This window comes from Lissotriton helveticus, chromosome 8 (assembly GCF_964261635.1).
Source record: "Lissotriton helveticus chromosome 8, aLisHel1.1, whole genome shotgun sequence".
NCBI lineage: Eukaryota > Metazoa > Chordata > Amphibia > Caudata > Salamandridae > Lissotriton > Lissotriton helveticus.
Window position 1 is genome coordinate 340,781,313 of NC_136069.1, and position 144,179 is coordinate 340,925,491.

A 144,179-nucleotide genomic window follows, 5' to 3' on the forward strand; every position below is an offset into this window, starting at 1 on the left:
GGAGTGGCAAGGAGTGGCCATGAGTGGAGTGACACGGAGTGGCCCGGCACAGAGTAGAGCGGCATGGAGGGGCATGGCACAGAGTAGAGCACACAGACCAGCACATCACAGAGTTGAGAGACACGGCACAGAGTAGAGAAGCACAGCACAGGGTAGAGCGGCACAGAGTGGAGCGGCACGGCACAGAGTGGAGCATCACAGTGCGGCATGGCACAGAGTGGAGCCGAACTTAGTGGCCGTGAGTGGAGCAGCATGGAGTGGCACAGCACAGAGTACAGTGGCACAGAGCCGCACAGAGTGGCCATGGGTGGAGAGGCACAGAGTGGCTCCGAGAGGAGAAGCAGGGATTGGCCATGAGTGGAGCAGCACGGAGTGGCCATGAGGGGAGCAACCCGGCACGGAGTAGAGCAGCACAGCAAAGAGCAGAGCATCATGGAAGCACACATACACCAATCGCAGATACACCACCTCTGTGCTGAAAGGAAATTTGTGGAAGAATACAGTGCGCCATGTTTAGGCAACAGGAGGGACAAACTGAAGATGGACAGCCTAATGTAAACATAGCCAGCAAATAGAAAGCCAGAAAATGTGAGTTGCAAACCACAAAGCCAATGGCAAGCAACAGGTGGAATGCATTCCTAGGTCAACTTTCTAAATGTCCCCAAGATGTCATTAGCAGCTGCAACCTAAAAAACACAGTTATGGAGGTTGAGATAACAATGTACCACATCAAAATGAGTAAACAGGGAAGAAGTTGTATACATATTAGATTACAAATGTACAAAACACTCCATTAAAAATAAAAAGAAACACCACCACATTGCGGTGAATTGAAGAGGAATTCAATATTTATCTTGCCACTTTTTTCAAAGAACCAGTCGGAACTTTTGACCAGCAGTTAAGCAACCCACAATTCACACAGAGTAGAAACAGGAGTAAGGGAGATTCACAAAGAGTTAGGTTGTTCATTAAAGTGTGGTCAGCTGGTCCCAGCACGGGGACGGGAGGGACGCGAAGAGAAGGAAAAGACTGCGCACAGAATACACTGACAGTGTCTGCTCTGACGCTTCAACTGCCCTCACCCCCTTTCTTTCTTCCTCCCTTTTATTCCCTCTCTTTGTCTAGCATCTTCTCCTCTCTTACTTAAAACCCTGACTACAGAAACGGTTCTCCCCCTCTTTTCTTCTTTTGTTGATTTGTTCCCCTGTGAAATGGGTCCAAAAAGGAAAAACACTGTAACTCGTCTTTTTCTGACATTTTTCTTTTCCAAAGCAGTGGTTAAAATGGATAAATAGAAGTGCAGGTATTCTGTAACAGAGTACCTGCTTGTTTCTGAGAAGTGCTGGTACTCACTCACTCTCTCTCTCTCTCTCTCTCTCTCTCTCTCTCTCTCTCTCTCTCTCTCTCTATATATATATATATATATATATATATATATATATATATATATATATATATATATAGTGGTAGCAAAGTAGGCAGATTGATTTTATTCATACCCAAAACATTTGCGCCACTCTACAGAGTTTGCCGGTGAAGCGCTACTTTTGTTTACTTGTCTTTCTTTGAATAGCGTTGTTTTCCCCCGGTCGGGGAACTAGTGCAGCAATCCTGGAGGCACTGCAACATGTGGATTGGAAAATAAAATGTGTACTGCGGCTCGGTGTTCAGGGAATTGGTCTTTTTACTATACTGCTTACGTTCTGTAATGATATAAGCAATGGACATTGAAATGGGTCCATTCCGTGCTCTGCAGTCATGTCCTTAACTTTTCATGCAAAAGCACTCACTGATTTCTGAATAGTGAGTGTAAAAGCGTTAAAATAACCATGTTGTTCCTGCTTACATTTCACATGCTTTACATAATTTTGCATTCCCTATGAGTGTTTGCTTTTTCCAGGATGTTACTTTTTTTTGTAGGCAGCATATTGCTCTTGTCTAGAGAGTAATTTAAATTGAGCTGCATCCAGGTGTTTATAGCGGGGCACAATTGGGTTATAGTTGAGGGCAGTGAGAGTGTCTCTCAGTGGGGCGGTATGGTGTTTAGTAGGGGAGAGGATGTGACACCATGGTCAGAGCTGCCGAATTTGGAACTGGGGAACCTGGTTCTGAAGGATGATTTTTGCAAGATGTCTGTTCTGTCAGCACTACCCATAAAAGGGAGTCAGTGCACGCGACACAAGAGGAGGCTGTGTGACTGCACCCAGGGAGCGAAGGGGGGCTGTGTGACTGCACCCAGGGAGCGAATGGGGGATGTGTGACTGCACCCATGGCGCAAAGGGAGGCTGTATGACGGCACCCAAGGAGTGAAGGGGGGCTGTGTGACTGCATCCAGAGAGCAGTGAAAGTGGTGCCCAGGCAGGGGTGCACTCATGGGTGCTAGAACATGCCAGGGAGAAATACGGCCCCCTCCCACAAGGTTAGTAGGTTAGGAGATTGGAGCTGTGCTTCCGTAGAACTACAGAAACTTTAACATGCCTATTTCAAAGAGGCTCTATTGATTTAGGGCTGAAAAGGTATGATTACGAGTAAAATAAAGTGCCGCAATAATGCTGCTAAATTTTCATTTTTGTGCTGCTAAATTTCAATTTTTGTGCCGCAAAATGTGCAAATTTATGCCGCAATATCCTGGGGGGTCTGCCTAGGGTCCCAAACCTTGTTATTGGCTTCTCTTTTATTGAAAGGCGCCACTAATCTGGGGGCATGGGCAAATGAAGCCGGATCCCAAGAACGGTCTGCAGGCCCATATCCCATCCATTGCAACAAATACCTCGACTGTCCTCTCGTTTGTCAAGTTAACTTGGCTTCCTCTTCAAATTCTGTAGACTCATCTATTACAAGTGGAGGAGAGGGAACGGTTGGCTTTGAGAATGCAGGTTTAACCCTAGATAAATGAAAAACTGGATGCACTTGCCACCCCATAGGAAGCGTTAGAGCCACTGCTCCCTGCTCAACCTGACTAGTTATTGGGAATGGACCTATAAATGATAGTGTGAACTTGAGAATGAAAGCTAGGCAGCGCTTAATTTGTGAAAACATAAGTGCCCAAGGCATCGTAAGGAGGCCACTTCTGATTGAACCGGCCCACTACTCCTGCCAGCGCTGTCTATGACAGAACAAACACAACTACAAACCATGAAACCCTACAACTGTGACAATTCAGACTATTCCAGGCCCCAAAGCTATAAGAATTGCTTTGAAGGCAGGTAACAGCCATTTTAAAGGTACATTGAAATAATAACTAACTGTTGTTGTACTCGTCTCTATCTTAGACAAACAGCACCACCATGTAGTAGACTGTCATACGTGTCAGTGTTGAGAATTAAGTGCTGGTGCCAAGCACTGGAAACCACAGGCTCAAATTAAGCACTGAAGCTAGGTATTGACTCGAAATGTAGGGAAAGCCAGACTAAATCCCACTTTTTGTATTTAGATTCACTTCAACGATGTTAATATATTCAAATCTTTTTTAGTATGGTTTGGCCATTGTAAATGTAGGAATGTACTAGCCTGTAATGGAGAGATTGCTGAAAGTAATGCTGTAACTGAATTAACACAGGTTTGTGGGAAAAAATGTGTGGAAACAACTGTGGCTCTAACCCAAAAAACAGCAAAATGGTAAATGGCTGAAAGGTAAATGCAGTGCGTTATGATATGCCAGTTCAGCTAATGGCAACCAGGGGTCCCATTGCTCTTTTTGATTTAAAGTTCAAAATTGCAAATGCTGTTCTCACTCTCTGACCATCTGTCTCGTGTGGTGGCTGACAGACTTGAAACTTACTGTCCCCAAATGGTGTATTAACGTGCTTCAGAATATTTGAAATGAACTGAAAGCCCCTATAGTTATCAACTATTGTGACAATGTTTTTTCATACGAATCATGGGCAATTGATGAGCAGTGGGTATTTTGCGTAAGGGAATGAAATGTGAGTATTTTGTGAAAAAAAATCTATTATAACCATAATTGCAGTATATTTCTTGGATGGAGGTAAGTCTGTAATAAACTTGAAATCTGTTTTCCAGGGTTTGTCTGGAGTGGACAGTGGGATCAAAAATGCTGAATGATTTGTATGAGGTTTCTTTTGAGCACAGATTGAGCGTTGCCTCGTGTGATTTCACATCTTTCCTTAACCACTCCCACAAAATGTGCCTTTACAAGCAAAGAGATTTACTTTCACCAAAATGTCAAATGATACCAATACATGGATCTTTTTTAAGGGTTAGTGTAGAAAGCAACAGTTCGCCTTCATGCAAAAACATTCCATCTAAAACATTTCTTTCTTTTGGGTCTTCTTGTATCCACACACATGTGCATGCACTGGCAACCATCTTAGAATGGGAAAAAGCATTCTAAGTTGGCCGCTGATGCATGTGCATTAGTGACCATCTCACAAACATAAATCATCCCAAGATGGTCGCTTATGTGGCACACCGTGGGCAATTTAGACTTTAAAACAAATATTTTTCACTACACTTTAGACATTACCAATGGCAAAGCCAATAGCTTAGCTATCGCATTTTTAAATGTGGAATGCATTTTCTTTGCCATTGCATATTTATTATCCTGCTGGTAAATGTGCAGAGCTAAAAATTAGCCTGTAATCTGTTCACAGGAATGTATTCCTGCTTTATACTTTTACATCTCTGGTAATTGAAATGGTAGCACCTCATGGCGTACAATATTAACATTTCACCATGTGGTAATATTTGATTTATATCTAGCAACTTTTTACCGCTGGCAAACAAATGCAATAATAATGGGCAGAAACAGTACTTTAACTGGCCAGTCTTTAAATTGCATAGCACGCTTCTAAATACGGCTATAATGGCTGTCAAAAATGGTACTACTGGCCCAGTCATTACCGCCAAATTTACTGAACTGGGGGCATAATATCAAGGATCGGTGTTAAAATTATCGCCGTTTTATCGAAACTGCCGATAAAACGGCGATAATTTTAACACCGGTCCTTGATAATATGGCCCAAGGTTCCTTATGAGAGCCTGAGCATATATTACATCTGTGGCCATTCTCATGGGTCTGACAGAGGAATAGTCACTGAAATTGTGTAATACTTCACTAGAACACCAATCAGGCATAACTTGGTAATGGTATTCTTGAACATTTGTAAATGCATTTCCCACACTTTTCAGCATAGAAGTAATATCTGAAAGGTAAAAGAGTAAGCACCCCTGGCGCTAATGTTTAGCACTGAAAAACGTCCTTGACAATTGCCATTAAGTTTCATGGTAGTACCTGGAGTTTCGCAGTGAACACAAATGCTAAATCGATCTGGTAACCCACTTACCAGAAATTCTTTCCTCTCCATTAAGTTCTAAGAGACCCCTCAAACGTTATGTACGACTGCAATCAGTGAATACTTGTATTCATAATTTGGGCTCATAATGACAAGTCCATATGAGCTTCCAAGTCTGAATTCTCGTTTAAAAAAATGCAGCCAGTTGTTGGACTCTGATATCTCCCGTCGGTGTCTAAGCAATGAAACCTATCACTAATTCCTGCTAATAAAATCCATTTTCCCTATCCAGGAGATAATTGTTTTACAGCCCTCCGTGTTTATTTACCCACAAGAGCTGATGCTGAATGGCTCGGGGAGGCAATTGCCTAATGGCTGGATATTGAGCCGAAAGCTCGCTACTCCTCTGCTGAACGGAAGGAATGGCTCCAAGGCGGAAGCACCTTCTAAACCTTTAATGCAGCTTGGAGACTTTATGAGGCCATGAAACCGTGCATTTGAGCAATGTATCCTTTAACACCACTCGGCATGCACCGTAAAGTTTATGGATGCTGCTGTTGTCCAACACGGATTGTTTGACCAAGCCTAAAGGCTTTCAAACTACTCACGGTACGTTATTTCTTTTTTTTACTTCTTGATAAATGTGCGTGCGTGCGTGTGTTTGTGTTCCATTGTGTGTGTGTGTGTGTGTGTGTGTGTTTGTGTATTTATATATGTATGTGTGTGTGTTCATGAAAAGTCCCAGGAAAGCTGCTTGCCGCCTGGCCCTGCCGGTGCCAGCAACGTCTTGAGCTCTGCCAAAAGTATCCACAAAGTTTTTAAATCCTCCAGAGGGAAAGGATGCGGCACCCAGATTCTTCATACTCCAGTATATTTCCTTAGTAAACCGCGATGTGTTTCGGCTATCTCGTAGGCTTTATCAATTTCCCTTGATGCCCCCCAGGGACCACCACCTCACCAAGGCAAATCTGCATAAACCAATGCGGGGTCCAGCGCGGACCCCACCGTGCCCTGGGGACCACCACCTCCCCAGGCTAAACTGTTACTAGTGAGGGGGCCTCACAGACACCCCCCCCCCCTCCTCCAAGAGCCACCATCTTCGAACCTGTTACTAATGGAGAGGGCCTTGCAGATCCCCAGGCCCTGGGGACCACCACCTCCCTTGGGCCAAATTTGCATTTTTAAAGTGGGAGGGGAGCCGTGCAGCCCCTTCCTGGGCGAATGATGGCACTGGGGACCACCACAGTAGGACATAGCTGTTTGCTGTGGTTTGGCGAGAGCTGTGATCAAGGCTCGTTAGGAGAGGCGAAACACGTCAGGACAAGGACAAGCATGCTGCCACTTTCATTTTTGAAGAAAACATTAGAAATCCTGATATCTGGCTTCGGATTAATTATGGGTGCTCCAGTCCCGTGTGTTCAAGCCGCGCTGCATGGTCCATGGCTTCCTTGTAATGGAGGACTTGCATGTTGTTTGATGGGCAGAACTTTGGGAGCACAATCCACTCACCTTTCTTCACCAGAAGATTTTTCCAGAATTTTGTGAGTTGAGAAAGGGTGATAGGAGGAGTTTGGTAATACCTCTATTCTGGTTTGGGAATGCACGTAGTCACTTTATTCACTAGCAAGGCCTTATTTGATTAACAGGGCCACAGCAGTGTCATGACAGTATTTAACGTGGATATATATAAGCTGCTTGTGTGCTGAGGACATGAGTTGCATTAGCAGTGCATGCTGGTTGTAGTGGAACGAAAGGACTATGGAGGCACATTACAGCCGGCATTTAAATCAGGTGGTCATGTCATTCAGTTACCACTTGGAACTGTAATGAAGGCTTGTGAGGAGAGCCGAAACGAGTCAAGATTATGACAAGGACAAGCACGCTGCCACTTTAATTTCTTAATAAAACATTGGGAATCCTGATATTTGGTTTCAACTATTTCTTTCAGTATTGTGCGATATATATATATATATATATATATATATATATATATATATATATATATATATATATATATATATATATATATATATATATATATATATATATATAATATATTAGAAAATGGATTTCTGGTTGGCTAGGGCATGCGCTTATGCCAGACAGAAACCACCACTCTAGTCAGGGCAAGGGAGTTACACGCTGAAAATAACCCCTGCTCACCCCCTTGGTAGCTTGGCACGAGCAGTCAAGCTTATCCCAGAGGCAATGTGTAAAGAATTTGCGCAGCACACTCATACAGCAGCGACACACTAGGCACACCACAAAAGAGACTCCACACAAGGTTATATAAAAAATAGCCTTTGTATTACTCATAAATACACTAGATCATAATCACAAATATACACTGTGCCAACTGGCACTAGTTAGCACTTTACAAGGGATTACATACAGGAAAGGGCCAATCGGGCCACTGTCAGAACCATAAGAACAGGTACGTAATGAAACAACCAGTGACTACTGGTAAAACACTGTACTTAGCGGAAACCTATTATGCATAAACACATTAGGCATAAATCACATTTAGAAGTGTACCATAGTAACACTCCCTAGGTGTTTACCTCACCTCAGGCATAAACCACATTATGCATCCTCCTAGGGCCTTGCGCCCTAACAGCACCTCAGGTGCCCACATGCCCACTGGCCTTCCTCGGGGGCCCATGTGGGACTTCCCTGCCATGTCCTATGTCCAAACAGTCAGGGCTCTAAGCAGCCACTGCAGCAGGGTGAAAGCCCAACAGGCCGGCATCAGAAATGGGGGGAAAAAATGTACCCCACCCATGTCTCTCCTGAGACACCTATAATGCCCCCTCAGCATTGCAGCTGCCCGCGATCTGGTGGTGCAGCTGTACTCCCCCAAATCAGCACCAACAGTGCCTTGGGAGACCCCCTTAATGGGTCTCCTCTCGTTGAAAAGAAGACAGGTATAACAGCGGGTGCCAACAGGGACTTGCGATCCCCCTTAACCAGGGCTCTACCAGTGCCACTCACAGGCACCAACAAGGTCTGGTCTCAGCCCCACTCACGGGACTTTTCCTGTGCATGGGGGAGAGAGAGTCTCCAGAAGGATGCAGTCACAGGGAGCCCATGAGGCTCTGATCCTCCCCTCAGCCCCCACGGCTTCTCTTTTCACCAGGACTTCTCTACTTTCCCCGGTGCCATTGCTGATGTGAGCCCATGAGGCTCCGGTCCCTCATTAGGCGCTCACCCAAGTGGGGTAGGCTCCCGCCTGAATCTCCTGCTCGGCGGCGTCCCACCGTTGGGTGCAGGCCACACCCACAACCCGGCGTTCTCCTGCCTGGCTTCCGGCCACGTTGGACTCAAATGGCTTCTCCCACCAGACCCGCCTACGATCATGGCACTTGCCTGATTTTCACCTGCGTCGTTGCTCGGGCAATCCCCAACAGGGATTCCCTGACGCTGGGCTCTTCCTCGGACACCATGGAGCGAGCCTCCTCCTGGGCACTGCACAAGGGGCTCTTTCCCCCCACACAGGAGCCCCGCCCTTGCTTGCCACACTTAAGGAATGTTGAGCCCATTTCTAGGGCTCAAAGATAACAAAGTGAAAGCGCTTCAGCACGCGCTCTTTGCCAATTACTCCCCTCAAGTCTGGGCAGGCCCTCCTCATGGCGAGTGCCCTCTTCAGGGCACTTAGTCCAAATTCATCAGGGGCAGAGCTGGGCACAGACAGGCCAGCACGTAGGGACCCCCAGGAAGCAGCAGCTGGGTTTCACGGTGGTTCCTCCTGTCGCCCAGCAGTCCTTCACCCCAGAGCAGGTACAAGTAAGCACACCATCATGGGGTCACAGCCCCAGTACTTATACCTCACAGGTCTTTGTTTTCTCCCCCTGGCACAGGCCTATACCTGGTCTGAACATGTTCTGTGGGCACTCCAACCTTTGTTTACAGGGCACAAACGCCCTCATTGTCAGAGTAGGTCCTGGCCCCAGACACACCATGGGGGGGCGGATCCAGCATTGATCAAGGCATGCACAGACCTATTCAGGGTCAGGGGCTACTCCTCCCACAACTCCAAATGCAGATCTGCGTATTCAGCCTAGCGCTGACTCACCCAGCCCCTCTGGAGCCACACACCTCACCAGCCCCTGTCACGCCAGAGCCAGACATGCAATACACATCAGGCAGGCACAAAGGCACACAGCACATAGAAATACCCACTTTTAAAAGTGTAATTTCTAAAAATAGTGATAATAAATCTGCGCACGCCATTATGCAGCATTTATTATTACTATTCCAAACATACCAAACTTGACCACGCTGTTCCTCTCATATCAGTAATTCCCACTGAAGCACTTATCAGGGAATCCCCAATGCATTCCTGCGAGAGGTCAGCCTCACAGCAGTGAGAAACCAAAATAGCTGCTTGTTACTACCAAGACATGTCACACAATTAAGGTACATGTCCATGCACCCTGCCCATAGTGCTAGCCAGGACCTACCTTAGGGGTGTCTGATGTAGAAAAAGGGGGGGGTCACAGATGTGGCACCCACTTTATGTGCCACACCACAGCGACAGTAAACTGTGCACACAGTAAACTGTGCGCAATGGCAGAGACGGGTTTGAAAGGCTACTTTGGTGGGTGGCGCAAGCAGTGCAGCAGGCCCACCAGTTGCATTTATTTACTGGCCCTGGGTATCTGAGATATCACTTTACAAGGGACTGACAAGTAAATTAAATACCCCACACAGGTGTAGACCAATCTTACCATGTTTACTACAGAGAGCACACGTACTATACACCGGACAACAGTGCTAAAGTGCACAGAGTCCTAAAACTACCAACACCAGGTCAGAAAAAAGACTAAGAGGATGGCAAAAAGTTCAGGGATGACCCTGCAAAAAGGGCCAAGTCCAACAATACTTATGACTCAAATGTATCCTTACGCACCACCTTAAACTTCATATACCTCGTGCACCTCCGTACTAGTATTCTAACCTCACTTTCCACATTACATTAACTATAACTCACCACTGTACCCTGCACTATGTTCTGCCACATTATGTAATTTCAGATGTCATAAGTGTTGTTATTAACACAATCACAATAGAGTGAATTAGGATACAGAACAGTGGCATATTTTGGAGTCAGTATAGAGTGTAGTGGTGTAGTGGCATACACTAGAGTTGTATACAGTGGGATAGCATAGAGCGGAATGTGGTAAAATAGAGTTATGCTTTGTAAATACTATAGAGTGTATTTGTGTCCACTGTACTAGCATACAGTGTAGTGCTGTAGACTGGAGTGTTGTACAATGTAGGAGTATTTATTAAAACATTGTATACTGAAATAGCGTACAGTTCCGTGGCATACAGTTGTCTCTGGTGCAGTGGACTGGAGTAAAGTGGAATAGAGTACACTGGAGTGGAGTACAGTGGAGTACCATGCATAGGAGTGCCTTACAGTTCAGTGGTGTGCCGTGGGTTTACGTAAATTTTGGTGTGGTACAGTGTAGTGTTGTAAATTAAAATTATCTAAAGTGCAGTGGCATATATTGGATTGCTGTACAATGCAGTGCTGCAGAGCATAATAGTATACATTACAGTGGGGTACAGTGCAATAAGGTACAGTGCTGTGTTGAATACTGGGGAAGCATAAAGTTTAGCGCCATACAGTGGAGTAGCATAGCACTGTGTAGTCTTCAGTGTGCTAACGCTAGTTTAGTGGCGTGAAATCTACAAACATATATTGGAATGGCATATATTGGAGTACCATACAGTATGAATGAATGAATGAATGAAATGATCTTTATTCGGATTCTGAAAAATCCATAAAAGTACATACAGGATGAATCTTTTTAAAATACATAAAAACATATACAAAAGTTAAAAAATAGAAATTGTTAAAATACATCCCAAACAGACATGAGCAGCATAAATGACATAAAGTGCATATTACATGAAATGGTATCATAAACAGTTTAGAAAAACATTCGTAAATTTCTGTTTGGATAATACTGGTAACAATGTTTCCATACAGGTAATAAAATCTCTATACAATTTATATTTAGAGTTTAAAGTGCGTTATACATCCGAAGATCGTTATGCATGTTCCATACTTGCCCTCGATTTTACACAGGCTTTTATGAAGCAGCTTATAGTGAATATAACATCATCGGTTGGTAGCATTTGCAAGAATTTCAATGCCAATTTAAAGTCTCTTAAATTGTATTTTCTGAAAATTGGCAATAGGTAGTGACGGATGTACAATTTATAGTGGCCACAGAAGATAAAATAATGCAGTAAACTTTGCTTCCCACCGACAGAACACGGGCATTCAAGCTCTTCTAGATTCTTATTATAGCCGAGTGGAAAGCTCAGTAAGTTTACAATACTGCCATCACGGAACCTAAATAAGAGGCTCCGGTTCCATCTTCCTATCGGTAGAGACAGATATCTACAGGGTTTGTAAAGTTCATTTAAAACAGCATTACTAGTCACAGTTAGTGGAAGATATTTGATAATAGCTGATTTCATTAATTCAATTCTCATGCGTTCCTCTTTGTATGACTCATACAATGCCCGTTTTACAATATTCTTATGGGCGGGCACAATGGTGTTCGGCGAGCTAAACAGGGAACCATGTCCAACACTAATTAGGCTATTCTTGACCGCATTTAGCCAAGGTATGAGGTTGGATCGTTCATGGGATAAACAATCTAAAATTATATTACGGGTCAAGGAAGCCGCTGGATTTGCCCATATTTTTAACCAAAAAAGCGTTGGCCTTGACCTTATAAAATCAGCTATATATGGCAACTTAAGTTCTTGGTGACAAATGAAGATAGACGTGCAAGGAATGCCACCCAATACCTTCCTGCAAAATCTATTCTCCTCTAGCTGCAGGGGCAGACTATTACAATAACCCCACACTTCGGATCCATACGTCCCAGTTGGCAGACATTGGGTACGATAAATATTTAACAAGGGGGTGATCACATCAGCCGTTCTCGGTTGGCGAAGAGATAAGATTGAGTTGATTGATTTGCCAATCATATTTCTTGCGTGAGCGGTGTGATGTTGCCACGAGCCAGTATTGGAGAATAATAACCCTAAATAGGGGAAAGTGCTTGTGCATTTTAATTCATTTTCACCACTTTTAATTGAAAGAATGTTGTATCTTTTTAAACCACAATTCATGATAAATGATTTTTTAAAATTGGTATTTAAACCTAAGTCAGACATAAAAACAACAAACCCTCTGATTAATGAGCGCAACGCATTTGGGGTACGCCCCATCAATACAGCGTCATCCGCATAAAGTAAGGTAGTGATAGGAGAACCATTAATAATTGGAACATCCTTGGTGTTCTTGCTCAGGGCAGGGCTCAGTCCATTAATATATAAAATAAAAAGTAGAGGGGCGAGTACACAGCCCTGCCGAACTCCTCTTTGGATGGAAATGTCACCAGATAATTCGCCTTCATTGTTGATGCGTACTTTTGCCTTAAGATCCCTGTGTAAATATGAAAGAAAATATACTAATGAATCATCTAAACCATATTCCAGCAATTTTGACCATAACCTAGAACGGTTAACGAAATCAAAAGCGGAACTCAAATCCATGAAGCCTAAATAAAGTGGGGACTTTTTGACAATAATATATTTGGCCATGATTAGGTTCAGGTTGAGACACTGCTCAACCGTACCCACATTACTTCTAAACCCCAGTTGGCTGCAGTGTAACACATTATTGTCCTCGGCCCAATCCCTTATTCTCTTAAACAGTACCCTTCCAAGGACTTTTAATGTATTGTCGATCAGCGAGATCGGACGGTAACAGGCCGGATCGGCCCTGTCACCTTTCTTAAATATTGGTACGATAACGCTGTTCGACCAGGTTTCGGGGATGGAGCTGTCGGTCAAGTGATTAAATAAGTTACATAATAGGGGGGCCCAGAAATTAATTTCCGATTTGATCTGGTCAATAGATAGACCATCCGGGCCAGGGGCTTTATTGCTAGCGCTGTCAGAAATTGCATCCTCCACCTCAGATATTGAGAAGTTCAATTGATCAGCATTATTTAAGGACAATATAGGATCTATGCTAGGGGCAGCTGTGTTATAAATTTTGGAGAAGTGCTCCACCCAGTCCTCTCCATTTATGTTACAGTTAATTGGTCGGATGTTAGAACCAAGGGACCTGAGTGATTTGACTTCTCTCCAGAACCCCGCGGTGTCTTTTAATGAGACAGTCCGCGTTAGTGACTCCCAATGATTAACCACTAGAGCCTCAGTTCTTGTCCGTAGGGCGCGTTTATATTTAACTCTCAAGTCTCTCACTAGGTTGGAATCCCTAGGCTTTAGTTCTAAGGCCGCCCTCAGTTCCCTATTAGCTTTAGAACACGCGGAATCAAACCAGCGTGGGCTGTGGTCTGTATTGGGCCTAGATGGTTTGGAGGATTCCCTTCTCACTGCCCCACAGAGATTGCCAAATGCCACAATCAATACTTCATCAGTACTCTCAAGAGACAGACAGATGTCTATTAACATTGGATGCTTTCTGATTACCTTGGCTAGAATAGCTTTGTTATTCGCCCCTTTCCATATTAGTCTTAGTCTATCAGTAGACAATACCAAATTTTGTGGCCCACTCTCCACCTTTGATGCAGCCTTTCTTGTCTGAGGATGGTCTAGATGTATTCTAAGTGGATAGTGGTCACTGTATGTACTACAAATAACCTCAGCTTTACGAATTATATTACACAAAGATGGGCAAAGAAATATATAATCAATCGTGGAGGCGCAGCCTTGGCCTATATAGGTGGGAGCAAATTTAGTTTCAGCACTAGTTCCAGCGATTTCCATAGCGTTCACTAGGTTACGTGAGGCTAGTATATTCTTCAATTCCTCGCCATTTTGACATGGAGCACTGGTGCGATACATATGAGCATTAAAATCTCCCCCTATGCAGATACCATCGTAATGACCATACTTCAAACCTTCAACGATATCATCAATAAAGCTAAACAAAGACAAAAAGTTTCCGTTGGGATGGTTAACAAAATCATTATTATAAAAATTAATTATACATAAAATCATCCTATTGATGTATTTTACAGCCATAAAACATTTGCCTGGTGTAGGGATCAATTTGGTTTGTACCCCCGGTTTTATCTTGGACCAAATAGATAGCCCCCCGCTTGGCCGTCCCATGGATGAGGCTAAGGCCTTTGAGTTATAACAGCAGAAGCCCTCCATTGTGGGGTCAGTTAAACACCAAGTTTCCTGGAGCAACAATAAGTCACAATTAGTATTCACCCAGTCAAGCCATTCTTTGATTTTCAATTTGGAATTAAGACCCGCTATATTCCAACTCACAACAGAAAATACAAAATCCGAGGACTTATGATTCGTAGATTGGCCTCTTCCAGGAGTCCCTGTCAGGGAATTTATATCTACCTGGTTTCCGTTGGTAACAGATGATAAGGAGACAGCTGAGTTGGCTGGCTTAATTAGAGGGGGTCAATCCAACATGTCCAAACCTGACAAGGGTGCAAATCTATTGAATGTATTAAAAGGGAAAGCAACTGGCTGGAAATGCATAGCTGGTGGCTGAGGGTACCTAGGTGGAGGGTAGAAATGCATGAATGGCGGTTGGAATTGCATAGGTGGCTGTCTGTAAAAATAGCTTAAAGGTAGCATGGTTGCGACCGTGGGAATGGTTGAGCAGTTACCACTTATATTAAGCAAATGCCTTACAGTTCCAGGATTTTTGAAATTAAGAACTATGCAATCTCCGTCCTTGTCTTTAGGTAGTGGTCCAATCCAAGGCACCCTACGGGCTGATATTATTTCTCTTGATATGTCATATCCAACCCCTTTGTGTTTAGTTAGCCAGTCTATACATTTGTTTCGTAGTTGAACCCAGGTTTCCCCCTGATCCTCCCTCAGCACTGGTACTCCTGCCAAAATCAGAACAAACGGGCAGGCGTCCGGTGGTAAGTGTAGAGGACGCGCCGGCCCTTCATTTTTGCGGGGCTTATTTGGCCTTACTTGGGTAGAACCTATGTTATCGTTTGCAGCTGATGTTGTTGCATTAATAGGTTGGGTAGGGCGGTCGTCCTTGGTGGTTACGCTTTTATTAGTAGTGGCGGCCAAAGGAGTAAATTTCCTTGGTGCAGGGGTAGGAATGGTTTTGGCAGCTATACTAGATTTTGCACACTTAACCCCTGAATTAACAGTTCGCGGTTGGATTAGAGGTTGTGTAATGGGCGATGATGATAACGATTCCAGATTTTTCATTCCCTTATTCAATGTAATGCAAGCAGCCTGTGTTTTAGGTGGAAGGGTGTTGCTTAGGGATTCAAAGTCCTTTAAAAAACGGTCGGCTCTAATTTGGTCCAGACTAATAGACCCCTTCCTTTTAGCTTCAACGTTTTTAACCAGGTTGTCTAATCTGTCCAATCTTTTAAAAACATTATTAAATTGATTGATCATAAGTTTCTCCACTCGATTAAAAATAGTGTCTACTATAGTTTCGATAAGGTTTCCGTTCTGTTTGGAAAAATTATAATTGTCTCCCATTAGTGTTGTTTGGGTCCAAACAGTATTACAGTTCCCACCAGGGTGAGTTATGGGCGAAAAAGAAGTGCTATCTATATCAGCTGAGTCGTTTACCTCCATGGGTACAGTTGCCACCCCCAAAGATTTTTGTTTGTTCCATAGGCTTTGGGGAGTAGGTTGACTCTTGTTTAGTAAGGGTTGTTTTCTTTTATTATCATTTTGCTTAATGATACATCTTTTCCTTTTTCCCCTTCCTGGTTTGTTACTGCAGGGCTCCGTAACATCCAGGGTGATGACATCCCCATGGGAAACAGGTGTGCAAATGGGGATGGTTTCTTTAGACAGAGGTGCCAGTTGGCTAACAGCCGCAGTTCTTAAGGGGGCAGAATCTGTAGCTATGTATGTGACAGTGTTTTCATCTTCCGACACAGTAGGCACAGCTACAGGTGGAAGTGGTGGCTTGACCACTGTGATCTCGGGGGTAATATGGATGTTTCCAGGGGCACTCGATATGTTGTTGGTAATATAAGAGCCCATTGAGAACCTCCTCTCCGTCTCTACAATTTCATTGAAAGCAGTTTCAATTAGTGTTTCAAAAGATGTGATAAGGGAGACTGAGGCAGAGGTATCAGCATCCTGGGAGGAAATATCGATGTGGGTGTTTACAGTAATGGGATCACCCATGTTTGTGCTTGAGTATGACACTTACGATTGAGGTGTTCTTAGGGGGGTGGCCCGCCCGACCACAGTCGTCCACGGACGGCCACAGACGGCCCGCCCTCTGCCCGGGCTCCGCCCGGCGCCGTCCGCGCGCGTCCGCGACGCGGAGGGAGCTCCTCGCTTTTGAGCACCTCCTGGTGCGCGGGACAGGAAGTGGCGGTGGTATCCGGCCGCTAGGGATGCTGGGAACCGTAGTTCCTCCCCTCGGCAGCCAAGGTGGTGTGAGGCGCCGTCAACGGGGATCACAAACGGCGTCAGGAGCCCAGCACCCAGCAGCAGCAAACACAAAGAATCAGCAGTGCCCAAGGGTAGGTGTAGACACGCTTCAAGCAAAAAGTCCCCCATACAGTAGAGTGTTGCACAATTGAATAGGGTTAATTATCAAAGCATAGAGTCTAGAAATATACAGTGAAGTGTCCTTTAGTGCAGTGGCACAGAATGTAGTCTTATAAAGTGCAATAGCATACAGTGGATTGCAATTCAATGGAGTGTTGTAGAGTGGAGTAGCGTACACTGGAATAGCATACACTCCTGTACTGTACTATCAAGTGGGCATAGTTGAATAGCAAATAGTGGAATAGCGCAAATTAGAGTTGAATACAGTGAATAGCGTACAGCTGTGAGTAGTACAATATCGGGGGGCTCAGAAACTGCAATAGAATAGTGTGTTGAACAGTATAATAGTTTATACTATTCTGGACTGCAGTGACGTCAGGTGGAGTAGAGTGGACTAAAGTACAGTATATTAGCATACAATATAGTGGAAAATACTGGAGTTTTGTAAAGTGGAGTGGCATACTTTAATTAGCATACAGTGAAGTGCTGTACAGTGAATTGTTAGACAGTAGAGTGGCGTAAAGTGGATTGTATAAATTAAAGGAAACAGGGTTAAAGTGTGTGAAACAATTTCAATGTTATATCTGCAAAATATATATTATAATATGAATTTAAATTTCCTGGTTGCATATGTAAATAGTGTAAGTAATATTAAACATATAAGGTATCTAAAACATCCGTATATATTATGCTATGGTGTACAGTGCTAAGGTCACAGTATACCATGGTATTTCACAGTACATGGGGCTCACAACTGTGTATGTGATTGGTTCATGGCTGTGTTTACCAAAGGTAAAAGTCAGCCATATAATTTTTATCACAAATTTCTATTGTTGTGCGGTCAGCGTTTTGATTATGTCTTAGGGTGTTACATATAATTAAGTGCTATGTTTTTTTTTATTAACAACCTGGTACCACTTTACAGTGGTAAAGAGCTACTTTTTTGTTTATAAATGCATAGATATTATAGACCTACAGATTAAAAAAATATTTTCTCCCTTAACAATTTTGGACTCGTTTTCAGAGTCTCTGCAAAATGTAACATACTTGTTCCTCCCCATTCATTGTGGAAGGAGTATACGGTTTGTTGGGTTTAGTCAAGGGGCTCCAATGAAAAAAGAGGGGTCCCAAAATGTGCTTAATTGCAAAGTATTTGACATATACTTTTGTATTTTCCATTCCACGAAAAAAACGTCAGTTGCATTTTATTACATTGTGGCAGGATTACATATTATAGTGCCCATATGATTTTTTTGTGTAGTTTAGGTATTTGACATATACTTTTGTATTCCATTCCACGAAAAAAACGTCAGTTGCATTTTATTACATTGTGGCAGCATTACATATTATAGTGCCCATATGATTTTTTTGTGTAGTATAGGTAAGTAGTGTAACTCATTTTTAGATTTTAAAGTATTTAAAGTTAGGGATATCTGTTGTTACTTTATTTTAGAGAAATATGTTCTTTTTCTCAATAGTGCCACTGTACATCGTGATTATAAGTCATTAGCTGAGTGTCTAATCATTGGCTTTAGAAAAAGTTAGAAAAAGATAAACCCAGCTATGTTATTTTTAGGTACGGTTTGCACACGTTCTGAGTCACCACCCAGCCCCCCTCCCCACTGTAGAAAGACTTGGCCCAGGGGGATGGGGTCCGCTAGACCGAAATTGGCTCGGCAAAGGGTGGCCATGCAATTCCCTTTCCCTAATAATAGACAAAATAGAAAAAAAGGCAGGCCCCGGGGAAGTCGACAGAGGCCCCGCCCCCTTTGTCAACCACTCCGCAAAGGTTCCTCCTGGTGCACAACTGGTTGGGGGAGGAAGTCCTCTTAGCTTCTGAGGGTCATTGGGGGCCACCAACCCCTCCTGCTACCGCCAGTAAGCCCCACACAGTACATTGCTGAGAAGTCGTTGAAGGCCCTTCTCCCTTTATCCACCACTCTGCAAACGCACCTCCTGGCATACTACTGGTTGGGGGATGAAGTCCCTTTGGATGCTGAGGGTCCTTGGGGAACAAGAACTCCTCCTGTTATCTCCAGTAAGTCCCACACTGCGGATTTACTGAGATCTGGTTGGATGCCCCACCTTCTTTCTCCCTCACTCTCCTGGTGCACTACTGGTTGGAGGATGAAGTCCCCTTGGATCCTGAGGGCCCTTGGGAGCCAAGAACCCCCACTGCTACCTCCAATAATTCCCACACAGTGGGATTGTTCAGAGCTGGTGAGAACCCCTGTTCCCTTTCTCCACCACTCTGCAAACAAAGTCTTCTGGCGCACTACTAGTTGGGGAAGAACCCCTCCTGTTACCGCCAGTAAGTCCCAAACAGCAGGATTGCTGAGTGCTGGGCGGGGGCCTCGCTCCCTTTCTCCACCATTCTGAAAACATGACTACTAGTTAAAGAACCATCAACATTTACTTCAAAAACCAAAGGTTGTACGGACGTTATAGCTAGGAAAAAGAATGTTAAAAAGCGTAGAAATTCACTTTAAAAACCAGAGGTTACAGGGACGTTACAGTTAGGAAATAGAATTTTTTTAAAACCTTAGAAATTCACTGAAAGAACCAAAGGTTACAGGGACATTATAGTTAGGCTCAGATTTATCTTGTACAAAACCAATCAAATTTAGCAGTTATAGTTACCTGAGCTAATCATAACTTACGCCCCGCAATGCACTGCTTATGATCTCACATATTACTCATGACAGTAACATCACTGATGACATCAACAAGTGATCGTGAGTGTTTTCTAAGAGTTTATGAGTTTTGCACATATAAGCTAACCTACTACAAAAAGTAGATTAGTATAGTAGGTCTGGCCCCCCTCTCACTTTTAAATATATTATAGGCCCCGGGAGGTGGTGGTCCCTGAAGCTTCAACTAGCGCTATGAGAGGTTGGGGTCCCTGCGGCCTCCCTCCCTTAAACAAAATAAAACCCTGGGGAGGTGGTGGTCACCAGGGCTCAAATGAGTCCATGGAGATGGGTCCGCAAACACATAATAATAACATGGTGGGCTCTTAAATACAAGACCATAACATCCACAAACAACTTAAGTTTGGACATCCCTTGAAATGGGGCAGCAATATTAGCAGCACTACGTACTATTTCCGCTAGTCTTTCAATAACTTGAAATTGGGCACCTCTGCCGGGTGTCACCTTTAATTTGCAAAATACCTGCTAATTTTGCATTAATTATTACCTGTGCTTCAGCCTTTTGATATAGTTTCTTAAGTATTTCCACCATTCTAGCTGGATATCCAAACCTCTATGCTGCAGAAAACAAGGCATACCAGTTGACAAGGTTGAATGTCTTTTCGGCATTGATCATTATCTTGCAGCTTTATGTTAGCCACTAGAAATACATCTATAGCCTGAACCAAGTGCTGGATGTTTGCTGCCATTGTTAATTTCGGTGAAAACCCATTCTTCTCCTTGTAGACCAGACCCTGCCCTACCAAAACTATACGTGATGCCCAAACATTTGCAAATAGCTTTTAATCGGCATTGAGAGGGCTTATTGGGGGACAAGAGTTACCACCACTGACTCTTTGATGGTCGAAAGGAATTTACAGTCTGCCTCCTATTTCAATAAGTTATTATGCTCTAATCATTATTTCTGGAATATTTTATATATCATGGTTGGGATTCCATCAGGCCAGTTGCCTTGGCATTAGGCATCTTTTGCAATGCCGAACAGCCTCCCCAAGTGAGATAGCCTGCAGCAATGTCTCTCCCTGCTCCTCGATCTAACACAGAAGCCAAATCTGCCCATTGAATTTCTCAAGACTAAATCTGAAGACAGCATTGGCATTCCCATAAATATTTGCTGCAGAAATATCTGTGCTATTTTATAGTCATCTTTTTTCCCTACATTTGAGTTGGGATCATTCATTTTCCCAAAACGCAATGCTTTCATCATACTGCTTCTGCTAAAAAGTTTTTGCATCATTGATCTTTTCAAGAACAAATACATCTCCCAGTATTTGCTTGGCCTGATTGAGCTTGCCTTTTAGGTCTGTTCTTACTCCTGACTAGTGCATCTTGTGTATTATCCCTCTACTGTGAGGTGACTGCCAAGCAATCACCCGACCTCTAAATGCGGCTTTGAATGATTTCCATATTGCAAAGGGCAAGGCAGTGCCTCGATTGACCTAAAAAAACTCTTGTATGGTATCTAACCAGATACGATCTACCAAGGGTATCCTGTCAAACTGCCATCACGACCTCAGGATTTTCGAATTTTTTATCTCTATTGTGACACCTATCACTGAATGATCTGAGAATGCATTAGACCAAATTACCGTTCTGCCCCACTTCAAGAAATCTGAGATTAAAAAAGTCTAGTTGTGAAGCTGTGTCAGAAAACATTTAAATTGTGCCTGTTTGAGAAGGTCAAAGCACCACGGATCGACTGGATTCAAATTATAAATCATTGAGTCAAGAAAATGAGCAGTTTTAGGCTTCAACAGTTTTTTTGTTCTGTTATAAATGTTCCGTTTGAGGATCTGTATAAAGTTGAAATCACCTTCCCATATTTAGGGCTCTTTTTCCCCCTTTGCAACAATCAATCAATCAATCAATCAATCAATCATTTCATTTGTAAAGCGCACTACTCACCCGTGAGGGTCTCGATGCGCTGGAGTGGGGAATGCTGCTACTGCTCGAAAAGCCAGGTCTTGAGGAGTTTTCTGAAGGTCAGCAGGTCTTGGGTCTGCCGTAGGTGGATGGGGAGGGTGTTCCAGGTCTTGGCGGCGAGATGGGAGAACAATCTGCCGCCTGAGGTCGCTCTTCGGAAGCGGGGGACTGTAGCGAGGGCGAGGTCAGCGGAGCGGAGCTGGCGGGTGGGGTGTAGAAGCTGAGTCATCTGTTGAGGTACGTTGGTCCGGTGTTGTGGAGCGCCTTGTGTGCGTGGTTGAGAAGCTTGAAGGTTATCCTCTTGTTGACCGGGAGCCAGTGCAGGTCTCTCAGGTGGGATGTGATGTGGCTGCGGCGAGGGATGTCGAGGATCAGGCGTGCAGAGGCGTTCTGGATGCGTTGGAGCCGTCTCAGGAGTTTGGCCGAGGCTCCTGTGTAGAGGGCGTTTCCATAGTCCAACCTGCTGCTGCCTGGGTGACTGTTCTTCTCGTTTCAGTGGGGATCCGCTTGTAGATCCTACGGAGCATACGGACGGTGTTGAAGCAGGAGGAGGAGACGGCGTTGACCTGTTTAGTCATGTAGAGGGTGGAGTCGAGGATGACACCTAGGTTGCGTGCGTGGTCGGTGGGTGTTGGAGCGGTTCCCAGTGCGGTCGGCCACCAGGAGTCGTCCCAGGCCAAAGGGTTGGATCCGAGGATGAGGACCTCCGTCTTGTCCGAGTTCAGCTTCAGTCGGCTGTTCCTCATCCATTCAGCAACGGCCTTCATTCCTACGTGAAGGTTGGTTTTGGCGGTGTAGGGGTCCTTGGTGAGGGAGAGTATCAGCTGGGTGTCATTGGCGTAGGAGAGGGTGTTGAGGTCGTGCCGACGGGCGACGTGGGCGAGCGGTGCCATGTAGATGTTAAACAGAGTTGGGCTGAGGGATGAGCCATGGGGTATGCCGCAGATGATCTCGGTGGCTTTGGAGCGGGGAGGGGGGAAGGCGGACGCTCTGTGTTCTGCCGGAGAGGAAAGAGGTGGTCCAGTCCAGGGCCTTCTCTTGGATCCCAGCGTTGTGGAGGTGTGTTCGTAGTGTGTGGTGACAGACCGTGTCGAAGGCGACTGAAAGGTCCAGGAGGATGAGGGCCGCTGTTTCTCCGTTGTCCAGCAGGGACTTGAGGTCATCGGTGGCGGCGATGAGGGCAGTCTCGGTGCTGTGGTTGCTGTGGAACCCGGACTGGGAAGGGTCCAGGATGTTGTTCTCCTCGAGGTAGCGGGTCAGTTGTTCTCTTCTCGATGACCTTTGCCGGGAACGGGAGCAGGGAGATGGGACGGAAGTTCTTGAGGTCCTTGGGGTCAGCCTTGGGTTTCTTGAGTAAGGCGTTGATCCCGGCGTGCTTCCAGCTCTCCGGGAAGGTTGCTGTCTCGAAGGAGGTGTTGATGACTTTCCGGAGATGGGGTGCGATGGATGTGCTGGCTCTGTTGAAGATGTGGTGTGGGCATGGATCTGACGGAGATCCGGAGTGGATGGTGTTCATGATCTTGATGGTGTCATCGTCATTGATGGTGGTCCAGTAGAGTAGGCGGTTGGTGCGGATGGTGGTCGTGGGGGCAGAGGTCTCAGTGGTTGTCGGGGCGGTCGTGGCATTGAAACTGTCGTGGATGTCTGTGATCTTGCGGTGGAAGAAGGTGGCCAGCGAGTCGCACAGGTCTTGCGAGGGTGGGACATCGTTGGTGTTGGAGCTGGGGTTGGAGAGTTCCTTCACGATGTTGAAGAGCTCTTTGCTGTTGTGCGCGTTGTTGTCTAGGCGGTCTTTGAAGGAGGCCCTTTTGGCGGATCTGATAAGGTGATGGTGTCTGCAGGTGGCATTCTTGTGGGCGGCGTGGCTGTCCAATGTTCGTTCATGGAGCTAGATCTTCTCCAGCTTTCGGCAGGTTTGCTTGGAGGCCCAGAGGTCTTCAGTGAAACAGCTGGATTTCTTGTTGGTATGATTGTTTGAGGGGTTCTTGATCGGGGTGGGGGTGTTGGCGCAGTTGTTGATCCACTGTCTGAGGTTGCGGGCGGCGGTGTTGGGGTAGGTATGGTCGGCGGGTGGGCTCTGGGCGAGGGTGGTGGTTAGCTGGCCTTCCGTGACTTTGCTCCAGTAGCGGTGAGGCATCTGTTGGGTGCGGTGGTGCGTGGTGGGTTTCTTGAAGGTGAAGTGGATGCAGCGGTGGTCGGTCCAGTGGAGTTCGGTGGTATGGTTGAAGGAGACTTGGGGGCTTGCGGAGAAGATGGGGTCAAGCATGTGACCGACGGAGTGGGTGGGTGTTGTGACGAGTTGTCTGAGTCCGAGGTTGGCTAGGTTGTCGATCAGGGAGGTGTAGTTGGTGTTGTCATTGTTCTCGAGGTGGAAGTTCAGGTCCCCGAGGAGGATGTAGTCCGTGGAGGCGAAGGCGTGTGTGCTGACGAAGTCGGCGATGGAGTCGCTGAACTGTGGTCGGGGTCCGGGCGGTCTGTAGATGAGGGTTCCTTTGAGGGTGGTGTTGGGGTCGGTGTGGATCTGGAAGTGCAGCTGTTCGGCGGTGCTGAGGGTGTCGTCGGTGTTGGTCGAGACTCTGAGAGTGTTCCTGTGGACGATGACGATTCCTCCTCCCGCTCTGTTGGTGCGGTCCTTGCGGGTGATCTTGTAGCCTTCTGGGACGGCTATGGCTATGTCGGGTGCTGAGGCGGGGTTCAGCCAGGTCTCCGTCAGGAAGGCGACGTCTGGGGAGGTTGAGTCGAGTAGGTCCCAGAGTTCAACGGCATGTTTTCGGGCGGAGCGGGTGTTGAGAAGGATGCATCTGAGGTGGTTGGGTTCTTTCCTGGTCGGCAGCATGGTGGGGCGGATGCTTGTGAAGCTGCAGTTCCGGCAGGTGAAAGCTCCGTGGGTGCGCTTCGGGGCGGCCAGGAAGCAGGTGTGTGATTGTCCGGTGTTGAGTGCGTGGAGGGTTCTGGCATCGTAGCGGTGTCGGGCGTCGTGGCGTTCATGGTGTCCAGTGGTCTTGGCGCTGGGCACGGTCCAGCCACGGATGGGCACAGATGTGCTTGCCGTAGGTGCGCCAGCGGCGCACTATATGAGGGGATGTGGGAGGGAGGAGCAGCTGGGAGGCGGGGCGGCGAATGGGATTGCAGGTGCGCGGGGCCGCAGGGACGCAGCGGTAGGAAAAATGGGCGGGGGCCGCGGGAGAACTGGGCACAGGAAGGAAAAACAAGTTTAGGCAAGAAAACAAGTACAGGCACAGAGGAATAAATACACGTCTGGGCAAGAAAGCAAGTTAGACACAAGGGAATAAAAACAAGTCTGGGCAAGAAAGCAAGTACAGGCACAGGGGAATAAAAACAAGTCTGGGCAAGAAAGCAAGTTAGGCACAGGGGAAAAATACAAGATTAGGCAAAAACAATACAGGCAGAGCCGTGCAGCAGGGTAGCGAGCGACCTGCCTGCAAGCAGGGTCATAGGTCGTAACAGCAAACATTTCCCTCATGGGGGCATCTTCATCTTGAACCGGGCCAAAATAATTAAGAGACTAAAAGTCCCTGCTTGCATCCATCTATCCTGTTTATCTCTTATCACCTCCCCTACCTCCCAATCCACTGATCTAGAAAGGTATAGGTATATAGCCACTCCCCAAACAGCCAATCCAGCTGACGCAAAAAAAGCGTGCGAAAAATTCCTAGGGATACACATTTTTGGGTTATTCTCTTTGAGGTGGGTCTCCTGCAAATATGTAACTTCAGGTTTAAACTCAGATAACCAGTTCATTAAAGACTTATATTAATACCTGTTTAATATGCTATCAACTTTACATGACAGGACCCCAATCTTACACTTCTTCCTTGTCTTACCTTAGTCTGACTGCCTCCCTATATAATGATGGCTGAAGTTGGACCATTTTCCTTAACTTCTCAACTTCTAAAAAAGCTCTCATGGTCTTTTTATGACTATACCCAAATTCCTCCTGGCATATTAGTACTTTTCTATTTTTCAGCCACCCCAAGTGCACCCCCACAAACATCCCAGCCACCCCCATGCCTAACCCTCCTTGGAGGGGGGAATAGCCTACACTACCCCCAACCATCCCCACCTAGCTTTAGTGCCCTTGAATAGTACCCTGACACGCTCCCCTCACTCCAGATCTGGTCGGAATTGTCATCGTCCATATACCTCACAGAGAGTTGAGCCATATAACCCCAAACACATTTACTTCATTCTCCCCAACCCTCAACCAGACTGCACCTTTCTCAGCAGGTTCTGGGCCTCTTCAAGCAATGAAAATAGAAAGAATTGACCTTTAGATGATACTTTTAGTTTTGACTGGTGCTCTATGGTGGCCTGGGCCCCCGATTCAGTCCAACCAAATCTCTCCTTCTATGTAACGATGCCACTGACACTCGAACCTGGTATTTCTCTGCTAGACAAAAATATTTCTTTTGAATTGCTTTTGTGAGAGTCTGTTCCTTTATTCTGTAGACAGCAACGTATGCTATGCAGATAGGAGGATACTTTACATTTGTCAACCTTGGTGTGGGAATACGATGGGTTCTCATGATTGTTAAGTCCTCTGGAGGGTTCTCCAAAATGTATGTTTTGATCAATGATTACATAAAGTGTAAAAGATTCTGAAGGTTACCTCTATTCTCTGCCCCTTCCGTTACCCCCACAAAGCAGATGTTCGACCTTCTGGCATAGTTTTCCCGGTCTTTAATTTGGTTCTGAGAGTCTCACAGCTTCTTCTGCATATTATTCAACTCTTTATCCCAACCAGGGAAGGATCTATCAGATCTGTCATTCTTTATTCTAACTCTTGCCATCATTCAGGAATCTGTCCCACTGATGCCTGTATTTTGTCCTGCCTCTTATTAATTGCAGTGGTTTAATTGCCTTGCGTGTCCTTCAGCTCTCGCAATTCATGCAAGACAGTTTCGAGCAAGAACTGTGACTGTGCCCCTCCACTAGGCAAGGGGCTGGGTCCAATCCAAGAATGGGCCTGATCGCAACCATGTTCCCCTCGCTGCTAACTTTGCTCAGACTGTGACTCTGATAGTTGATCCTCTGTCGATTGCTCCATATCTTGTTGACTCCTCTAGTACTTGTTCTGGTACCAGCCCTGTTATGAGCTTCTGGATCTCACTATGTCTTGTCTCCTTAGCTGCATTAGACACAAGGGATGATGGACGGAGCACTGAAACGTTTCAGACACTCAACCCCATTACAGATCTGGGTTGAATCTATCATCGTTCTTTAGCTCACTTTGCCACCCCAGTTCAGACACAGCCATATGCAAATCAGGCTTGACCCTATTCCTCATGGGAATAGCCCAGCCTGAACTGCCAAACCAGGTCTTCCCTGAACCGCAAACAGGCATTCTGGGACCAGTTTCGGGGTAATAATCCCTCACCAGCCAGGCTAGCTTGAATTCAGTGGCAAAGTGAGCAAGGGGCCCACGTCTGGGCGTACCCTGCCAAATTAGGGCAAACAAAGCAAACACAAGGGGAATATAGACAGAGGGCTGAAACGTTTCAGACACTCCCCCCAATCACAGCTCTAGGTTGAATCCATCATCATTCTTTAGTTCACATCACCACCCCAGTTCAGACCCAGACATATGCAAATCAGTCTTGACCCTATTCGTCATGGAAATGGTCCAGCCCAAACTGCACAGCCAGGTCTTCCCTTGACTGGAAACAAGCATCCTGGGACATGTTTTGTGGTAATACCCCTGATCAGCCAGGTTAGCTTGAATCTAGTGGCAAAGTGAGCAAGGACCCACGTCTGGGCATACCCTGCCAACTTAGGGCGAACAAAGCGAACACAAGGGGAAGATGGACGGAGCGCTGAAACTTTTCAGACACTCACCCCCAGCCACAGATCTGGGTTGACTCTATCATTGTTCTCTAGCTCACTTCGCCATCCCAGTTCAGACCCAGCCATATGCATTGCAAATCCGTCTTGACCCTGTTTCTCATGGGAATAGGCCAGCCCGAACTGCCAAGCCAGGTCTTCCCTGGACCGGAAACAAGCATCCTGGAACCGGGTTTGGGGTAACACCCCTCATCAGCCCGGCTAGCTCGAATCCAGTGGCAAAGTGAGCAAGAGACCCACTTCCATGGGCGACCCTGCCAACTTAGGGTGAACAAAGCAAACACATAGGGATGATGGCCGGAGAGCTGAAACTTTTCAGTCACTCACCACAGTCACAGGTCTGGGTTGAATCTATCATCGTTTTTTAGCTCACTGCGCCACCCCAGTTCTGGCCCAGCCATATGCAAATCAGTCTTGACCCTATTCCTCATGGGAATAGTCCAGCCCAAACTGTCAATCTGCTCTGGACCAGAAACAAGCATCCTGGGACCGGTTTCGGGTTGATGCCCCTCATCGGCCAGTCTAGCCACGTCTGGGCATACCCTGCCAACTTAGGGCAATCAAAACAAACACATAGGGATGATAGAAGGAGTGCTGAAACTTTTCAGACACTCACCCCCCAGTTACAGATCCAGGTTGAATCTGTCATCTGATCCAGTGCTGCTCTCAAACAACCCTCCAAACCATCACTGAAAACCCCAGGAGCTATCACACTTCATTCGTCGGTGGGGCCCATAGCACCGCGAGTCACTCATTCACACAAATAACCCTGCTCCCGAGATCAGCAAAAACCAGAGGACGAGCTGCTGGATAGCAGAGTACCCTAATTCATCTAAAATTAAGTTCTATACATTATATACATATGCATTTTTATTGATATCACCATGGTATTTAATTTTTAATAAGCAACATTTAAGGCACCCAACTGTTTTGGTCAATGGATCAGCTAGTAAGAATTAGTTATGGACAACAAGGCCGGCTTAATTCTCCATTTAATTTTTATTTCTCTTTCAAGTTTTCTAGCATGATGTTACGCTTAGAATTTTAATCTTTATTCAGAAAATTTAGTTGAGCATCTCTTTAATTACCTCAAATAAAAGATAAGATAAATTCAATTAGATTACATTTATTAGCAGAATAGTTCAGAAACGAGAAAAGTCAAAGACATATTACCCATCTCCTTAGTCAAAAAGGAAATCAGGATTAAACGACAAAGTTCCCATAAACAACCTCTCTCTCTTCACCCCCCATCAAGACTCCGTCCCCATCAAAAGTTAAAGTCAGGAAAAATGTCAAAGTCTCTGCACCTAGAAAAATCAATCAGTCCGACAGAGTGTTGTGGTGCGAAAATAATTCAAAGTAAGGATCTTTTCTCTCTTCCAAACAGCCTCTTTTATACCCTTTTTCCCTAACTACCTAACTAAAATATGAAACTTTAGGGTCCACCCTCATTTCTCATTGGTCCAGTTGAGGCTTGGATGAAGATCACCTAATCTCCTCATTGTCCAAAGTTTGCACAGTCATTTCCATGCTTCTCATACGGTCCTAATTGATCATGTTTGTAACATTTCATCTTTTGTCCTTAAATCGACACTTCAGTCAACTTTCCCAGGCTCACAACTTGAGCATTCCATTTGGCACCATTCTGCTTTTCAGTCCACGCTGTCCTTGACATCAGTAGCCTAGGCACAAGCTTCTCAATCATCTCTCGAGTGCAGTCGCACATGCGTAGAATTACACTGTCTTGGAGTCTCGCAAAACCTCCATTTTTATTTAGGCCGCATGGGCCATAACGCGAACTATTATAGAATAAACACAATTAAACGTTAGATTTCTAAGTAAAGCCCTTGTGTTTACCTCCCCTATTCTAAGTGTACCCAGTTAGTAGTTATTTGCTTTTAAGCTACAAATAGGCATTGTTTCTTACCATTTCTTCTTTGTTTTTGCCACAATGAATACTTATAACAAGCATACATGCATAGCTTGGTTAATTTAGAGCATTATTGCACTATATTAGTATGACAAATTCACATGATTAATGTATTACGATTTGCAAGACAAGCAAATTAGTATCCCAGGTGTACTTTTCTGTGTGTGTTTTCTTTTTCTGTTGATTAGTTAAATTCACTCGATTAATACATATTATAGTTATGAGAAACTGACTTTACGAGGGTTGTACAAAAATTGTTGTTACAGCCTCGCTCCATCACATCGTTCTTTACCTTACTTCGCAACCCCAGTTCGGACCCAGCCATATGCAAATCAGTTTTGACCCTTTTCCAGGTATTCTTTGGACTAGAAACAATCATCCTGGGACCGGTTTCGGGGTAACTGCCAACTTAGGGTGAAGATCTGTGACGGGGGGTGAGTGTCGTAAAAGTTTCAGCGCTCCGTCCAGCATGCGCAAGGAGCACAAGCTGCCCCTCCTCCGCCCACCTGCTCTTCCTGCCTCTGTGTACATTTTTTAATCTAGTAGTTCCCCATTAGCAATGGAGAATACTGCTGCCAATAAAGTGGGAAAAGACACAGTGCGTTTAGACAAAAGGTTCAGCCCCTTAGCAGTAGAGAATACCTTGGAGCATGACCAGGGAAATCTTACATTTACGACTACCCCAAATCAACCCTAAGACCATAGAGGGCTGTTCACTGCAGGGGTTAAACAGGCCGAGCAAACCGGCACGTTGAGGCTTCTATCCAACCTGCTAACAGAAGTTAGGGAAAAGTTTGCCGTCTCTGAACTAAATCAACAAAAGATTCAGGGTGCATGTGAAGTTTTAGAAGATAAGATTAACAACTTCATGGAAAGAGTTGGGGTAATGGAGGCCTCTCTGGATGATATTTCTCAAAAAGTCAATACTAACAAAGAAGAGATTCAGCAGATGAAGAACGGAGATAAAGAGCTTCCGACAAGATAGAAGCCCTTGTAAATAATGCAAGGAGAAATAACATCAGGATTCTGAATGTCCCCGAAGGTCTTGAAGGTGAGAACATCAGGGGTTTTACAATCAGCCTCCTAAAAGAATTCAATATGGACATGGAGGAACACATCTTAGACGATGACATCTAAAGAATACATTGTGATGTGTTTTCAAGAAGACCAGGAAAAAACTCTGAGAACGATTCTGGTAAACTTCAAGTCCTTCTCTCATAAAGAGAAAATTCGTGCAGGGGCTCTTAAAGCAGAAACATACGAGAAAAGAGACTGGTCCTTTCTTATCGGAACGGACATTTCGGGCTCCACACAAGATAGACAGTGGGAGTTAGGGAAGTTTATTCAAGAATTGAGGAGATTAGGTGCTACCGCTAACCTTCCCTTCCCTGCCTCCCTAAAAGGGATGAGGAACAACAAAATGCACAACATCAGAGATCCTAAGGAAGTTAGTACCGTAGTTGAACAGATTAAAGCCCAACAGAAATAATCTTGTTGCCATGATGTAGCGAGAGAGCTCAAAGAGGTAATCCTTCAGAATAACTTTAGTCAGCTGGGAGGGATCCCTTGGGTAGGGTGGGTCACTAACAAAAAATATTAAAAATAAACACAGTGTTTCTCCTTTTCACTGGGCGGGGGAGCAAGTGGGAGAAAAAAAAGTCCTCATTAGTTAAAATGGTCCAGGCGGATCAGTTAGATTCAAGAGGTTCACAGTTATATTCAGTAAGTCCTGGCCACATTGAACCCGCCTATTTTAGTTATGGCGAGTTCAGAAAGATTTAGACATTTGAAAATGGCATCCTGGAATGTCAAATGGCTTAGAGTTGCTCCTAGAAGAAAGAGAATCTTGGAGTATCTTAGGCTCTCAGATAGTGATGTCTTTTTTTTGCAGGAGTCTCACTTGCGTTAAGAGGAATTGGGCAAGATACTCAAAGGGCAGAAGTGGATATAAAATTGTGTCGTGTTTGGTGAAGGGGATTGCGCTCCTTTTTAAGAAATCCATTCAAGCTACTCTGGGGGATTGTGTTGTTGACTCCCTTTGCAGATGAGCAATAACCAAGGTTAAAATTGATGGCTCCTGGTTGACATTTGAAGGGTATTAGATGACCCTGTCCCTCTCCTGGTTTTTTTATTCAACTTGTTGACATTAACGATCTATTACATTAGGAGGGGACTTTAATGTAGGTATTGACCCGCCCCAAGATACATTGTCTAGAAGGGCAATTGCTGAGACCCCTAATATGAGAACTGCCCTGAAACTGCTAATGGTGGTCATTGGTCTTATGAATATCTGGAGACTAACGGGCTGTAGAGAAGAGACTTCAGAAGGGAAGTTCACTTTTCACAACAAAAAATACGGCCATTGAGCCAGGCTTTCTTGTAGAATCTAATACTAGCAAGAAGGCTATCACAGTTACCTGTGTTCCGGAGCACCTATTTGACCACTCTGCAGTTAGTTTAGAGATCACTTTAAGGAAGAAATCTCCCCCTCGGAGATGGACTCCAAATTGTACATTACTTCTAGACTTACAGGTTGTGGAGAAATTGAAAGTTGTTACAAACAAATTTTTCCTTTCCAATATTAATTCATCTTCCTTTCATATTGTATGGGACACCTATAAGGCTTTCTTAAGAGGCATGCCAACCAGTTTAACTGTTGCTCAAAATAGGAAGGTTAGGGAAGAAATTGGTAAACTTGAAGCCTTAGTACATACCCCCCAGTTAGACCTCAAACAGGCTTTTAATGGCCCAAACGCGAAGGAATTTGAGCAAAATTTTAAATTAGTAAGGTCTGAGTTTACCGACTACTTGGAGGGGATAGTTAGGAGGAAATGGGAAGCCAGTAAGCTGTCTCATCACGATTATGGAGAGGGCTGCCGCAAACTGCTAGCCTGGAAGACTAAAGCCTACCAGACAAGGAATATTATTAGGGAAGTCAGATGTCAAAGTACAGGTAAAATAATTTCCGACGATGTCAGGATTGAAAACTCTTTTGGACAGTTTTTTCAAGATCTTTATACAGAAGACTTGATAGTGGGGGGAGACCAAATGGAGAGCTTCCTTCAAGATCTGGAACTGGCATCTTTACATGGGGCCTGCGAAGCGAAGATTTGAATAGCCCCATTAGTCTTGAGGAAATTCTCAAAATTATTAGTAACTTAAAAAAGAGGAAAGCTACAGACCCTGACTCCCTCCCTAACGAAATCTATATGATATTAAAAGATGAGCTGGCACCTATTCTGTTACAGCTTTTTATTTCTGCTTTCTTACATAGTTAGGACCTTCCATCCTCTTGGGATGTCGCACTATAAACATAATTCTTAAACAAAATAAGAATCCCAGGGCTTGTGAGTCTCATAGACCCAATATAAACTTAGATTCTAACTAAGGAACTGGATAAGGAGGTAGGAACTTTGAGTTAAACTGACCTGAAAGGTTTTATGAAAGGAAGACAACTTTATGATTTAACTCATGATTTGATAGGAGCAATTGACCTCGCTGGAGAATACAGGAGCCCTTTAACAGTATTAACCTTTAACGCTGCAAAGGCTTTCAACAGGGTCAGTTGGCCTTTTCCATACAGGATGATCCAGCAGTTGAACCTAGGAGAGGTCTTTTTAGTAGCAGTTAGTTCTGTGTGTAAAAACCTAATGGTCAGGATTTTGGTTAATGCGAACCTTACTAAACTGATAAATATCGGTAGTGGGACCAAACAGAGATTCCCCCTTTTCCCTCTTCTTTTTAACCTCTACATCAAGCCTTTGACGTGCAAACTAAGGTCATATTTTTTTTCTTTGCCTGTAATAGTTGGGAGAAAAAAGTTGGTTTGTATGCCGTTGACTTGATGGTTTATACAGTAGATTTGCCTATGTCCCTCCCTGCAATTTGGGAGATTGTAGATGGATTTGGAAGGGTGTCCGGATACTCTATTAATCAGCAAAAGACAGAGTTAATGCAATGGAACACTCACAACACGAGCGACTTAAGAAGACAATAAATAGGTATCTGGGAATTTAAGTATTGCATAACCAGGAGTAATTAGCTCAACTAAATTTTGACAAGGTATCTTACGGCGGCAGAAAATTATTACAGGCTTGGGGCGCCCTCCTATTTTCATTTTTGGGTAGATCCAACCTACTGAAAATTTCTATACTAGTGGGTGCATGTAAGCTATAGTACCAAGTAAGACTCTCCCTACAAATACCCTAATACAGCAACTCAGCTCCAATCCAGGAATCTCCTGGCACCCCAGCTTGTCTCCTTGATTCACTCGCAAAACCTCTGCGCAAGTGTTGGATCCATAGATGGGGACAATTAATAGAAGACAACCAATTAATCTTTTGGCAGGGTTGGCTGGAGATTTCTGAGGGCTCTGTTTCAAAATTTAAATATGATCAATTAGCAAGCTTGGCAAAAACCCTGGGAAAGGACGGCAAGGTGAACCAGTACTGGCGGGACAGGATACGGCTACGGCCGCTTTTGCGGAAAGTAGTTACAGAATGGTACTGGATGCTAATCCAGGCTGTGGAAGAAGTGCAAGCTTTACTGACGGAGATCTGGAGGAGGGAACTGCCAGACCAAGACCTCGAAGTGCTTTGGCACGTATCAATGTCTTACATGTGGTCATCTGTGAAATCTCCACCACTCGGAAAGAATCATCTTTTACTGTCCATAAAGCCTACTGGACGCCACAGAAACTGTTGAAAGTCGGGAGGTGAAGAAGTGTCCTAAGTGTGAAGAAGAAAATGCTAACGATGTCCACATGTTCTGGCAGTGCCCATCAATCCAGATCTTTTGGCATAAAATGAGTACGATTCTTTTGAGAATTATGGGCCAAGAGATTGAGGTAAGCCTGCCTATGGTCATTTTCGGGGTAGCTGTTGGAGGAGAGGGTAAAACTCGTCTCCTTACGACACAAAAAGCTCTAATTTTTGTCTTAATTTTACTGGCACGTAGAGAGCTGTGTATTAAGTGGAATCTCCCTTGCCCCCCTGTAGAGGCAGAATGGATACGATCAGTACAAAGAATAGCCAAACTTGATCGGTGTACCTCTCATACTAGAAGAACAAAGCTCTGGGAACTCTAGGATGATTGGTTTAAGCTGCACCTTACTGGAATGAACTCCTAAATATTCTTAACTCTTTTCTTTTGTTTCTCTTCTTTTCTTGGTGCAAAACCCACTAGTCCAATGATTAATGAAATGTTATACAGGCTGCGTGGACTGTGGATTTTTGGTCCCGGCCACAATCTTCCTTGACATCTCTCGCACCTGTACAGAGGAGTCAGATCTTGTGGGACTCCCTCGCCACCTTCTTCCACCCCAAGATAGCAGACATCCACGACAGCTTCAACACCCAGACAGCCCCAACAGATAGCAACACAACAGGCCCTCCGCACACCATCGATCACAACCCCCTGCTAGCCTGGGCCAGCTTGAGCATTGATGACACCATCAAGACCATGCGCACAATCCACTCCGGCTCTCCGTCAGACCCATTCCCGCACCACATCTTCAACAGAGCAAGCAGCTCCATCTAACCCCACCTGTGCAACGTCATCAATCTCTCCCTCAAGACCGCAACCTTCTCAGAGATCTGGAAACACGCCGAGATCAACGCCCTACTCATAAAACCTAATGCAGACCCGAGAGACCTCAAGAACTTCTGGCCCATCTCTCTGCTCCCCTTCCTCGCCAAGGTCATCGAGAAAACAGTCAACAGACAGCTAACCCGATACCTCGAACAAAACAGAATCCTGGTGCCATGGTGGCTGAGAGGGCTGTCTATACGCACAGGGGATGTCCAAAGAAATGGACCAGAATATGGGATAAATGGAATGAATTCCGTGGAAACATATACGAACCTCCCCTACAGGTCCCCTCCCCGGAGGCCAGCCTGTAGATATAAACGTAAGCGACAGGGTCAGGCGCAAGGTCAATTACAGGACGGAGGTGTGTCTGCACATGTATAGAGATGGTGTATCCTACTAAACTGTTATAGAAATAAGTTATCGCTACATAAACATGCTGTGTATCTACATACTGTGATCTGTATACCATGATTATACGACTCATGCCAGCATTGCTTATACTACTGATCTCAATGCCTATCTGTACAATGTTTTGACACAATAAAGGTTTTGGAAAATTATTTAAAAAAACCAAAAACAGAATCCTGGACCCTCCCTAGTCAGGGTTCCGCAACAATCACAGCACCGAGACTGCCCTCATCGCCGCCACCGATGACATCAGGACCCTGATGGACAACGGCAAGACCGCAGCACTCATCCTCCTAGACCTCTCTGCCGCCTTCAACACATCTGCCACCGCACACTACGCGCACGCCTCCACCCCACAGGGATCTGAGACAAGGCTCTGGATTGGACCACCTCCTTCCTCTCTGGCAGAACTCAGAGCGTCTGCCTCCCCCATTCCGTTCCAAAGCCTCCGAGATCATCTGCGGCGTACCCCAGGGATCCTCCCTCAGCCCGACGCTGTTCAACATTTACATGGCCCCGCTGGCACACGTAGCCCGACAGCAGGACCTCAACATAATCTCCTACACCGACGACACTCAGCTGATCCTCTCCCTCACCATGGACCTCATCACCACCAAAGCCAGCCTCCACGAAGGAATGAAGGCGGTCGCAGACTGGATAAAGACCAGCCGTCTGAAGCTGAACTCGGACAAGATGGAGGTCCTCATCCTCGGCTCCACTCCTTCATTCTGGGATGACTCCTGGTGTCCGACAGCACTGGGGGCAGCCCCGACACCCACCGACCATGCACGCAACCTGGGAATCATCCTTGACTCAACACTCTCAATGACCAAGCAAGTCAACGCCGTCTCCTCCTCCTGCTTCAACACCCTCCACATGCTCCGCAAGATCTACAGATGGATCCCGACAGATACAAGAAAAACAGTCACCCAGGACCTCGTCAGCAGCAGACTCGACTACGGAAAGGCCCTCTACATGGGAGCCCCGACCAAGCTCATCAAAAGACTACAACGCATCCAAAACGCCTCAGCACGACTGATCCTCGACATACCACGCCACGGCCACCTCACCCCCCACCTGAGAAACCTGCACTGGCTCCCCGTCAACAAGAGGATATCCTTCAAGCTCCTCACCCACGCACACAAGGCACTACACAAGACCGGCCCAGCCTACCTCAACAGATGGCTCTCCTTCTACATCCCCAACCGCCAGCTACGCTCCGCTGACCTCTCACTCCCCACTGTCCAGCGCATCCGAAGAACAACCAACGGTGGGAGATTCTTCTCCCACCTCGCCGCCAAGACAAGGAACACCCTCCCACTGAGCCTACGACAGATCCAAGACCTGCTGACCTTCAGGAGGATACTCAAGACCTGGTTGTTCGATCAGTAGGGCACCCCCCCGCCCAGCGCCTTGAGACCCTCGCGGGTATGTAGTGCACTTTACAAATGATTGATTGATTGATTGATTGATCTTTGATTGTGCAGGAGATTCTTCTTGGCCCGGGCTGTTTTTTACATTTTTCCCTGGTGAAGAGACCGGGCACTCCGAGCCACAGTCTTCTAGATACTCTTGATACCCTAGCATATGTTGATAAATGAGGACAAAAACTAATAATAATAATAAGATAGGTATTTTAGCAATTGTACTCCTCCCGAAGAACCTCTAGTGATTTATGGCCAAATGCCAAATCCAACTTCTTAAATGTTTCTGCAACTGCTGTAACTCTCTGTTCTTGCTGACCAATGTGTGAATTAAAATGTATATTATACTTAAAGACCATACCTAAATACCTATAATCATACACAATTTCCACTTTTTCACCGCTAAGGTACCAGTTCATTTTTGATATCCAATTCATTTGTTTTGAAAATATCCCTATTTTAATATCTGAAACATTGTTAATTAGATCTTTCCATTGGCAATATTCTGAAAAGGCATTTAGTTGCTGTTGAAGGCCAATTGTGGTCAAATGCAATAGAACTGTATAATCAGCATTAAAAAAATGATCGGATAGGTTTGCTTCCCAGTTTTGGGGTGGAAGAGATTGTTTGATTTAAAACTTCGGATGCATCTGCAATGTATATGTTACAATCAAAGTGTGAAATCCCGGTAATGTATAGAATGCCTAGGTAATGTATAGAATGCCTGATGGTTTTCGGCAAACTTTGAAATATACGTTTTTTGTGAAAATGTTACATACTTTTCCTAGGCATTCTATGCAATTCCTAGGCATTATACAGAATGACCAGTACCATTTATGCAAAGTGTTAAAAGGCCACAAGATGAGATTCCTCGGCATTCGTCAAAGTGTGAAATCCCGGTATTGTATAGAATGCCTAGGTAATGTATAGAATGCCTGATGGTTTAGAGGCAAACTAGGAAATATAAGTTTTTGTAAAAATGTTACATACTTTTCCTAGGCATTCTATACAATTCCTAGGCATTACACAGAATGACCAGTACCATTTACGCAAAGTGTTAAAAGGGCACAAGATGAGAAGCCTTTATTAATTAATACGCATTTGAAACTGAAAGAACAAAACTCCGAAATAAAGCACAGGATATTCTTACCGGAAAACAATGAAAGCAGAACTGAGATTGAAGTACTTGTTACACTAAGAAAGGCCGGAATAACATGTGGAATTGTACTCACTTTTATTCTTCACACAAAAACACCTTCTATTTTGGCACTTTGATCTTGTACATACATTTCACGACTTAAAGAAGAATGCGAACAGAATATTGTTACCGGTGAAACACAAAGCAGAACTGGCATGACCTACTTGTTGCAGCAGGGAAGGCTAGAGTGACATTTTGAATTGCACTTAATTTTCTTTTTCACACAAAGGCACCTCATATTTTGGCATTTCGTCTTGCACATACACCTGACGAATCATTGGCCGCTTCCTGTGGACTGAGAAGTAGCTGCAGATCGGAGAGGTATTTCGTGGACAGGAACGTCTTCAATTCTCACCTGTGCTGTCTCTGCCCCCCGCTTGCTGATAACTTGTGCTGTCTCTGGGATTAGGTGTATTATATACTTTGGCGGCAGACAATCCGGCAACGTATACAATGCCTAGGCAATGGATAAAATATCAATCATTTCATACTTTTACCCTCCATTTTCAGGCATTCTATACATTACCTAGCCATTCTATAGAATGCCAGATTTCACACGTTGCCGGGCGGGAATAAAATGGCGGGATTAGGCGTATTATATACTTTGCCGGCAGACAATCCGGCAAAGTATACAATGCCTAGGCAATGTATAAAATATCAATAATTTCATACTTTGACGTTCGATTTTCAGGCATTTTCTGGCATTCTATACATTACCTAGGCATTCTATAGAATGCAGGATTTCACACTTTGACTGTAACATAGATATAGAGAAGAGTAGAGGGGCCAACATACAGCTTTGACCTAACACATTAAGCATATCATTTTTTTGGGCCAATGAGCCGTTGTTTCCAACTATCATTCTTATCCAGGCACTATTTTGTAGTTCCTTTATCAATCTCAATAGGGCTGATGAGATGTTTTGATTTAGCTTTTTCTCCCACAAGTGGTCATGATTTACGGTACTGAATGCTGTAGATAGATCAATATACTCAGCATAAATCGATACCCTCCTCTGGACAGTATAGTCCTCACAATTAATTTTAGGGCAAAACACCTATCCACCGTGGAGAAGTCTTTCCTAAAGCCCAGCTGGGTCAATAGTACGACTGCTTCTTCTATCACCCATTGCTCTAAGGAGTGTAGCAAATGCTTAGCAAGATTTTTAATGAGTACATCCAATAATCTAATCATACGATAATTTATAAGTGAAGAGCATGTACTTTTTTTTATATTGGCACCCCAGTGCTGCCCTTTCAAGACTCAGGGATAGTGTGACCCTTTAAAATGGCTTCAGAGACTGGAGTTAAAATGTTAGCTCATTCCCTGGGTCCTTCCTTTAATATATCAGCACATTGCCCAGCAGGGCTTTGGGTCAATGAACTTCACAAGCTTTTAATGATGAGTTAAACTTCCTTTATGGATGGTATTAAATCTTCTAAATCAGCTTGAGTAATAGGGCACTGTAGGTTTTGTGTTAATAACAGTGTGTGTTGGTTATCATTAATCTTGTTTATTCTCCATAGAGCTCTGTTATGTAATCGTACCATTCTTCTTCAGTGAATGGGGGGATTGTGATGGGGGGGGGGGGGTGCGCTTCAATACCCTTCCGTCTACCCATTGTTTTACATAAGCTTTTCCAAAACAATTCAATATTATTAAGTTTGAGAGATGCTATTGCTTAAGCCCATACTTTCTCTTTTTTCATCCAGACAATCTTTTCAAGTTTGTTCTTATAATCCTATCTATGTTGTTTAATAAGATGCTCTCTCATTGTTGCCTCGTTTTCAAAAGCCTCCCTTATATTCTTGTTTAGATACGTTTTGCTTTCACTTTTAAAGACCTCTTTTCTAAACCTCTTGGCAATCTTCTTTATGTGATGGAGACACCATTTGTCTAATGGCACATTTTAACTTTCCATATTCCTCCAAGAGAATGTTTTCGTTCCTCTCTTTAAAAGACAGTAAGCGGTTGTCTATCATTGTAGCCGTTGCCATTTTCACTGCTGAAGACCATACAATCCTTTGATTATTCTTACAGTATATTTGATCACTATTGCTCCATTTTTCCTTCAATTCCATGGTATGGAATAAAGATAAACTCAAATATGTATGATCCTTTCTTAACAAGTTTCCATTCTCTATATTGTATATAACATGGAAATGTTCTGTGGAAATTGCTGCATAGTCTATTAAAGATGCAGTTGTATAATTATCGAATGTGTGTTGACCACCCATAATCATTTCATTAATTATTGTGAGATTGAGGGCATCGACCACAGTATTAAATCTTTTCCCTCCACAATCACCCAGTGAGTGGACTACAATCGGTCCTGGAAAGAGTTAACCCCTCTCTTTTTCGTGGTGGAGGTCATCGAGAAAGAGTGAACTCTGTACTTTTGTATCAAAATCTCCAAGCAGTAATATGGCTGTCTTTGAGCAGCTTGCCCCCAATTTTCTCTATTAGCTATACTAAGGGCCATATGCATCAAGAATTTTTTGACTTCGCAAATGGCCAATTCGCAGAATATGCCGTTTGTGAATGCAAAAAATGCTCTTCTGATGCAGCGAACCCTATTTTGTAATTCTGGAACCTGTTACCAAATCGCAAAATGGTTTGTTGATGCATCTGGCACTTAATCTTTTAATAACACACATCTATACACTGATTCTGTCGTATAAGTTTACTATGGATCTGTACATTGGAATGCCTTTGCATGGTTGTGAGTTTTATTAATCGATATAACGATATATAACTTTTGATAAACAAGAAAAGGGCCCAGCAAAATCAAAGCGTGTAGGCAACTTACTGGAAGGCATAAAAAACAGTTTGCTAGTCTGTTGACTAATAATTTAGACCTTTAAAAACCTATAGAAATTTACTGACATTATAAATGCACAGTTCCCAAACCTCTGCCAGTTTACCCAAATTAGATGTGAGGGTCTCCCAGAACACAGCAGCTGTTTGTATCTCTGAATGAAATGCACGTGTCTGCCTCCTTCGTCCCAGTCTCTCAATAAGTATGGATGCTCTTCTCATCTCTTAAAGGCTTTTATAGTTCTGTTTTTCCTCCTCTGGGGCGGTAGCCAAACACACATGAACTGTCTGTTATTCTCTGCAGCACGTGGGGATTCTTCTAATCTAGCCCCGCAAATAGAGGGCTATTTGTCACCTCCCCTGCTCACAGAGGACCAGTGCTCCCTATCCAATCAGTGGCAAGTTCATTAAGAAATTCTGAAAGGTGACCCCGGTACTAAATGCCTCAGAGTCACGTGGGCTGTAATAGCCAATCCAGCCGGGGTCAATAGCCGTGTCTATGGAAACAGGAGCTTCTTGGAATAAAAATGCAAATTATGCTATCAAATACGATCCAAATATTTGTACATCTCAGCAAAATTCGAATAATTTATTGTATTATAAATAATGCTAAATGTCATTCTCTTTTAACTGTATATGACAGTTGTTTTCTCGTCCCAATGTAATGCTACTCATTTTTTTGGCCTCAGAAGGAGATGTAGTGATACTCAATTTGATGGCCGCAGCAGGATGAAAGGCTGAGTTGGTCATATCAGCCTTCGACTTTGCAGATTTCAGAAGTAGGTGCTGCCTTGCTGACAAGTATACAGTTTTCACGGCCTACGAAACATCTGAAAGCTCGTACAAGAATAGCTTCCATACTAGAAACGTAAATGACTCATGGATCGAACAGTTAGAATCTCCCTGAACATTAAGGTAGGAATAACTGTTCCTGCCGCAGCCCTTCCAGTTTGTACTTGGTATCGAAGGTTCCCTATTAAAGGTTAGACCTGAGAAAAGGAGGGTGAAATACTGCTCTAAATGTAGGTAAATATTCTCCCTTCATGTGGCAACTGCATACAGTGCTGCTGAACAATTACTCCATGTTTTATTGTATCGTAGTAAATCTTCTATCATAATTTCAACCCTTTATAAGGCTCTTAAACACGGAAGGCAGCACCTTGCTTCCTAGGATGCTCCCAACATTAGAGACTCTGCAAAGCATATAGAGTTACAATTTGTCTTGCTGTTTATTGGGCAGTTGTCATGTAGTTTGCAAGGATTCTGCCATTGAGCGTGTCATACAATCTGTTATCTACAGCTGTCAAAGCTGTCATACACTCTGTCCTGAAGTGGTGGTCTAGTCGGTCATGCAGACAGTCATGGAGGCGATCACGTATACAGTCATGTAGTGATCATGTAGACAGTCGTGATAATGCTAGCATTCAAGACTAAGATCATGCAAGCATCCATGCGAATGTCATACCTGTGTGCATGTGCATATTTAATACAGCTACTATAATATATATGTATATATATATATATATATATATATATATATATATATATATATATATATATATATATATATATATATATATATATATATATATATATATACACTGAAAAAACCATAGGTTTCAGGCCTGATATAGTTAGGAATTAGCATTTAAAAAACCTTATAAATTCACTGAAAAAACTGTAGATTTTAGGGGTGTTATAGTTAGCTGGACATTTCACTCATACAAAACTATTGAAATTCCTCATATCTCGCGCGCCCGCAATCCACTGCTGATGAGGTCACATATTACATCATTCATGACATGGTCAGTGACATCACTGATGACATCTCAAAATCCATCACTGATGACATCATCCAGTGAATGTGGTTTGCTTTGTTATTTAAATATGTATTATATATATAGCAATTTGCCATGAAGAATGAGTGGATATATAAATATAAATATCTGGATGGAGGATTTAGTAGCAGTGTGATTGACTGTTTACTTGACTAATTTAAAGTGTCTCTCTAAATATATTGGATAGTGACTAAACTGTGTGAACATCTGTATCACTTTGTCAGTTGTTGTAAAAACTACTTCTCCAGTTGGTTTCTAGATATTTGAAAGTCTATATTAGTTATTGATTAGTTAACTGAGTATTTGTATGGGAGAGTGAATGTGTGTGTGGTTCGGTGGGAGGTGTGTGACTGCCCAAAGATGTGTGAATAGTTGATTTAGTAGGTATATGACGTTAGGACTACATGTTATAACAGTTGTTTGGGTGAGTGAATATCTTTATGGGTGTGGTGATGAGCAAATATCTCTCTTAATGGTACATGTCCAACAAAGTAGAAAAATAAAAGGCAATGTATGTGTCAGTTGTTGTTTATAAATAAGTATACGTAAGACTCAGTGATTGTTTGCGTGACTGTATAGATAACTGTATACTTGTAATAGTGATTTTATAACACACTAAGTATAATTTACTATCTATATGAATAGATAAAGTGGTGTTTGTATAAGTGTATAGCTAAGTAAATGTAAGTATGATCCATTGTTTGCATAAGTGAATAGGATGACTTTATAAGTGAATACGATGTGCGCTGGTGTGTAATGTCGATATAGGTGTGTAAGTATATTTGATAGTGTTCTATTGATCATTGACTGCATGTATGAGTGAATCTGTAGGTAAGTGATTAGATGTGTGTATAGATCTAGGAATCACTGAGTGGATTTTTAGAAACTTGTATCGGTGTGTCAATGGATTTAAATATGGTACTCTGTATTTTACAGTGAGTGACGAAAAGTTATACAAGTGTATGATGAGGTGTATCGTCACGAGGTTGATGTCATCAGTGATGTCATTTGAGATGTCATCAGTGATGTCACAGACCATGTCATGAATGATGTAATATGTGACATCATCAGCAGTGGATTGTGGGTGCGCGAGATATAGTTAGTACAACTAACTATATCCAAGGAATTTCAATGGTTTTGTATGAGTGAAATGTCCAGCTAACTATAACACCCCTAAAATCTACAGTTTTTTCTGTGAACTTCTAAGGTTTTTTAAATGCTAATTCCTAACTATATCAGGCCTGAAACCTAAGGTTTTTTCAGTGAATTTCAAAGGTTTTTTAAATGCTAATTCCTAACTATATCAGGCCTGAAACCTATTGTTTTTTCAGTGAATTGGCTAGGTTTTTTAAATGATAATTCCTAATTATGATGTGTGTGAAAACTACGGTTTTTTAAGTGAATTTCAAAGGTTTTTAAAATGCTAATTTCTGTATCAATCTTTATATTTTTTATATATTTATTTTTCAACAAACTGCCTTTGTATATTGTAATACATTGACTGTATCCTATAATATGCAACAACACAGCTAGTTTTTACGATTTGTATAAAGTTGAATAGTATAGTCTACATGTTCAATCAAAATATAAACAGTCAAATTTGTCAATTACATTTTTTTTCCCAACGTGCGCGCACCTTCTGACTTTTTTTTAAATGGGTTTTTTTGCCCTTCGGGGTCCTTCAGGGACCCCCTGAGAAGACCTAGGGGGTCAGGGAGTCTCTACCCTGCCCCCTTTTCACGTTCTCCACTTTTGTTTTGAGCTCTCCTCTGCCTTGGACACAAAATGGCGGCCAACACTTCCTGATTTCGACCGATTGGAATGTTGACAGACGTCTAACAGCAAATCAGAATTCCGCTATAATGCAATTCAGACATTACATGATATATCACGTGTTCCCGCACCTGTGGGCAATAAATGGTACTTGTGGAATATACCAGAAGTCTTTTGCCAGTGATTGTGCTGCCGTTTATGCCTGTGATCAAGGACGTACTATCGTCTGAAACGCGTAAGGCAAGGATATTTTTACCCGTGTATTTGCTGACTGCGCTGTTGCCTTTATTAACGGAGGTTGACTGATGGAAGTGTGCATCCTAAGCTTGGGCAAAGGTGAAAAAGGATAATTGCACGGCATGCCAGCCGTGGGGATTGCACTACCGCGGATGACAGCGGGTGATGTGTGCTCCTTACTCGGAAGCCAATTCCGATCCATCAGTTTGGCAAAGAACATTGTTACAACGCAGTACGCTGTTCATGGGGAGCCCACTAATGGCTATATTTTGTGACATTACAATTTGATTTGGCAGCATCGAGTTTTATCATGAACTGTGGTGTTTACTCAGAGACTTCTGTACCCATAATGCAATTCAGACATTACGTGATATATCACGTGTTCCCGCACCTGTGGGCAATAAATGGTACTTGTGGAATATACCAGAAGTCTTTTGCCAGTGATTGTGCTGGCATATATGTCTGTGATCAAGGACGTACTATCGTCTGAAACGCGTAAGGTAAGGATATTTTTACCCGTGTATTTGCTGACTGCGCTGTTGCCTTTATTAACGGAGGTTGACTGATGGAAGTGTGCATCCTAAGCTTGGGCAAAGGTGAAAAAGGATAATTGCACGGCATGCCAGCCGTGGGGATTGCACTACCGCGGATGACAGCGGGCGATGTGTGCTCCTTACTCGGAAGCCAATTCCGATCCATCAGTTTGGCAAAGAACATTGTTACAACGCAGTACGCTGTTCATGGGGTGCCCACTAATGGCTATATTTTGTGACATTACAATTTGATTTGGCAGCATCGAGTTTTATCATGAACTGTGGTGTTTACTCAGAGACTTCTGTACCCATAATGCAATTCAGACATTACGTGATATATCACGTGTTCCCGCACCTGTGGGCAATAAATGGTACTTGTGGAATATACCAGAAGTCTTTTGCCAGTGATTGTGCTGCCATTTATGCCTGTGATCAAGGACGTACTATCGTCTGAAACGCGTAAGGCAAGGATATTTTTACCCGTGTATTTGCTGACTGCGCTGTTGCCTTTATTAACGGAGGTTGACTGATGGAAGTGTGCATCCTAAGCTTGGGCAAAGGTGAAAAAGGATAATTGCACGGCATGCCAGCTGTGGGGATTGCACTACCGCGGATGACAGCGGGCGATGTGTGCTCCTTACTCGGAAGTCAATTCCGATCCATCAGTTTGGCAAAGAACATTGTTACAACGCAGTACGCTGTTCATGGGGAGCCCACTAATGGCTATATTTTGTGACATTACAATTTGATTTGGCAGCATCTAGTTTTATCATGAACTGTGGTGTTCACTCAGAGACTTCTGTACCCATAATGCAATTCAGACATTACGTGATATATCACGTGTTCCCGCACCTGTGGGCAATAAATGGTACTTTTGGAATATACCAGAAGTCTTTTGCCAGTGATTGTGCTGCCATTTATGCCAGTGATCAAGGACGTACTATCGTCTGAAATGCGTAAGGCAAGGATATTTTTACCCGTGTATTTGCTGACTGCGCTGTTGCCTTTATTAACGGAGGTTGACTGATGGAAGTGTGCATCCTAAGCTTGGGCAAAGGTGAAAAAGGATAATTGCACGGCATGCCAGCCGTGGGGATTGCACTACCGCGGATGACAGCGGGTGATGTGTGCTCCCTACTCGGAAGCCAATTCCGATCAATCAGTTTGGCAAAGAACATTGTTACAACGCAGTACGCTGTTCATGGGGAGCCCACTAATGGCTATATTTTGTGACATTACAATTTGATTTGGCAGCATCGAGTTTTATCATGAACTGTGGTGTTTACTCAGAGACTTCTGTACCCATAATGCAATTCAGACATTACGTGATATATCACGTGTTCCCGCACCTGTGGGCAATAAATGGTACTTGTGGAATATACCAGAAGTCTTTTGCCAGTGATTGTGCTGCCATTTATGCCTGTGATCAAGGACGTACTATCGTCTGAAACGCGTAAGGCAAGGATATTTTTACCCGTGTATTTGCTGACTGCGCTGTTGCCTTTATTAACGGAGGTTGACTGATGGAAGTGTGCATCCTAAGCTTGGGCAAAGGTGAAAAAGGATAATTGCACGGCATGCCAGCTGTGGGGATTGCACTACCGCGGATGACAGCAGGCGATGTGTGCTCCTTACTCGGAAGTCAATTCCGATCCATCAGTTTGGCAAAGAACATTGTTACAACGCAGTACGCTGTTCATGGGGAGCCCACTAATGGCTATATTTTGTGACATTACAATTTGATTTGGCAGCATCGAGTTTTATCATGAACTGTGGTGTTCACTCAGAGACTTCTGTACCCATAATGCAATTCAGACATTACGTGATATATCACGTGTTCCCGCACCTGTGGGCAATAAATGGTACTTTTGGAATATACCAGAAGTCTTTTGCCAGTGATTGTGCTGCCATTTATGCCTGTGATCAAGGACGTACTATCGTCTGAAATGCGTAAGGCAAGGATATTTTTACCCGTGTATTTGCTGACTGCGCTGTTGCCTTTATTAACGGAGGTTGACTGATGGAAGTGTGCATCCTAAGCTTGGGCAAAGGTGAAAAAGGATAATTGCACGGCATGCCAGCCGTGGGGATTGCACTACCGCGGATGACAGCGGGTGATGTGTGCTCCCTACTCGGAAGCCAATTCCGATCCATCAGTTTGGCAAAGAACATTGTTACAACGCAGTACGCTGTTCATGGGGAGCCCACTAATGGCTATATTTTGTGACATTACAATTTGATTTGGCAGCATCGAGTTTTATCATGAACTGTGGTGTTTACTCAGAGACTTCTGTACCCATAATGCAATTCAGACATTACGTGATATATCACGTGTTCCCGCACCTGTGGGCAATAAATGGTACTTGTGGAATATACCAGAAGTCTTTTGCCAGTGATTGTGCTGGCATATATGTCTGTGATCAAGGACGTACTATCGTCTGAAACGCGTAAGGTAAGGATATTTTTACCCGTGTATTTGCTGACTGCGCTGTTGCCTTTATTAACGGAGGTTGACTGATGGAAGTGTGCATCCTAAGCTTGGGCAAAGGTGAAAAAGGATAATTGCACGGCATGCCAGCCATGGGGATTGCACTACCGCGGATGACAGCGGGTGATGTGTGCTCCTTACTCGGAAGCCAATTCCGATCCATCAGTTTGGCAAAGAACATTGTTACAACGCAGTACGCTGTTCATGGGGAGCCCACTAATGGCTATATTTTGTGACATTACAATTTGATTTGGCAGCATCGAGTTTTATCATGAACTGTGGTGTTTACTCAGAGACTTCTGTACCCATAATGCAATTCAGACATTACGTGATATATCACGTGTTCCCGCACCTGTGGGCAATAAATGGTACTTGTGGAATATACCAGAAGTCTTTTGCCAGTGATTGTGCTGCCATTTATGCCTGTGATCAAGGACGTACTATCGTCTGAAATGCGTAAGGCAAGGATATTTTTACCCGTGTATTTGCTGACTGCGCTGTTGCCTTTATTAACGGAGGTTGACTGATGGAAGTGTGCATCCTAAGCTTGGGCAAAGGTGAAAAAGGATAATTGCACGGCATGCCAGCTGTGGGGATTGCACTACCGCGGATGACAGCGGGCGATGTGTGCTCCTTACTCGGAAGTCAATTCCGATCCATCAGTTTGGCAAAGAACATTGTTACAACGCAGTACGCTGTTCATGGGGAGCCCACTAATGGCTATATTTTGTGACATTACAATTTGATTTGGCAGCATCTAGTTTTATCATGAACTGTGGTGTTCACTCAGAGACTTCTGTACCCATAATGCAATTCAGACATTACGTGATATATCACGTGTTCCCGCACCTGTGGGCAATAAATGGTACTTTTGGAATATACCAGAAGTCTTTTGCCAGTGATTGTGCTGCCATTTATGCCTGTGATCAAGGACGTACTATCGTCTGAAATGCGTAAGGCAAGGATATTTTTACCCGTGTATTTGCTGACTGCGCTGTTGCCTTTATTAACGGAGGTTGACTGATGGAAGTGTGCATCCTAAGCTTGGGCAAAGGTGAAAAAGGATAATTGCACGGCATGCCAGCCGTGGGGATTGCACTACCGCGGATGACAGCGGGTGATGTGTGCTCCCTACTCGGAAGCCAATTCCGATCCATCAGTTTGGCAAAGAACATTGTTACAACGCAGTACGCTGTTCATGGGGAGCCCACTAATGGCTATATTTTGTGACATTACAATTTGATTTGGCAGCATCGAGTTTTATCATGAACTGTGGTGTTTACTCAGAGACTTCTGTACCCATAATGCAATTCAGACATTACGTGATATATCACGTGTTCCCGCACCTGTGGGCAATAAATGGTACTTGTGGAATATACCAGAAGTCTTTTGCCAGTGATTGTGCTGCCATTTATGCCTGTGATCAAGGACGTACTATCGTCTGAAACGCGTAAGGCAAGGATATTTTTACCCGTGTATTTGCTGACTGCGCTGTTGCCTTTATTAACGGAGGTTGACTGATGGAAGTGTGCATCCTAAGCTTGGGCAAAGGTGAAAAAGCATAATTGCACGGCATGCCAGCTGTGGGGATTGCACTACCGCGGATGACAGCAGGCGATGTGTGCTCCTTACTCGGAAGTCAATTCCGATCCATCAGTTTGGCAAAGAACATTGTTACAACGCAGTACGCTGTTCATGGGGAGCCCACTAATGGCTATATTTTGTGACATTACAATTTGATTTGGCAGCATCGAGTTTTATCATGAACTGTGGTGTTCACTCAGAGACTTCTGTACCCATAATGCAATTCAGACATTACGTGATATATCACGTGTTCCCGCACCTGTGGGCAATAAATGGTACTTTTGGAATATACCAGAAGTCTTTTGCCAGTGATTGTGCTGCCATTTATGCCTGTGATCAAGGACGTACTATCGTCTGAAATGCGTAAGGCAAGGATATTTTTACCCGTGTATTTGCTGACTGCGCTGTTGCCTTTATTAACGGAGGTTGACTGATGGAAGTGTGCATCCTAAGCTTGGGCAAAGGTGAAAAAGGATAATTGCACGGCATGCCAGCCGTGGGGATTGCACTACCGCGGATGACAGCGGGTGATGTGTGCTCCCTACTCGGAAGCCAATTCCGATCCATCAGTTTGGCAAAGAACATTGTTACAACGCAGTACGCTGTTCATGGGGAGCCCACTAATGGCTATATTTTGTGACATTACAATTTGATTTGGCAGCATCGAGTTTTATCATGAACTGTGGTGTTTACTCAGAGACTTCTGTACCCATAATGCAATTCAGACATTACGTGATATATCACGTGTTCCCGCACCTGTGGGCAATAAATGGTACTTGTGGAATATACCAGAAGTCTTTTGCCAGTGATTGTGCTGGCATATATGTCTGTGATCAAGGACGTACTATCGTCTGAAACGCGTAAGGTAAGGATATTTTTACCCGTGTATTTGCTGACTGCGCTGTTGCCTTTATTAACGGAGGTTGACTGATGGAAGTGTGCATCCTAAGCTTGGGCAAAGGTGAAAAAGGATAATTGCACGGCATGCCAGCCGTGGGGATTGCACTACCGCGGATGACAGCGGGCGATGTGTGCTCCTTACTCGGAAGCCAATTCCGATCCATCAGTTTGGCAAAGAACATTGTTACAACGCAGTACGCTGTTCATGGGGAGCCCACTAATGGCTATATTTTGTGACATTACAATTTGATTTGGCAGCATCGAGTTTTATCATGAACTGTGGTGTTTACTCAGAGACTTCTGTACCCATAATGCAATTCAGACATTACGTGATATATCACGTGTTCCCGCACCTGTGGGCAATAAATGGTACTTGTGGAATATACCAGAAGTCTTTTGCCAGTGATTGTGCTGCCATTTATGCCTGTGATCAAGGACGTACTATCGTCTGAAATGCGTAAGGCAAGGATATTTTTACCCGTGTATTTGCTGACTGCGCTGTTGCCTTTATTAACGGAGGTTGACTGATGGAAGTGTGCATCCTAAGCTTGGGCAAAGGTGAAAAAGGATATATATATATATATATATATATATATATATATATATTGTCACAACAAGTTATCTCCAAGTTATCTCCAACAAGGAAAACGCCGCACACCACTTCAATGTTGGTAAGTTCAATTTATTTTCCTGTAGGCTCTCTCCCACCTACGCGTTTCGGACTATACAAGTCCCTGGTCACGGTGTACAAAAAAAAAAATATATATATATATATATATATATGTATATATATTACCTACTGGCGGTCGCCAGTGGATAGTTATAGTTAGGACCTACTTTCCATAGGAAATCCACAACATTCTATTTGGAATAACTTTGGCGTCTGTAAACGAATCTTCGCGAATTTCTCCAAGAAAATGACCTGCTCGATTCCGCTCCTTCCCTGAAAGTTTGGGGGTGATTCGTCAAGTGGGGGCTGAGAAAAAAGGGGGGCCCAAAACGTTTTTTCCCCATGCATTTTTCCATAGGGACCTTTAGCCAGGGCTACAACCCGAACGGCCAAACGGAATTACACCAAATTTTGCAGAGAGGTAGAGTTTGGTTCGCAGATTGTGCTTTTGTTAAATGGGGTAATTCCGTTCAGTGGTTTTTGAGAAAATTAGAAGTAAAATCATAGCGATATCTAGAGACGGAGTTCTGCACGCGTACGGAAATTCACACAATTACGAGCACGAGCTGCATGCTGATTGGCTGTCACCTGTCTGTCAACAATCCAAACCAGGTAGTGTTGGCAGCCATCTTGTTCGTCGCTAGAACCAAGTCACAAGAAGACAGTAAAACAAAGTTGAGAAATAAGATAATGGGGCAGGGTAGAAGAATCCTGACCCTCTAGGCTTGCTCAGGGGTTCAGTTATGAATTTTTAGGCTATTTTTTTTGTTTTATTTTTATAGAAAAATTGTGCAGTACTCGTACGGAAATTCGTATAATTTCGAGCACGAGCTTCATGCTGATTGGCTGTCAACTGTTTGTCAACACTCCAAACCAGGAAGTGTTGGCAGCCGTGTTGTTGGTCGCTAGAACCGAGACACAAGAAAACAGTAAAAGAAAGTTGGGAAATAAGGAAAGGGGCAGTGTAGAAACATCCTGATCCTCTAGGCTTGGTGAGGGGATCGTTCATGAATTTTTAGGCTATATATATTTTTTTCATTTTAAAGAATGGAAAAATCGCGTCGTATGCGTTCCGAAATCTGTACAATCAGGAGGTGCATGCTGGTTGGCTGTCAACGCTTCAAACTAGGAAGTGTTGGCAGCCATCTTTTATTTTGAAGTATGCGGGGGGCTCATGGCTGTCGTACATGTGCCGGGGACCGCCACCTTACTGGGGCAGTAAGATTTAAAATAGGGGGGTCCGTGACGGCACGGAGCTTCCGGCACCGGAGATTACCACTTTTCAGGGCTTTTTAATGTTGGGAGCGGGTTGCGCGACCTCTGTCCTGGAGCTCTTGATTGTTCTGGGGTGCACTATGTCTCAGGGCCGACTCCTGCAGTTTCCCGGGGTGTCTACCCCCGGGACACTTCTGTTTGGTATGGTAGGGTGGGAGCGTCGCGGCTCCCTCTTTAGCACAGCGAACCCGTTTCTATTTGAAAGAGAGAGCAAGTTAAGCTGCTGTGTCTTTCAAGTAGGAAAGCATATTGCTTTTCATTAGAGAGCAGCATATAAACTGCTCTCTCTGACAAAGCAATGCCGGCTTTCGAAGGACCTTTTCTTTTTGGATGGGTGTTTCTTCCTATAACATGTTTCAGCCTGCGGAGCATTCCGGATGGCCCTACTGCAGAAGCAACATGGACTAAGTCTGGCACCTTCGCTCTTCGAGCGAAAACTTGGCTCGGGGTACCGAGAAGTCCAGTGTTCGCCTCCGACTTCAAAATGGCACCGGCGGAGCGAGGTATTGCACCTCCACCAGGACGCTGTGGATAATGGCTGTCCCTGCCGAATTGCCCACTTGGATTTTGAGGCAGCAGTAGTCCGAGGGGACTCAAGGAGGGGCTGGTGGTTTCGGACAGACTTTTGTGTGCGGCTCAACCACCTACCTGCATCACCATGGATTTGTCTCCTGTTATTTCAACTGCATTCCCCACACCACCGACCCAGATGCACTCACTCTGTGCATTCTGGGAGTTGGAGTTTGTTCAAAGTCACACGAGAGCCAACAGGTGAGCTTCATCAGCTTGGGGGTGGAGCTTCCGACCAACCGATGTATAGGATGCAGGAATTGGACATTGCGTTTGATATTCACCTGGAATGTAGGGCGCTGAAGAAGGCAGAAAACGCCGAAATGCATCCGCCCGTCAGCATTGCTTTGCCTGCCTGAATAAAGCTGGTTCCTCCATGATCTCCCCTTTGGCCTCCGACCTTTTCTTTTTGGATGGGTGTTTCTTCATATAACATGCTCCAGCCTGCGGGGCATTCCGGATGGCCCTACTGCAGAAGCAACATGGACTAAGTCTGGCACCTTCGCTCTTCGAGCGAAAACTTGGCTCGGGGTACCGAGAAGTCCAGTGTTCGCCTCCGACTTCAAAACGGCACCGGCGGAGCGAGGTATTGCACCTCCACCAGGACGCTGTGGATAATGGCTGTCCCTGCCGAATTGCCCACTTGGATTTTGAGGCAGCAGTAGTCCGAGGGGACTCGAGGAGGGGCTGGTGGTTTCGGACAGACTTTTGTGTGCGGCTCAACCACCTACCTACATCACCATGGATTTGTCTCCTGTTATTTCAACAGCATTCCCCACACCACCGACCCAGATGCACTCACTCTGTGCATTCTGGAAGTTGGAGTTTGTTCAAAGTCACACGAGAGCCAACAGGTGAGTTTCATCAGCTTGGGGGTGGAGCTTCCGACCAACCGATGTATAGGATGCAGGAATTGGACATTGCGTTTGATACTCACCTGCAATGTAGGGCGCTGAAGAAGGCAGAAAACACCGAAATGCATCCGCCCGTCAGCATTGCTTTGCCTGCCTGAATAAAGCTGGTTCCTCCCTGATCTCCCCTTTGGCCTCCGACCTTTTCTTTTTGGATGGGTGTTTCTTCATATAACATGCTCCAGCCTGCGGGGCATTCCGGATGGCCCTACTGCAGAAGCAACATGGACTAAGTCTGGCACCTTCGCTCTTCGAGCAAAAACTTGGCTCGGGGTACCGAGAAGTCCAGTGTTCGCCTCCGACTTCAAAACGGCACCGGCGGAGCGAGGTATTGCACCTCCACCAGGACGCTGTGGATAATGGCTGTCCCTGCCGAATTGCCCACTTGGATTTTGAGGCAGCAGTAGTCCGAGGGGACTCGAGGAGGGGCTGGTGGTTTCGGACAGACTTTTGTGTGCGGCTCAACCACCTACCTGCATCCCCATGGATTTGTCTCCTGTTATTTCAACTGCATTCCCCACACCACCGACCCAGACGCACTCACTCTGTGCATTCTGGAAGTTGGAGTTCGTTCAAAGTCACACGAGAGCCAACAGGTGAGCTTCATCAGCTTGGGGGTGGAGCTTCCGACAAACCGATGTATAGGATGCAGGAATTGGACATTGCGTTTGATACTCACCTGCAATGTAGGGCGCTGAAGAAGGCAGAAAACACCGAAATGCATCCGCCCGTCAGCATTGCTTTGCCTGCCTGAATAAAGCTGGTTCCTCCCTGATCTCCCCTTTGACCTCCGACCTTTTCTTTTTGGATGGGTGTTTCTTCATATTCATATATATATATATATATATATATATATATATATATATATATTACCTACTGGCGGTCGCCAGTGGAAAGTTATAGTTAGGACCTACTTTCCATAGGAAATCCACAACATTCTATTTGGGATAACTTTGGCGTCTGTAAACGAATCTTCGCGAATTTCTCCAAGTAAATGGCCTGCTCGATTCCGCTCCTTCCCTGAAAGTTTGGGGGTGATTCGTCAAGTGGGGGCTGAGAAAAAAGGGGGGCCCAAAACGTTTTTTCCCCATGCGTTTTTCCATAGGGACCTTTAGCCAGGGCTACAACCCGAACGGCCGAACGGAATTACACCAAATTTTGCAGAGAGGTAGAGTTCGGTTCGCAGATTGTGCTTTTGTTAAATGGGGTAATTCCGTTCAGTGGTTTTTGAGAAAATTAGAAGTAAAATCATAGCGATATCTAGAGAGGGAGTTCTGCTCGCGTACGGAAATTCGCACAATTACGAGCATGAGCTGCATGCTGATTGGCTGTCACCTGTCTGTCAACAATCCAAACCAGGTAGTGTTGGCAGCCATCTTGTTCGTCGCTAGAACCAAGTCACAAGAAAACAGTAAAACAAAGTTGAGAAATAAGGAAAGGGGGCAGGGTAGAAGAATCCTGACCCTCTAGGCTTGCTCAGGGGTTCGTTTATGAATTTTTAGGCTATTTTTTTGTTTTATTTTTTATATAAAAATTGTGCGATACGCGTACGGAAATTCGTATAATTTCGAGCACGAGCTTCATGCTGATTGGCTGTCAACTGTTTGTCAACACTCCAAACCAGGAAGTGTTGGCAGCCGTGTTGTTGGTCGCTAGAACCGAGACACAAGAAAACAATAAAAGAAAGTTGGGTAATAAGGAAAGGGAGCAGTGTAGAAACATCCTGATCCTCTAGGCTTGGTGAGGGGGTCGTTCATGAATTTTTAGGCTATATATATTTTTTTATTTTAAAGAATGGAAAAATCGCGTCGTACGCGTTCCGAAATCTGTACAACCAGGAGGTGCATGCTGGTTGGCTGTCAACGCTTCAAACTAGGAAGTGTTGGCAGCCATCTTTTATTTTGAAGTATGCGGGGGGGGGGCTCATGGCTGTCGTACATGTGCCAGGGACCGCCACCTTACTGGGGCAGTAATATTTAAAATAGGGGGGTCCGTGACTGCACGGAGCTTCCGGCACCGGAGATTACCACTATTCAGGGCTGTTTAATGTTGGGAGAGGGTTGCGCGACCTCTGTCCTGGAGCTCTTGATTGTTCTGGGGTGCACTATGTCTCAGGGCCGACTCCTGCAGTGTCCAGGGGTGTCTACCCCCGGGACACTGCTGTTTGGTATGGTAGGGTGGGAGCGTCGCGACTCCCTCTTTAGCACAGCAAACCTGTTTCTATTTGAAAGAGAGAGCAAGTTAAGCTGCTGTGTCTTTCAAGTAGGAAAGCATATTGCTTTTCATTAGAGAGCAGCATATAAACTGCTCTCTCTGACAAAGCAATGCCGGCTTTCGAAGGACGCGGGGAGCCGGCTTGGACCGTGGGGGTATTGGTGTTCCATAAAGATATTTTTTGAATCCCGGGGAATGGGTTCTTTTGCAGCTCCTTAAACATTTGTACATATAATTTTTCCAAAATCTTTTTTTGTGTTGGGGGAAAAGAGTATTACTCCAGTGACTTTGTTATCCATGTATGTGTTTTTCTTTTTTTTACTTGAATTCCGTTTTATTTAAAGTATGTTTCCAACTCTCTTCAGAATGAGTTCCACAGCGTAACGTCCATTGCAGTGTTGTTAGCTTTTTTGTTCTCTTGTCTACTTATCAGTTTGTTTTAAAGATTCGGTGTCCTATTTCTGTTGCTTTCGTTTGTGTAACTTTTGTGCAGCCTTATTTTGTGTATTTTTTTTGCATCTGAGTTTGTTTATTCAGTGCTTCATCCAGTGTTGTGAATATAGCAGTACATCAGTAGACATGTTTTTTACTACTCTTCTTTGCTTCCCTGCACCCTAATTGACAACGTAATGGGGTGTGTCAAAGTAGGGTGGTGCCCACGTCACTGTTTTAAGTTTGCAACACAGTAGGTAGGATAAATAAATAAAGCACTTGACACAATGAAGAGTGACACTATTTATTGTATTTAATGTTTGCAATGTTTTTAAAATAGAATACACTCATGTTCAAAATATTGTTTTATTTGAAAATAAATATTTAATATAATTCATATGAATCAACACATATGCTGATATTACAGTAAAGATAAAATGAAGTGTTTATGTACAAGGAGCTACAACATAAGAAATTCAGTATGGAAAATCAACAAAACAATTTAGAATACACTTTTGAAATTAGTAACTTTCTCAAAGAAGAGCTGAAAATACTTTTTACAAGTAGCGATAATGAAGAGGAAGATATAAATGCTGCAGATATTAGGTGTAATTTCTCAGAGTTAAGCTTGGGTATTGATTTTCTGTAACCATTAGATGGAATCGAGTATGATCATATGACTTTTGAAATTGATAATGAGGCATATGAAATACATGATGAAACTATTTTAGAAGCTCTATTAAGTTATGAGGTGTTATTGAAATGGCTTGAGACAGTCTTCTTTCAGAATTGTAATCATTTAGGTAGTACAGAAGTAGTCATGTTGCAAAGTGGGACTTGGTGCATGGACTACTTCAAATCCTTATAGACTGCGTATGCACTCTTCTATTCACCGGCAAATGTGTCTTTTATATCTGTAATTGCCCAGTCTGTATCCTTAAAGTTCCAAGAAACAGTAACACAGTTCTAGAAAGGCAGCAATTCTGCAAATTTCTTACTGCCTTAGGCTGGGGTAGTTGTTACATCAAAAAGGCTCGATAAAGGGCCTGCACTTTGAGTACGAATATGATATAGAATAGTTGATAACCATACACAAGAAATGCAGCAAGTAGGTGTGTGTACTTGTAGATGGTGTGTTGATTGAGTGGAAGATGAATAAGGAGAATAATAACAAAGGCAGCAGACCCACACAATACCCACTGCCTTGTGAGGGAAGTGGATGTTTGGATTGCCAGTCGATTACACAGACTGTGAGTCAGATTCTGCAGTGGGAGGCTGAGAAATGGGTACCACATCTAAGCAAGTAATGGAAGTGCACAAAGTACACACACTGTGAGGTGGAAAGGGTGCAAGAAAGGACGCAAGTGTGCAAATTATTCACTGCTATTCATGCGTAGTACTTACCAAGAAGGCTCAAGAAAGGGCCTGTAGTTTGACTTTGAATTACTTGAAGAATAATTGATAACCCCAGTGAAAAAGGCAGCAAGTAAGTGTGTGTATGTGTCGATGATGTGTTGATTGAGTGGAAGATGAAAAAGGTGTAAAATAATAAAGACAGTAGACACAAACTATCCACTACTTTGTCAGGGAAGTGGATATTGGGATTTGGGGCTCATTACACAGACTTTGTGTCGGATTACGCAGTGGGAGGATGAGAAATGGGTATCACATCTAAGCAAACAATGCAATCAGAATGTGAAATTGAAGTATAATTGATATACCCACTCAGGAAAGGCAGAACATGTGCAAATTAAGCACTGCCTTGGGCTGAGATAGTTGATACTAATTACAAGATAATGTCAAAAAAAGTAATGTTGAACATAGTGATGCTCCTGTTCCTTGCATTTTATTAGGTCGATAGACTGTTCCCCGTAAGAGGAAAGTTCATCACAATAAATGCACACAATGTCAATATAATCGGAATGAGGTTAATTTCTGGGTGTGGATTGCTTGCTGAATATGCTGGTGCAGCAATCGATGCGCTTGGTGCAGCAGTAGGTGGGTTTTCCTGTAACATCCATGTTGGAGGTCAAGCAAAGTTATTGGGGTGCAAGATCTTGATATGTCGCATCGTTGTTGGTGTGCCAAAGGAGTATTTTTTAAATGGATGACTCCTTTAAAGAGTTGTTTGGCAAATTTTACAGGTTAGTAATGGAGCATTAATCTTTTTTTGCTCTTCAGGGATAGTAAATAAGTTGCAAAGTAGAGCTTTTTTCTTCTTCTTTGGAGTCTCATCCTCTACATTTTCTACACCAATTGTTTCAGTTGTTTAAAAAAAATCTGCTGGCAATTATAGAACTCTTCCCTTTAATGGTGTTAGTAAATCAGAAGGAGGCAATTATCCTGTCTTAGACTCTATTCAAACAATAGCCTGAAATGGATGCACACATTTAATAAGAATAGACTCATAGGTATTTAAAACCATCAGTTCAGAAGGAATAATTATGAACTCAAGATTATTATACAGTACAACATTGTATACTCTGTTCCACATTTTCTTCTATTAATATCTCAGTTTCTGCACTGTCTTCCTGAGGATCAAAGTAAGTAAGCTGAATTTCAACAGAGACATTTAGAAACGAGTACTGTTCAACCTCTTTCAACATTAGTGCTGGAATTTTTGCGTAATACAATGTTCTGACTATTTTCCTGATTTGAGTATGATGAACTGGTAACATTCTGAATTGGTGAAAAACACTTTGCTATACTTTTTTAGAAAGACAAGCCAGAGAATGACGTTGGAAAGCAGTATTTTTTCTTACTGTGCAAGAGTCTAGTCCTTGCCACATGTTATTCTTTTGTTTAGCACTTTTCTTAATATAGTTATGTAAGAAATTGCATTAAAAAAATAATAGATTCTTGACTTACAGTATAAATACTACTGCAATTGCAAATGTTCACTGGAGTTTTAGGACGTCTCCCTAAAAGTTCCTCAGCTAACACTTCTTTCGCATTTCTAGGAACAATTTTGTCTTTCACAATAGTACAAGCATTTCCAACTTCATAGGCACGACTAGTAGTGTCATCTGCATGCAACAAATCATTACTCTAAAGATAACTCATCATTAAGAAAAGGCTCAGAGCTTGAACTATGGTTCCATTCACCCAAAAACACTTCTGAAAAATGACTTCTGTTAGTTTGTCTTTTTCACTTAGTTTTGACGTTCATTAAAGGGATTAATTTATCTAATGATCGATTTGTATTGATTACTAAAATAAATTTTAAAAAATTTAATTCGAAAGCCTTCTCAAGTAGATTTTCTATAGTTTCCTTTTTCATATAATATTCGGTTTTTAAAACAAATGTGGACACATAGTAGAATTGTGTCTGCATTAAATAAATGAAGGCTGAATTTTCTAGTGTTCAAAGTTTAAGAAAATATGAGGACATTGTGCAATTGTCTCTGTTTTAAGTAAATCAAGATTGTATTGAATGTTTTCTGTAGTGCTGGTGGTCTTGGTATCTGGTTGTGAACTCTACTGAGTGTAGGATTGATTGAACACTCTTATAAGCACACATACTGAAGAGAAATTTACATGCAAAACTGAATTGAAGTCGTGAACTCTGCTGTCCGTAATGTGCATTGAAGGTATTCATTGACACAAACATCGATTAATGCTATTTGGTACAGTTAACAGAATGTGAGGACACAGTTTAATTGTCGTTGCCATAAGGAAAGCAAGGCTGAAAACAATACTGTCCTTAATGTAGAAGGAAAACTGAATTGAAGTTGTGAACTCAGCTCTCCGTAGTGTAGATTGAAGGCAGTTGTTGACACAAAAATCAATGAATGCTATTTAGTCATGGATAATAGAATCTGAGGATACAGTATAATTGTCTCTGCCTTAAGGAAAGCAAGGCTAAATGCAATGCTGTCCTTAATGTAGAAGGAAAGCTGAATTCAAGTTGTGAACTGAGCTGTCCGTAGTGTAGATTGAAAGCTCTAGTGAGCAGTTATAGATGAATACTATATGTGACATTCTTTTACAAAATCGGAAGACATAAAATCCATTAGTCTCTACCTTAAATAAAGCAAGGCTGAATTAAATGTTTTCTGTAGTAGTGGAGCTCTTGCTATGAAGTTTTAATTTTTACTGACCGCAGAATATATTGAAGGCTGTTGTCAGGACAGATATTGAAGATAATTTTAGTTCTAAAGCTGAATTGAAGTTGTGAACCCTTCTGTCCGCAGTGTAGATTGAAGGCAGTTGTTGACACAAAGATCGATGAATGCTATTTTGTCACAGTAAACAGAATCTGAAGACACAGTACAATTGTCTCTGCCTTAAATAAAGCAAGGCTGTATTCAATGCTGCCCTTAATGTAGAAGGAAAGTTGAATTCAAGTTGCGAACCCAGCTGTCCATAGTGTAGATTGAATGCAGTTGTTCACAAAGATTGAAGAATGCTATTTAGTCACAGATAACAGAACCTGAGGACACAGTATAAATGTCTCTGCCTTATGGAAAAAAAAGGCTGAATACAATGTGTTACTTAATGTAGAAGGAAAGCTTAATTCAACCTGTGAATGCAGCTGTCCGTAGTGTAGATGGAAGGCAGTTGTTGACACAGAGATTAATGAATGCTATTTTATCTCAGTTAACAGAATCTGAGGACACAGTATAATTGTCCCTGCCATAAGGAAAGCAAGGCTGAAAACAATACTGTCCTTAATGTAGAAGTAAAGGTCAATTGAAGTTGTGAAGTTAGCTGTCAGTAGTGTAGATTGAAGGCAATTGTTGAGACAAAGATCGATGAATGCTATTTAGTCACAGATAAAATGAACTGAGGATACAGTATAATTGTCTCTGCCTTAAGGAATGGAAGGCTGAATACAATTTTGTCCTACATGTAGAAGGAAGGTGAATTCAAGTTGTGAACCCAGCTGTCCGTAGTGTAGATTGAAGGCAGTTGTTCACACGAACATTGAAGAAGGCTATTTAGTCACAGATAAGAGAATCGGAGGACACAGCATAATTGTCTCTGCCTTAAGGAGAAAAAGGCTGAATACAATGTGGTTCTTAATGTAGAAGATAAGCTAAATTGAAGTTGTGAATGCAGCTATTCGCAGTGTAGATTGAAGGCAGTTGTTGACACAAAGATTGATGAATGGTATTGTATCTCAGTTACCATAATTTGAGGACACAGTATAATTGTCTCTGCCTTAAGGAAAGCAAGGATGAATATAATGCTGTTCTTAATGTAGAAGGAAAGCTGAATTCAAGTTGTGAACCCAGCTGTCCATAGTTTACATAGAAGGCAGTTGTTTTCACAAAGATTGAAGAATGCTATTTAGTCACAGATAACAGAATCTGAGGACACACTATAATTGTTTCTGTCTTAAGGGAAAAAAGGTTGAATACAATGCGGTTCTTAATGTAGAAGGAAAGCTGAATTCAAGTTGTGAATGCAGCTGTCCGCAGTGTAGATTGAAGGCAGTTGTTGACACAAAGGTCGATGAATGCCATTTAGTCACAGATAATAGAATCTCAGGATACAGTATAATTGTCTGTGCCTTAAGGAAAGCAAGGCTAAATGCAATGCTGTCCTTAATGTAGAAGGAAAGCTGAATTCAAGTTGTAAACCGAACTGTCCGTAGTGTAGATTGAAGGCAGTTGTTGACAGAAAGATTGAAGAATGCTATTTAGTCACAGATAACAGAATCTGAGGACACAGTATAATTGTCTCTGCCTTAAGGAAAAAAAGGCTGAATACAATGTGGTCCTTAATGTAGAAGGAAAGCTGAATTGAAGTTGTGAATACAGCTGTCCCCAGTGTAGATTGAAGGCAGTTGCTGACACAAAGATCGATGAATGCTTTTTTATCTCAGTTAACAGAGTCTGAGGACACAGTATAATTGTCTCTGCGTTAAGGAAAGCAAGGCTGAAATCAATGCTGTCCTTAATCTAGCAGTAAAGCTGATTTGAAGTTGTGAACTGAGCTGTCTGCAATGTAGATTGAATACAGTTGTTGACACAAAGATTGATGAATGCTATTTTGTGAAAGTTTACAGTATCTGAGGACACAGTATAATTGTGTCTGTCTTAAGGAAAGTAAAGCTCAATACAATGGTGTCCTTAATGTAGAAGGAAAGCTGAATTGAAGTTGTGAACTGAGCAGTCCGTAGTGTAGATTGAAACCTCTAGTGAGCAGTTATAGATGAATACTATTTGTGACATTCTTTTACAAAATCAGAAGACATCAAATCCATTAGTCTCTACCTTAAATAAAGCAAGACTTAATTCAATATTTTCTGTAGTAGTGGAGCTCTTGCTATGAAGTTTTAATTTTTACTGACCGCAGAATATATTGAAGGCTGTTGTCAGGACAGATATTGAAGATAATTCTAGTTCTAAAGCTGACTTGAAGATGTGAACCCTTCTGTCCGCAGTGTAGATTGAAGGCAGTTGTTGACACAAAAATCGATGAATGCTACTTTGTCACAGTAAACAGAATCTAAGGACACAGTACAATTGTCTCTGCCTTAAATAAAGCAAGGCTGGATTCAATGCTGTCCTTAATGTAGAAGGAAAGTTGAATTCAAGTTGTGAACCCAGCTCTCCATAGTGTAGATTGAAGGCAGTTGTTCACACAAAGATTGAGGAATGCTAGTCACAGATAACAGAACCTCAGGACACAGTATAATTGTCTCTGCCTTATGGAAAAAAGGCTGAATACAATGCGGTACTTAATGTAGAAGGAAAGCTTAATTCAACTTGTGAATGCAGCTGTCCGTAGTGTAGATTGAAGGCAGTTGTTGACACAAAGATTGATGAATGCTATTTTATCTCAGTTAACAGAATATGAGGACACAGTATAATTGTCTCTGCCTTAAGGAAAGCAAGGCTGAATACAATGTTGTCCTTAATGTAGAAGGACAGCTGATTTGAAGTTGTGAACTGAGGTGTCCACAGTGTAGATTTAAGGCTGTTGTTGACACAAAGATCGATGAATGCTATTTTGTTACAGTTAACAGAATCTGAGGACATAGTATAATTGTTTCTGCGTTAAGGAAAGCAGGGCTGAATACAATGCTGTCCTTAATGTAGAAGGAAAGCTGAATTCAAGTTATGAATGTATCTGTGCGTAGTGTAGATTGAAGGCTCTAGTGAACACAGGTATAGATGAATGCTATTTGTGACATTGTTTTACAAAATCGATGCTCCTGTTTCTTATTTTTGATGAGGTTGATAGACTATTTCCCGTAACACAAAAGTTCATCGCAATACATGCATAGAAATTTAAGTTTACCAAAATTAAGATTACTATGTGAGTTTGGACTGCTTGCTGAAGATGCTGTTGCAGTAGTTGATGTGCTTGGTGCGGCAGCAAGTGGGTTGCCTTTCAATCTTTGTGTAGTAGCTCAAGCAAAGTTGTTGGGATGCAAATTCATGTGTCGCACTATATTGGCTGTGTAAAGAAGTATTTTTTGTGTGGGTCAGCCTCTGAAAGAGTTGTTTGGCAAATTTTACAGATTACTTTTGGAGTATTAACCTTCGGCTGGGGTAGTAGCTATGACAAAAAGGTTTGATAAAGGGCCTTGACGTTCAATCAGAATATGAAATTTAAGAATAATTGATAATCCCAGGCAAGAAAGGTAGGAAGTGTGCATCTAAAGCAACAAAGTTCTGTGGAGTTTGCGATGAGGAGTGGTCCAAGCAGGACGCATTGGTAGCAAAGTCTTTATAATCAAGTTTTCTAATAAATATTGGTTTACCATTCACAAAAGTAAGTTGAAGTATATCTCCAAAAAGTATGATTTTTTTTTCTAAATAAGTCATCTCATTCAATACGGTCACGTGGTGATGATTTCTGGTGCGCTGAGTTAGTAATATTTGGCGCTGAGCTTGAACGTATCCAGTGATGATGTGTAGTCGGGGGGGTACAGTAATTGAAGTAATGTCTTTTGTCGATTGAATTCTGCATCAATTCCATTTAAAAGTGACAGTATGTCTCACTGTGACATAAAATTGTTCAGTCTTCTTTGTGATGATTTATGGTGCACTGAGTAAGTAGTATCTTTGGTGCTGAGCTTGTACGTTCCCTTTGCAGTGTAGATTAATGGCAGTTGTTAACAGACATAGACAATTGGTTTTTGTCACTTATTTAAACAAAATCTGAAGACATACAGTAGAAACATTTCTAAACAAAAGAAATGAAGGCTGAATTGCCTACTGTTCAAACTGTAAGAAAATCTGAGGGCATTGTGAAATTGTCTCTGTTTTAAATAAATCAAGATTGTATTGAATGTTTTCTGTAGTGTTGGCACTGTTGGTATCTAGTTGTGAACTCTACTGAGTGCAGAATTGGTAACCTCAGGCAAGAAATGCAGCAAGTGTGCACATTTTCCACTGCCTTCGGCCGGGGTAGTAGCTACAACAAAAAGGCTTGTTAAAGGGCCTTCACTTTGAATCAGATTATGAAATTGAAGAATAATTGATAACCCCAGGCAGAAAAAGCGGCAAGTAGGTGTATGTGTATGTGTAGATGATGTGTTGATTGAGTGGAAGATAAAAAAGGTGAAAAATAAGAAAGGCTGAAGACATACAAAGTACCCACTGCCTTGTAAGGGAAGTGGGTGTTTGGTTTTCCTGTTCATTATACAGACAGGGCATCGGATTCCGCTGTGGGAGCCTGAGAAACAGTTATCTCATCTAAGGAGTTAAGGAAATGCACAAAGTACACACAATGTGTGGTAGAAAGGACGCAAGAAAGGACGCAAGTGTGGAAATTATCCACTGCTATTCAATGGGAAGTAGTTACCAAGAAGTTTCAAAAAAGGGGCTTGGACTTTGAAGTTGAATTACTTGAATAATAATTGATAACCCTAGCTAAACAAGGCTGCAAGTGTGCAAATTTCCCACTGCCTTCGTCCGGGGTAGTTGATAGAACGAAAAGGGATTGATAAAGATTTTGAATAGGAATGTGAAATTGAACAATATTTCATAACCCCTGCGAGAAAACGCAGCAAGTGCGCAAATTTCCCACTGCCTTCTGCCAGTGCAGTATCTACATGAAAAAGGCTTCATAAAGGGACATGAGTTTGAATTAGAATATGAAATTCAAGAGTAATTGATAACCACAGCGAAGAAAGGCAGGAAGTGTGTAAATTTCCCATTGCCTTCGGTCGGGGCAGTAGCTACAACAAAAAGGCTCGATAAATGGTCTTGAGTTTGAATCAGGATATGAAATAGGTGTTATACTTAGTTTGGTTTCCATTGAGTTAGTGGTACGTGAAACAACAAGGTTTGTGGAGCTTGCGAAGATGTGTGGTCCGGGCAGGACGTACCGATAGTAAGTTTTTTGGTCTTGTGCATTCTGGCTTAGTAAGGGCTATTGGCGATTTTGTGTAGGTTTGAGGGAGATTACTTTATTTGGTACTGTACTTTATACATAATGAATGAATAATCAGTTAAATTGTGGCTGAATACGGACATGTGGTGATGGTAGGAGGTAGCGGTTACCAAGACTTCATGACTATGTGGCATTGATTATAGCTGCACAATATTGCTAATTTAGTGTGTGTGAATGCAGTGATGATAAGTGGTGAAATGAGTTAGTGGCACCTGAAGGAACAAAGTTCTGTGGAGTCTGCGATTATGCGTGGTCCAAGCAGGACGCATTGGTAGCAATGTCTTTAAAATCAAGTTTTTTTAATCAATGTTGGTTGTTCATTCACAGAAGTAAGTTGAACTATATCTCCAAAAAGTAGGATATATTTTTTTTGTAAATAAGTCATGTTATTCAATACGGTTGTGTGTTGATGATTTCTGGTGCACTGAGTTAGTAATACCTTTGGCGCTGAGGTTGAACGTACCCTCTGATGATACATGATTGGGGGAAGGAACAGTAATTGAAGTAATATCTTTTGTCGATTGAATTCTGCATCAATTTCATTTAAAAGGAATAGTATGTTTCACTATAACATAGAAGTGTTCACTCTTGGTGATTATTTATGGTGAAGTGAGTAAGTAGTATCTTTGGCGCTGAGCTTGTACGTTCCTTGCGCAATGTAGATTGAAGGCAGTTGTTGACACAGAGAGAGACAAATGCTTTTTGTCAGTTATTTAAAGAAAATGTGAAGACATACAGTAGAAACATCTCTAAATTAAAGAAATGAAGGCTGAATTTCCGACTGTTCAAACTTTAAGAAAATCTGAGGACATTGTGCAATTGTCTCTGTTTGAAATAAATCAAGATTGTATTGAATGTTTTCTGTAGTGCTGGCGGTCTTGTTATCTAGTTGTTAACTGTACTCAGTGCTGAAATGATTGAAAGCCATTGTCAGCACAGATACTGAAGAGAAATTTGCATCCAAAGCTGATTTGAAGTTGTGAACCCTGCTGTCTACAATGTAGATTGAAGGTACTACTCGACACAAACATCGATGAAAGCTATTTTGTACCGTTAAAAGAATCAGAGGACATAGTACAATTGTTTCTGCTTTAAATAAATCGAGAGTAATATGTCATACTCTGTTTTAAGAATTTGTTGCATTCTTAAATGCATAAAGGCAAGCATTAAGTTTGATACAATGCTTAGGTCATGAATAATGAGAAGTTTCATTTTCTTCAAGTGCCTTCACAACAAGCTTCTCCAGATAGCTTGTGGTATTCAAATGTGTTGTCATGTTCCACAGTTAGTATAAGTAAACGATGTAATGTAGCATTGAAAATGTTAACATTTGGTCATTTTTTGAATATAAGGAACTTATTACAAATGTGCAACAAGGAAATGATGTTGAATATGGAACTATCCTACAAGAAATAAAAATTGGAAAAATGACTGAACATGGCAAAGGAGTTTTACAGAGATGATTACTTTGAAATTTGTTTCCAAAAGAAAATATTGTTCCTAAGCTGGTATCTACTTTTAAAATAATTGAGAAGAACAGTAAAGAAAAGCAGCAAGTGTGAAAATATCCTACTGCCTTTGGCCAGGGTATTAGCTACAACAAAAAGGCTTGATAAAGGGCCTTGACTTTGAATCAGAAAATGAAATTGAACAATAATTGGTAACCCCAGCCAAGAAAGTCAGTTAGTGTGCAAATTTCTCACTGCCTTCGGCCAGGCTCGTAAGTACAAGAAAAAGGCTCAAAAAGGGCCACGAGTTTTATCAGAATATGAAATTCACGAATAATTGATAACCCAAGACAAAAATGGTAGCAAGTTGGTGTGTGTTATGTGTAGATGATGTGTTAATTGAGTGGAAGATAAAAAAGGTGAAAAATTAAAAAGGCTGCAGACGTGCAAACTATCCACTGACTTGCCAGGGAAGTGGATCTTTGGATTTGCACCTCATTATATGGATAGGGCGTCGAATTTTGCAGTGGGATGCTAAGAAATGGCTACCACATAGAAGGAAGCAATGTCAGTGCATTAAGTTACCACTGTGGGTGGTAGGGCTGAATAATTGCAACCCCAGGCCCATTTTAGGGACTGTAGTTTGAATTAGAATAATACTTGGCAAAGGCTGCAAGAAAGTTAGCAGGTAGGTGTGTTTGAGGTAGTGGATGCAGAATAAGGTAAAAAGGAAGAAAGGTAGCAGATGCGGAAAGAACCCACTGTCTTGTAAAGGAAATGGGTGTTTGGTTTTCTAGTGCATTACAGACTGTGAGTCGGATTCCGCAGTGGGAGCCTGAGAAACGGGTATCTCATCTAAGGAGTTAAGCAAGTGCACAAAGTGCACATACTGTGCGGTGGAAAGGACACAAGTGTTTAAATTACCCACTGCCATTCACGGGTAGTAGTTACCAAGAAGGTTTAATAAAGGGTCTGAACTTTAAATTATTTGGAGAATAATAAACAATTTCAGCCAAGAAAAGCAGCAATTGTGAGAATTTGCTACTGCCCCCTTTGGCCTGGGTATTAGCTACAACGAAAAGGCTCGATAAAGGTCCTTGATTTTTAATCAAAATATAAAATTCAAGGGGGCGTGGCTACGAGAGCGGCAATGGCGGTCGCAGCCTCCTAGAGCTCCCGCTTGCCCGAGATCTATCCGTCCAGTTATCCTGTCCCCGAGCCTCTACCACACTCCCAGAGCGAGGCGATTGCTGCAGAGAGCACCGGACATCTTCCGGTGCGGCCAACAGAGACTTTGGCGCCTTGGTCGCTGCGGGGAAATTGGGAACAGAGTGCGGCCTGGTGCGTGGCTGAAGCCGGGACCTAAATTTTGGCGCTCCCCGTCCGGGAGACACGCGAGTGGCGCGGCTGCCTCGCCGCCTTCCCTGAGCTAACTGGACCCGGCGAGACAGGTGGGGGCGGAATCGGTCCCCCCCGGGGACCCGGCTACGGTGCCACTACATTAGGGGGGCGAGGCTCGCCCCACAGGCTGCTGGGGCCTAGCGGGACCGGCGGAGCCGGGGCCTCAATTTTCGCGACTCCCACCCGAGGTTGGCTGTGAGCAGTTGCCGCTCCCGAGCTTGGAGGACGCCTGGCTGCTGCCTCTCTACACTTGAGGTCCAATACACGGCAGTGTGCCAGTCGGCGGACCCTGCGGTGGGCGGCTAGTCGTGGATGCCCCCTCCTGGACCCCCGGACACCGCTGGCAGTGACGGTAGGCCCACGGGTGCGCAGAAGGTGGACGAGCCCGATCGATAGCCTTGAGGGCCACGAGTGGTGTGGGGGTGATTCCAGGGGCCTGCCCTGCCTTACCTGGACTGTGACAGGAGAGGAGAGTCCGGCTGCCCGCTTCTGGTGGTGGGACGTGCTCGGCTGGAGGAGTCCCCACTGGGTTAGACGAAGGGCGTGGGAGACCCCCCTTTTGCCACGCCGGTGTTGATTGTTGGTGGCCCGTGGGCAGGTGACGATCATGACCCGAGGTGGAGGCGGCAGCCAAACCAAGCAACCGACCATAGACAAATTCACAGGGCCAACTGGGGGTCCGGGCCCGTCGGGTGGGGGTCAGCATCAACCGCCCCCCCCGGATAATACCGCGCTCATGGCCGCCATCACCCAATCTAGGGATATGCTGGACGCTAAAATCGGCGCAGTGGGCGCAGATGTTACCCTGATCCGCCAGGACCTGCGGAATGCGGTGGCGCGGATTACTGAGGCGGAATCCAGAATCTCTGTAGTGGAGGACGATGTTGGGTCCTTGAAGAAACGACTGGCGGTGGTGGAATCGGTGCAGAAGAATCTGGCGCTTCGGGCTGAGGATGCCGAAGGTCGCGCCCGCCGCAACAACCTCCGATTTGTTGGTTTTCCGGAACGCTGTGAGAAGGGGAACATGGAACAGTACCTTACCCAGTGGCTGCTGAGCTGGATGCCTCCGGAGAGCCTGTCCTCATGCTTCATCATTGAGCGCGCACATCGCGCCTTGACCCAGAGGCCGCCGGAGGGTGAGCGGCCCAGGGCGGTGATCGCTCGGCTATTGAACTACCACGATCGCGACGTTATCCTGAGGGAAGCAAGGTCCAAGGATGCCATCCTCTATGAAAACCACAAGATCATGGTGTTCCCCGACTATACCAAAATCGTGCAGCAGAGACGACAATCCTTCATGAATGCTAAGGCGAAGCTCCGTGGTCTGGGTCTCCAATACTCCCTGCTGTACCCTGCTCGTCTGAGAGTGATTTTCCAGTCCAAGACATTGTTTTTTGATACTCCGGAGGATTTGTTTCGTTGGACGGATGAAACGGTGGCGCTCCGGCCACATGCCCAGCCGGGATTGAATCCGGGGTCCTCGAGGGGTTCCTCACCGGAACGCGGAGATCACCCGACCAAGAGTAAGAGACACCGGAGATCTAGATCGCGGAAGCGTTCGGCCTCTGCCTCTGGTGCACAGGGAGGCCACAGAACCGAAGACTCTGACCTGTCCGGGAAGTGACATTGCTACTTTCAGGTACTCTGTGCTCCTGGCTGGGTAGCATGGCTACCGGGGATGAGTGGAGTAGGGGCGGTGGCCCGGCGAATTGGACGCCTTCCTGATGCCTCGATATCTTCTCGAAACTGTGTTCGTTGAGTTGAGTGGGGTGGTGGATACAGGCTCGGGTACAGCTGATTGGGGGCTGTCCCTCTCCTACCTTTGTAGGAGTTTGTTTTGGGGGGGGGGGTTGTAAGGATGGGCCCAAGGGGGTTGGGATCCATTGGCATGGTAGGTCCTGGGCCCTCTGTTTTGGGCTTGGGATCGCCCATGCCGCGACAGATGCTTCATGGTTCTGTGAGGTGTAGGGGAGGGGGGTTGGGGGAATGGGCAGTTGAAAGGGGACTGGCAGTTGCGGTCCCTGCAGTTTCTGGGCGTTGGGGTGGTAAGGGGGAGATGCACATGCTTTCTATGAGGATGCGGATGTTGTTGAGTGGTGGGTGGTGTGGACACAAGGGGCCTTCCTGGTGGACTCCGTCTGACTATGGCTGATACTGCACACAGACTCCCGGTGGAGTCCCTACGAGTAGTCACGTGGAATGTAAGGGGGATGTTGGACAAAGTGAAACGTGGGGCGGTCTTGCGCTGGGGGAAAAGGGCCGCTGCCGATGTGCTTCTGCTTCAGGAGACACATATGATGGGGTCGAAGGCACTCAGCCTGCAGCGATTGGGCTATCAACAGGTCTACCATGCTGGCTTTACCAGGGGGTCCAGAGGGGTGGCTGTGCTAATCCATCGTAAGGTGACATACGTACACGAGAAGACGTGGGCTGACCCGCAGGGTCGTTATTTGTTTGTCAGGGGCAGGGTGGGTACGGAGCCCGTGGTCCTTGGGAGTGTCTATGCCCCCCCCCCTGCAATGGGCCCTAGCTGAGAGGCTTTTCCAGGTATGGGGGATATCCCGGAGTCCCTGGCGGTGGTTGGGGGAGACTGGAACGAGGTGATGGATGTTTGTATGGACCGCAGGGGGCGCCGGGGGCCGGGCGGGCTGACCCCCCCTTTTCCCCCCTCCCCTCCCTCTACTAGACTGCGAGCGATGTGTGATGGACTGGGCTGGATTGATGCTTGGCGACATATGCACCCTACTTCCCGTGAATATACGTTTGTGTCTGCTGTACATGGTTCCTTTTCTCGCTTGGACTACATGTTTGTTCCCTGAGTGTGCATGTGCAGAGTGCGCGCGGTGGAGATTTTGCCTAGGGGGCTGTCTGATCATTCCCCAGTTTCGATCGACATAGAACTTATTAAGAAACGCCAGCCCTTTCGATGGAGGATGTCCTCGTGGCATCTTCAGCAACCTAGCTATGTTAAGCACCTCCGGGAGGCCATTGATCATTACTGGCGGGAGAACCTTGTTGAGGATATCGACGCGGTCGTGGTGTGGGAGGCTTTGAAGCCCACAGTAAGAGGGGTGGATATTGCTTGGGCCGCTGCGGCTCGCCGTGGACGCCGTGAGGCGATCGTGGCAGCTGCGGCACTAGTGGAGACACTGGAGTGGCAGAGTCGGGGGGGAGGAGATGAAATTAGTGTGCGACTGCTTCTCCAGGCGCAGCAGTCCTACGCGTCGGTCCTACTGGACGAGGCCAGACAGGCGTGGCTGGTCACGCGGAGCAGGATTTGCCAGTGGGGTGACAAGTTGAGCTCTATGCTCTATAGACTGTGCCAATATAGCATCAAACCCGACACGCTGCCCGGTCTTCTTGCGGAGGATGGCGCGGCTATTACTGACCCTGTCAGCCTAGCAGCGAGCTTTGCCGCCTACTTTGGAACGCAATACGCCCCGTGTGATAACCTGACGGGTGAGGAAGTCGCTAAATTCATTGATGACCTGCCCCCTAAAATGGTGTCTGATGAGGCCAGGAAATCTCTGGATGCTCCTCTCACGGCAGAGGAACTTGGGGAAGCCCTGGGACAGCTCAATGCGGGTAAGGCCCCCGGGCCGAGCGGTTATCCCTGTGAATTTTATAAAAAATTCTACACGCAATTGGGACCCCACTTTCGGCGTGCACTGGAAGCGGCGCGTACTCAGGGCAGGCTGCCGCCTGATTGGCGTCATGCTGAAATTGTGGTTTTTCCGAAGCCGGGTAAGCCCCCTGATAGGCACGACTCATATCGCCCCATCTCGTTACTCAATATAGAAGCCAAAATACTGGCTAAGGCCCTGGCGAATCGGTTGCTTCCATACATAGCGGAACTAGTACACCCCGACCAATCGGGCTTTATGCCTGGCAGGGCTACACGCCCCAATATTCGGCGTACGTGGGCTGCGATCGAGGCTATGGGGGCCACGGGCGAGCGGGCTGCTCTGTTGCTTGCCGACATCAATAAGGCGTTCGACTCGGTGAGCTGGACATACCTGTTTGCGCTCCTGCCCCGTCTCAACCTAGGCCCTGTTTTTATATCCTATGTTAAGCTACTATATACTGATATCACGGCCGCTGTGCGTGTTGCCGGGGCTGTGTCGGAGACCTTCCGCGTTGGTCGGGGTACCCGACAGGGATGCCCTCTATCCCCATATCTTTTTGCCCTTGCTATGGAGCCGTTGGCCGCCTGGGTGCGTATAGATGCACAAATGCGAGGATTTGTATGGCCCCAGGGCCTATCTGATAGGATCGCGCTGTACACGGATGACGTCCTTTTCTTCCTGACGGACCTGCGTCGCTCCGGGCCACGGGTATTGGAAATAATGCGGGTCTTTGGCGACGTTTCGGGCTTATACTTAAACCTCAGTAAATCCACCTTGTGGGTCCTGGGAGGTGGTGCAGTGTTGGACCCCTGGACACTGGACCTGCGAGTGGCGACTGATGGCCTGCAATACCTGGGTGTGTTCCTGTCTGAGTCCGCGGCCCTCGCGTGGGAGCGTTCTGTGCTGCCGGTTTGGGAACGGGTGCAGACCGACGTTAAAACGTGGTCCCGGATGCCCCTTAACATCTTTGGCCGGTCCGCCATCTTTAAGATGGTGGCGCTTCCACGCCTTCTATACCAATTGCAAAACTATCCCCATTCGGTTCCAGCCTCATGGTTTCGGCGAGTGAATTCGGTCTTGGGGCAGTTCCTGTGGGCCGGGGGTTCTGCCAGGGTGGCGTTACACACGTGCTTCCTCTCTACATACTGTGGAGGACTCGCCACCTCGGACCTTCTGTCCTACTATCAAGCAGCTCACCTACTCATCCTTAATGACTGGTGGTACGGTGATAGAGGCGACCCGGCATATGCGTTAGAGCGCGCACTGATGGGCGACAATACTCTCCACACGCTCCTCTACTCTGCCCGGCTGCGACGGGGCTTGCCTAGTGTCACGAAGACGGTCTTCCTTGTTTGGCGTCAGGCGTTGCGACGCATGGGCTGGTGGGGTAAGCTGACTGCGGAAACGCCGCTGTGGCGTAATGGCAGATTGCCTGCGCTGGCCTCCTTGCCGGGTTTCGGTGGCTGGGACGCGATCGGGATCTCGTCGCTGGGTGATGTGCTGTCTGGAGCCGCTCTTAAGCCGTTCCAGGACCTTAGTGAGGAGTTCCACTTGCCGCGGACTCAGTTTTTCCGTTATCTGCAGCTGCGGCATGCGCTCACACCGTACATTGCCGACTTGGAATCGCTCCCCGAATTTAGCCCTATTGAAGCGAAGCTGTTCATGGGGGAGCTCGGAGACAAAAAAGTGTCCCGAATATACCAAACGATGGTCACCCACTGCGCCTCCGACCTTCTTCCCCTGCGGACGGCCTGGGAGGCAGATGTCGGTCCCCTGGACGAGGACGATTGGCGGGAGGCCCTGGAATCCCCGCGAGGGACTGCTATCGCGATGAGGCTCAGGTTCATCCAATTTAAAATCCTCCACAGGGCCTATTTTACGCGTGAGCGCCTCTGGAAAGCTGGACTGATTGAATCGCCGGAATGCTTGCGTTGTGGTGTGGAGGTAGGCTCGCTGCTCCATACACTGTGGCTGTGTCCTAGAATTGCTGGCTTTTGGAGAGGTGTGTGGTGTTGCTTGTCTGAAGTGCTAGGATGGGACCTGCCCTGCACCCATCGGTTAGGTTTGCTTCATATTCTCGAGGGGGTGGGAGGGAATAGCTATAAGCGCCACCTACTGCTGTTGGGGTTGGTACTAGCCAAGAGAGATCTGGCGCGGGCTTGGAAGGACGAACGGGCTCCTCCTCTGTGTGTTTGGAAGGCTGGATTAGACTTTTGTATGGGCCTGGAGCGCCCGATCTTTGAAGCACGAGGGTGCCCCCGCAAACACTTTAGGATATGGAAAAGATGGGCCGAGTATAGGGACTTGCCACTGGACCCCCCAGTTGAACCCGAGGAAGAACCCTAGGCCTCCCCCATGGCGTGGGCTTGTGTCTGGCGCCAGACCGACCACTCTATACTCACTTAATGCTGTTCCCTCTTCGCATATGCACGGGGTTAGGGAGGGACTGCGGGGTGGGATTGGTTGAGGGTGGTTGGGCGTTGGGGAAGGGAAGGGGTGGGGGGTAGTTTTGAATAAATGCAATTTGAAGTATGTTTAATTCAGATTCCGATCCTGCTTTATGTAATGTATTCAAATGCTTGGTGGTTTCTCCTGACTGTGGGGTACCACACTCATTGCCTTGCTTGATTATTCAATAAAATCTGTTGTGAAAAAAAATATAAAATTCAAGAGTAATTGATAACCCCAGCCAAGAAAAGCAGCAAGTGTGTAAATGTGTTACTTCCTTTGGACGGGGTAGTTGTTGCAACAAAAAGGCTCGATAAAGGGCCTTGATTTTTAATCAGAATATGAAATTCAAGAATAATTGACAACTAAGAAAGGCTGCAAGTGTGCAAATTTTCCATTTGCTTCTGCTGGGGTAGTATCTACATGAAAAAGGCTTGATAAAGGGCCTTGACTTTGAATTAGAATATCAAATTGAACAATAATTGACAACTCCAGCCAAGAAAGGCAGCAAGTGTGCAAATTTCCAAGTGCCTTCAGACAGGGTAGTTCTTACAACAAACAAGCTTGATAAAGGGCCTGCACTTTGAATACGAATATGAAATAGAAGAATAGTTGATAACCGTAGTCAAGAAAGGCAGCAAGTAGGTATGCGTAGAGGATGTGTTGATTGAGTGGAAGATGAATAATGTAAAACATAAGTAAGGCTGCAAGTGTTTAAATTAACCACTGCCTTTAGCGGGGAAGAAGTTACAACAAAAAGGCTCAATAAAGGGCCATGACTTTGAATTAGAATTAAGCATGGGCTGAAAATTCGTTCCGCTCGCGGAATTTGCGGATTTTCCGCGATTTCGCGATCCGCGAATCTCGTAAAATCCGCGAATCAGCGGGGACGAATTTTCAGCCAAGCACTTACAGGGTAACAGCATCAGGTGCAAAAGTTGAAGCAAATTTTTTGTAACCTTTTACAAAAGGGTTACAAAGAAATTAACTTCAACTTGGGCACCTGCTGCTGTAAGCCTGTAAGTGCTTCCTGGCGCCTCGTTGCCTACTTGCAACTATTCTCTGACCTTGCTCTGACCCTTGAAGCAGGGTCAGAGAATAGTTACAAGTAGGCAATGTGGTGCCTGTCACGAAAATTAAACCTCAACAGGAAGCACTGACAGATATAAAAACAAGCATTTGCAATGCAATAGGTCTCGCATTAGGAAAGTTTGAGCTATTGGTCTTGTAAATGACAATTTTTTTTATTTATGTGTTGGTTTTGAAAATAGCTAAATTAATAGCTTTGTCATTTACAATGCCAATAGTTATAACTTTCGCAAATGTGACACCTATGGCATTTCTAATGAAACATGTTTTGTATTTACGTGACTTAGCTGTATTGATATTACAAATTACAATGGCTTTTAATTTTTTTTAAATAATTAATACTTAAATAAAAGTGATTTTAATTTATAATGGCAATAGCTTAAACTTTTGTAAATAACTTTTGTGAAGATTATGTTCAGTGTATTTTATTGTGACGAAAATCCAAGAACAGAAGTGAAATATTAACATCTTTTTGTGACATTTGTAATAAAGTTTGAAACATTGAGAGAACATATTTGAACCAGTTGTTGTTGAATGGTTGCGCAGATTGATGCTGGGGTGGCGCTGAGTGGTGCTGTGGTGGTGCTGAGTGGTGCTGTGGTGATGCTGAGTGGTGCTGTGGTGGTTCTGAGTGATACTGGGATGGTGCTGAGTGATGTTGGGGTGGTGCTGAGTGGTGCTGTGGTGGTGCTGAGTGATGCTGTGGTGGTGCTGAGTTATGCTGTGGTGGTGCTGAGTGGTGCTGTGGTGGTGCTGAGTGATAATGTGGTGGTGCTGAGTGATGATGTGGTGGTGCTGAGTGATGCTGTGGTGGTGCTGAGTGATGCTGTGGTGGTGCTGAGTGATGCTGTGGTGGCGCTGATTGGTGCTGTGGTGGTGCTGAGTGATGCTGTGGTGGTGCTGAGTGATGCTGTGGTGGTGCTGAGTGGTGCTGTGGTGGTGCTGAGTGATAATGTGGTGGCACTGAGTGATACTGTGGATGCACTGAGTGATGCTGTGGTGGCACTGAGTGGTGCTGTGGTGGCACTGAGTGGTGCTGTGGTGGTGCTGAGTGGTGCTGTGGTGGTGCTGAGTGATGCTGTGGTGGTGCTGAGTGGTGCTGTGGTGGTGCTGAGTGATGCTGTGGTGGTGCTGAGTGATGTTGTGGTGGTGCTGAGTGGTGCTGTGGTGGTGCTGAGTGATGCTGTGGTGGTGCTGAGTGGTGCTGTGGTGGTGCTGAGTGATGCTGTGGTGGTGCTGAGTGATGTTGTGGTGGTGCTGAGTGGTGCTGTGGTGGTGCTGAGTGATAATGTGGTGGCACTGAGTGGTGCTGTGGTGGTGCTGAGTGGTGCTGTAGTGGTGCTGAGTGATGCTGTGGTGGTGCTGAGTGATGCTGTGGTGGTGCTGAGTGGTGCTGTGGTGGTGCTGAGTGATAATGTGGTGGTGCTGAGTGATGATGTGGTGGTGCTGAGTGATGCTGGGGTAGCGCTGAGTGATGATGTGGTGATGCAGAGGGCAGAAAGGCACAAAAAGCAGTTTAACAAAGGGCAGAAGGGCAGAAAAATAAGGGAAAAACGGGTCTAACAGAGGGCAGAAGGGCAGAAAAAAACAGTCTAACAGAGGACAGAAGGGCAGAAAAACAAAGGAAATAACAGAGGGCAGAAGGGCACAAAAAACGAGTCTAACAGAGTGTCAGGAATGGCGTATTTGCAGTCAAAAACCCGCCCTCAGCATCCTTTCACAAGAGTCAAAAGGTTACCAAAATTCTTGAATTCCCAGCCAGTTGGAGGGAGTTAGTTGCGAGATTCCACTCCAAGGTGGCAGAAGTGATTCCCAGGTTTACAGAACGCTTTGCGGGTTAGCGCGCTAGTGTTTTGCTCCTTGCGCTGCTTTGTGTATGTGGAGCGCGAGTGAGCGTTCTACTGCGCACTTCAACCGGTAATTCTGAGAGACGGTAGCTCCGTGCTCTCTTTCCTTGAGGTATCGCTTTTCTTGGCGATAAATACTAATATTCTGGTCTGTTAGTCCTCTCCCTTATGCCCTATCTTTCCTTTGGCCCCCACCTCGCTGTTAACTCCCGAGTGACACTTAAACCTGGTGTCATTGAATTTCCCCGCAGCAAGTCGGCTCCCGTGATACTCTTTTCCCCGAGCCCATTTGAATTTCCCTCTGCAAGCAGCGGCAGCGGATTCAGCAGATGTCAGCTTTTGAAAGATTTTAACGGGCTCCAGTTCCTCCTGGTCATTCTCCCCGGTAAGAGCTTTCCAGTTACAGTTTGTCAGCAGCAGGAAGGTATTTACAAGCTCCTGTGTTCTCGAACTGTTCAGTCAGGCAATTTCAGAGCCTCATTCCAGAACTATTCCTTTTGAGACAGTGAGGCAGAGACTGGGTATTTACAAGCACCAACACACCATCAGTGTTTCTTGAATTCTTCAGACAAGCAATTACAGAGCCTCTTTCCAGAACCATTCTTTGAAGTCTTAGAGGCAGAGACTTACATTTAGGAGCAGACTTTGATTTCTTGGCGCTTATTTCCAGACTTATTCCTTAGCGCCTACCTGGATTTACGTCAGATGTTTTCCTTGTTGTTCTATTGGATTTTCAGGCAGTGACAGAGTACAACTGCCATTCAGTTTTCCAGAAGTAGATAGAAATATATATATATATTTTTGCTTACCACCTTTAGTCTTCTGAAGTGAACTTCTAAGAACTGTAAACCTAATCCTTGTGAGTTCCAGCTTCAGGATCAGTCATCCTTATAAATATCTAGAGAGAGGCTAACGTCCACACTCATACAGGTAAAGGAAGGAGCCGAGTAAGGGAGATTTGCATTTTTCCAGAAGTCACAATTGTAAGAATGTAGTAATTGTGTGTTAATTATTTCAGGTGTAGCCTTCCTCTCAGAAGAAGAAGAATTGAAGACACCAGTGTGGACAGTCTCTCTGTTTTTTCTTCCACTTCCCCTTTCCCCCTCGCCTCTGAGACTAGAGTGATGTGGTTCAGTGGAGAAGGGGAGTTGGGAGATTAGCTTCGAACCTTCAGTCTGACGTCCCTACGGAATTCAGGAATTTCAGGTACTGAGCTCTGACAGATTGAAGTGCCAGCAGTTGCCTTCCGTCTGGGCGTCATGGCTGAAGGTTTAGATTTAAAGGCTTTGGGTTCAGTTTTGGAGGGTTTACAGAAACAGTTGAGTGAGACTAGGGAGGAGGTTAGGAAATCCAATCAAGAAACTAGTTATTTGCGTCAACGCCTCAATGAACTCTCCACTAGTCCTAGTCCCAATTTTGGGGGTCTGAGATCCCAAACCTTTAGTCCTTCCCCGTCATCTTCTGAACTTACCACTCAGGTAGTGCATGCCATGTCACCAACCATTCCGTTGGCCCCACTTGAGAGATTTCTGGGAAATCCGAATAAGGCTCAGGTGTTTGTCACTCAATGTTCCCTACATTTCCTGTGCAAGCCCATAATTTTCAAAGAGGACCAATCAAAAGTGGCGTTCATGCTGTCTTACTTGAGTGGAGATGCTGCGGCGTGGTCCATGCCTTTGGTGTCCACCAATGATCCTGTGTTATATAATTTTGAAAATTTTAAAACTGAATTTTTGCGAATTTTTGATCGAAGAGCAATTGCCCAGTCAACTGACAATGAGCTGTTGGATTTGAAGCAAGGGAACAGAGAGTTAGTGGCCTATTTAGCTCAGTATAATAAATTGATTGTGGAAACGAAATGGCCTGAGGCCAAAAGAGCTGCCATCTTCTATCGAGGGTTGAGGGACGAATTAAAGGATGGTTTAGCTCAAATTCCAAAGAGGCCTACTGAAGTATCGGAATTGATTGATTTAGTTCTTCAAATTGATCAGAGACAATCTGAAAGACGTTCTGAGCGTCGGAAGGAAACCCGAACAATTCCACCTAGGTTTGATCGAATGCGTTCTGATTTTGGAAAGACCAAGGACGAGGCTTCAGTGGAAGAACCAATGCAGATAGGCACAGTCCGAGGACCACTCAGCAAAGAAGAAAGAGAGAAGAGACGTGTAGGGAAGTTGTGCATGTATTGTGGTGGTTCCGGCCATTTTTTGAAAGAGTGTCCAAGACGTCCAAAGACTGCCCCATGGGTAAAAGACAGGCTCCACCAGTAGACGGAGTTGCTCTGGTGGAAGCTGAATTGAAGACAACTCCAAATCCACAAAGTTTAGCCAATACCTTGCAGCCCTCTGCTCCTCATCTCATTCTTTCATGTCGAATTTCTTTTGGAGAAGCAAAATTCGCTACGGTGGTAATCATGATTGATTCTGGTGCCACGGGTAATTTTTGTGACCTTTTGTTTGCTAGAAGTCTGGGCATCCAGTTTGTAAAGAAGTCCAAACCTGAACCGGTACGAGCAGTTGATGGTACCCCCCTTTCTTCAGGCCCAATTTCTTTTGATACAGAGGAAATCACCGTTTTGGGTCCAGGAGAACATCTTAGTAGCATTAGTTTCAATCTAATTGATGCCCCGCAATTTCAACTGATCTTAGGGCTGCCCTGGCTTACTGAGCACAATCCCAAGATTGATTGGGCAAGGCGTACAGTAGAGTTAAGTTCAGATTATTGCTTGGAACATTGTTTTCATGCAATCTCTAAGGAGAAAAGATCGTTGTACTCTTATTGTTTGGCAAATCAACCTCAAATGGTATGTACTGTGGAAATCCCTGAAATTCCGCAAGAATATCAAGACTTGAAATCGGTTTTTGATGAAAAAGAAGCACAAAAACGTCCCCCTCATTGGGAGTATGACTGCAGGATTGAGTTAGAGCCTGGAGCGTCTTTGCCATGTAGTCGGATCTATGCCTTATCTGAGTCTGAGAATTTACACTTGAAGGAATATCTAGATCAGAATTTGGCCAATGGATTCATCAGACCATCTCAGTCTCCAGTCTCCTCTCCTCTATTTTTTATTCCCAAGAAGGACAAGAGTTTGAGAACTTGTATAGACTATAGGGCTTTAAATCTGGTTACTAAGAAGAATCGTTACCCATTACCACTCATTTCTGAGCTTCTGGATCAGGTGAAGGATGCCAACATCTACACCAAACTAGATTTGAGAGGGGCTTATCATTTGGTTCGGATGGCGGAAGGCGATGAGTGGAAAACGGCGTTTCGTACTAGATTTGGACTATTTGAGTACCAGGTGATGCCTTTTGGTTTGTGCAATGCTCCTGCTGCCTTCCAGCATTTTGTAAACGACATTCTTCGGGAGTTTTTGGATCGGTTCGCTGTTGTCTACATAGACGATATTTTGATTTTTTCCAAGAATACTGAAGAACATGTTTCTCATGTACGAGCCATCCTGAAATGTTTGTTGGAGAATCAACTTTTTGTCAAGTTAGAGAAATGTGTATTTCACTCCTCCAGAGCAGAATTTTTGAGGTTCATACTTTCTCCCCAAGGAGTGTACATGGACGACTCAAAATTGAAGGCAATCAAGGATTGGCCAACTCCCAGATCTGTAAAAGAAGTTCAAAGCTTTTTGGGTTTGCCAATTTCTATCGTCGTTTCATCCAAAACTTTTCAGAAAAAGTTAGCCCGATCACACGTTTGCTCAGAAAGAACGAAAAGTTTGTGTGGGGGCCAATTACTGAAGAAGCATTTCAATTCTTAAAAGAATCCTTTATCACAGCTCCAATTCTTCAGCATCCAGACCCTAAGGAACCATTTTTTGTTGAAGCTGATGCATCAAATTGGGCCATTGGAGGTATACTCTCACAGCGTCACAGGAGCACAGGACAGCTTCATCCAGTGGCTTATCATTCTCGGAAGTTATCTCCAGCGGAGATCAACTATTCTATTGCTGACAGAGAGTTATTAGCGGTGAAAGAAGCGTTTCAAGAATGGCGACATTATTTACTGGGAGCAAGACATGTGGTAACGGTCTTTACTGATCATCGAAATTTGCAGTTCTTGAAGTCAGCTCGAACCTTGACCCCACGGCAACTCAGATGGTCTCTTTTCTACGCAGATTTTGATTTTGTTTTGACATATAAACCTGGGGTGGTGAACGGAAAGGCTGATGCACTTTCTCGTTTGAATCCGGAAGAAGATCCAGAAATAAAACCGGAGTCTAAGTCAGAGGAGTTTATTATTCCGAAAGAAAAGATTGTGGCAGTTTCCGTGGTCGGCGAGTTGGAAGAAAAAATTAAGGAAGAATTTCAGAAAGAGAACTATTTGAATTGGGAATCAGAGGGACCAGATCGAATTGTGAAGGATGGAAAACCGTTTATTCAAGGGAAAATATTTGTTCCAGGAGCAAAGTTACAAGAAGAGACTATTGGCTTGTTTCACAATCAGCAATTGGCTGGGCACAAAGGAATAACTAAGACTTTGGAGGTATTGAAGCGAAATTTTGATTGGCCAGGCATGGACGCTCAGGTGAGACAGTATGTTGCCACTTGCGAATTATGTTTAAAAGGGAAAAGTCTCAGACAACCATCTCATGGTCTTCTCATGCCTTTACCAGTTCCCCCTTATCCATGGCATACTGTGTCCATGGATTTTATTGTGGAGTTGCCATCTAGTCAAGGGAATTCAGTCATTTGGGTGGTGGTTGATCTCTTCACCAAGATGAGTCATTTTGTCCCCCTTAAAGGTCTTCCAGATGCGACGCAATTGGCTACCTTGTTTATTCAGCATGTGGTAAAATTACATGGAATTCCGAAGGTGGTCATTTCTGATCGTGGCCCACAATTTGTGTCTCGCTTCTGGAGATCTTTTTTGAGAGGGTTGGGAATTGATTCTCGTTTGTCCACCAGTTATCATCCAGAAACTGATGGGCAGACTGAGAGAGTTAATCAAGACCTAGAACAATATCTTCGATTGTACCTATTGGAACAAGCTGGAGAGTGGCCTTCCTTACTTAGTACTGCAGAGTTTGCATACAATAACTCTGTACACTCAGCTACAGGTTTCTCCCCATTCTTTTTAAACTATGGTAGGCATCCCAATATGTTGGTGGGTCAAGTAGAAGTGGAGGTTCCGGCAGCAGGGGAGATAGTTCAGAAATTACAACTAGCATATCAGTTAGCTTCTGAAAATCTTGCTAAGACCAAGGCAGCGTACAAGAGTCAGGCTGACAAGAGTCGTAAGGAGGGACCAGTTTTTGAACCCGGGGATCAAGTTTGGGTCTCAACTCGTCATATGCGATTGAGAGGAAACCGAAAGTTTCAACCTAGATTTGTGGGTCCATTTTCAGTGGTTCGAATGATAAATCCAGTGAGTGTTAGGTTAAGTTTGCCTTAAACCTTAAGGATCCACCCAACCTTCCATGTGTCTTTGATCCGACGATCTCCACCAAATCTACGTAAGGTCCTACCCCCAGCCCCAATTCAGGTTCAATCAGCTGAAGAATTTGAAGTCAAGAGAATTCTAGACTCCAAGATTTAGAGAGGTCAGGTGTATTATTTGGTTGATTGGAAGGGTTTTGGTCCTGAGGAAAGATCTTGGGAACCCAGTTCAAACGTTCATGCCCCAAGATTGGTGAGGGAATTCCATAAAACTCATCCACAGAAAACTAAGGAGGGGGTTTTGGTGGGGGGTACTGTCAGGAATGGCGTATTTGCAGTCAAAAACCCGCCCTCAGCATCCTTTCACAAGAGTCAAAAGGTTACCAAAATTCTTGAATTCCCAGCCAGTTGGAGGGAGTTAGTTGCGAGATTCCGCTCCAAGGTGGCAGAAGCGATTCCCAGGTTTACAGAACGCTTTGCGGGTTAGCGCGCTAGTGTTTTGCTCCTCGCGCTGCTTTGTGTATGTGGAGCGCGAGTGAGCGTTCTACTGTGCACTTCAACCGGTAATTCTGAGAAACGGTAGCTCCGTGCTCTCTTTCCTTGAGGTATCGCTTTTCTTGGCGATAAATACTAATATTCTGGTCTGTTAGTCCTCTCCCTTATGCCCTATCTTTCCTTTGGCCCCCACCTCGCTGTTAACTCCCGAGTGACACTTAAACCTGGTGTCATTGAATTTCCCCGCAGCAAGTCGGCTCCCGTGATACTCTTTTCCCCGAGCCCATTTGAATTTCCCTCTGCAAGCAGCGGCAGCGGATTCAGCAGATGTCAGCTTTTGAAAGATTTTAACGGGCTCCAGTTCCTCCTGGTCATTCTCCCCGGTAAGAGCTTTCCAGTTACAGTTTGTCAGCAGCAGGAAGGTATTTACAAGCTCCTGTGTTCTCGAACTGTTCAGTCAGGCAATTTCAGAGCCTCATTCCAGAACTATTCCTTTTGAGACAGTGAGGCAGAGACTGGGTATTTACAAGCACCAACACACCATCAGTGTTTCTTGAATTCTTCAGACAAGCAATTACAGAGCCTCTTTCCAGAACCATTCTTTGAAGTCTTAGAGGCAGAGACTTACATTTAGGAGCAGACTTTGATTTCTTGGCGCTTATTTCCAGACTTATTCCTTAGCGCCTACCTGGATTTACGTCAGATGTATTCCTTGTTGTTCTATTGGATTTTCAGGCAGTGACAGAGTACAACTGCCATTCAGTTTTCCAGAAGTAGATAGAAATATATATATATATTTTTGCTTACCACCTTTAGTCTTCTGAAGTGAACTTCTAAGAACTGTAAACCTAATCCTTGTGAGTTCCAGCTTCAGGATCAGTCATCCTTATAAATATCTAGAGAGAGGCTAACGTCCACACTCATACAGGTAAAGGAAGGAGCAGAGTAAGGGAGATTTGCATTTTTCCAGAAGTCACAATTGTAAGAATGTAGTAATTGTGTGTTAATTATTTCAGGTGTAGCCTTCCTCTCAGAAGAAGAAGAATTGAAGACACCAGTGTGGACAGTCTCTCTGTTTTTTCTTCCACTTCCCCTTTCCCCCTCGCCTCTGAGACTAGAGTGATCTGGTTCAGTGGAGTAGGGGAGTTGGGAGATTAGCTTCGAACCTTCAGTCTGACGTCCCTACGGAATTCAGGAATTTCAGGTACTGAGCTCTGACACAGAGGGCAGAAGGGCACAAAAACAAGGTAAAAACGAGTCTAACACAGGGCAGAAAGGCAGAAAAACAAGGGAAAAACGAGTCTAACAGAGGGCAGAAGGGCACAAAAAACGAGTCTAACAGGGGGCAGAAGGGCAGAAAAACAAGGGGAAAACGAGTCTAACACAAAGCAGAAGGGCAGAAAAACAAGGGAAAACGAGTCTAACAGGAGTACTTTCTACTGTCTAATCAGTAAGTGCTCCCTCGTTAAATGTATAGGGGTAGATTTACAATAACTGGCGCATCCCCAGGGATGCGCCAGTTATTGTGCGCCGCAGCTCCGCCACCCATGGTGCGCCGCATTTACAATGCGGCGCACCATGTGGCAAAAACGGCACAGATGCATCACGCATCTGTGCCGTAAAAGCAGCGCATTGCTGGAGCTGCGTCGCGCTTGCGACGCAGCTCCAGCAATGCTCTGGGGGGCCCTATCTCCCCAATGCTGCATCAAGCCTTGCGCCTGCTTCAAGCAGGCGCAGGGTTTTGACGCAGCATTGGCCTAAAAGTGACTGAGTGAAATCTTGTAGATTTCACTCAACCACTTTTAGGAGGCGTTCCTGCGCAGGAACGCCCTCCCCTGCACCGGAACGCCTCCTGATGGCGCAGGGCTTTACAACGTGACGCATCTCTCAGATGCGTCACGTTGTTAATACCCAGCACCATGGCACATCTTTTGTGCTGCCGCTGCGTCACAAAAGGTCTCGGTAGAGGGTGGCAGTGGTGAACCAGAGGGTGGCAGTGATGAACCAGAGGGTGACAGTGATGAACCAGAGGGTGGCAGGGGTTCCAGTGCCGAGAAGACGCCGAACGACTATTCTCCACAGATGTAGAACGGAAGGGAGAAAGGATCCCGCTTACCGATGGGGGCTTCGATCCTATGTTGAATGTTCTTCCTCTTGGATGGTATGAGAGGCAAAACTGGCTAAAGGCACTCAAAACACAGTGTTTTTGGCAGTGACGGTTAAAAATTTTGCCCTGAGGAAATTGCCTGATAAAAACCAAGGCAATGAAACATGTCGGCTGTAAGGAGGGTGTGAATCGATAGGTAGTATTCACATCTTGCTGTTTTATGTTTATGTGTTTACTGTCTGCAAAAATAGGAACGCGAGTAAAAGTTTTTTGTCCTGTTTGCACAGTAACGTTGTTGTTATATGTTGAACGTTGTTAGTCTTTGTCACATATAAGTTTGTGTTCACTGCACCATTCACTGTCCTTTTTGGGTTTCGGACACGTTTACGTTTAAGCTAGGTGGCACCGATGATGAGAACAGGGCCATCCTGGTGAGTACCAACCAGGGGTCCCATTGGTGGTGCGCCCGTGAGGTGCCACTTAGCTATTCACACATTTTTTCGTCGTCCTTTTTGGTGAATGTGAGTCCTGTGTTGTACTAAATGTGTAAATCAGAGTCTGGCTGCATTTTATTATGGCAATAGACTGGAACATCTTAACAACCTCTATAGTTAGAGGTGTGCTGGGGTTATTCATGTAGTACCAGTGATGTTCACAGACTTATAATTACATTGCCTTGGGAACTAGGACTTATAGTTTGTTGATGACTTTTTGAGTGGAGGGCGTCCTAGCTCTGTCTTTCCCTCTTGACTCCCAGTGTATGTGTGAACCACAGGGTGACAGTGCTGAACCAGAGGGTGGCAGTGCTGAACCAGAGGGTGGCAGTATTGAACCAGAGGGTGGCAGGGGTGAACCAGAGGGTGGCAGGGGTGAACCAGAGCGTGGCAGTGATGAACCAGGTGGTGGCAGGGCTGAACCAGAGTGTGGCAGTGGTGAACCAGAGGGTGGCAGTGGTGAACCAGAGGGTGGCATGGGTGAACCAGAGGGTGGCAGTGGTGAACCAGAGAGTGGCAGTGCTGAACCAGAGGGTGACAGTGGTTAACCAGAGGGTGGCAGTGGTGAACCAGAGGGTGGCAGTGATGAACCAGAGGGTGACAGTGATGAACCAGAGGGTGGCAGGGGTTCCAGTGCCGAGAAGACGCCGAACGACTATTCTCCACAGATGTAGAACGGAAGGGAGAAAGGATCCCGCTTACCGATGGGGGCTTCGATCCTATGTTGAATGTTCTTCCTCTTGGATGGTATGAGAGGCAAAACTGGCTAAAGGCACTCAAAACACAGTGTTTTTGGCAGTGACGGTTAAAAATTTTGCCCTGAGGAAATTGCCTGATAAAAACCAAGGCAATGAAACATGTCGGCTGTAAGGAGGGTGTGAATCGATAGGTAGTATTCACATCTTGCTGTTTTATGTTTATGTGTTTACTGTCTGCAAAAATAGGAACGCGAGTAAAAGTTTTTTGTCCTGTTTGCACAGTAACGTTGTTGTTATATGTTGAACGTTGTTAGTCTTTGTCACATATAAGTTTGTGTTCACTGCACCATTCACTGTCCTTTTTGGGTTTCGGACACGTTTACGTTTAAGCTAGGTGGCACCGATGATGAGAACAGGGCCATCCTGGTGAGTACCAACCAGGGGTCCCATTGGTGGTGCGCCCGTGAGGTGCCACTTAGCTATTCACACATTTTTTCGTCGTCCTTTTTGGTGAATGTGAGTCCTGTGTTGTACTAAATGTGTAAATCAGAGTCTGGCTGCATTTTATTATGGCAATAGACTGGAACATCTTAACAACCTCTATAGTTAGAGGTGTGCTGGGGTTATTCATGTAGTACCAGTGATGTTCACAGACTTATAATTACATTGCCTTGGGAACTAGGACTTATAGTTTGTTGATGACTTTTTGAGTGGAGGGCGTCCTAGCTCTGTCTTTCCCTCTTGACTCCCAGTGTATGTGTGAACCACAGGGTGACAGTGCTGAACCAGAGGGTGGCAGTGCTGAACCAGAGGGTGGCAGTATTGAACCAGAGGGTGGCAGGGGTGAACCAGAGGGTGGCAGGGGTGAACCAGAGCGTGGCAGTGATGAACCAGGTGGTGGCAGGGCTGAACCAGAGTGTGGCAGTGGTGAACCAGAGGGTGGCAGTGGTGAACCAGAGGGTGGCATGGGTGAACCAGAGGGTGGCAGTGGTGAACCAGAGAGTGGCAGTGCTGAACCAGAGGGTGACAGTGGTTAACCAGAGGGTGGCAGTGGTGAACCAGAGGTGCTGTGATGAACCAGAGGGTGGCAGTCATGAACCAGAGGGTGGCAGTGGTGAACCAGAGGGTGACAGTGCTGAACCAGAGGGTGGCAGGGGTGAACCAGAGGGTGCTGTGATGAACCAGAGGGTGGCAGTGGTGAACCAGAGGGTAGCAGGGGTGAACCAGAGGGTGGCAGTGGTGAACCAGAGGGTGGCAGTGCTGAACCAGAGGGTGACAGTGGTTAACCAGAGGGTGGCAGTGGTGAACCAGAGGTGCTGTGATGAACCAGAGGGTGGCCGTCGTGAACCAGAGGGTGGCAGTGGTGAACCAGAGGGTGACAGTGCTGAACCAGAGGGTGGCAGCGGTGAACCAGAGGGTGACAGTGGTTAACCAGAGGGTGGCAGTGGTGAACCAGAGGTGCTGTGATGAACCAGAGGGTGGCAGTCGTGAACCAGAGGGTTGCAGTGCTGAACCAGAGGGTGGCAGTGCTGAACCAGAGGGTGGCAGGGGTGAACCAGAGAGTGGCAGGGGTGAACCAGAGGGTGGCAGTGATGAACCAGATGGTGGCAGGGGTGAACCAGAGTGTGGCAGTGGTGAACCAGAGGGTGGCAGTGGTGAACCAGAGGGTGGCATGGGTGAACCAGAGTGTGGCAGTGGTGAACCAGAGAGTGGCAGTGCTGAACCAGAGGGTGACAGTGGTTAACCAGAGGGTGGCAGTGGTGAACCAGAGGTGCTGTGATGAACCAGAGGGTGGCATTCGTGAACCAGAGGGTGGCAGTGGTGAACCAGAGGGTGACAGTGCTGAACCAGAGCGTGGCAGGGGTGAACCAGAGGGTGCTGTGATGAACCAGAGGGTGGCAGTGGTGAACCAGAGGGTGGCATGGGTGAACCAGAGGGTGGCAGTGGTGAACCAGAGGGTGGCAACGCTGAACCAGAGGGTGACAGGGGTTGACCAGAGGGTGGCAGTGGTGAACCAGAGGTGCTGTGATGAACCAGAGGGTGGCAGTCGTGAACCAGAGGGTGGCAGTGGTGAACCAGAGGGTGACAGTGCTAAACCAGAGGGTGGCAGGGGTGAACCAGAGAGTGGCAGTGCTGACAAGAGGGTGGCAGTGGTGAACCAGAGGGTGGCAGTGGTGAACCAGAGGATGGCAGTGATGAACCAGAGGGTGGCAGTGGTGAACCAGAAGGTGCTGTGCCCATTCACGACCGCATGGGTAAGTTCGCCATGGAAGCGGCCCGCGAACACGCAAAAAGCCCCGCGAACACGCAAAAAACCCCGCGAACACGCAAAAAAAACGTGAACATCATCGGCTGCATTCGAAACATTGGACCTGTTGGGAAAATAGTGAAAAGTAAGTTATTAGTAACATTGCATTGTTTAAAGGTCAATATCTGTTTGAAATGAAAACTTTATATGTATTTATATGGTAAACATAGTTATCTCTCATCACTTAGTGGAAACGTGGTAATGAGTCCAAAAGTTGCAAGGGTGTATAGGCAGCTTTTGCACATGGTGAACGTAACTCTAAAACTGGGGTGTGGAATTTAATAAAATATCTACTTGTCCATTGGATAGGTTACTTAATTCCCAGAGAAGCTCATGTTCTGGTGTTAACGTGGGCTTCTATGGGAATTCGCAAGGGCATATTATCAAGCCCATTATCATGGCTTTAGCGGCAGTTTCCTGTCACTAAAGCGGCGATAATTTTAACACTCTTTTTGATAATATGCCCCGCAGTTCAGAAATATTTTCTAGGAGTACTATGTCTTGTCCTACTTCTGTAAAATTTGTGGGAATTCGTGAAAGCTGTATAGCTGTACTTAATGCAAGGACATATACCATGGGTGCACTTTTGAGATTTGGGTCTGGCAAATTGGGTCTGGCATTTACTGTGACCTTTTGTGTTTATTAAAATTCTGCCTCTCTCTGTATCGGCTGGCTTCACTGTGAGTGAAAGCATTCTTATGTTTCAAAAAGAGCATACCAGCATGCAAAGTAGCTTTGTTCAGTGCCAGTAAGTACTGCGGCAGTGTGTGCTTTTTGAGACCAAAAACTATTTTTGCTTTTGCCAGTGTTTGTTATAATGGTGAGGGCCCAGCAGCTCCCACACCACTAAGGTTTTAGAAAAACTAAGCCAAAACAATTCACACATTGACAAAACTAAAAAGCTAACCACCAATTTCAGTCCATAATTCTTCAGAAATATTACATTAGTAAAAATCTGGGCTACTGGCTGCCAAGTTGGGTAGCATTCTACAAACTGAATAACATAATAACAAATGTGTATGTTGAGCAAACATCTAACCTGACTGTTAAACCAATCATAGTTTCAGAGTAGAGAATTTGAGTACACATTTATGGCTAATTATTAGTTAAAGATATGTAACTGTAATAGGAATGAATATATATATATATATACTAGCAGCCCGTCCCGACGTTGTCCGGGTATGAATTGCTGCCGGCCAGTAGTATATTGTTTTGTAGGATTTCGTTTTGATAGCATTTCTTATCTGTGACAGGCCTGTGAAACGCTCCGATTCACAGTGCACTGCTGATGCACTTGAGAGTGCGCGTTCAGTAGTGTGTGAACTCGAGTTTCCCTACTTTATTTTTCCTTGCAATATTATATAGCGCGAACTCAACAACATGGCATGAGCACAATTTACATTACAGAAGAACACATTCATTTGTGGTAGGCACGGGGAGACAAAGCGATTCGCCTGGAATCACAGGATGTTGAGTTGATGCCGAGATTCGAACGTAGCTCCCCAGCTCTAAAGTTCACAATTCTAGAACTTGTGGCAAGAGGTGTGTCTAAAAGTGTATGTCGGTGCTGGCCATCAATGAGAGAGACCTGTGCATTTTTCAAATCAGTGGTGAAAAAATATGAGTATGTTGCTGGAGATGTGGCCCGCCGTGCCACCAATGTACTTACTGGGGGAGGGTAAACACCCATTATTCCGCAACTTTCTTTCCGCATACCATCACTCCGCATACTTTCATTACGAAAGTGCCATGACTCCGCAATGCCATTATAACGCATGGCATTACATTTTATATGCTTTTACCACGCATACATTCACAACGAAATTCGTTGTAAATGCATGAATGGTAAAAGCCTGTTTTTTTAATGTTTGGATAAGGTAACTATGGGTATAGGGGTATATGTTTTGGGGTACTGAGGTATATGTTTTGGGGTGTTAGCATATTTTAAGGGTTCAGATATAGTTTTGGGTTATGGGGTACAGGGGTAGTTTTAGGGTTTAGGGATAGGTATGGGTTTTGGGGTACAGGGGTATTTTTAGGGTTCAGGGCTAGGTTTGGGTTTTTGGGTATAGGGGTATTTTTAGGGTTCAGGGGTAGGTTTGGGTTTTGGGGTACAGGGGTATTTTTTGGGTTCAGGGCTAGGTTTGGGTTTTGGTGTACAGGGGTATTTTTAGGGTTCAGGGCTAGGTTTGGGTTTTGGGGTACAGGGCAATTTCAGGGTTCAGGGGTAGGTTTGGGTTTTGGGGTACAGGGTTATTTTTATGGTTCAGGGCTAGGTTTGGGTTTTGGGGTACAGGGGTATTTTTAGGGTTCAGGGGTAGGTTTGGGTTTTGGGGTACAGGGGTATTTTAAGGGTTCAGGGCTAGGTTTGGGTTTTGGGGTACAGGGGTATTTTAGGGTTCAGGGGTAGGTTTGGGTTTTGGGGTACAGGGGTATTTTTAGGGTTCAGGGCTAGGTTTGGGTTTTGGGGTACAGGGGTATTTTTAGGGTTCAGGGGTAGGTTTGGGTTTTGAGGTAAAGGGGTATTTATAGGGTTCGGGGCTAGGTTTGGGTTTTGGGGTACAGGGGTATTTTTAGGGTTTAGGGATAGGTTTGGGTTTTGGGGTACAGGGTATATTTATAGGGTTAAGATGGGTTAGTGCTTAAGGGTGTTGGGGTATTTTAAGGAGTACGGGTGGGTTATGATTATGGGGTGCAGGGGTATTTAAAGGGAGCAGGGTGGACACCCGGAGCTGGAATGTACAGAACCTGAGAATGAAATATTGGGCACAACGCTTGCTTTTTTCCCGTAATCCCACGCCCTGCACACACCCACGCCCCCAGCACACGCCCACAGCACACGATATGAGACATAGCATGAAGGGCGGAACGAACCATGCGCCCCCAGCGTTTGTCACGCCCCCAGCACACGCCCACAGCACACGCCCACAGCACAACGCAGACACGCCCACAAGGGACTACTTTGCTGGCACGGTTCTTTTACCTTTTAAATGTATATGGTGGGCGTCTGCATAGCCTATGTCCTTCTGCTGCAACTGCCCTTTCCAACGCTGTATTGGGTGTTGTGATTGGTGCTGTGGTTCCTGAGATTACCCGCCTTAAAGATTTGGGCTCTCTCTTTATTATATTAGTATAGATTTGGTGTTGAAAGACATATGTTTGAGGGGACGGCATCGATTAGTTGTAAAAATATATGAAAGCACACGAGGTTCTAAAGAGGAAGAAATCTGTACATCATACGCTATTAGCTATAGTATACACAATTTACAAGTAGTACAACGTGGTGTACCTGGTACAGGTTGTCAAGATTGATCACGTTGTGAAGATCAATCAGTTGCTGGTGAATTATCACTGGTTATGCTTCCTGCAAATTAATTTTGAAAAAGTAACATTTGTTAAAGAAGAAATTAGTTTAACAACCTAACACAAACGTTTCTTCAACACAAAAAGTTAATGCAAAATAAAAAAAAATTATGAATGTAGTTTAAAAAATATGTTGTGTGTGGAAATTTTAAGCGAGGGATATAGAGTACAGTCTACACAAATACAGAGGTAAGGCCTGTGAAATGGATGCAGTTTCAAACCATGACAGTTTAACAAAGGGCGCTCAGGCCGTGCAGTGATAGGCGTGATTTTTAGATGTAGAGTTTCTTGTGTGGGTGGCAGAATTACTGCTGTAGGCCCAGTAGTAGCATTTACATGAGCAGCTTTGGTATACTTAACTATCAAGATTAACATTTTAATCCTAGAGAAAGAATTACCATTACAGTTTCAAAAAAGGGAGCAATTGCACTTAAAGACTGATCATGAAGTGGTGAAGTGTCGAAAACATGTATTTTGGTGAAAGTATGTCATAAAAAGATGTACGATAGAGGTAAAAATGGTTAGGTAACCTAAGCCAAATAAAGGGCTAGTACAACACCGTAGTGTCAAAGATATAAATCCAACAAATATTATGAATTAAATGTATGCTAGTCAGAGGAGGCAAAAGTTTAGTAGGCCAACTAGAGCACAGAAAAAAGAACTATAGGTCACATGAGGAAACAAGAAATTTTAAGTCTGGGGGGTATTAAAAGGAAGTAAATATGATGATTAAGAGAGAGTATGTATGTTGAAACACAAAGCAAGTGGCGTAGCATAAAAATGCAACATACATATTTATGAAAGTACAATATGTAAGAATACAGGCTTGGGAAGGCCATGTGAGCCAGTAATAAATATTAAGAATCATGGGAGAAAAAAAAAAAGGAAAATAGAGCTGGGAGGGCCACGTGACGCAGTAAAAAACATAATACTAATATGAATGCACAAATTGGACCAATACAGGCTAAAACACGGGGCACAGTTCAAACACTACATAGAAATTAGCTGAAACACAATTTAGTTAAAAAAGGCGTAGGACGGCCCTGTGACGCAGAAGGAAATATTATGATTAACCATATATGAACAATAAGAATGGAGACCTGGGAAGGCCACGTGAGGTAGCAATAAATATAAAAAGTTAGAGGACGATTTGGAGGGAACAAATACGATGAAGCAGAGAGCAGGTGCCTCACAAAAGTAAAGCAAAACGGCTGGGAGGGGCACGTGACGTAAAAAAATACCAAATGAATGCACAAATTGGACCAATACAGGCTAAAACTCGGGGCACAATTCAAAAATACGTCACAGAAATTCATGCACGCACAATTTATTTAACCATTGAAGGTGCCTTCGGCCGCTGAACATTCGGAGCAGTACCTGGCTGGTGCTGCAAACGTTCAACATCCGACGGGGCCTAGCGCACTCTTCAGAAAGCCCACACTGTGCCGAAATAACGGTCACTGTAAACTGATTAATTATGATAAACGATATATGATCAATAAGCATAGAGGCCTGGGAAGGCCACGTGAGGGAGGAATAAACATAAAAAGTCACAGGACGAGTAGGAGGGAGCAAATACAATGAAGTACAAAGCAAATGGAGCACAAAACTAACTAAAGCAAAACAGAGCTGGGAAGGGTACATGACTCAGTCAAAAAATAATTCTATTATGAACGCACAATTTATAAGAATGCAGGCCAAACCATGTGACACTTGAAAAATACGATACAGAAATTCATGTATGCACAATTTATGTAGAAAAGGCCTATGACGCCTCTGTGATGCAGATGGATATATAATAAGATAAATCATATATGAGGAATAATAATAGAGGCCTGGGAAGGCCACGTGACGCAGTAATAAATAATAAAAGTGACGGGAAGATTAGGAGGGAGGAAATACAGTGAAGTACAAAGTATGTGTTGCAAGAAACTAAAGGAAAACAGAGCTTGGAGGGTCAAGTGACAGTAAAAAAAAAATACTATGATGTAGATACAATTTACAGCGGAGGGTGATGCTAACGGCTTCTCCTACCTTTGCTTCTGTTCTCTCTTGTCTTGTCTTCAAAGTCTGGGTGCTTTGGCTGGGCCTGGGTGGGTGGGCACAGGCGACGCCGACACTGCGGCTATGGTGGCCTCGCTGGACGGCAGCAGCAGTGACACCAAGTCGAGTGTCATGAGTCCTTCTGCTCTCGAGTAAACAATTCGTAGTACAATCGACGACGATGAGAGTCTGTCTGTCACCGCAGCGCAGGCAAAAGAGAGCGTGCTTACATTAGTATCCGCTTTATATGGGAACCACGGGGGCTGACCAAACTAAGTCAAGCGATTTTGCGGTCTAGAAGAATGACGGCCATGGGGGACCTCCTATTGGCTAATCTATTGGTTTCCAGGCTTAGTAATAGCAAGAAAGCTACATGGTGATATCTAGGAAAGTGTGTGCGGGCGTGTACCGCGCATGTGCAAGTGTGAGTGTGTGGACCAATAATTAACAACAGAGAGAGACATGGGCGGGTTTTCATGCGCGCAGAGGCAGGGCCAGAATCGGATCTCCAATGAGTGACCACTTGTAACCATTCTCGTAGCGTGCCCTGTGCTCGGATGTATGACATTACAACGCATACTTTTACATCACAGTTTTTACAACGCATGCTGTTACAATTCATAGCGCTTTGGGGTGATGGATAGTGAATAGTTTAATTTATTATTCCAACTCCAGTCCCCGTGGACACTAGGGAAGGTGTTGGATAGTAAATTAAATCTATTCCCTATCCTAGAGCGCCCCCCAGCGCAATGCGTTGTAATGGTTTGCGTTGCAAAAGTTGCGTTGTAAAGGCACTGCGTGGTAAAAGTTGTGTTGTAAAGGATGTTTCCCCCTGTGCTCTGATTTGACAGTGAGAAAGTGATCGCATCATAGTTTGTACTGGTAATCATTCTCAGCGCGTACTCTCGCATATGCTACGAATACGCTTGGACGTTACGCGTCGCATCAAAGTTTCTGTGTGACGTCATGTACGGTGTGCCGTACGCGAAAGGGGTGAATGTTTTTAATTGTTTAAAAAGATATACTTATATATTTAATTAACATACTAATAGAGTACATTATCTAGAGTACTTATGAAAATTGTTTTTTTAAAGTTTGGACAATCGTATATAAAGCGATTATAGAATACGCGGTGGAACGTCATGCGTACTCGCTTCGTAAGAGCACATGAAGGTCAGCTTAAGCGTACGGAAAGCCATGTGACTTTAAAAGAAGAGATTTGATTGGTTCATAATAGTTGCTATTGCTAATGTTGAAAGTTACGTCCTATTTTAATCATTTAGTTTGACTTTCTAAGAAGAAGCATTTCTTCTGAGAATCCTGTAAAATAGAAAGAAAACCACCATAATATCAGCAATGGACTCACATTCCAGCCATTCTTCAGATGAAGTAAAAGATCCATAGGTCGCACGCTACTCCACCATTCCAGCGGGTATACCCCAAGAGCATTATGGTAAATGCAGTATTCTCAAAGCGGGTGTGCTTTTCAAAAGCTCCAAAGTGTAAATGCAAAGTTGCAGGCCAACTCTGGACACCGGTGTTTCAGGATTATTGTCCTTCATCAGCAGAGTGTAGGAAAATATTCAGGGGTTCCTGTGCAGGCTGCCAAAGTGTTCTCAGGTCTGGTACCTCTCCGGGCGCGTAGGGCGTTACCTGAGCTCGTCAGCTCAAAGGCTCGAGGGAGCCGTAATAAAGTAAAAGGTCCATAGGTCGCACGCTACTCCACCATTCCAGCGGGTATACCCCAAGAGCATTATGGTAAATGCAGTATTCTCAAAGCGGGTGTGCTTTTCAAAAGCTCCGAAGTGTAAATGCAAAGTTCAGATGAAGATTTCATTCCTGAAGAACCTCCAAAGAAGAGGAAAGAAGCTGTAATTTTGAAGTTTTTTATTTTTCCAGAAGGGCAAAAAAAGGTTAATGCTCCAAAAGTAACCTGTAAAATTTGCCAAACAACTCTTTCTAGGGGTGATCCATGTAAAAAATACTCCTTTGGCACAGCAAATATGGTGCGACACGTGAAGAACTTGCAACCCAACAACTTTGCTCGACCTGTAAGATGGAGCTTGCAGGACAACACCCCTGCTAGTGCACCAAGTACATCAACTGCTGCACCAGCATTTCCAGCAAGCAGTTCACACCCACATATTGATCCTGATTTTGCTGATGTTAAAATTGTATGCATTTATTGCGATAAACTTTTGTGTTATGGGGAACAGTCTATTGACCTGATGAAACGCAGGATGCAGGAGCATAGCTGTCCTCGACATTAGCTTTTTTTTAATTCTTTTGTTCTTGTTGGATACTTTTTGAGTTCCAGTTCAATTTTTTTGGTTTAAAAAAAAACTTGTTGAAAAACCCCCCAATTTTTTTTTTAACTAAAAACAGAAAAAGAAACAGTTCTTTTTAGAACTACCTTCACTGGTCAAAGAAAGAACTATATTTCTATGTGTGTATAAAAGTTTGTCAGAATGAATGTGAAGTTTATAAGTGAATGAATGAATACATTACTAGTGTATGGTGAATGTGAAAGTGCAGAACTATAAGGAAGTGCTACAGTATAAATTTATTGGGAGTTTACCTATAGTATACTGTAGTACCTCCGAAGCACTTGAATGTAACATATGCACATAAATAGGTTACAAGTCTCTGCATCAATTTGCACAGCTGGTGAAACTGCCTTGATGAATTTGTATGTGTTAGGCGTGGATTTACAACTCCCTTGTGTCTCTTTTACAAAGATGTTGCGTCACTTTTGTGATGCACTGGTAGTGTAAAAGATGTGCCATGATATGGGGTATTTACAATGTGACGCATTTGGAAATTGCATCACATTATAAAGCCCTGCGCTACAAGGAGGTGATGTCACAGTATTCAGAAGGTGGCATATCTCTGGGGATGTAGCACTTATTGTACATCTGCTGATTAGTGTTTTAATGTAGTAAATGGATTATTTTAGAACAGTGTATAGATAAACACATAGTGCTGTATGGTCACTACAATACTGAAACAGAAGTATGATAGTGTTTACTTGAAGGGTAAGAATACAGATTGGGGAATTGAAGGTATAAAAGAGAAGTTTGTCGGTGGATAGAACACTGGATGCATAGTGTGTAGGTGTTTGAAGCAGTTAATGCCCTATGACACACTTTCACCATGAGTACTTCGGTAGTGGCTGAATGATTACAATTGTGCAAGGAGAGTGTAATGTCAAAGGGTATCTGTAACGTGTGCGCGCATATGCGCAGAGGACGATTTACTGTACAATGGACGGTGCGATCACTGTACGCGTACGGTACGGATACAGAAAAAAAAACTATGAAAAAAGAATTATATAGAATTGAATTTTAATATATTGGAGAAATTTTTTTATTAATAAAAAAAATTATTTGAATTTAGTTTTGTTATTATTTTACATTAAGAATATGAAATATTATTTAAAAAAAATAAAATAAGTATCAATATTTATAATAAAAATTTAGGAAATTAGTATAAAAAGAAAGAAACATAATAATGCATTTAAGAATTATCATTTACAAAACCTTTGAAATTCACTGAAAAAACTATAGGTTTCACACACGTTATAGTTAGCTGGACATTTCACTCATACAAAACCATTGAAATTCCCCCGTTATAGTTAGTTCAGCTAACTATAACTCACGCGCCCGCAATGCACTGCTGATGACGTTACATATTACATCACTCATGACATGGTTAGTGACATCACTCATGACATCACTGATGACATCTCAAATGACATCACTGATGACATCATCCAGTGAATGTGTGTCTTTCTGAAAAATAAATATTTTTTATATATGTATATCTAAAGGTCGATGGAGGAATAAATGGGTAAATAAGTGTCTAAATTGATGTTTTTTTGTATAAATGATTGTCTATACCTTATTTATTAAAAACTGACCCAAGGTATTGCAGAATTCTAAACTGCTGGCTGTTTTAGATTTGGTCGGAAGCTTGGCTAGTTTTCTCACTGTAGCGAACAATTCCCTACTGAAATTCTTGGCCTCCACGATTTTTTATCTAAAGTATTTGCTTTTTTCCTCAATGATCAACCTCTTATATTCTGCTAATGATTGTGCATATTTTATTTTAATAGCCTGATCATAGTTACTCCTCCTCTGTCTTTCGGTTCTTCTATAAAGTCGTTTTTGAGCTCTTAGTTTTTCTGAGAAGCAAGGTTCGGAGGGGTTTTTTCTTCTGGGGATGAAGGATTTTAGGGGAGCTGCAGGGTCAACCAGGATCTTCCTGATTGTCTTTAAAATACCCCAGAACGTGGCGGAGAGCTTGTTAATTTGGCAGTCAAATGTCAGTGTATCATCAAAGATCACGCCTAGGTTTTTGACTTTGGAGACTGGTGTCGGACAGTCGCCCAGGTTTGCCGGCCACCATCTTCATGACCAGATGGGAGGGTTGGGGCCAAGTAACAAGATTTCCGTTTTCTCATCGTTCAATTTCAAGCAATTGGTCTGCATCCAGGTGTTTACCTGAGACATACAGTTATTAATGCAATCAGCTGTCTCATCCTTGTTGTTTGCTATTGACACGACCATCTGGGTGTCATCAGCATAGGAGACCACGGAAAAACCATACTGCCTAATCATTGAGGCCAAAGGTGCCACGTAAATATTAAATAGTGTAGGGCTCAGGGACGAGCCCTGGGGCACACCATACGGCAATTTAAAAGATGTAGAACTAGAGCCACCCAAATCTTCTGAAAAGGATCTATCTGTTAGATAGGATGACAAACGAGTAGTGGCAGATTCCTGCATGCCCAGCTCCTCTAGTCTGTCAGTTAATATAGTGTGGTTGACAGTGTCAAAGGCCGCTGATAGATCAAGGCAGCCTTCCCTCTTGAATCCAGTGATCTTCTAAATTCCTCTGTCGCCATGATCAGAGCAGTCTCAGTTCCATGATCCTCTCCGAAGCCATATTGTAAGTGGTCTAGGAGGTCTAGGAGGTTTCTTGAGGTGATAAAGGAGGTGAGCTGAGTATTGAGCAGTTTCTCCAATACCTTAGACGGAAATGGTATTCTAGAGATTGGCCGAGAGTTACCAGGGTCCTCCGGTTCTTCTTCAGCAGAAGTAGTACTGAGGCTACCTTCCACGCATCCGTAAACTGACCTGACTGTATTATCTCTGTGAATAATAAGTCGAGTTGTTCACTGAGTATTTCAGGGAACAGGTGGAAGATTTTGGGAGGACAGAGGTCCAACGGGGCTCCTAATTTAGTTGGCTTTACTACTTGGACAATCTGTCCAAGGGGGAGGAGAAGGAGAAACTAGTTCAGAGATCTGGCCCTGGCTTTGGTAACTTGATGGAGGGAAGGTTACTATCTACGAAGGTTTTGTATACTGTCTATACCTTATTTATAAAAAACTGACCCAAGGTATTGCAGAATTCTGAACTGCTGGCTGTTTTAGATTTGGCCGGAAGCTTGGCTAGTTTTTTTACTGTAGCGAACAATTCCCTACTGAAATTCTTGGCCTCCACGATTTTTGATGTAAAGTATTTGCTTTTTTCCTCAATGATCAACCTCTTATATTCTGCCAATGATTGTGCATATCTAGCAATCCCAACAGGGTTTAAAATCCTCTATTCTTTAAATATAGTGATGGGGACCGATAAGCCCTCCATTAGTTTCCAACAGCTTACACCATACTGTTCCCTTCAATGTTGTGCTTACATGTATTTCAGGGACTCCTTTGCTTCCTGTTCGGGCTGATAGATACCTTCCGTTATGATGTGGGTGCTGAGAAAAAGCACTCACATCATAACGGAAGGTATCTGTCGGCCCGAACAGGAAGCAAAGGAATCCCCGAAATACATGTAAGTACAACACTGATGAGGGAGGTATTGGTGTAAGCCGTTGGAAACGATTGGAGAGCTTATCAGTCCACATAGCTATATTTCAAGAATAGAGGATTTTAAACCCTGTTGGGAGCACTAGATATTGTTCTCCTAATTGCATGGAGACAAATTGGAGCAGATTGCCCAAATATTTGGAGTGAGATGGAACACAGTGCTTAAGTGTTATGGTGAGAGAAAGAGTTATACATATTAGAATGATATACAACTGATATCCCCATAACCAGCAGGAACATTTGTAAGGCATACATCACATATTGTTGTTTTCGAGAGGGAATAGAAATTGTGAGTCCTGAAGAAGGTGGTTTACTAATATTTAGTCAACCGAAACGTGTCTACGCTTCTCTTTTTCTGTTCAATTCGAGTAACAGTGGGGTCTAGAGATTCAATTGAATTAACATGTTTATGATTATAGAAGTTTGCCACTCTGATTGTCTTTCGTTTTAATGGTTGTTGGATTGCTTTTTTTATGAATTTTTATATCCACTTTTGGATTGTTTTTAACTTTTGGAAACTATTGTGTTTATGAATTGCGTTTAATATGATTATATTTGTTTTTTAATGAATGCATGTTGATATTTACATAAATTCTTTATAATTGATTTTTGGGTCCTGTCTCAATAGTGCATTAAGGATTTTCAAAGATCGCAAGAGTGAATGAGTGTGTGATATAATCAATGATAGAAAGTCATCCAAGAGAAATTGTTTTGAATACATTTCTCATCCTCACTCGCCTGGATTATGGTAACTCCCTCTACCCGTGAGCTTCAAAGGCCACAACAAGGAAACTTCAGGTGGCACAGAATTGTGCCGCATGACTGTTGTTTAACATACCTAGAAACCAATCTGCCCGACAAACTCTGAACCCCCTTCACTGGCTCACTGTGGCTGTGAGGATTACGTTTAAATCCCTCTGTGTTGCCCATAAGGCACTGTGGGGCAAAGGACCCCTGATTTCCCGCTCTCGTCTCTCAGTTTACCTTCCTCAAATAACTCTCCGTTCCTCTAATGCATACCTGGCTAAAGTACCCCTAGTCAGAAAAGAAAGATTTGGAGGGCGTTCCTTCTCATATAATGTGGCAGGTTGTGGAGCACCATCCTTTTGTCTCTATGCTCAGCAAACTAACTCCTTCCCTTCCAGAAAATGCTCAAAACTTGGCTATTCCAGAATATTTCCCTTTAACAGAGTACCTAAATAAACTTCTGGATGCTCCTGTACCGCACTATCAGTGCTGGGATGCCTACATGAAGCTATGCACTCTATAAGTGCTATAATAACAATAAGAAGAAGAAGAAATGCAAGTCCATACATTGATTGATAGACACGTACCTAATGTATTACATCACACCCTAAAAGAATGATTGCAGCTCTGTTGCGCTGAAAACATGGGCATAGGTAATTAATAACATTTCATTTCCGACTGATTTAGTGAGTTGGTAAGTACATACTTAAAGCTGTATCAAAGATTATAACTTTTTCCATAGTCTGGATATGCACATACTTTTTATTATTTTCAGTGATATTTGTATAGTGAGCATTGATTATCGAAACAGGAACTTTTAGTTTTAGATGCCATAGATTAATATACAACAGGTACTAATAATTCCTCAATTTAGTCAATGGGCTAGTATATGGACAATGTTTTGTTGTACTTCAGAACTAATAGAATTTACCAGAGGGGCATAGTCTAGGTAGTGACATAATCTGCCTGTGTGCTGCATATTCTAGCTAGCACGGAGATAGGACACTATCAATATTCAACCTTATTCTCAGGAATTAGGGAGGTGTGATTACACCCATTTCTTGTGCCTTCATCATGAGAAGACAGTGATACAAAAAACAATGGTCTAATCAGATAGACCGAAGGAAAGGAAAATAAATTACATTAATCTTGATGCCATTAACATAGCCCCCACTCATCTAGCTTGAGGAAAGGGATGAGTATTGTTTCTAAAAATATATGGAAGAGTACTCACAACTATATACATTTTCATCACACACAAAGAAATACACATTGATGTATGAATTTCTAACTGTATTGAACATCATCAGTATAAATTCACTATTTACATATAGTGGGTGCTCCAAAAGAATTTGTGACAAGGTGCGCAAAAAGAGGGCTTGTGCGTGAATTTTTAACTTTATTAGTAAAAACTTGCACCTAAAAGATCAAAGCGCCAACCACGGACATCTGGTCATGCAAGACTGGGTCAAAGTAAAAAATATGGCTGACCACGAGGGAGCATGGTTTGGATAGAAGAAGTCGATTGGGCCCGGTCAGTGTTTACCTTTGCACTTTGCACTTTGAGAAAAAGTGTCTTGGGGGGGGGCGTGGCCACGGCGGCGAGCGGAATGGCTGCTCTTCCGTGAAGCTCCTCCATGCGGGCTCCCGGCGGCGACGTGCGTGATGTGATCCGCTGCTCCAGTCCCTCACAACCTTCCAGATCCGCCTGCTGATGCCGCCCTGTGCCTTTGGGTGACTTGGGACACCTTGGGAGCGACCTACAGAGGTGTGCATGGCAGAGGAGTTCTGAGGCCTCCGGACCTCGGCGCCATCTTCTCTACTGCGCCGGAGCGCTGGGTGAGTGCGGCGTGGTGCTCGGCTGCCGGGCCTCTCACCCCTTCGAGTGTCCCCTGCGGGGCCTCTTGCACGTTGCCCTTCCTCCGTGGGCTGCCGGGTGGGGGCGCCTGGCTCCTGGGGCACGACCGCGGCCTACTGGCCTAGGGACGTGCTGGGGCCAGGGCCTCAATTTGCGGGCCCGTGCTGGTTTTCGGGCGGAGGGCGGGGGCGCTCGACTGGGGGCGGCGGGAGTTGGAGTTAGCGGCGGTTAAGGAACCCGGCGACGCTCCCCAGTAGCTAACGGCGGCCCCGCCTCAGCCACACCCGGCGGCATACATGTTTCTCTCCCTTCCTCCTGCACTGGGCGTCAGGAGAGGGTCGCTCCCCACCCTGCGGGCCACGTAGCGTGGCATTCCATTACCAGAGCCTGGCCTACACTGTAATCTGGCCTTGGACCGCTGCGGCTACTGGATACCATCGCTCCTTACATGGGAGGCCGGACATACTAGCCTTCACCAGCCGTCATCCGGTACTGCGCACATACCTGAGACCTGCCTGATCGTGGGTCTGCCTGAGGCTTCATTTTGCCCTGCCGCAATTCCACCTCGCTGCTTGGCGTCACGAGCAATACCACTCCGGCTGCATTCCCCACTCAGTCTCAGCGATGGGGAAGAGGGACCCAAACCAGAGGAAACTAAGCTTCAATAAGACTTCCCTCCTCACCACGGACCCTCCACCTGGGCCGGCCTCTGGGGCTGCTGGCTCTGCGGACGCGGGGGGCGCTGCGTCCATGGTCGCCGCCATGATGGGTGAAATGCGCTCTGGCTTTAAGGCCCTGGACACTCGCTTTGATAGCCTCGAACAAAAACTTTCTGACATGGGCTCCACAGTGCAGGCCCATGACAGACGACTCAACTTGGCGGAGTCCAGGATATCGGATGTTGATGATGGTGCCGCGAAAACGCTGAAACGACTGGAGCGTGTCGAGAAAATTCTTAAAGATGTGGCCATAAAAAATGAGGACTTGGAATCGCGTAGCCGGCGCAATAACATTTGAATCCTTGGCGTGGCGGAGACAACTGCCACGGGCCGGTTTGACACTTTCGTTGAACACCTCCTCATTGAACTATTCGAAAAGGACACCTTCACTGCTGGCTTTGTTGTCGAACGAGCGCACAGGTCACTGGGGCCTAAACCACGCCCTGGGCAACCACCTCGGCCTATAATAGCCAGGATCATGAACTTCCGCGACCGTGACGCCGCGCTTCGCGCTGCACGAGAGGTGGGAGAGGTGCAATGGCAGGGCAGCAGGTTGTCCTTCTTCCCGGATTTTACGCTAATGGTGCAAGAGGTGCGTCGCAAATATGCTGGAGTCAAGTCCGCCCTCCGTAACCTTGGCTTAAAGTACGGCATGCTCTATCCAGCAAGACTGAAGGTTGAGGTGAACGGCAGATTCCGCATCTTTGACTCTCCAGCGGACGCGCAAGACTTTTGTCATGGCTATAAAAAACAAGGCTCACCATCTGCTTCCGGTTCCATGCCGCGCTCTCCGCCCCAGAATGACACACAGTCCAGTGCTGACCTTTTTGCTGAAACCGGCCAGGACTGAATTTCCAGTGTTGCTTCTTCCTTGGGCCCTACTCGTACTGTTGCTTATGGTTGTGATCTTTCTAGTTTTGTTGAATAGCCATTAATTCGGTGGTCGCTTTGCTGGGACGCCCGCATGGCGTGGCATTGCTACCCCCTATGGCGAATGCATGTTTGCGTATCTTCTTTTGGGGTTTAACATCTTTCTTATTGCAGAGACGCTCTTTCGCACTATGGTTTTTACAATTTGTGTCTTGCAATGTTGTTCAGCGCTTGTTTGGGGACTGCCTCTCCAGGGATGTTGGGAGGCCGGGTGGTGGGTGGGGGATGGAACGTGTGTTGTTTTTGTGGTCATTTTTGTTTGTGAGTGATTGCGAGATTCATGGGACTGGCTTGTCGGATGCACGCCTACTTTTAACTGTCCTTGGTGTGGCGCTATGGCCAGGCTAGGTCTGCAGTCTGGCCCTTCCAGAATCACCTTGATGCCTTGGAATGTTCGTGGCTTGAACACCACGCGGAAACGTAAACAGGTCCTGAACTATGCAACGTGTCATAAGGTGGATGTCCTCTTCCTACAAGAAACCCACCTGGTACAGGCGGACACCGTCTCATTGGCCAGGGGTTGGGGTACTCATAGAGTATTTTCAAGTTATAGTAGATATGCAAGGGGTGTAGCGATTCTTGTGCACAAGCGTGTTCCTTTTGTGTTGACTGGTAGTAAGACTGACGGGGAGGGCAGATATGTGCTAATCACTGGAGTGTTCTTTGGGTACAAACTTGCACTGGTGGGCGTCTATGGGCCCAATGTAGATTCCCCGGCCTTTTTTTAGGACCTGCAACTTTCACTGCTTCACTCTGACATCGATTTATTGGCAATGGGGGGCGACTTTAATCTATTGATGACCCCAGGTAGAGACAGCACTTCTCCCTCCCCGGATTGCAAACCGCTTGCCCGCTCGGTGATGGCGGACATTTGCTCTCACTTTTCCTTAATAGATGTTGAGGCTAGACTGCACCCACTCGCCCCTGATTACACTCATCACTCAGGCTTCCACAACACTAGCACCAGAATTGACTATTGGCTACTCTCCCCGGGCGTGGCGGGATGGGTGGATGGTCTTTCCACTCTACCGCGCACGCTCTCCGATCACTCTCCTGTAGTGTTGACATTAGCGATCCCAAGGTTGGGTGGTTATGAACGACAGTGGCGTTTCCCTAGTAGGGCCCTGCTGGACCCGGTCTTTACAGAGGAGGTCCGCATTGCCATCGATGACTATTTCGACATTAACACCGGCTCTGTGACCTCCTGGGCCACGCTCTGGGAGGGTTTCAAGGCCACCATCCGCGGGGTTTGTATTGCCAAACATGTTGGGGCCCTGCGGGAGATTCGCACCACGTTGACCCGCATAGAAGCTGATCTCTCTGCGGTGGAGGGGGAGATACTTAGGGACCCCTCGCCAGTCCGAGAGGCTAAACGCCTTGAGTTGCTCCTAGAATTTCGGGACGCTGCAGACAGAGAGCTACGGTTCTTGGGCAAACACTACACGGCGCGTCAGTATGGCGAGGGAGACCGGCCGGGCAGGATGCTGGCGCAGCTGCTCCGCCCACCACGCCAGGCAGCTTACATCACTGACATAATTGACTCGCAGGGCACACGGCATTACTCCACTCCCGATATATGTAATACATTTTTGTCGTACTACAGACTTCTTTACACTTCCACACTGTCAGGGGAATGCTGTGACCCAGGGTCGTATCTAAATGAGATAGCCATGGTGTACTTAGAGAAAAACATGCAGGAATTTCTGGCCAAACCCATAACGCCGGATTTTATAATTGAGGCCATTGACTCGTTGAAGAGCTCCTCGGCGCCGGGTCTTGATGGGTTCTCAGCGGACTTTTATAAGGAATACAAAGAAGAACTTGTGCCAAGGCTTGTTGAGGTTTATGCTGAGGCGCTGGAATCAGGCGTTCTCCCTCCCACACTCATTGTACTGCTGCCTAAACCGGGTCGCAATCCCTCCCAATGTAGTTCTTACAGACCCCTGTCCCTCTTGAACCTTGACTACAAAATATTAGCCAAGGTTCTTGCGATCCGCTTGGCGCTGCTTGTGGATACGGCTCAGTCCGGCTTTGTCCCACACAGGTCTACCTACTTGAATCTTCGTACACTGTTTTCTGTTCTGCATAGAATTGACCCCTTCACCCCGGCGGCAGCGGTGTTTCTGGATGTGGAGAAAGCGTTCGACACCCAGGAGTGGCCTTTCTTTTTATCGATCATGAGGAGAATGGGCATGCCCGCAATGTTTGTGGCTACAGTGGAGTTGCTGTACTCGGCACCCACTGCTCGGATACGTTTAAATGGCACCATTACTGAAAGCTTTACACTTTCTAGAGGAAGCCGGCAGGGCTGCCCCTTATCCCCGCTCCTGTTCATCCTTGCGATGGACCCCTTGGTGCGTCATTTTCAAGAGAAGCACCTCCACAGGGGGCTTCAATTCCGCAATGGCCCACTCCTCGTCTCTCTTTATGCAGACGACACGGTCTTATATGTTCGAGCTCCTCGTACCAACTTGGAGCCATTGATATCGGAGATTACACGCTTTGGCGAATATTCAGGCCTCAGAATAAATTGGCACAAATCGCTTATTTTTCCGCTGACCCCCTCCACCGTACAGTGGACTTGTTCTTTTCCTCTAGAATGGTGCGCGGACTCCGTTAAATACCTGGGAATCCACGTTCACCTTGACACGGTGTCCATTATCTGTTTGAACTACGGACATGCCCTAGACTTTTTGGAGGATAATACGGAGCGGTGGCTCCGTCTCCCATTGTCCATGGCTGGCCGGATTGCTATCATCAAAATGGTTGTCCTCCCTCGGTTTTTGTACTTATTCAATAACATCCCGATCCCTCTCACCAAGATTTTTTTTTCGCAACTCCGTTCCGCATTGTTGCGCTTGGTGTGGGACGGCAAAAACCCCCGAGTGGCCTGGCGCACGTTGACGCTACCTTACGAGAGAGGGGGATTTGGAGTGCCGGATTTTTTTCTTTATTACTTGGTGGCACAGTGCTCATATGCACATCCCTGGTTTCACCCGGATGCTAGAATTCCTTACCTGAGACCTGAGGCCGATACGGCGCTCCCGGTGCCGCTTAACTCCAACCTTCCCAGAGGGCTCCCCCGGGACCCACAAGACATACAGTCGATGTCCACTACGTGCTGGGCTTGGGATAAAATGCGAAGACTGCTTCGCATGGAAAAGTTGTATTCTTCTGCACTGCCGCTGCCTAACCCTCACTGGCTCCCCATTACTGGTGAGTCGGTGGTTCACCGCACATTGTCCAAATACCAACTACACACAATTGGTGATCTTTTTCCGGATGGACATGCTTTCTCCCTGACGGAGGACACCCGTTTCACTGACCGTACATTTATGGACGCTTTTACTCTAACTAGACTCCGTTCCATGCTCCGCGCTGAATTCCCCACATTTCCACTTCCTCCTGATGATGACCCCGCACTTACATTTATAATACAGAACCAGGTGGGTACTCACGTGGTATCGAAGCTCTACAAACTGTGCCTGGCCTCACTTCCTTCCTCAGACACAGCGGTGCGCGCCGCATGGGAGGGTGACCTGGACATTCAGATTACAGACGACCAGTGGGAGGCGTGCTGCGCTATCACTAGAGACGTGTCCATGAACAGCTGGCACAAACGTATACATTTTAAGTTCCTGAGGAGGATGTATCACACTCCTGCACTTGCTCAATGTAAATAGTGTGGAATATTCAGAACAGATTCCGACTGCTTCTCGCCCGACAGACATTTGGGGGCCATATCGGAACTATGTTGCAAAGCTTACCCAGGAGACACAATCCCAATCAATTAATTCCATTGTACCGACGGGGGTGGGTTAGGACGGGCTCAGCACAAGTTACGTGGTCGACTTCGCCTTGCTATCAGTGTAAATCACGCAAACCCTACGCAACGAACAGTAGCGGTTTGGTGTATTGGGTGTAACGTGGGGATCCTGTGTGCTGCCTTATGCGATGCTTTGTCTCTGCTGAGCTCCGCTCCTCTTCGCTGATGATCTGTGCACACTGACCTGTAGCACGATGTGTGGTTATTGTGTTTCTGGATATGTCATTCTGAGCCTGAAACTGTTATTGTGCTGATCGACTTGCTCTATTGTTCTCGCAAACTCTTTGATATGATTTGTTTTTTTTTTGGTGTATTGTCTTCTTATTTTTCTGTTGCTGTCTGATTTTTGGCATTATGGTTTCAACGTAACGAAAACAGCAAAATGCGCAACTGCTATGTGTCATTCGAAAAGTCCGCAATCCTGCAGTATGCATATTTGTTTACTGGATGATGTTTCATCTATTGTTTCATGCCCAATTTACTGCTTCATATGTATGTAAATGTGGATTGCATTTCTGTGCATTAAAAAGAAATAAAAAAATAAAAAATAAAAAAAAGTGTCTTGAGAAGGTAAAGTTCACCAAGGCAATGCTGCGGAGGTGTCTGAGGAGGGGTTGTCGTCGTCGGAAACCCTTGGATTGATGCTGCGGTGAAGATTTCTACATTTGGACTCAGTTCTTTTTATGGAAGTCGAAAATCTCCAGCAGGAAGAGGCAGATGGCTGTAGCTGAAGACAGTTCCAGGGTTTCTGACACCCCATTGATGAAGGACCGCTGTAAAGGATTTGCTGCTGTGGAGTAGAATGTAGCGGAAGAAGCCGCAAAGTAAATCTGACTAGTGATGCACCTCAGGCGGATAGGCGAGCAGGTTGGTCTTGCTCACCTCCTGGTTCTCAGAGCAGTTTTTGGCCCAAAATGTTTTAAGTTCTCAGTTTTGGGATGTAGCTATCTGGGTACCTGTAGCACACAAACAGGGGCCCAGGACAGGTGGGACACCGATTGGGGATTCAGGACTCACTCAGGCTGGACTTAGGTGTGGGTTCAAGATGGTAGGAGCCTTCTGTGTCCCTATGGCTCTGAACAGGCGGCCAGCAAACCAGCCCTTAGAGTCACTCTGATAGTCCTTGGTTCAAGTAAAAATTAAGGGCTCAACAGTTGGGCTGGCCTCTGAGGGTTCAAGGCTGGCTCCAAGCAGCAAAGTAGTCCTTCTAGGTACAGAAAAGCAGTCTTGCAGAGAGCAAAGCAGGTCAGAGCAGTAAGCAGTCCTCTGACAGTCCTTTCACAGCTCCGGGAGAGAGAACTGAAGAAGGGTCAGAGGGTACAATTTTTTTTTAATAAACTTTATTTAAAGTTTTACATGAACATTACCATAGGTGTGCACCCAGTTACGAGCAAAGAAAATACATATTCATAACAATGCAGAGATAGTGATAGTGGTTCAAGACATCGGACCCTCTGTCACATTCCCCGCTCCACATTCTGAGACTAGGCGGTTAAACATTCAAAACATTTACTCCCACTCTCCTTCAGAACTCATATGACTACCTCCTGCAGTGGTACTTTGTGAGCCTATCAGGGGACCATCAGCTAATATTTTGCGAAATAGTTCCCTTCAAAGCCCTAAGTCATCCTCTGGTTTCTCATCCCTGCGACACCTCTTCATGTGAAGGTCCTATTTTAATACCTTGGTGCCCTTCCTCAGGAAGGTGGGAGAAGATTCTGAAAAGTTATTTGTAATACGTGTAGTTTTTTGACTCTCCTGTCCTACTTCAAGCTGGCAGCTGGCTAGAGTAACAATCTGAAGATGGTATTTCCTTTATGTCAAGGCGCTACACACCCTATTCAGTTGCAAGTGGGGCTGTGCTCCGCTCCACTCCCCCATCCTGCCAGCAGATAGCCCATTCAAGCAGACTTATTCCCTCTAGTGTGTGACAGTCTGGGGGGAATTCATAAAGTCTGTCAATTACACCCAGTCATGTGACTAAAGATCGGCTGCAGGCACAAAGGTCTAATGTTAAGAAAAATCCAGCTTTCTAAAAGTGTAATTTTCTAAATTGTAATTGAAAGTCTGACTTTACCGATAAAGAGTATTTTTCATTACAGTTTCATAGATACCAAACATGAACTGGATGCCTGGTCCCAATCAAAACTAAGCATGTATTAAATGTAATAAGACAACCCAATGTTATCCAATGAGATGGATAGGCCCTACAATAGTGAAAAATGAGTTTATAGGTTTTTCACTACCAGGATATGTAAACCATAAAAGTAAACAGCCAACCTTTTCATTTCAGTTCACCCTACCTAATGGGCTTCCTAGGGTCTAAGTTAGGGGTGACCTATATGCAATAGAAGAGGAATTTAGGGCTTGGAAAGGGGGTTCTATTACCAAGTCGAATTGGCAGTCTAAAATTTCATTTAGGCAGCAATGGCTGGCCTGGGACATGTTTTAAGGTGCTCCTTAAGTGGGTGGCACAACACGTACTGCAGTCCTACTAGTAGCATTTAGTTACAGGTCCTTGGTGTATGGTATACTACTCTATAAGGTACTTACAAGTAAATTAAATCTGTCAGTCAGGTGTAAGACAATCAAACCATGTTTAGCGGAGTGAGCACAACACTTTAGCTCTGGTCAGCAGGGGTAAAGTGCATAGAGTCCTATGGCTAACAAAAACAAATTCAGCAAAAAGTGGAGGGAAAAAGGCAATATGTTTGGGGTGACCCTACATAGAGCGTCAGGTCCAATAGTGGCTTAATGTGCTTTTTTTTATTTCTTCATTGATTCAAGGTGCCTTTCACCATCGTGTTTGGAAATGTTGAGCAGAATCCCCTTAAAGAAAGTTTTGTTTAGCCAATTGAGTAGCTGTTTGAAACTTGTTATTTGTTCTGGTGTTGAAAGCACATTCAAGTAAGACACGAGTGCTGAGATGTTCAAAAAAGAGTAGGTAGTAGTGTTCCCTTACAAAAGGAATCGAACCGCACAATCAGTGAATATTCTATGTTCGACAGTCAAAGTGTGAAAATCTAGATTGCACGTTTTCTTTAGTATAGTTGTGGTGCTATTTCTTCACACACCTACTACCAAGAGGTGCGAAAAACACAATCAAATGATTGTGTGTACAGGTTTTCAAGGAAATGGAAAAAATGTTCAGCACACCCTTATATTTTATCAAGACAAATAGAGACTAAGTTTCTGTCAGACAGAAACGTAGTCTCTATTTGTCTTGATAAAATATAAGGGTGTGCTGAACAATTTTTCCATTTCCTTGAAAACGAGTGCTGAGATATTGATTTTATCCCAAAGTCTCTATGTGGTGGAGGGCTGTGTTGCAGTGGCAGAAAGTTTTGAAGGCATGTTGCTGGAGAAAGAGATATGAAGATGGTTGCACAGGACAATGGGTTTGTTTTCTTTGATTATGGTGATTCCCAGAGGGCTGAACATTATGTGCAAAGTATGGCCTACTGTGGTTCTAGCCCCAGAGTCAAGCTGGCATATGTTAAGAGCTTGCAGATATTTTGTTATGGCTCTTGGCTAAGGCAAAGATGTTCAATGGAACCAGATATTCAGGTTGCTGTGGATGCACTGGTAAGCATATTTGGTGCATATGTCCTCTATAACATCTGGTAGGCTGTCCATGAATGCTCCATTGTTGGGTGGTGGTTTGTGCCTTAGTAGAAGAGCACTTTATAAAGTAGAGTATGAGGCAAATTATTGTTACGGACTCACAGTCTGGCAGCCTATTTTTTTTTGGGGGGGGGGGTTGGATATTACAGGTAAATTGTTGAATATTACTAATAGGCCTCCTCCAACTTTCCCCTGGCAGTTTTGTTTGTGCCTTTGATATCGTTCTGCAATTGCTTCTTGGAGTACCAGTCTGGTATTGTCTACAAGTAATGAAAAGCAAGTCTGTTTTTCAGTCTCTTATGTTAAAGCTATCTTTTCCTTGATTGCTGATTATGTTGTGCAGACAGGAGTGGGAGGCATGTCGGATATATATAGTAGGATAAATAGATCTAGAGCTATATAACCAGATTACAAAATTGTGTAAGTTACAACTGGATGAAACAGGAACCATGTAAAATCAAACACGGATTTCCATCAATCAGCCTGATTGCGAGTTGGGTGGTGCAGGATGGCCTGATATACTGGTTCTGGCTGTCCAATTTTGAGTTATTCGACCAGGGATGGGGAATAAAATATTGACCCTGATTTACAGTGTAAAAATCAGAAAGCAGAGCCCCATTTCATGTGGAATCACAAGCTCTTTCCCACTCCCATTTACCACCTTGACACTGCAGGTAGGGCCGCCAGCCAGGACAGGTGACACTGGTTCCAGCCTGGTGGCACCCTTCCATTATTCCACATACTGTAGAACATCGGGCAGAGGCCAGTCTGCCCTTCCGCCCCAAGCCCCGCCCAATCTTCATTTGATTTTAATGGGCAACTTTTCTGAATGGACAAATCAGGCCCAGTGTCACTGCACCCACTAAATGTGGGTACGGGAACATCAAATGATCTCCTGGAATTGGGCAGAGAGGTATCCCAGGGATAATATTAATAATAAAATAATTTCACATTTTTAAAGTGCAAACTTATCACCCCTAAGTGTATCCAGGCGCTGGGGGAACTTCGCGGACATTAAGTGATCTATTGTCCAGAGTCACATGATGCTGAGCTGGGCTACCACCGGTGACAGGGATCGAACAATGAGCCCTACGCTCCGTAGTCAGAGGGATACAATACAGCACCGACCTACCCACGAAGCGTTTCGTTTGTTGATGTAACTGCATGCAGGGGAATAGCTTCCACTGGTGCAGTCAGGGCTTTAAGTGGGCCGGGTCCTACCGGTGCTGAGCATCGCAGTTCTAAAAAGCAGATGCCGAGACAGGTCCCTATCGGGCTCTCTGTTTTCGCCCTCACACTCTGTAACTTCAAAGACTGGTTATGGTTCTTTCAAAGTCTCTTCATGTCAGAACTGAAGCATTTTCAATGTTATATACAACGAAGCCGTACTTGGTGCTTATTTATCATATGCAACAAACAATCATTGACGAAGCCAAATAGTCCTGGCTTGTTGTAGGTGTAATGTTGTTTGTTGTATTATATATATGGATGCAAAGATAGGAACAGCAAAATGCCAGTCAGGTGGCACACTATGCTATGCTAAGCACACATTTTCAGTTTACGTGTTTTTACGCCACGCCTTTAGCTACATCAGCCTTGCCACTGTAAGAACCCCCCATTTTTTTAATCCCACTTAAAGCCCTGGGTGGAGAGGTGCCGGGATCCAATGGACTGATGGACCCACTGAAGCACCATTATGTATTGCTGCATTTCGCAGTTCAAACAGCATTTTCCTTCTTGCACTAGGCCCTAATACACACTGACTTGCATGGACATTCATTACAAAAGTCAGGACTGCAAGGGAGGCTACAATGTGGTCCTGGGGAACCCATTTTCAAAGGTGTTTATTTGCGCAGCCGAGCCTGGTTGGGAAATGGAACAGGCCTTCCTAACCGAGAGGAGGCTGAGTGCCCGAGTCCAGATCTCGTGTAGGACACGGCGTCTCTAAATGGGAGTAAATGAAGCAGAGAGATGGGTGCCGATTTGCTGAAATGTGCAATTAGAGCAGAGTGCAGAGCAAACACGGGACCTGCCAGTCTGTGCATGTGAGAAACGCTGAGCTCGGCTGCCCGCCTCAGCCAGCAGCAGCAGCCCGGAGCGTGATCTTTGTCCTGCCCGCGAGCTCCCCGCCCCTCATACCGCCGTCACCACGTCAACCAGGCCAAGCAGCCGCAGATTATCTGCGAGGGTCAACACATTTCAGCCCAGGCCTCCCCGGAGTGCCCCTTCCCCGAATCAATGCGCTCCTATCGGCCCCTAATATTGATAGCATTGTGATCTCTGCGGGGCAATATCGCACAATGCTCCAATTCACTCCGGCCCGGGTAAACAGCACTCAGAAGGTCACCGTGCCCACCGTCCCCGTCAGAGTTCGGCGGCACAGATGGCCGTTTCCCTGGCAAGAGGGGGAAGAGGAGGGAGGAAGGCCAGAGCAGAAAAACGCCACTGGAACTCATTTCTTCAAGTATCTTCCATTCTCTTCTAGCATATCAGCATTTTCTTTCTTTCCTCCACTTTCTTTCACCTTTCCTCCTTCTATCTCTTCCTTATTTTTTTGTTGCAGTTTTAATATAGCGCGAACTCGACCCGAAGATATCGGAACGCTTTACATGAGCACCAGTTAAGTTACCCAAGGACACATACATTTTTGGTAGGCACTGGGAGATTAAGTCATTTGCCAAGAATCACAAGATGCTGAGCCCACGCCGAGACTCGAGCCCGGTTCCCCATCTCCAAGGTCGGCAGCTCTAGCCCCTAGGCCACATCCTTTACCTTTCCTAGCTCTTTTGCTCATCTTTCAGTCAGTTTGCCTGCCTCCTCCCTCCCACCAGTGCCTAGCAAATGACCAGGTAATGTGTGCCCCCGCAACCTCTAGTCATTTCGAACCAGGATATCTCTCCTGCGCCCAGACTGGTCTCCGGCCAGGGGTTGCTGGGTTTATTATTCGAGGAATGGCACAGTTAATAACAGATCCATTGGCGGGTGGTCTAACGGGGAGGGTTTGCGTTGTTTTGCCCCTGCTCCGGTGACAGAGCTTGCGATAAGAGTGCCCTTTCTAATCTTGAGCAGACAAAACTCCCATATGGTGACGTGTTTTCGCCCAGGGAACTGTTTCAGGTCTCTGGTCTTTCGCTGTCGATTGTGAAACTCTCTCTCCCTTATTCATCGAGTGTACTCCTCCCTACCCCACCCAGGCCACTTACAAGTGGCAAGCACTTGACTCTGCTCTCGTCCAACTCCTCGGCTATTCACTGCTTCCTGTCATTAAGCTATTAAATTCCCCACACTAATCCTCACCTTTTACATCACTCCACCTTCCCCTCCCTCTCTTCCAAATTCTATCGACGATCTGCAATAACCAACATCACATTTTCTCACATGAACCCCTTGTGCTAAATTGCTAGACACCCCGCTTTCCCCATGACCTGAAACATCAGACATCTTTTCCTTTAGCCCTAAGATTTGTGCGCTAACTCTCCTACACTACAAAAATCAAGCACTCAAACCTACATCAGGACCTGCTGCAGGCTCCCTGCTTCTTTTGGCATTCCAGTACCTATCCGTCTGTCCTCTCACAAGGCCCTGGTCTAGACAGTGGGCAAGGCGGGCCAGGCCCTCCCAAAAGAGCCTTCTTGCCCAACCAAGGCCCATTCACTAATTGAAGGGAGTCTATCTGTGTTATTTTTAATGCTTCACTTTACCTGTAGACTGTGCTTTCTACCTAATTTATTCACCTACATAATAACTGGCAGTGACTTTTTTTCGTGTGCATGTGCCTGGACAGTCCCATTGGAGGTGCAGCAGGATCTTCTATCCATGCCTGTGCCTCACACCCTGAAATAGAGTTCCATGATAAAGAAAAAAAACAGTTTTTTTCTGTTTGATATGGGTACAGTGAAGAGCAGCTGCTGAGACCCTTGTAGGATTCAGTAAGGGCATTGAGGGCCCGATTACGATTCTTGGCCGTGTGGGGGCGGCTGCACGCTGCCGCTGCACCCCCGCACCACCAAGAGTCACCGCTACCCGCCAGCCAGATTACAGCTTAAAAGTGGTCTGGCGGGCAGGCGCGAGGCGGTTCCTGCTGCGGTGCCTTTGAAAAAGGCACTGCAATTGGAACACCACACAAGGATCGTGCAGAGCATGGACTTGAAAGTCCCTGCCTTGCAGTAACTGGTGTGCATGCACACAGACGGGCACATTTTGTGCCCCCCTGTGTGCATCCACATGCAGAGGAGGCACATGGAGCCTTGTAGGCATCCCTTTGTTTCCTCTCCCCCATGGTGTACATGGAGTAAGAACCTCTATGGCACTGCCGGCGGAGAGTAAACTCTTAATATGCTTGGTGGGACCAGGCATATTGCAGTCTCGGGACCTAAGGGCTACCTCCAGGGAATGGAGGTTCCCTGGCGGCGGTCCCATGGCGGTCCGACTACCCGCCCACATCCTGATAGGGCTGTCCGACCGGCGGTGAAGCAGTGGCTGGACCACCACAGCCACGCATCCACAAGTCTGGCAGTTTTTGGACCTCCAGACTCATAATTGGGCCCTTAATGGGATGAGTTCTGTCAGTGCTCAGACCCAGCAGGGTATAAAACTGACTGTAAACTGAGTCCATACACGGCCCTATATACATGTCCTTAACTTTACAAGTAAAAACACTGATGGGTTTCTCAACCATGATTATAAAAACCCCTAAAGAATTCCATGTCAGCAATGCAGGCCTTTATGTTTCACGTTTTACTTCATCTTGCCTAAGCATATTTTCTTTCTCCAGATGTTACGGTTTTGTAGTTTTTCATACATCATATACATCTTCTGTAGTACATTTAGTGAACTGAGTTACCTCTATGTATCTGGTAGTCTTGAGAGTGTGATTGGGTATTCATTACAAGGGAAAATTGAGTGCTCTGGAGTTGATACTGAAGGCATTGCAAGTTTCTTACAGTGCCTACTACAGTCATAAATGTGTTCAAATCTCATGCTAATTTGCCAAGCCCCATACGGTGGCCCACAAGGCAGTTGGGCTACTGGGCCCGTACCCAGTAGCCCAGATAGTCAATTGCTCTGATGTCCTGGGATCTGTCCTGGTATGGGTCTGCAAACTGGGCCAAGTACACTCAGTATACACTTGACTCTCAGGGCAGTGAGGGGGAGAAGTCAAATGCTTCTCAGAGAGGTTGAGTGGACAGGGCAAGAGCTCATATTGACAGCCAACAAAATACACACAACATCGTATTGTCCAGTGAAGTGCTAATATTTTGGATTGAAAGAAAGTACTTTAATCACATGGCATAATGTAATGATATACAGAGCAATTATCGAGTCATTAATATCGTGGGTCAGAAATATCGACAGCAAGAATATTGTGGTCAAGAATATCGACTTACGGTAAGTAATATCGATTTTAAAAATATCGAAGTGTTTAATATTGTTTGCAAAAATATAGGGGTCTATTAGGATGTAGGGCGGATCGCCACCGCCTGCATGGCAGTGGTGATCCGCCATACCCTGCCCGCAACCCTATCCCCCCGCCATATTAGGATGGCGGGGGGACCCCGGCGGACGGATAGACCGTCTGCCGGTTTTCCGCTGACTGACCAGTCGACCGGGTGGAGAAGGGGCCAGTCATGGTGGCGGTGTCTGCTAGACACCACCATCCATATTAGCATGGGCAGCGGTGCATGGCTTTCCATGGCAGAGACCAGTTTGCGCTTTTAGTTCTGTAGCGGGTTGTGAGTTTATAGGGTAATAGGGTGGTAAGTAATTTAATTATATTACATTTATTTTTAAAAATGTATTTGAATTTTGCGTTTTTAGTTCCGTAGCGGAATGTGGTTTTATAGGGGAATAGGGTGGGAAGTAATTTAAACATATTACATTTATGGATTACATTTTATTTATTAATATTTGGTAATTGAGATGTTATAGTGTTAAATGTGTAACGTAATTTATTATTCATTATTAATAATTGGTTATTATTTAATTTTAATTAATTAATTAATTGGTAATTCATTATTGTTATTGTGTAAATAATTGTAGGTGTGCGTTATGGTGTTTATAGGTGTAAAAGGTGAGAAGTAATTTATTTTTAATTTATGAATTCATAATTGGTTATTAATGAATTTTAATTTATTACTTGGTTATTAATGTTGGTAAGTTTGTAATTAATTATAGGTGTGTGTTGTGGTGTTTATAGGTGAAAAGGGTGGGAAGTAATTTATTTTTAAATGATGAATTAATAATTAGTTGCTAATTAATTTTAATACATTCATTGGTAATAATTATGGCAATTGTGTAATTAATTTTAGTTGTGTGTTGTGGGTTTTATACGAGTAATGGGTGGGTAGTAATTTGTGTTTAATTAATTATATATAAATGTTAACAAATGTTAATTTGGGTAATTTTATTTTTGTGTGTGTTGTGTTTACTTTTAAAGGGGTAAAGGGTGGGTATTAAATAAATGTTAATTATTTAATTATTAGTTGTTAATAGTAATAGTTTTACATTTTAAAATACGTTTTAATTGTGTTTTATTATTTTATAGTTTAATTTAGGTGTGTGTTGTGGATATTGTCGTGTTAATGTGTGTGGAGTCAAATAATGTTTATACGGTTTTTTATTAATACTTTTTTATTAATTATTAATTATCTTGATTATGTAAATAAATGTAATAAAACATGTTGAATGTTGTTTAGTTATTGGTGTGGTGTTATAGGGTAGGAAACAAAAGAAATACATTGATGTTTTAATTCATTTTTTTGTTTGTAAATATTTTCTAGTTTAAAATAATTTTTTTGTAAAGGTATTTATTATTTTATTTGATATATTTGTAGGTTTTTGTTATATGTAATTAGTAATATAATATGTGTTATTTTAATATAATTTTAATATATATATATTTTACATTCTGTTTATTAATTAAAACAAATATTTATATTAATTTTTTTCTAAGTGTTTGAGAGTGAATAGTAATATTTTTCTCTGCTATCCAACACTTTCCCTACTTTTGCATTCACTGGTGTGGGAATAGTAATTTTTCCCCTTTGCTATCCAGCACTTTCCCTACTGTTGCACTCACTGGAGTGGGAATAGTAATTATTATCTCTCGACTATCCTGTACTTTCCCTATTGTTGCACTCACTGGAGTTGGTATAATACGTTTTACCTCTCTGCTATCCAACACTTTCCATACTGTTGCACTCTCTGGAGTGGGAATGGTATTTATTTCCTCTCTGCCGCTATCCAACACTTTCCCTACTGTTGCACTCACTGGTGTTGGAATAGTAATTTTTACCCCTCTGCTATCCAACACTTCCCCTACAGTTGCACTCACTGGAGTTGGAATAGTAATTTTTACCCCTCCGCTATCCAACACTTTACCTGCTGTTGCACTCACTGGAGTGGGAATACATTTTTTACCCCTCCGTTATAAAACACTTATCCTACTGTTGCATTCAGTGGAATGGGGATACTCATTTTTACCCCTCCGCACTTCATCATTGTCCCTACTGTTGCACTCTTTGAAGTGGGAATAGTAATTTTTGCCAATCCGCCATCCAGCACTTTCCCTATAGTTGCTCTCACTGGAGTGGGAATAGTAACTTTTATCCCTCAACAATCCAACACTTTCCCTACACTTGCTCTCACTGGATTGGGAATGGTAACTTTTACCCCTCAGCAATCCAACACTTTCCCTACTGTTACACTCACTGGAGGGAATAGTAATTTTTACCTCTCCGCTATCCAACACTTATTCTACTGTTGGACTCAGTGGAGTGGGAATAGTAATTTTTACCCATCCGCTAACCAACACTTTCCCTACTGTTGCTCTTACTGGAGTGGGAATAGTAATTTTTACCCCTCCGCTTTCCAACACTTTCCCTACTGTTGCACTCACTGGAGTGGGACTAGTAATTTTTACCCCTCCGCTATCCAACACATTCCCTACTGTTGCACTCACTGGAGTTGGAATAGTAAATTAAATTATTTTGCTGTCCAACACTCTTCTTACTGATTGTATTCAGCAATTTAAGTTTACAATTTTTTTTATAGTTTAATGTTTTCATTTATTCTAGAATTGTTTTATATTTTAAATTATTTATATAAATATATCTTTTATTTTTATACAATTTTAAAGTTTTAAAATCAAGCAAGCCGGGCTGAAGACGGCTGAAATGCCAGAAACCGGTCCACGGAAGCTTGTCTCCGGTCCAGGGAAGGCATGGCTTGGCAGTTTGGGCTGGACTGTTCCCATGAGGCACAGGGTCAGACTGATTTGCATATGGCCATGTCTGAACTGGCGTGGCAGAGTGGGCTTAAGAACGGTGATGGATTAAACCCAGATCTGTTGACTGGGTGTGAGTGTTTGATTGGTTCAGATGCTCCGTCCATCATCACCCCCTTTTGTACCACTTTGTTCGCCATGAGTTGGCAGGGTATGCTCAGACGTGAGTCCCTAGCTCACTTTGTCACTGGATTCAAGCAAGCCGGGCTGAAGACGGCTAAAATGCCAGAAACCGGTCCTCGGAAGCTTGTTTCCGGTCCAGGGAAGGCATGGCTTGGCAGTACGGGCTGGACTGTTCCCATGAGGCACAGGGTCAGACTGATTTGCAAATGGCCATGTCTGAACTGGGGTGGCAGAGTGGGCTAAAGAACGGTGATGGATTAAACCCAGATCTGTTGACTGGGTGTGAGTGTTTGATTGGTTCAGATGCTCCGTCCATCACCACCCCCTTTTGTACTACTTTGTTCACCATAAGTTGGCAGGGTATGTTCAGACGTGAGTCCCTTGCTCACTTTGCCACTGGATTCAAGCAAGCCGGGCTGAAGACGGCTGAAATGCCAGAAACCGGTCCACGGAAGCTTGTCTCCGGTCCAGGGAAGGCATGGCTTGGCAGTTCGGGCTGGACTGTTCCCATGAGGCACAGGGTCAGACTGATTTGCATATGGCCATGTCTGAACTGGGGTGGAAGAGTGGGCTAAAGAACGGTGATGGATTAAACCCAGATCTGTTGACTGGGTGTGAGTGTTTGATTGGTTCAGATGCTCCGTCCATCACCACCCCCTTTTGTACCACTTTGCTCGCCATAAGTTGGCAGGGTATGCTCAGACGTGAGTCCCTTGCTCACTTTGCCACTGGATTCAAGCAAGCCGGGCTGAAGACGGCTGAAATGCCAGAAACCGGTCCTCGGAAGCTTGTTTCCGGTCCAGGGAAGGCATGCCTTGGCAGTTCGGGCTGGACTGTTCCCATGAGGCACAGGGTCAGACTGATTTGCATATGGCCATGTCTGAACTGGGGTGGCAGAGTGGGCTAAAGAACGGTGATGGATTAAACCCAGATCTGTTGACTGGGTGTGAGTGTTTGATTGGTTCAGATGCTCCATCCATCACCCCCCCTTTTGTACCACTTTGTTCGCCATTAGATGGCAGGGTATGCTCAGACGTGAGTCCCTTGCTCACTTTGCCACTGCATTCAAGCAAGCCGGGCTGAAGACGGCTGAAATGCCAGAAACCGGTCCTCGGAAGCTTGTTTCCGGTCCAGGGAAGGCATGCCTTAGCAGTTCGGGCTGGACTATTCCCATGAGGCACAGGGTCAGACTGATTTGCATATGGCCATGTCTGAACTTGGGTGGCAGAGTGGGCTAAAGAACGGTGATGGATTAAACCCAGATCTGTTGACTGGGTGTGAGTGTTTGATTGGTTCAGATGCTCCATCCATCACCCCCCCTTTTGTACCACTTTGTTCGCCATTAGATGGCAGGGTATGCTCAGACGTGAGTCCCTTGCTCACTTTGCCACTGCATTCAAGCAAGCCGGGCTGAAGACGGCTGAAATGTCAGAAACCGGTCCTCGGAAGCTTGTTTCCGGTCCAGGGAAGGCATGGCTTGGCAGTTCGGGCTGGACTGTTCCCATGAGGCACAGGGTCAGACTGATTTGTATATGGCCATGTCTGAACTGGGGTGGCAGAGTGGGCTAAAGAACGGTGATGGATTAAACCCAGATCTGTTGACTGGGTGTGAGTGTTTGATTGGTTCAGATGCTCCATCCATCACCACCCCCTTTTGTACCACAAAGTTTGGAATACAGCTGCATATTATATAGAACATTTCATCATATCCTGTTTCATTCAATAATCTTGTTCAAACCCTGCTGGTCGCTTTTTTCTTGATAGATCCATCTTGCTTCTTTTGAAAGAAGGATCTTTTCTGCGTTTTGTGGGTTACCTACTACTTTTTCTACGACTACCCAGGTGAAGCAGTGTTTTGTTGTGTGGTAGTGCTGGACCAGTTTTGTTGTCAACTTCCCAGATCTAATCGTACTAAGGTGTTCTTGTATTCTTGTCTTTACTACATCAACCCTATATATTGAAGGCCACACTCACAACGCAATCTGTAAACCACATTTGTGGTATTACAATTGTTGAAGCGGTTCAAAAACCACTCCTTCCCTGAATTTAGGGTTAGACTCATGGTCTTCATAGTCAAGGGACACACAGAACATGTACCACGTGGGAAATGTCCCTTGGGAATGGTTGTCTCATTCATTTTCATTACAGGGGGTCCCCATGTGTGTGCTAGTTTGTCTTTGAGGTTGCTCGATCTTTTAAATGCAAACCTCGGAGATGGCATGACAAAATCTTTACTTGAAAGCAAGGGCCAATGTTTTCGAATGGACTGTCTAATTCTTGTAGACAATGGATCACACGTCATTACAACTGGAACACAGTCATCTTTCTCTTTTACATTGCTCTCCAGTAGGACACTTCGTGGAGTGTTGAGGGCACATTTTTAAGCCTGTTTAATTATTTTTGAGGGATAATTCCTTTGTTCTAACTTCATCGCTAGCCCTTGAGATTGTTCCATATAAATTTTACTTGAAGAACAGTTCCTCCTGTACCGCAAAAATTGGCCTACCGAGAGATTGTCCCGTAAAGTCCTCGGATGATATGAATCATAGAGAAGGAGGGAATTTCTATCAGTGGACTTCTGATGCACACATGTGGCGATGGCTCCATCTTTTACTTCGATAGCCAGATCCAAGTAAATTGCTGTGTCCTTACTATAAGACCACGTGAATTTTAGGCTGGCATCCTGCCGGTTCAGCCAATCAAAAAATTGCAGCAGTGACTCCTCGGTACCAGTCCAGATGCAGAGCACGTCGTCTATATACCTCCTCCAGAGGCGTAAATGCCTCTGGAAGGGATTGGTGGTTTGATAGACAACGTGCTCTTCGAACTGCCCGACATAAATACATGTCAGGCAGGGTGCCATAGTGGCACCCATCAATGTGTGGTAAATAAATAAATAATACCCTATTTTTGAATGTATAAATGAATAACAGATAGCTCAATAAATAAGAGTCAAAATTCGAGGTAGTAGGAGTTTTGCAGGTTTATTACAGCATAAAGGACAGGAACAGGACAACCTGCATAGGAATAGGATGGCAGGGCCCAGCAGCGCTGCTGGTGTCAGGATCGGGACAAGGAAAAGGACGACTTTTTTAATAACAGTGCATGAGCATATATACATAACGCAAACACATATCATTACATTGCAATAGGCGTAGCAGTGGGTGGAGCAGAAGGTGTGACGCGTAGCAGTCGCGAAAGATAAGGGTAAAAAGAGGTGTAACAGGGCGTATACATAGACATGTGATGCAAACGTAACAGAATATGTCATGAATGGGGCGGAAACCATGGAGGGGGCTACCTAAGGAGCCGGGACCTCTAACCTGATGGTGCGCGCAAACTAGCAATGACGTATCACTAGGAGAAGCTGGGGGCTTCGAACTCTGTGATAGGAGCAGAGACTGAAGTCTGGAGAGTCAGGGCGACATGTACCTAAACAGTATCTAGTATCTGATGTTTAGAGAACATGTTGATATAAACTAGAAGTTAGGAGGGGAAAGGCTGACTTGATTCTAAGACTGGACTATGCATTATTCTACATGTAGTACGTGATGAAGAATATTAAATGACCATTAAATGCAGTATTTCTCTAACGTGGAGACGTGAAGGCTAGACAATGACGGAAACTATTGATGCGATTCAGTAGCTTAGGAATGCAGAGAAGGAGGACTGAACTGATAACTGGAACTATAACATACTTTTGGCAGACTCAGAGGCTGAGCCAGGCTGAACCGGGCACTGTGAGGCAGGAAGTAAGTGAAGGGTCGAGAATACAGGTGGGGGCTGTATCGCTCCTCAGCGAGGCTTTAGGAGACAGGAGCTGAATCTGGTGTCCAGGCCCTTTTGAGGCCTAGAAACGGGGACTTTATAATGAAATAACGTGCACACTGAGAAACGTGGCAACGTAGCTTTACATAGGCCTGATATACGTAGTATTCACGAGAACTGGAAACTGACATACTAGAGGTGGACACAACTATAATTGCGTCTTGAATCGAACATAGGGGATGCATATGCATATTTAATCATGCACACATAACATATGATGGATGACACGTAGGGACACAGAACATGGCAAAATTTACTTTTCCACATTCCCTCCTTGTCACTACGTTTCCATCAGGAAACATCAATATTCATGATACCATCTATCATTTCATACAGTATCATTTGCTCGTCTCGAATTATCCTGGAACGGGATTTAGAACGGGGCTTGGGACTAGGAATACAAGAGGTAGCACAGATGCCGCAAATCGCAGGGCCACATTGTATACAGAGGCAGCAGCTGAATATGATCGCTACTGTAATACCTAGAAAGGACAAGACTTTCCATCCCCAGGCGGAAATTATATTCCAGAACCAACCGGACCATGTCCAGGTGCCTGGATCTTGGTGTATCAGATGGGCAATTTTATGGAGTCTGGTTATAGCTGAATAAACAGACGGCGCGTTATTTGGAATGAAAATGCAGCAACTAGATCCGATGACTCTACAGGCCCCGCCCCTATCGGCCAGTATGACGTCAAGGACGAGACGATTTTGCAAAACAACAAATCTCATAGCAGATTGCTCTTCAGTTAAATTACCTAGAGCAGAGGCAGTCTCATTTACCACAGCTTCGAGGGTTCTGGTTAACCTACGGATTAGCTTACTATTCTGGATAGGTCCTATAAAGAAAAAGAAACCTCTGTTGAAATCTGTATACTGTTCTAGAGCAGTTTCAGTATAATCGACAATTGGGGACTCCCTTCTATGTCTAACGTGTACTAGATGTGTGTTTCTATGATAATCAGGTGGGGCTAGGAAAACAGGTGGCAGTAGGAAGGCAATGTAACAGGTTCCCTCCCAACCGAGGGGCAGACGAACATATGCAGTTTGACCACAAATAAAATAAGAATGACGTGAAGCTTTGAAAATAGATTTCCCACTGTCACTATACTTGACAATAGTAGTACAATCACTATGTCCTACATGTACGGAACCATTATTTCGGACACATAATTCACCTTTGACTGGTAATACTGAAATAGCAGGTAAGTCTGGAGTAGTATCAGACTGAACATTCAAGACCATGAAATTCGAAGAATAATTACCTAAATTATACACTTCATTTTCTAGATCTAACCCGGTTCTGTGGGGGAGACCTTGCTTGTCTGGAAAACATGTACTGTTAAGAAAAGACATATCTGTTGAGGATGACGTTAACGTGGACCATGCTCCACACGAACCATTATGTGAGAATGGATAAGGAAAAAGTGGCAGAACTCCCTTCGGTGTCTGGAAAGGGGGGAGTCGACCACACACCCAACAATTAGTGGCATTGCTGGACTGGTGTGAGTAATGTAACATGCGGATGAATGAGTTATTTCGCATAGCGAGGCGGTAAGAGAGTTCATGAGGAGGCAGATCACTAAACGTGTGCTCTACTGTAGCATTAGCAGACTTATTTACATGAAGAACTGGGAGATACAAGAAAAATGCATAACTGGTGCAGGAAATCATAATGCTGAGAAACAATATGAAACATAGAAAAACGATACATCGGATTGAGTTTTGACTAACTCTCTCACTATGGGGGTCTATTTTATACATGTCAGAAACAGTCTAACCGTTTCACCTAGGGGAGGACTTAGACAATCAAACTGACTGACTTATTTTACTAGACCTTAACTTGAATTTATACTCCTGTTGCGGAGTTTTCTCTAACAGGGGAGGGTTTGTAGCAATGTCTTTTGCGGGACAGTCCTTGAGAACAATATTTTGGCAATCCTTCAAATCCTGGGAAATGTTCTTTAAAACGGGTTTCAGTCCATTAAATTGTTTTACATGAGAAAGGTGCACCCAGCCTTTTCGACCTTCCAACTTCACGGCTGTACGGGTGGTGAGGAGGACCTGTCGGGGCTCTTTCCAGCGAGGCTCCAGCGGACTTGATCTGTCGAAATTCCTCACCAATACCATGGATCCTGGAACGATTTCATGCGGTGCCACCTCGGTATTATCTGGAAATGCGGCGGCAACCTGTGAACGACATGAGTTGAGGGCAGACATCAAGGAAGCTAGGTAATCTGTCAGCATATTACTTGAAACATCGGTAATACTTCGGGGTCTAGGAGTACCCCACATATTTGGGGGGCGGCCGAATACGACCTCATACGGGGACAGACCTGATCTGGAATGTGCGACCATGCGCATATAAAATAAAGCGACTGGCAGAGCTACTAGCCAGTCCACACCTTTCTCTTTACACACTTTGGCAATTCGGATTTTCAGGGTCTGGTTATGTCTCTCTACGAGACCGGCTGCTTCAGGATGGCGTACACAATGGAACTTCCACTGGTACCCCAACAAAAGGGAAACATGCTTCATCAACTCAGATGAGAATGGCTGGCCGTTGTCAGAATATACGACTCTAGGGAGTCCATAACGGGGGAAGAACTCACGAACCAACTGCTTGGCAGTGGTCGCGGCTGTGTAATCTGGGACTGGATATGCTTCTGTCCACCTGGACAAAGCGCATACAACTACAAGGACATACTTGAAACCTCGACATCGCTCCATCTGAATATAATCCATCTGGAGGACTTCAAAAGGGTGGTCAGGGGGCTGGAATCCACCTTGTTCCACCGGGACACTTTTACCTGGATTAAACTGACAACATATCATACAGGTACGGACTTTCTGCTTGGCTGCAGCTCGTAAATGCTTGTTGAACCAAATGTTCTGGATACTGTCTAACATAGCTTTTTCTCCTAAATGTGCTGGACTATGTGCGGTATTAATAATGACTTGAATCATAGAGTCGGGGAGAAACCATGTGGCTCTACCCTTTGTTAACCATCCTTGATCTGTCTGGACCCCTCCTTGTTCGGACCATTTCTTGATTTCTTCGGGAGTAGCATGTAACTGGATATCTATGACATCTTGTGTAGGGTCCTTAACTGTCATACATGTAGTCGGATCTGGAGTATGTGTCTGTGTCGGATTAACTTGAATGTCTGGAGTCTGTGCTGTAAGCTTGGCTGTGCGATCTGCTAGATCATTACCTTGGGAAATAATGTCAGTAACTTTCGTATGTGCTTTGCACTTCATGATAGCGATAGATGTCGGTAAATGTATGGCATCTAACAGAGCTTGAATAAGGAGACCATGCTGAATCTTGGTTCCATGAGAAGTCATGAAACCTCTCTCCTGCCAGAGCACTCCGAAGTCGTGTACGACTCCAAATGCGTAACGTGAATCCGTGTAAACATTAACTTTCAAGTTCTTGGCGTGTATGCAGGCTTGGGTCAGAGCAACTAGCTCTGCTGCTTGAGCGGACAGGGTATCAATACGGTGTGTTTCAATAACTTCAGTGTCAGTAGTCACTGCATACGCAGCGACTAGTTCTCCTGTACTTGTTCTCATACATGAACCATCCACATAAAGTGTCAGGTCGGGGTCTGGTAACGGAGTATCTGTCAGATCTTGTCTTGGCTTTGTCGTAATGTTAACTACTTCCACGCAATCATGTGTGGCTGGATTTGAATTAACTGATGGTAACAGTGTAGCAGGATTTAAAACGTTGCAGCGTCTGATTTCTATGTGTGGCTGGAACAGTGTCAATTCATAACCTGTTAAACGTGCAATTGTCAAGTGCTGAGTTTGTGTTCGGTTTAGAAGAACTTCCACAGAGTGTGGAACTTGTACTGTCAAGGTATGTCCTAAGACTATGGAATCACTTTGTCTGATAGCTAGTGCTGTGGCTGCAACTGACTTGAGGCACGCAGGCAGAGCCTGGGCTACAGGATCTAATGTGCTCGAAAAATAAGCACAGGGCTTGTATTGTCCTGCTTGATCTTGTGTGAGAACAGATAATGCTGTACCTTCCCGTTCAGTGACGAAAAGTGTAAAAGGCTTACTGTAGTTCGGTGTCGCTAGAACTGGAGCTTGGCATAGGGCTTTCTTTAACTCATTGAAACTAAGTGTATGTTCAGATGTCCAAGGGAAGACAGTCGATACGGCTGCCTCCTGTGTCGTTAACTGTATCAGTGGTTTGGCTAGAAATGCATACTGAGGAATCCATTGTCTGCAGTAAGAAGTGAGGCCGATAAAAGCACGTACCTCCTTCTGGGTCTTGGGCTGAGGAAGACTCGCTATTAACTGGATACGGTCTGGTGTCAACTGCCTACCCCTCTTGGACAGCAAGTGTCCTAAGTAGACCACTTGCTGGACACAGAATTGAAGCTTAGAAGGGGACACCTTGTGCCCCATCTCGGCTAGGAAATACAGAACTGTCAGTGATGCTCGCTCGCAAGCACGTTCAGAACGGGCTGTGATCAGTAGATCATCGACATACTGGAGCAAGGCAGTGTCAGTTGGCATGTGAATGTTGTCTAGTTGTCTCTTGAGTGCTTGACTGTAAATACTAGGACTTTCTGTGAAACCTTGAGGAGCGCGTGTGAACATATAGCTCCTTCCATTTAAACAAAATCCGAAAAGGAACTGGCTGTCTGGATGAATAGGAACACTGAAAAATGCGTTCTTGAGGTCTATGACAGTGAAGAACGTGGCTTCGGAATCAATGGCCGTTAATAGGGAAGAGATGTCTGGGACAACTGGGTACTGAGGAATAATACATTTATTAAGCTCTCGTAGGTCAATCACTAATCGATATACTGGGGGTGCATTTGGATCAGTACGTTTCATGACTGGAATGATCGGAGAATTACATACATTGGAGTCAGTTTCTACAACCACTCCTTGAGCAATAAGCTCGTCAATAATTTTGGATAAGGCTGCTACAGCCTCAGGTGGCAATCTGTACTGTCTGATTCGTGGTAACACCACACCTGGCTTGAGAGTCACACGATAGGGTGTGATTTGCATGTAACCTACATCAGTTGGACCTTGCGCCCATAAGTGCTGCGGGACATTAGACAGTCTTGAATCAAAATCTCGTAATACATAGTGACCCTTAAAGTCACGTAGGAACAATCGGATTCCCTCTGGGGAACAGCATATAACTGCACCTAACTCTTTCAGTGTTTTAATGCCTAATAGATTTTCTGGACATGACTTAGTAAGTAACAGATCAGTAGTGCGGGACAATGGACCTACTTCTAGAGTAACTGGCTTTGAAATCTCATTTACGATAGGTTTTCCTGAAAATCCAAGGGAAACATTTCTTGAGCCTGAGAGCGGAGCCCCTGGAACTTCGGCGTGACTAATTGTGGTCCTACTTGCCCCTGTATCAATCAAAAACTTTCTGTCTTTCCCTAATACTTGACTGTGAACATAGGGACCTTCTTGATCTACAGGTATCTCGATGAGAGGCAAGCCTACCTCCCTCTCTAGGCTGTTTCATGAATACTGCTGGTACTCTGGATACTCAGACTGTGCATACTGGTACATTTGCGATGTAACATGCTGTGTTGCAGAAATAGGCTGCGGAGCTGTAACTGTCTGTGGCGCATTCTGTGGCTGAGGAATCTGTGAAACTTGTTCTTGTCTAGGCGGACGTGGTCTTTCTTTAGTCTTACCAGTAGCTATGTTGTGTTTCAGAACTGCACACTCATTTATAAAATGACCTGGCTGTTTACAATAATTGCAGTTCCCTTTAACGGGAGCTGCAGGATGACTGGCTTGATTCGGACCCCTCTTCTGACTGTCTTGAGGAACAGATTGTGCAACTAGTACTTTCATCTTCGTGTCTTTCATACGTTTTCTTTCGTGTTCTTGTTCTTCTCTGATTCTATTCTGGTGGTATTGAAGCATCTGCAACATCTGGGACGGGGTATTAGCTTGCCAGGTACTTTCGACTTTCAAAACTCGATTTTTAATTTGTGGGCTTGAATTCTCGACTAATTTAGTAACAAAAAGGTGAGGGTATGACTCACTACTTGTCTTGAGGCCACTGTTGATGCTAAAACATTTTTCAAATCTAGAATAAAAATCACTAATATCTTCGTCTTGCTTCTGTTTACAGGCTGAGATTGCATCCCAGTCTTCTTTTCTAGTTGTCAATAATCTGGGTAAAACTTGAATCAATAATTCAGGTAATTCTTTACATTTATCCCCGAGACCGGTACCTGGTACTCGTGCCTTATCTTCAGCTTCTAGAACTGCCCAATCGATCTTTTTCTCCCCCACCTCCCATTCTTTTTCCTTGAGCTTTTCATACACCCCTGCGGCCAGCAGAACCTTTAACATTTTAATTATATCTGGATACGTGTATTCTCCCATACGGAGCATGTCTTTTAATTCTCTATGGAACCCTGCTGGATCTTTGTCATGACAGGGAATTAATTTCTTCATCTCGAGGAGTTCCATCTTTGTAATTGGAGTGTAAACAAACACTCGTTCTAGTTCGCCACCCGTTCCTCTGACTGGGTGGACTTCTCGTAACGGATTCTGTCTCTCCATGTAAAATGGTTTACCTTCTGGGGGTGAGGCAGGAACAAAATGCGGATTCAAAAACGTTCTATATTTGTGACGCTGTTCTAGAATGACACTAATTAAATCGGTACCTAGACCTTTCCATCTATACTGGAGTAACTCGTTCAGGACATCATGTAACGGGCCTGGATCAGAGTGCTGACCCTCATACAATGTAATGAGGTGCTGAATCATATACATACCCGCCAGTCGTTGTTCGGCTGGGGGCATTTTCAGGAACATCTGTGCCACTATTTCGTCTGGAAAAGTGGTAGAATCAGTAATCCATCGGACTGCTGATCGGGCTAGTTCTTGTTCATGCATGGTACTTAACTCACTGTAACCGATTCGTGATTTCAGAATGTGATCGGTAGCTTGGAATACTTGTTCTAGAGAACCTTGTTCTGGTGCTGGAGAATGAAAAATAGACTTGTGTTCTAGGCGTAAATGGCGATCTGGAAATCTAGATTTTCCTACATACGCTATTCTGGCGGGATTCTCGTCCTCTACCTCTTCAGTATCAGAGTTACTTTCTTTCTCGCTTACTTGTGCTGCTTTACGTTGTTCGTGTATCTTCATTATTTCTCTACGGATTTTCTTGTACATACTCTCCATAGCACCGACGGTCTTGTGCTTACCCTCGGCTATATTATCACTCCACCTTGTCAGGATTTTCATTTCGGCCGGATCTTTAGACGGGTAATCTTGTTCTCTTATTAGACAATTGATCAGAAACTTTAATATCATGAGCTGGATCTCGGCTTTCCTTTGAGACATGGCCTCGCTAATGCTTTCTGGATCATCCCCTGTACGGATGAAACGATATATTCTGTCTAGATCTTCTTTCATATTCGGTAAGGTGACTAGATACTCGGTCACCTTTCTTACGCGGAATGAATATAAAACCATATTATCCTCGCCTGGGACTGGATCATAGCCGCATTCGGCAAGGGATTTTCTTATTTCTGCTACAGTCTGATGTCTGGGCGTACGCTGTGACGCTTGTGCATGTAATTCGGCTGTCGTTAAACGCTTGTGTGGCGGCGGGGTTTGAGGAGTACCTCCCCCTGCGGCCCCTAAACTAGAGTCGTCTACTGAGGCTCTTCGTCCTGGCAGAGTGGGAAATGGAAATGTAGGCTGGACTTGTATGGCGGGCTGGACCGGGGGTAACGTAACAGGTACTCCGGTGTCTGGAGGAGCGGGAAGTGCCTGATTTACAGGGACTGGCGGAGCGCGAACAGGATTTGCATATTCTGGGACTGTGTCGTCCAAATAGGACGAAATAAAAATATCAGCTGCGGTCTGTTTGTGACGTAGTTTGGTCGGAACTAATGGTGGCGGGAAATTACTGGATGCCTCTGGGGTCGCTTTTGGCAAGCCCTCGGCAAGGAGAGGATACATACCCCTAATAAGGGCATGCCTCTGTCTGTCTGACTGTTCGGCTTTGACTTGTTCACCTATCTCGATTAGTTCTTTTTCTTGTGCTCGTTCTAAGGATTCTCTACTTAATTCTGACTTTCTGATTTCCTTTTCAGTTCTTTTATGAGCTTCTTTGCGCCATAACTCAATGGCATCTTTCTGTGACTGTCTGGCTTTCTTTTTCCATAATGCTTCTTCTACTCGCATGATGCATTCGGCATCCCATGTACCCGATACGGGCCATCTATACTTTTCTTCTAACTGTTTGGTATACTCTACCCATAAATCTAGATACAATATGGCGCTTATGCCATGCTTCTGATACATAAAATGACCTGGACTGTCCCTAGGCGGAACTGGAACTGCTGCTTCCAGCAGACCCTTTCTGGTTTTTAACTGACGTAATTTCGAAAAGAGCGGCATGACTGAACTATAATCTAGACACAATACAATACACAATAAACACGATACTTATTCCCCATTCATACCACGACATTAAAATACATGAAGAACATTTAAAAATAACAGTTCGAACAGAATACTACCTGGAATACGGAACACAGAATACATGAATTTTCTCGAGAACAGAACTGACTAGAACAGGAACTAGATGCACTGCTGAAACAGTACGAAACTTACCGGTCTCATAAAGAGACACGTCAGGACCCGCATCCACCGAAGTGGACACTTCGTTTGTGGGTCTGTGTACCACCAACCCACGGACCAGAGTCAATTAAATTGACCCTGTCTAGATACCACCCCAGTAACGGTACTCACCGGGCAGCAAGAACGGAAGGCCTCAGACTGGACGGGACTGCTTGGACGTCGGACGGACGAACTTCGGACTTCAGTTACGGGTGGACCTCCGGATACCTCGGACCTTGGACTCTCGGCTTGGGCTCTGGTCGGGACTCGCCGCGTTCCTCCACCGTCTCGTTTGGATGCTGGACCGCCTCCTCCGTCTCCTCCGTGGGCCTGAGGGATACTTGAAGCAGAAATATCTGCCGGTGCGCAGAAGAGTTCCGTCACGACTGCAGAGGGTCAGGGGGTCGGCGTGGCTTCACCGACGCGTGGGGAAAGGGCAAGTCCCTGTTCGGGCGCCATTATGTGGTAAATAAATAAATAATACCCTATTTTTGAATGTATAAATGAATAACAGATAGCTCAATAAATAAGAGTCAAAATTCGAGGTAGTAGGAGTTTTGCAGGTTTATTACAGCATAAAGGACAGGAACAGGACAACCTGCATAGGAATAGGATGGCAGGGCCCAGCAGCGCTGCTGGTGTCAGGATCGGGACAAGGAAAAGGACGACTTTTTTAATAACAGTGCATGAGCATATATACATAACGCAAACACATATCATTACATTGCAATAGGCGTAGCAGTGGGTGGAGCAGAAGGTGTGACGCGTAGCAGTCGCGAAAGATAAGGGTAAAAAGAGGTGTAACAGGGCGTATACATAGACATGTGATGCAAACGTAACAGAATATGTCATGAATGGGGCGGAAACCATGGAGGGGGCTACCTAAGGAGCCGGGACCTCTAACCTGATGGTGCGCGCAAACTAGCAATGACGTATCACTAGGAGAAGCTGGGGGCTTCGAACTCTGTGATAGGAGCAGAGACTGAAGTCTGGAGAGTCAGGGCGACATGTACCTAAACAGTATCTAGTATCTGATGTTTAGAGAACATGTTGATATAAACTAGAAGTTAGGAGGGGAAAGGCTGACTTGATTCTAAGACTGGACTATGCATTATTCTACATGTAGTACGTGATGAAGAATATTAAATGACCATTAAATGCAGTATTTCTCTAACGTGGAGACGTGAAGGCTAGACAATGACGGAAACTATTGATGCGATTCAGTAGCTTAGGAATGCAGAGAAGGAGGACTGAACTGATAACTGGAACTATAACATACTTTTGGCAGACTCAGAGGCTGAGCCAGGCTGAACCGGGCACTGTGAGGCAGGAAGTAAGTGAAGGGTCGAGAATACAGGTGGGGGCTGTATCGCTCCTCAGCGAGGCTTTAGGAGACAGGAGCTGAATCTGGTGTCCAGGCCCTTTTGAGGCCTAGAAACGGGGACTTTATAATGAAATAACGTGCACACTGAGAAACGTGGCAACGTAGCTTTACATAGGCCTGATATACGTAGTATTCACGAGAACTGGAAACTGACATACTAGAGGTGGACACAACTATAATTGCGTCTTGAATCGAACATAGGGGATGCATATGCATATTTAATCATGCACACATAACATATGATGGATGACACGTAGGGACACAGAACATGGCAAAATTTACTTTTCCACATTTGTCCCTGTCGTTTGAAAATATAGTTGATCTTTGTAGCTAAAGTAATTCCTCGTGAGGGCTAACTCAACACACTCCATCACAAATGATTGGGGTACATCATAAAACCATTCCTGTTCCCCCAATGTGCGCGCTGCTGCCACCAGCGTAGCGTCCTGGGGGATACAGGTATAGAGTGACTCTATATCGATGGTGATGAGAAATTCTCATTCATGGTCAAATGTCATGCCATCCAGGATATTTAAAACCTCTGTGGTGTCTTTCACAAAAGATTGCTGATTGATCACAGATTCCCTTAAGAAATAATCAGCAAATTGAGACAAAGGTTCGAGGACCGACTGTTTCCCCGATACAATCGGTTGTCCCGGGGGAGGACGTGCAGGCTTATGAATCTTTGGAAGTATGGAGAAGGCAGGAGTTCTGGGATGTTCATTGACCAAGAACTCTGCCTCCTTCATCGAGATCCATTTATTCTCTTTCGCTCTGCCAACCATTTCCCGTATGGTTTTCAGTAAATCTTGTACTGGATCCTGACTCAAGGGCCGATAGTTAGTATGCACTTCCAAGAGTCTCATAACTTCCGCATCATAATCTTTAGAATTTAAAACAACTACAGCTCCAACCTAGTCAGCCGACTTTATGGTCAGGGAGTGATTATTTTGCAGACTTTTAACAGCATTCAAGTCTTCCTTGGTCATGTTATTGTATTTAGACCTATTCTCTTGTATTTCAAAAATAGTAATGTCCTAAAGTACCTTTGTCTCAAAAAACGCAACTTCCGGTCCCATAGATGTCATAGGCGGACAGAATGACGATGGTCTCCTAAGATTGGTCCCAAAAGATCTAATATTGTCCTGGGGTTTAGTGGCAAATAACTTTTTGAGTTTGATCCTACGCATTGTCTCGTGGAATTCCACCCTACATTTAAAAGAATCATGTTTAGGCGTAGGAACAAACCCAAGGCCCTTATTTAGGACGCTTTCTTCGTCAATTGCCAAAGAATGGTCAGGCAGATTAACCACAATATTTGTTAGGCCTGATTTCTCCCCCGACTGCGGGTTACTCTCGGGGAGAACGATTGCCATTGTGGAGGCTGGTTGCCCCTTCCTCTGCCTCTTACTGTCTGTCCGCCCCCTCCATTGGGCCTCTGCCCCGTCCTAAAAAAGACCTGAGAAGCACTCCTAAGTATTCGTTGTTCTGATCTTGCTGGTTAAATCTCACTCTGTTTCCTTGATGGACCTCTTCCTCTTCCTCACTAGAGGTGTTGTCAAAGATCCAGTTATTTGCGGTGCTCTTGGTCTGCTGTCTACCCTATCTCCCTCGTTGACGTCCTCCTTGATTAGACTGTTCAGGTACTGCTTGATAGTATTCTTCGTTTACATAAGGAAATGCCCACTCATGAGTATATCTTTCAAGGTTGCGTTGTAATCCTTTTATTTTTTGATTGATCATGTAATTTTTATATTCACTTAAATCTTCTTGAATTCTGCTAAGATGTTCCTTGGTATCAGTAAATGTGGTATCTTGTTTTATGCTTTCCTCTAGTTCCAAAATCTACTTAAGCAATTCTTCACATAACCTTTTAGCCGTTGCTATTATCAGTATCAACCAATCCTGTGTGCATTTATTTGCGATGAAACTCCAGTCTAGCCTGAACTTACTGTCATCAAGGAAAATGCGGGGCTCAATTCTTACTAATAGACTGGCAGGGGCAGCTCTGGCTCTATAATACTCTGTCATAAGCGCCCCATGGAGCACAATCCTGACTTGTTTTTTCTTTAACGTGCTTAGTTTTTCCCACTCCTCCCTAGCTGAAGTATTACCTAGTAGGGGGGCATCAGGAAACAACGATGGTCCTGCTAAAATAGCCGCAATTTGTTCATCAGTGAATGCTAGCCAGTTCTTCTCGATCTAAAGATTATTATTTTATTTTATTTTTTAGAGGAGAGAACAACAGTAATAAATCAAGGGAGAAAGCAAGTTGCAGAGAAACCTAGTGACACGATGTGTAAAATCTTAGAAAAACTCTCATGGCTGAGCCGCCGTCCTAACTATATCTACAAAAAGGCGCTCAGAGGGTATGAAGGAGAAAAACGGGTCGCCCTCCACTCATAAATCACAGCAATCAACAAAACCCGTTCTCCAAGGCAAAAGATATTGTGTGTAGATCACTTTAATTTTCTACTCTACGAAGTGTGTGCATCACAGTACTTTCGATTTTTTGCAAAAAAACTATTTCCTTTCTTATGGTTATTTGCAGCACTTCCATGCCATTTTACTTAAAAAAAACTCTTTTCCACTGACAGTCCTTCTGATAGAAAAATGGTGACTGTCTTATATATCTTTTCCAATCTACCAACCCGCTTCTAAACAAGCAGTCCACCCTAAATCTTGGTGAAAAAATGTGTGGGGAGACAAGTGACCCCTCACGGGCAAACCACCAAGGGGATAACTGGCAGGTACTCACCAGATAAGACCACAGTTCTCATCATTGGTAGTCACTTTGTCTAAAGTAAATTAGTGTCCAAAAAAAGGAAAGAAAACCGTGCAAGAAGGATCCCAAGCAGTAAAAGCTAACATTCCCCATCGCCACAGAGAGTGCACAAGACACCACAGGGCCAGGACACGGCCACTGCACCTGAGACCACCCCTCCATCCCGATTTGTTGGCAGAACTCAGAGCCGGATAGTAGATTTAAAACGTTGGACAAATGCCTTGACTCACTAGGGGCTAAATTAGACATCCATGACTGCAGGCTGGACACCGCGTAAGGCCAAATCTCTGACCTTGAAAACGTGCCGCGCAGTCAACAAAAAGTCTGGAGCACATGGACACATTTTACAGGACATTGCAGTTAAAAACAAAGATTTGGAAGCACGCAGCCATCGTAACAATCTCCGCAATATTAGGGTCCCGGAGTCGACAAACACAGGAAGAATTTTGTTGAATCGTCGGAAAAGAGGCCTTCACCCCAGGATTTGTTGTGGAACACACTCATCACTCCTTAGGATCCCGCCCCAAACCTGGCTGTCCACCTCGGCCTATCATAGCACGCATCATGAACTTTCACGATACAGACACAGCATTAAGACTGGCCAGAGAGCATGGGGAACTTACAAGGCAGGGCTTCACTGTGTCTTTATTCCCAGACTTCACACTTATGGTCCAAGAAGCTCGCCGAAAATACTCTGGTATTAAGACAGCGTTGTGAATCTTGGGTCTCCGGTATGGCATGCTGTACCCTGCATGCCTACGAGTTGACATTAACGGGCTGTCCCGCATATTTGACAATACCACTGAGGCCCAAGCTTTTTGCAAGACCTACAAAAACTCCGACGGCCAGCGGAGGGACATTGGGACCGGCTCTTCTCCTTCCCGCAGCGGCTCTGTTGCGAGTGTGAACCTTTTCTCTAATGATTAATCCTCATGGCTACTCCTTTTTGTTCCTGTTTTTTCTTTGCATTTAGCAGCCTGATGCCTCAAGTAAGCGATAATTGAGACAGTATAAGTAATGTGCTTTTCTATTATTCTACTATGCTGAGCACCATTGGAGCATTGCCTCCCCCCTAGGTGCGTAGCACACTGTTGTATTCACAGATCACAATGCATTCTTCTGAGACTTGGTATTTACATAAGAGATGTTTACAGGATGCATTAGGTTATTGGTTACTAGGGTTGGTGCCTTGCGAATTGGGATGCGAGGTTGGGAGGGGATGGGGGAGGGGTTGTTTTTCGAACTATTAGGTGCTATTTTGCCAGCTCCATGCATGATCATCAGTGGTTGCTCGCCACTCATCACACTTTCATCATAATGCTCTATGACACAGATGTCTACTGCCCCATACCTAGTGGACCACTCCAATCTATCTCTCATTACTTGGAACGTGCAGGAACTCGTCATCCCCAAAAAAGGTAAACACGTACGGCATTATCTGCAACTGCAGAATGTCGATATAGCCTTTCTGCAGGAGACACATCTGCCCAGGTCTGACACCACTCAGTTTGCAGCTGGTTGGGGCGCACACCATTTCTTTTAGCAATTACAGCATGTATCCCCGAGGCACAGCAAATCTAATACACATAAGACTCCCTTTCTCCTTGATTCGCAGCCACAATAGAGAAGGCCGTTTCACAATAGTAGTGGGCAAACTGATGGGCCACATTGTGACTTTGGTGTGCATTTTTTCTCCTAACACCGACTGCCCTGAATTTTTTCAGGAACTAGACACTGCACTTTTACGCTTGGGCACTGACAGTTTGCTTCTGGGGGGGGGGAGGATTTTAACTTGCTTCTTAACCGCACATTAGACAGTTCCTCCGAGGCTGGGGACACCAAACCCCGTGCGCGTCGGTTGCTGTTGGACACCTGCAAGACATTTCAACTCTTAGATATTTGGGGATCCCGCAATCCAGGTTTTAACACTATTCAGCCCAATATGAAACCTGGACCAGGCTAGACTTCTGACTACTCGCCCCGAGCCCAACCATGAGGAACAAAGCAATTATGATACTCCCCAGGAACTATTCTCATAACGCCAGCGCCTTGTTTAGACTCTGTATTCCCAGACCAGAGGGACATGAGCAGCAGTGGAGATTCCCCAGCTGGGCATTGAACGATGATTTATTTGACTCAGAAATTAGAGAGGCAATTGAGGATTATTTAGATTTAAATAGGGGGTCAGTGGACAAATGGGCAATGCATTGGGAGGCCTTTAAGGCCTATATATGGGGTGTTGCCATATCAAACACGCTGGGGTGTTAAAAGATCTGAGTAAAACTCTAGCTAATCTTGAACAGCAGCTGACGGCGTTGGATGCCTCTATGCTTCTCTCACCAGATGCTGCGGGGGTAGACAACGTCGTCAGGCATTATTGATGGAATTTCAAGACGCTGCAGATAGGGAAATCCATTTCCTGAGCAAAAATACAATAGTGCATAGGTATGGCGAAGGCGAGTGGCCAGGGCGTACATTAGCACAATTGTTGAGAGCTTCATATTCCAAATCATACATCACAGAACTCCGGTCTTACTCTGGGCAGATCTTAACAGATACTTCAGACATACGAGATGCATTCCTAGCATATTATGAACAATTGTACACTTCCAAACTTGTGCACAACTCCTCGGAGTGAGATGATAATTTTGCTGAGATTCTATTAGTATATATGGAAAAATATATGCAGGACTTCCTTGCCAAGCCATTTTCCACAGACGAAATAATCAGTGCGCTCAATGCATTGGACGGCTCTACGGCCCCCGGCCTCGATGGTTTCACTTTTATAAAAGATACAAGGATATATTAGCCCCGAAGCTCCTGGAAGTTTACAACGAATCCTTAGAACGGAATCAGTTGCCTCCCACTCCTAGAGAAGCAGTGATTGTCTTATTACCTAACTCTGTCAAGGACCACCTGCTGTTTGGGTCATACAGGCCTATGTCACTATTAAACTTTGATTATAACATTTTGGCAAAAACGATCGCCATGCGACTCGCCATGCTACTGGAGAAAATAATATCCTCAGCCCAGTCGGGATTTGTGCCCCACAGATCTACCTTTCTAAATTTGCGAACTCTCTATGCAGTCCCACACCGAACTGATCCTGCGACTCCGGCAGCAGCAGCTCTGCTAGACCCGGAGAAGGCCTCCGACTCCCTGGAGTGGCATTTTTATGGACAGTTATGTGTAGGCTGGGCATACCATTTGGGTTCCTAAATCACAATCCGCTACTATACTCAGCCCCCTCTGCCAGACTGCGATTAAATGGTATGCTGTCCCTCTCCTTTACCTTTTCCCGAGGCACCAGACAGGGATGTCCCCGTCGCCACTCCTGTTTATATCACCATTGGACCCACTCGTTAGGCATTTCCAGGAGCGTCATTTACAGAGGGGGCTCCAATTCAACACTGGACCTTTATTGGTGTCACTTTATGCAGATGATGTTATATTATATGTCAGAGACCCCCAAAACAATTTAGAACCACAAATCAGAGAGATCATAAGGTTTGGCAGCTTCTCCGGCCTTGGCATAAATTGGCACAAGTATGTAATATTCCCCCTCACCGCCGGTACAGTAAGATGGGAATGTGAGTTCCCACAAGCCTGGTGTTTGGACTACGGCTCTGCCAAACACACATTGGAAAAGCAATTAGACAGGTTGCTTCCACACGCTTGGCGAGTCGCACTGATTAAAATGTTTGTCCTGCCCAAATTCCTGTATCTTTTTAACAATATTTCTATCCCACTAACAAATCGGTTCTTCAAATCAATATACAACCATCTTATCCAATTGGCTTGGGGAGGTAAACTGCCCAGAGTCTGCTGGGAGTTAATGACACTTGCATACCACAGAGGAGGCTTTGGAGTCCCCAACTTTCAATTGTACTACCTGATCGCTAAGTGCAGCTTGGCCCACTCCTGGTTTCACCCTGATGCCAGGATTCCTTATTTACGTCCCAAAGCCGATGTGGTCCTGCCAGACACTTTGAACAAGGTATTACCCCTAGGTTACCTACGTAACCCTACAGACATTCATAGCTTGCTTAATCTCCACAACGGCCCCAACAGCGCTGGGATGCCTGGCTTCACCTTGGGGGTGCACTGGAGGGGGCATCTCACAGGGAAAGCCAGGATGGGTTCCACAGCGGTATACATCACCACTATGCCCCGAGATGGCGCGGCAGTGCGCTTTACAAGTATACACACATTTACATTTACATTTACGGTTTCCACTACCAAATGGACCTGGCAGAAGCTGGTCAGAGTACTGGGATCACCAGTTCTATACTCCCCGAGCCTACCACTTCCAAATAAACATTGGATTCCTATTACTGGGGAAAGGATAGTACAGCGCACTCTCTCTCTGTTCGACATGACCACTATTGATGATTTCTACATTGAGGGGCAAATATTTTCCATTTCAGATGGAGATAGGTTTAATGAGGCTTCCTTCATGAACAAATTTGTGCTTGCTCGCCTTTGCTCAACTCTAAGAGCTAAGCTCCCTGGCTTTCCTGTCAAACCTGATCCATTCACCCTGCTTTCCACAGTTCTCGATAGTACCAATGGGGAACATCTAGTTTCCAAGCTCTACCAGGCTTGTGTGGATATAATCCCAATACGTGATGCTAAAATAATGGCTGATTGGGAGGCAGACCTGGGCTACTAATTACCAATGGGCTGCATGTTGTCTACAAACCAAGGAAATCTCCTTGAATAGCCGCCATAAACGAATACACTTCAAATTCCTTTGCAGAATATATGTAACCCCTGCGATGACCCATAAAATAGATCCTGACAGACCCCACTGTTGTTTAAAATGTAAATCCACGCACGCAGACTTTGTGCACCTCACCTGGACTTGTTACTAAATAAAAAGGTATTGGGCTGAAATCTATCGTGTCCTTGCGGAAATGATAGGCTTAGACATTGAACCTACTCCAGAGATAGCATTGTTGGGGTACGTGACTAACATCCCTAAGCCAGTCCGGAAATTCACTGCCCTGGGGTTACTACTGGTCAAAAGAGCAATTGCACTTAAATGGGGACGAACAATTTCACCGACGCACAAGGAATGGCTGAGCAGTCTTGCATATTGCAATACAAATTATGACTTATATGCCTCCACTCTTCCCAGTACATCCCACCCATGGGACATTTGGGGCCTTTTTAATCACTATACGGCAGCGACACAATCACAACCCACCACACTGCTGGAGCGCGGAATTGTGCCTGCAGGCATTGCCTGATCAGATAAAAATTGTATACCAGACGTTGAAATGTGATATTTCCTTTAGCTATATGTTTCTCTCTTTATAATATGGTTTGCTGTGCACCGTCGCAATGAGTTAATTTGTGTATGCGGTTAGCAGGTGTGGAGCTCATTTAAATATAAAGATGACTGTCCAGGCTGAACTGATCAGCATGGAGATACATGTTGGGGTGCAGGCGAATGTCTGTGGCATGCACTGTAACATCGCAATATCATTGTAATGGAGCTGATAAAATCTACTGTTCTAATTTTGAAAATGGTAAATAAAGTTTAAATTAAAAAAATTATGTTGCATTAGGATCAAGGAGAGAGCCACACTTGTTGCATGTAAGGTTAGCAATGTCCCCTGGAGCTTGCATGAAGCTGTAGAGTGTGAACTAAATAGGCCCAAGAAGGAAAGTATCACTGAGGCAGCGGAAGCTTCACAAAGGGTGGCTTCTAAGCCTCTGGGGAGATTTAGCTTTGTGTGAATCTCCGGCATCTCAACAGGGATGTAATTGAAGACAAATTTTCCTTGCCAAACATAATGGAGATAGTGACATTGATGGGCATCGCCAAGTAATTTACCATGCTTGACTTGGCATCTGCCTATCCTCAGGTCCGATTAAGTGAAGATTCGAAAAGCCTAACTGCCTCCATTACACCTTTCAGAGTGTCCGCTTCAATAGAATGCCATTCGGACTCTGTTCCACAGCATCTGTATTTTAGAGGCTCATGACAAGTTTATTGAAGGGGATGGTGGGGATAAAAATATTTCAAGATGACAAGCTGGTGGTTTTTGTGATAATCTGCACAATCATGTAAAGAGTGTCAAGGAAGTGCTTTGCATATTTTTACAAAATGGAATTACTCTCAAGATTAGCAAGTCTAAGTTTTGTCAATCTCAGAAAACGTATTTGGGGCATGTTATTTCAGGTGAGGGCATTACGCCAAGGACTGAACTCATCTTCCCCATATCTGAGCTTCCCCAACCTCCCAAGAAAGAAGAGGTTCAAACATTTCTTGCAATGGCAGTATTTTATTCTTGATTTGCGCCCAATTTTGCATGTTATGCTGTAGCCATTAGGTGTCTTCTCAGAAAAGGTGTCCAAGTTGCTTGGAGAGAAGGGTGCCACAAGATATTTGAAGATCTAAACATTTCACTGTCATCTGCACAATTTTTAAAGAGCTTTTTCCTGGGGATGCCTTGCATAATTCTTATGGACTCTAGAGAAAAGTGGCTTTGAGCTGTTTTGAAGCAGAAGCCCGGAGTGGACAAGGTCACCATAGCCTTTGCTTCTAGATCTTTAAGGCGTGTGGGGTGAAGCTGCATTCCTAGACCTAGAAAGAGAAGCACTTGCAGTATACTGGACAATAAGAAAGTTTTGACAGTTTCTGTTGGGTATTAGATTCCTAGGGTGGACAGATCATAAGCCTTTGCAGGAGGTCTTTGGGAAGAAAGGGTTTGACTGTATTTTATTTAGGATCTGCAAGTGACTGATGGGACTTCAGGATTTTCAATTTGTTGTCCCTGATCTGCCCAGTATTGACAACAAGGTTACAGATTGCCTGACGGGGTTGGCAGTGGATTCTAGATCCATGGATGATAAAGAAAACTGGTGGAAGGAAAATTAGATTAAAGAGTGTAACGTCACGATGGTTTATGTAATGGAGAATGAATGAAGGAGGAGATGGAAGATGATGAAGTTGTGAAAGGCATGTCTCATGTTGTTCTGTCCGGAGACAAAAGATGGAAAAAAAGTTGGACATTTGCTGGATACGTGATGATATTGGATGTATTGTTGCTAAACAATGGCATCCTGATAAGGCAGAGCAAATTAGTATCACCTCAGGGAATCAGAGAATGCCTGATACAACTAGCACACGAGGGTCATCAGGGTATTAGTAAAACTAAGGAGAGACTTAGGTGTGTGTATTGGTGGCCTGGAATGGACATCGTGATTGAGAGGATCGAGAAAGAATGTAGTGAGTACAAGATGAGTGACAAAAATATGAAACTGAGGACGTCTCCCATGGTTTGTCAGAAAATGCCAGCT